At 44.1% G+C, this 144,179-nt stretch overlaps 1 protein-coding gene across 1 annotated transcript; it reads left to right on the top strand.

The window, feature by feature from the left end:
* Positions 1–38,745: 38,745 nt before the first annotated feature.
* On the top strand, positions 38,746–113,105 carry PXDC1 (PX domain containing 1). The gene is made up of 5 exons (XM_029590554.1): positions 38,746–39,773; positions 71,916–72,007; positions 72,111–72,228; positions 97,738–97,849; positions 111,750–113,105. Exons 1-5 carry the CDS (start codon positions 39,518–39,520, stop codon positions 111,862–111,864), a joined length of 693 nt encoding a protein of 230 aa, XP_029446414.1. The 5' UTR covers positions 38,746–39,517; the 3' UTR covers positions 111,865–113,105.
* The last annotated feature ends 31,074 nt before the right edge of the window (positions 113,106–144,179 follow it).

Raw genomic sequence — 144,179 nt, 5'->3', positions numbered from 1 at the left:
GGGAAACCTTATAGCCTTGCACACATACCCCCCCCCCCCCCCAATACTTCCACACCCTCTATAGCCAAATGAAATATAATTATGCACTTGTAACAAATTTTACATGAAAAAGAACATTCAAAAGTACAGTCTTCTGAGGCAAAATATCACTTACAACATGCATATTATACTTACATGCATTGCTGTGGTGCCAACCAGAAAACTCTGCAAAAAAGACACTTGGAGCTCCTACGGAATTAATAATGTCATCTCAGAAAGCCATGAATAAACGTAATTATCATTGCAATATAGTACACTTCCCATACCAAAGAAATCCTAACTGGCAGCACTCAAACAGTTACAACCTTATCTATGAAAAGGCAACACTGCAAGTTACTGTTACATCGGAGGTGGACCCTTGGGCCGAGGTAGGGTTGACGCAACCCATAGGGAAGGACCTACGGGTCCCCACCATTGGCAGGTGGAGTGGGCTGATAGGCAGAGGCCACTGGAACTTCACCTATACCAGCCCTCGTTCCCCGCGGGTTGAGCCTTTGGATGCCGGGGCCAGCAGGGCTTAGGTGGGCCTCTGTATAGAGTTGTAGGAGAAGCTGGTTCAGCCCAGAGACAGCAGGCGAGAGATGGTGCAGTCCTACTCTGGACAGGATAATGTCCTGGAAACTCAGGCGCCAATGGAACAAAGGCAGACAGAGGGCGCTCGAGCAAAGATAGGCTGAAGCCTGATGAATCCACGATCAGGGAGTAGGCAGAACAGGCGTCCAATGGTAGGCCTGAGTCAGGGCTGGCGGCGATCCAGAGGTAGTGGCAAGCAAGGCTGAGGTCTGATCACGGAGATAGTCAATAGCGTAGTCGGACGAAGCAAAGGTCAGGGTCTGGAGATAGACGATACGTAGACAGACAATCAGAGGTCCGGGTCTGGAGATAGGCTGTAGCGTAGTCAAGCGAAGCAGAGTCAAAGTCCGTGTAGTCGATCTGAAGCATAAGCAGGGCAGGAACAAGGAAACAGGAACCGGGAACAACGAGGATCAGGAACGCAGGGAAGAGACGAATCTCTCAGTAGCAATGAGTACTCGACCAGCGAGAAGACCTGTTGCAAAGGCAACGCTATGGAATGGAGCCTGAGCTTAAATACTATGAATAGATTGACATCATCATCCGGGGTCACGGCTCGGCTCCCGCCACGGTCCCTACTTAAGGATCAGCAATGCGCGCGTGCCTAGGGAGGGGCGATGTGCGGGTAGTGGCGTCTCTCCGCGGGCCACGCGGAGAGGCCTGACGAGTAGTAGCAGCAGGATCGAGAACACGGGGAGTGTGGCAGAGCCGGAGGCACCAGGGGAGGCCCGAGGACGGAGCTGGCGGCCCACCGCCGCAAGCGAGGAGGAACCAGAGGCTGGAAACCTTGTGGAAAGATGAGAGGGCCGTGTCACAGATGGCAGCGTAATAGTCACTTTACCCTCCATTGCCTTAGGTACAAACTTAGGACTGGATTCATCATTCTTCGCAGAATGATGAATCCAGAGAAAGAGGGGGTGGGGGACGAAGGGGGGAGTGGACATGCAAAAGGCCGCAGAATTTGCACCACGGTGGTGCGATTTCACTGGCCGCAATGCGGCCAGCTGCAGCCTTTCGTGCAAATAGCGCCACCGTGAAAGGTAGTGCTATTCACCAAGCTACTGCCGGCAATAATGTTCCTCACATTATTGCTGGCAGTGGTGCTGCAGCCGACTCCTCCCCCTCCCTGACTCCTCCCCTCCAGCTAATTAACATCCTATCGCATGTGAAAAACCCCTTTTCGCGTGTGATAGGGTTTATCGTGTGCATTAGGGCCTTATCGTGATAAAGCCCTAACTCACGCGATAAGGCCCTAACACACGCGATAAACATTTAGAAAATAACCCCCTTAGATTGTAAGCCCTCTGGGGACAAAGAAATAACTACAGTACCTGAATGCAATCCGCTTTGAAGTGCCGAATAGTGGAATATAAAAATTAGATTAAATAAATAAATATTACACTAGGCCCTGCAACACTAATACACCTCCTATTGGGAAAACAGCACAAGCCAGGCTGCTGTAGATCTCTACACAGAAACTACATGCCAGCAAAATAGCTTATTTCGGTCATATGTGCAGAATACAGACAGACCCTGACCAAATACAGAATAAAGAAACCAGAAAGTATAAATAGAAATGTGCTGAGAAGAACTGAATTCACAACAAGCCGGACTCTATATGCAGAGCAACAATGGAAAAGTAGAACATTACCGTTCTTCATAAAACATTAAATAATACATTCAAGAAATATAAGACATAATAGTAAAATCATATTCATAAAAAGAAAAAATGTTTCAAACCAGTTAATGAATAGAATATCCTAAATTTCCCAAACACCAATACAATATTTCCAAAAATCCAATAATTAAAAAAGTTCTAATATTTCCCAAAAAACAGTAAATATTTCTAAACAGCAAAAAAAGTCAAATTCCACCCAATAATTAAAACTAATAAGGATTAAAAAATCTCCTGCTCTCCATACTTGTGATCTTTCGATTTCCAGTCACCCTGAGATTTTTGTGGATTCAGGGAGATAGGGCCACACAAACTTTATCATGTCTCCCTCATACCCACACACAATAACAATTCTCATATACATGTCTGTGCTGTCACACATACACCCTCTCTCCCTCACAGACACATAATATGTGTATGCGCATGCCTGTGAGGGCCTATCTGTGAAACCTAGGCTCTCGCGGGTGCACACATAAATATACACATAGACACAAGCTCTCTCTCACACACACAAGCACATAGACTCTCACACAGCCACACACACACACACAAGCTTTCACACCGACACACGCATGCATAAAAGCTGTCACACAGACACACATGCATACAGGCTGTCTCACACATACACAAACTTTCACTCAGACCAACACACATACATAAACTCTCTCAACGACTCGGACACGTACATACATGGCCTACTTTTCTCTTCAGGCCTGGTGGGATGAGCTCCATCTCAGCCCTGCGGGCTCCTCTTCTCTTTGGGCCGTGGTGGGATGAGCTCCACCATGGCCCTGTGGGCTGCTCTTCTCATCAGCCCCACCCCGACCTGCTCACCGACATGCTCCTCGGGGGAGTGGGGGAGGGGTGTTTGTGCTGAAGCAAGAAAAGTTGCGGCGTGGGCACAAACGTGGCATATTACAGCGGTGCAGTATTTCCTCTTCAGCCACCAGCGGGTTGAATTTTGCCGGCGGCCTCTCTTCCTCTTCAGCCGCCAGCGGGTTTGGCTCTGCTGCAGCCCTGCGGCCTCTCTTGTTGCCGCTGCCATCCCGGGTGTGCCGCCCTGTGCAAATGAATGGTATGCACACACCCGGTCATGCCGGGCCTGAAGAGGAAACAGAAATATTAACGGGAGCCTGAAAGGGAGAATCCTCCTGTGAAGGATCTTATGAAACGTAAGTGAGTAACCTCGCTCAAGCTTTGTGTGAACTGTCATAGAAGCCGTGATTTATTATTATTATTATTATTATTATTAGGAACTGGACTGTTCTGCTGAATTTTGCTTCCTTTTTTCTGGACTCCAATTCTTTTTGGTTTTAAAAAATGTTCTTACTGATTTGGAACACCAGTTTTTGTATGGACTGCATTTTGTGCCAGTGATCCCTTGGGGACCGCAGGTAATTGTGCTCCTCAAAGCACAAATCCATGCCTGGTTTTCCAGAGGCTGAACTGAGTGGGTCAGTGCTCTGCAGGCTTTGAAATATGTGCCCTTAGCCAGGGGGGAGAGGTGGGTGGAAGATGTCACATATGAAAGGTTAGAATACCATTATTTTTATAAAATAAATTAAATGTTATTTAATATGCACATGTGTCATAAAATTGCCACAGAATCTACCCCTGAGCTGCCTCAGGAAACTGGGGCTGTGGCTTAAGTCATCTGCTAATTATAACAGTTCTCTGATTGAACTTTGTTTTTCTAAAGTACAAGGACAATATTCAGAAAATTGGCAAATAGACAACTTCCATCTTAAGTTAGGGATATTCAGTGGGATAAACATCATGCTAATATTCTCACCTGAATGTATCCAGGTATACATACCCAGATACATTAACCAGTTATATTACCATAGCTGGTTTAAGTGGCTGCAAAATAATACTTTAAAAAAAAAAAGGTTTGAACACATTTTTATGCTGCAATATTCATAGTTCTATGCAGAGAACAGTGAAAACATTCATAAAACGTCTTATAGGCAACATGAAAAGAAGCAAACATGAGCTGCCGCCATGCCCCAAATACCTTAACACACACAGACACCTTGCAACTCCTAGCCTCAGCTAAAAAAGAAATTCATGTCACACCCCAGCATTTACAGGCTCTGAGCGAACAGCAGAGTTTTCAGCTGTGTGATAGTAACCAGACTTGTCTCAGACCCTAAGCGTAAAATACTGAAAAATACTTCTCCCTCCTGCCCAGTAAAGCATGGATAACATGCGTAGACCTTTTTTTTTTTTTACTGTCACTGGATACAAGATATCCGTTCTGTCCTGCTCAGACATCCCTCTCCCGCTCAGGCAGACCACCCTGCAGCAGCATTGAATGAGCAGTTCAGTTGCCAACCTATTTGGTTCTGGGCTCCTTTTCATCAAACAGGATTGGAAGATGCAAAGCTCAGGGCTGAAAATCTGCATCTCCTAAGATTTACCTACGGGATGGTGGTAGGGAGGGGGTGGGAAGAAGAGGTCACTTTGGAGTAGGTTAAGAATGAAAAGCCTGCTAAGGGCAGTAGCACATTACACCTCCTCCTTTGCAAGTATCTGTAGAGGGTCCACATGCTTTTAAAGTTCTCATTACCACACTGATTTCTTGGTAATTTGAAAATTACTACTTTCCTCCCCTTTCCAAAGGGCTTCCCAAGTGTTTTTTTCCATCTTACTGGTAAAGGGAGAAATTCAGTTCAGTTGGCAAGTCTGGTCTCATACTAAGGATAGACTTTTACCTGCTAACCCAGTGGGGTTCTCAAACTTTTTTCCTATCAGGGCACACCTGAGAGATGACGCTCACGTGCGCCACACGCTGAGCACATGACCATCATGGGACTAAATATAAGCATTTGCTCTGCATCCACAGGAGTCGTCCCCCCCCCCCCCGCTTCCTAACAACGGGGGCCGATGCAATTAAAATGCGCTGAAAGCGGGCGCTGAACACTCGGCGCCCCCCCAGGCACCTCTCCGGGGGCGCCATGCAATATTTAAATTAGCGCTTCCTTGACAATGAGAGCCCGCAAGCGGTCGGCTGCCCGCCGGTTTAGAAAATGGACGCCCAAATTTAATCGGCATCTGTTTTCCTGATCGGCGCACAGCCAGGGTTTCAGGAAAGGGAGGCTTGTTAACTGAGCGTCCGTTTCCCGGACCCGACCGCTAGCACTTTAAAGTTTTAATTGCATTAGAAAATGACTCAAAAAATGAAAGTGACCAATGAATAAAATCCTAAGACGTGAGTTTGTCCACTTTATAGTGGATTCTGACATGTTTATGATATGAGATTATTTGTCTTTTTTATGAGGTTCACCTTCTAACAAACTATATACAGTAGTGGTTTTTCTTATGTGGCATCATATAGGGATTCTTTAGTTTTCAGCAAAGAATATTTCCTGACATTGTTCCTAGGTGTTGCCTGCAGAGCCTCATACCATGAGCCCCTGTTCTGCTGCTTTTCATTGGAAAGGTTTGCTTTTCCTGCACTATTAATAGCTCTCTATCACATCTCCCCTGTCTCTCCTCTCACCTATACATAATTAGATCCTTAAGTAAGGAACTGCTGGATCAACGTGGACCCTGCTGGGGGTGACACGGGCAGCTTTCATTTTTGCTAATCTGGGTTTGGGATGTATGATGTACTACATGAGCAATCAAAGCCACATAAGGTCCCTTCTTCAGCTATGATTGCAAGGGTCAAGGGAAGGAATCTTCTCTGTGCAGAGAATATTTTGTGTAGGAGGTTATCAGGAGGTGTCAAATGGAGATTGCGGTGAGATTCAAAATTGCTTTCTCAGGGACATGGAAGCAGGTGCAAAGCATGTGCGCACGTTCACGCACAGAGATTCAGAAATGAATTAAATCACCCCCCCACCCCCAACCCCGGATCTAACACTGCCCATTTGTTTGTGCAACACTGAAGCAGTGCATACTTCTATCTGCATATTGGGAGGGGGGGGAGCAGGGATTTTCAGAATATATTTACATAAAAACCTTTGATTACCCCCCTCTGAATGAACAAATATTTATTTTACAATTCTTATATTCTGCATAAATACAACAATTTGTTGTTCAAAGTGGATAGCAAAACATAACATTCATAATTTACAATTCATAATACAGATTAAACAACAAAAAATGTCTAAAATAATGAAATACATAATATGCTAAAACAATATAAAGAAAAGGATAAAATGCACAATTACTCATATTCTTCACTAAAATATATTGCCTTGAGTATTTTCCTGAAGCACATTACGTCTTGCTCCTCCCTCAGCTCCACTGGCAAAGCATTCCATAATACAGGGCCCATGTAAGAAGACGCTCTTAATCGTGTCTGCTGCGGTTTAGATTCCCGAAGTGCAGGAACAGCTAAAAGTCTCGCCCTGGAAGAGCTTAAATTACATATAGGAATATAAATCTCTAGCCTCTTTCTCAAAGAGCATGTCTTGTCAGTGTAGAGTAACATGAATAACAGCTACAACTTTAAACTGGGCATGCCACTGTACAGGCAACCAATGTAACCCACGTAAAATAGATGCTATATGATCATTCCACTGTAGACCAGCAATTAATCTTGATGCACTGTGCAGTATAAGTTGCAGGACATATATTTGAATTTTGAGAAGGCAATGATAATGACTATTACAATACTCCAAGGGTCCTAATACAATGGCCTGAAACATAGTATGGAAAAGATCTTATTTATTTATTTAGCACTTTTATATACCGATTTTCCAGTAACAGAATTACTAATCAAGTCGGTTTACATTCTAAACAATAACCATGACAAGAGGATGTCTTACAATAAACAGGTAGATTGAACTTGGATAAAAATAAATGGGGTTAACAACATAAAGTAACAGATATGGGGCCTAATGTAGGCTGGAGTTACGAACGGGTGTTGGGCATAAGGCTAGGTTTTTAATATTTAATATCTTGGGACAGTACTGCTGCAGGCTTTGTAAAATTTTAAGGTTATAGAATGCAACATTTGCAACGTGCTTAAAATTCTAATTTTGAATCTAGGATGACCCCTAAATTCTGAGCCTCAGAGGAAATTAGCAGCATAATCCCATTATTATTTATTATTTATTTTATTTTAAGTTTTTTTATACCGATTTTCCTGCATAAAATGCATATCAAACCGGTTTACAATGAAACAGAATGAGCAGGAAGTAAAATTCCTTAGTCTAATACATTTAAGCATCAATAATGAAATAATTTTAAACAAAGCAAAAAGCTAAATAACATTAATAAAAGTTAAATTATTAACATAAACATAAATATAATTATATTAGAAGGAGCACAAAGGTTAGCATGAAGGGGAGCACAAAGGGGAAAACCCCTTTGTCACGCCCGGCACGCGACGCCTGGTGTAATTGCGCCGTTAATCGGGTCGCCGCTGGCTGGTCGTCATGACGTCGGGGGGGGAGTCTTCACATCGCTGATTTTCTCTTTTAACATCTCAGTTCATTTTTACTATTTTTTTGTGTCTTTTTCTCACAAGATGTAGATATTGATGCATTAAGTATGTTAAATATGCATTAATATTATGCATTAAGTATGTTAAACCCTCTCTAGAAAGATGTCTACCAATGTGGTCTTCTGTAAATTCAACATCAAATAATTATTATGCAACCATTCATTCACATTATCTAAGCAGTGATTAAATAAAGATTGAGGAAAACAGCCATTCTCATTACCGGGTACTCAGAACTGAATGTCATCAGCATATATAAAGTAAATCACTCCCAGAGAATGCAATACTTTTCCTATAGCATACAAATAAATGTTGAACAAAGCAGTTGAAAATGCAGAGCCCTGGGCACCAGGCAACACAGTTTTCCAAAAAGGAAATGTCTTCATTAACCCTAACTTGCTATCTCCTATTCTGTAGAAAAGATAGGAACCAGGCTAACACAATGCCACCCACCCCAGACAGCTGAAGACGTGTTAACATGTCATGCTTTACAGTGTCAAAAGGCACATCAATATCTTACTTGTATCAAAATACCTGACTCTCCACATTCCAATCTCTAGAACAGAAAACCCAATAGAGCTATTAAAGTTTCTGTACTATGCGATTTTCTAAAAGCAAACTTGCTCATCAAGTACACATAATTCTTCTAAAAATGTGTCCTGAACACATTTCTTTAATACTTTGCCCAAAGAAAGGAGGTTAGAAATCGGATGCAGATTTGACAATTGCTCCAGAGGTAGGCCTTGATCCTTTAATATGGGTCTAATAATTGCCGGTTTTAATTGATCAGGTACCAAACCTTCCATTAAAGATTTGTTGACAATCTCCCGCATGATGTCATAGTTAGCATCCTTTAAGCCCTTAACCAACTAAAAAGGACAAGGATCTAAACAAGAATGTGTAGCGTTCAGTTTTCCAATTATCTTAAATTCTTTGACAGACAAGAGCCTAAAGGACAGATTCAAGGGATGTAGGAACCCTCATAGTGAATCCACAATTAGCAGATAATTGAGATTGCAATTTAATAGTTGGAAAATCCCAATGCTGTTACAAGTCCTGATGGTATGGGACTTAGGGCCTTCTAGTGGCTGACTAAAAGGTTGGCCACACTGATGAGAGAAGAGGGAGGGTGCTTGAATTGCCAGTCTTGGAAACCAGAGATTTTTCAAAGGGAATAAGGAGCCTTGACAGCCATTCACATTCTTCTAAGTCACTTGGAGACTGGCGCAGCTGAAAATAGGCAAAATGTCTGAGGCCTTATTGAAAAATCTGCTTTTATGCCGTCTTGTTACTGTATATCTGCCAAACAGCACAGCCCCCATTCCTTAAACTCCACGGCGGCAGTACAGGGAGAACTATCTGGATTCTCACACAGTGACAACAAAGGGTGGGGGAGGGGAGAACATTGCCCAGCCTACAATTAATACATTTGCATATCTGTCTATAAGTCCTTAATGTGCGCACCAGTGTTGGTCTGATCCGACAAACCAGCAGGGAGTAAGCCAATTCTGGAGACAGTGACAGCAACAACGCCAGATTCCTACCCCTGGCCTGCACCTTTTCCCCAGTGATGCCCAAGTAGGGTCTTCATCTATTTTGAGCTACTCTCTCAAACAAGCTAGCTGGACTGCTCAGTAGTAACATTGCAGATAAGGAAGGGCCATTCCCCTGCTAGTCTTAGCGAGCCAGCGCTGTACCAGCTTTATTTGGGGTCTCTTGTCCTTCCATATGAACCTAGTCATATACCAATTAAGGTCAGCAAATACTTTCCCCCCTTCCCTGTCTATGAGGGCCACCTGTCAGAGATTGCAGAGAGGGGGAGTTGCCTTACTGCACCAACTGGGAACCAGAAATCTTCTGGGAGGCCCAAAGGAAGACCTGCCACAAACTCAATGACCACACCTTGTAGACTGGTTCCAAAAATTAGAATTTATAATAAAGCCCCCCCGAGAAACAATGTAGAAAACTGTAATCATCCAGTATAGATCTCAATGGCAAAAAAATACAATTGAATTGAAATACAGGCAATTATAGTCTTTTCTGCTTCCAACCCTCTCACTTCAAGGAGTCATAGATCTGTTGTTAAATCCTTTCTTCTGCCAGGGCCCTAGAATAAAGCTAAAACAAAATCTTCACCACCTACGCTATGGGCCACCCCAGTTAGATCAGTTCTTTTTTTTTTTCCTTTGAAGAATACTGAACATCTGGATGACACAACAGTGGTCTAAACATTTTTAACTTCAAACAGAATCTTCTTTCAGCTAGGAGCCCTCCACAGCTCTACATTCTCCTCAACTATCTCCACTGCTGCTTCTCTCAGTGCTTGTGGAAGCACCTTTTATGCCCTTTCATCAAACCCATCTCCTTTGGGGGAATGACATCTGCAGTCACTCAACGCTAGCTGCAAACTTTAGTGATCCCTTCCAAACCCTTCCTACACAGGAAGGAACTTGCACTTTGCAGAGCATTGTAGAAACAGAATCCTCTGTCCTTTTGTTGAACCGTCAAGAGACCAGGAACTCTTCAGAAATCCTCTCTAGTGACCCTAGCCAGGGTTACACGGGTATAATAAACAGGGTTGTAGGTTCATTTTCAGCAAATGAACGCAATCCGCCCAAGGCAGCCCTATCACCTCACCTTTAAAAGCACTCAGTGGTTTTAATGATTGGATTGAAAATTTCCTGAAATAATTTAAGAACAATATGAATACTTAGATATCAAAATCCATGCTGCGGAAACCTAACATCTGCTCATTCTCGGGGAGCTGGCCGTGCAGGCCTAAGCGGGAAGATGTCAGATTTGGAGGAATTTATCCTGTCTCCTGAAACATTCCCATTCGCCCTGAGAGTTTCAACAAAAAAGGCAGCACTGAAACAGCAAGCCTAGTGGTAAACAGTACCTCATCTTATGAGAGTGCCTTCATATCTAGGTACTTTGTATTTTCTGGACAGGACCTTATTTTCTATGCCAGGGGTTTAATTGCTGAATAAAATAAAATAATGGTGACAAGGGTCATCCCTTTGTGGTACCTCAGAAGATTCCATACCATCTAGACTTGCAACCACTGACCAGAATCCTAGTTGTTTAGACTTGAGTACAGCGAACCCACTCAGTCTAGAAATTATGAACATCGCTTTGAAAATGCTCTTAGAGACTGTGGCATCCATATTCAAAGAGGTTTGTCGATATAAATTCAGACATAGCCAGACAAACCCCCGAGTTCTGAATTTCCCACCCCACCACATGGGTACATTTTAGCCAGGTAACTTTTATTCCCTGGCTTAAAACTTGCTTGGATAATAAAAAAAAAAAAAAAAGAGGCGGAGTGTTCTGGGAGCAGGGCTTAAATGTAGCCAGGTAGTGCCCATATTCAGCGTTACCCAGTTAAGTTTAGAGGAGCAGATCTGGTCATGGTAGAGAGCAGGTCTAGAATTATCTGGTAAACATACCTGGATAACTTCAAACTTAAGGCGGTACATTCAGCAGAAAATACACCTTGCTGAATGTCTCAGCTAAAGTTACCCAGTAAGTCTTCCTGGGTAACTTGCCACTTGCCAGCCCACTCAATATTGACCTCTAAGTGGCTGATGTACTATTAATAGCACACCCATTAGCAAACCTTTACTGTGTGGTATCTAATTTTTAGTTCACTACACTGTTAGTGCACTATAAAAAGTGCATGGATTCCCAATAAGCAAAGTGCACTAAAAAGAAAACCCCACACACTAATATGTAAATAACCATATAAAAATTGTAATGCAATAATTAGATATTTACTTATTTATAAAATTGTGTTAAAAGTGTATTTTTTATTACTGTTTTTTAATGCTTAATTTTTATGTTCACCTTTAAGGTGAAGTAAAGTTCAAAGCATATTTTTATTTTAATGGGTTTCTATGGGCAGGTTAAAGATGTGCCAGGTGAAACTGGCATAAACTGGGTACCTGTGAACCTTGGGATACTGGACCTGGAATCCCAGGCAAAAGAATCTTGGACCCAGGACCCCCAGTCCATGGATCCCAGACCCTTATATAAGAACATAAGAAAATGCCATACTGGGTCAGGCCAAAGGTCCATCAAGCCCAGCATCCTGTTTCCAACAGAGGCCAAAACCAGGCCACAAGAACCTGGCAGGATCCCAAGGAGTAGATAGATACCATGTTGCTTATCCCAGGGACAAGCAGTGGATTTCCCCAAGTCCACGTTAATAGTGGTTTAAGGACTTTTCTTCCAGGAACTTGTCTAAACCTGTTTTTAACCCAGCTACACTGACAGCTTTCACCATATCCTCTGACAACCAATTCCAGAGTTCAGTTATGCATTGAGTAAAAAAGTATTTTCTCCTGTCTCTCTTAAATGTATCACCTAGTAACTTCATTGAATATCCCCTAGTCTTTATACTTTTTGAAAGAGTAAACAACTGATTTGCGTTTACCCATGCCACTCCACTCATTATTTTGTAGACTTTTATCATATCTCCCCTCAGCCATCTCTTTTGCAAACTGCTGCCAACTTCACTTGGCGCATTTTACAACTTTGTAGCACTGAGTTAACGTTTACTTCACCTCTAAGGTAAGCTTAAAATTTTAGCATTGAAAAAAAAGAGTGCTATATAGCTCATCTTTTAACACAATTTGGAAGTAAATTTCTAATAGTTCTGCTCATTAGCATATTAATGTATTACATTTTAGTGCACTCATATTCATGATTTAAGTGCACATTTTTAGTGCACTAGAAAAAAACACAGCATTATAAGCACAACTCCAGTTTCCTGCAGCAGTTCAGGGATAGATTCTGTGGCAAGAATTAGAAGATTCTGTGGCCATTAAACAGTACATTTACATATTAGATAATGCACATTTGTATTATATTTTATAAAAATATTAATTTCTGACATTTCTTGTGTGTCCAGATAAACTATTTTGTTCTTGTTTTGCAGGAAAAAGGATCTTAGGGATAGGTGGTGGGAAAGGAAAAGGGGGATAGAGAAGCAATTTTGGAGGAGGGATTGGAGATAGAGAAGATGGGGGAAGAGGAAGAGGGATCTTGGATCAGGAGGGAAAGGGCGTGCAGATCCAATTTCTATCACACCCTTCCTGCCAACACTGATCCCTTTTCTGACTCATAAACACCCTCCGATCGACTTACGCACATATGCTCCTCTTCTGATTCCCTCACTCACACTTCCCATGCCCATTCCAATCCGCTCACTTATACATTCATACTCCCCTCTAATCATCTCGCTCACACATTAAACCTCTCCTTACTCTCTGCTCACCGCCCATCTCTCCCCAATCCCACCTTGTAGGATCTCTTACTCCTGCTGATTTCCTCTTCCCACCCCTTTCCTGCCGATACAGGCTAGGCATTAGGAGGGGAGCAGTGGTGGTGTGATGCCTCAGGTGGCTTCCTCACTACTGCCCAGAGTCAGATCATTGCATTTTGAATCTCTAGGGACGTTGTAGTTCCACAGGGCTTGGGGAAATTCCAAGAGAGGGGCTGGATTTTGCTACCCTTAGCATGGAATTGTGGGAGAGTGGGGGCCATGATTATAAATTGATAGTTTAAAGCTCACACATTTACAATGTGCGTTAAACATACATGTTAGATTAGTAAATTGGCTACAATGTAAGAACCATAGATATGATACCCCCAAATCTAGGACACTAGGACCTGAGATCCTGGGACACTGTTATACTCATGGCCTGTGCCGGGCCCTCCTCCAGCACCGTTCCCTGAGGCCGGAGGGCCTCCTTTGCTGCTGGCGCAGGCCTTCCGGTGTGCAGGATGCTGCCGGTGCCACCCCCAGCCGATTCCCTGCCTTAGGCGCGCGCCTTCGGCAAAGATTTAAAGGGCCCGCAGCAGGAAGACGCCACCGGCCCTTGCCACTGACGTCAGGGCTCTGCCCTTTAAAAACTCTCAGCTGATGTCCCTCTGGCGACTTGGCAACAAGTCTGTTCTGGGCACTCTTTCTGGTGCCTTGATTGTTCCAGCGTTCCTGTCTTCCAAGTGCCTGTTCCTGTCTCCCTAGTTCATATTCCTGTCTTCCAAGTGCCGGTTCCTGCCTTCCAGCCCCGTTCCAGCTCCTACTCCTTCTCCCTCGGACGGATCTCCCTGGCTTTGACTTTGGACTGGACTCCATGCTTCTTGCTCTCCACCTGCCCTGGACTTTGGATCGGACTTCACGCTTCTTGCTAGCCGCCTGTCCTGGACATCGGATCAGACCGCACGCTTCTTGCTCGCCGCCTGCCTTGGACTTCAGATCGGACCACACGCCTCCTGCTTGCTGCCAGCCCAGGACTTCGGATCGTCACTCGTCGGAGCTTCATCACAGGGGCCCACCTAAGTCCAGCCGGCCCCCAGAACCCAAGGGCTCAACCTGTGGGGAACGGGGTTGGTAGTGGTGAAACCTCAGCCAATCGGCCCCTGTTGTCCGTCAGCCTCGCCTCCTGACGTTGGGAACCTGTGGTTGGTCTTCTTCCCAGGTGGTGACAATCCCGACTCAGGCCAAGGGTCCACAACCCACGTCGAGGTCCCAACAGACACTCAGACTGTGGACCTGAAACCTCTGGACTCAGGACATCTGCACAATGTGAACCGGGAGCTCTGTACTCTGGGATCCTGAACTTGTGATCTTAGACTCAAGAACCCTGGACTTGGAACCCCTTGACCTGGGACCCCAGGCTGGGATCACTTTTATTTCATTCCTCTTACACAAGAAATAAGGGGCATGGCAGCCCCACGTGAAGCTATGATTCACCACATACTACATCTGGGGGTTCAGTGGTCTGACATGAACACTCCCCATCAAATCAAAACACAGAAAGCAATGATGGGGTCTTGGTGTTCTCACCATAACACCATCATGCTTCCCCTACACAGATAATGCCAATGATGGGTGCCCTGTGGCTGAATCATAAAACCATGCACCTCCCGTAATAGCAGGGTTCAGCGGCCCAACTATAACACCTCCCACACAAACCCGGTAGCACGGTTTTCTGAAATCCTGCAGCAAGCAGCGCTTTACTTGTGGAACTGGGTTTTTATAAAATTGCCCCCCTCCACCCCCCGTGTGTGGCTAAATTTAGATGCATAGTGTTACTGAACACATTTGTTTACCTGTATTGTAAAGAGCTATTCCAGGGGGCACGTACATGCATACACCTAGAAATTCAAAACATACGCGTGTAAATTTACCTGGGAAAACTGCCCGCACAAATCAGCAGATATGTATGGTTACGGTATTTTCCTGGGACCATTTTTATTCAGTCATCAATTAAACTTGATATATATTGCCTTACTCCAAACAAACAATCACAAGGTGGTTTACAATATTCAACTAAACAATAACATCAAATGCAAGGCTAATCCTTATAACCCCTCCCTATATCCCCCCACTATTGTACCTCTCCTTCTATAGTAATACCCACTGCTCACCTTCATACCTCCCCTTCCCTACTGCACATGATAGAGCCAAACAGTGTTCAAGACCCACCCTCCACCAAGTAGGACCCACAGTAGGCTGAGCACATACGCTCCCTTTGGAAATGAGAGCAAAATCCATAAGTAAAAATTTTACTCATGGATGCTGCACCCAGGCAGGCAGCTGCAAAATTACCCCCATAATGGACGGTCCCTGTACCTTGGAGCTTAACACGTGGCGCATTGATCAAAATCACCAAAAGGAACCCATGACTTAAATCAAATTTTCCCACGGATACTTTTCTTTTTTTTTTTTTTAAATGACACATGTGGCTTTATTCTGCTGAGAAACAGAAACTGAAAGCACAGAATTTTCCAGAAGCATAAGCTGGTAGTAACTGGGCAATGCTGGACAGACTAGAGCAGTGCTTCCCAAATCTGTTCTGGGGACCCCACAGCCAGTTGGGTTTTCAAGATTTCTACAATGAATATGCATGAGATGCATTTGTGTAGATCGGAGAGCCAGTATATGCAAATTTATCTCATTCATAGGCATTGTGGATATCCTGAAAACGTGACTGGATGTGGGATCTCCAGGACAGTTGTGGGAAGCCCTGGATTGGAGCCATTTAAATGAGATGATAAACTGAAATAGGGTACCCGTGTTTAAGTGGTAGGCGATGAAGTCATGGCCTCTCATGATGTTCGCCCTGGGTTCTGCTGAGAGGAGTGGTCTCCTAATACACGCATCTGCTGGTGCCACTAGCTTGGACTGAGATACTGGCACAGAAGCAGTCCTACATACCTCAGGAATATAGGCAGGTTCTTCTTGTACTTCCCATCTCAAGTAACAATTCTCTCTCCCTTTCTCCCCACAGAAATGGTCACAGGGCTTAAGCAGACTTTGACAAAAATGCAATTACTGATCTCAGTCAGTTTTCCATATTAATGTCCTCTTTCAGGTCCAGGAACCCTAGATCCATTTTCTCCTGGGCTTCCTCTGGCTGTTCCAGGCAAAGTTTGTAATATCTCCTTCGAAGCCACACTCCCTCCTGTGGTTGGTGTTCATCGCAATTTATCTCACTTGTAGTTAAGAAGAGATTGGAACTCTCGCCCTCCTTATACTCAGGGACTCTAGTCTTAGATCCCCATTGCTTCTCCTTAGAAAACCTGGGAAATGTAGTTTTGCCCTTATATCTCTGTCTATACCTTACTCTGGCATATGAACTCCTACTGCTACTCTGTACCTGGGGCAAAGTGGCTGCTGTTGCTTTTGTGTACCCTTAGACAGAGGCAGGGTTGTTGCGACCTTCAGGATGGAGCCCTGCAGGTCCCTACCCGTCAGTAGGCAGACATGGATGAGGCACAGCCCAACTGAAGCTTCACCTTAACCAGCCCATGTTCCCTTTGGGTTGAGCCTTTGGGTGCCAGGGCTGGCAGGTCTTAGGTGGGGGCCTCTGCTGACGGTGGAGAGATCCGGAAGATAGCTGGGTCAGAGTAGGAGTAAGAGAGGTGGTAGACAAAAGGTAGCAGATGGTAATCAGGAATATCCAGAAGTCAGGCCAAGATCAATACCAGGTATCTGTCCTAAGGAAATGGTGGAATGGATAAGCAGGGCAGGAAGGCAAGGAGCAGAACAGGCGTACAAGCAGGGAAGATGAACTGGAGGACTGAAGAACTAAAGACACAGAGGCTGGGCCGAAGAACTGAAGACAAGGAATGCTGGAGCAACATGCACTACTGAAGAGTAGGGAGACCTGGGAGATCTGTTGACGAGGTGTTGGTGGAGAGTCTGCAGGGGCCTTTTATGGGCCTGAGGGGATGATGTCATCAAGAGGCACCTCCAGGTGTATCCCGATGCAGGCCCTTTAAAACTGACAATGTCAGCTGCGCGGGTGCTCTAGGAGGAGTGGGGCCAGGCGTTGTCAGCGGCATCCTGCCACGGAAGCTATCAGCGGTGTCCTGCCAAGCTGGTGTGCGGCAGTGTGCCACAAAAACACCAGGATACAGGGCTGTGCCAGGAGCTGATGAGAGAAGCCCTGCTGAGAGGTGAGTAGAGCGGTTCGTGGGAGCAGCCTGCGGACCACCAAGTGCAACTGCTACCACATCACGATGAGATTGCAAGGGTAGGGTTAGCATGTTTTTTGATGGAGATTTAATTGTAACTATACAATGTTTAAATGAGAGAGAAATTTTGTAATGTATTAATATTTTAAATTTAAAAAAAAATCCAGTTTAAAAAGTTCAGATATTTAATGTCTTTAATTTTATCCATCCTGCAATCTGGTCAAGAAAGACAGACAAGGCATACAACAAAACAAATAAGAAACTTTATGAGTTAAGACAGCAGGCCATGATTGAGAAGATTTAATGTAGGTGGGATTAAACCAAGGAAGAGGCAACTTTAATTGAGCATTATCAAATATGATAAATGTTTTATTTTTATTCTATTTCTATTAAGTTTTCTCAGTTTCTGTGTGATCCATATTGTATAGTGCTGATTATGGCAGAAAAAGACATTAGTGGTTAACTATAAGTAGAGGTCATGTGCATGTGATGTGACAGAAATGTGTGATTGATATAGGTGTACATTAACTTCTGTAGAGAAATGATTGCATGCAGTAGTGCTTTAAGCAGTTAATCTGAGTGATTCATGACCACTAATGTAGCAGTAATGTCTTGGGGATCCACAGTGCCATGGCCGTGTGCTGTGTATTAGAAAAGCTAGAGGTGTATATGTGTACTTGGTTTTCATACAAATATAATGTGTGTCTACCATACAAATGTGTATGTTAGGGGGGATAATGTGCAGCAGTTGAAAGAAAAAAAGGAAGAAAGCTATGCTACAATTGAAAACTATTTAAATTAGAATGAGAGATGTTGTGCATACTGTCTAGGATAGGTAGGCCAAAGTGGTTTTTAATAGGTGAACTCTGCTGCCTTTGACAGGATAAGCTACACCGGCCCTTTAAAAGGGGCTTTTATATGGGAAGTTTTATGCTATCTATAAAAATAGGTGAAGGCTGTTAACATTTTTTGATGGCATTCTTTAACACAGTGAAAGAAGAGGGCATTTTCTTTCTTGCTTTCCTATTTTTTCTTAAGCATAAATATTTTTAGTGTCAAAGCAGTCCCATAAGAAGAAATGGGAGCTGTGTTTCAACCAGAGTTTATGCAGTCCTTGAGCAGGAATAAATATATTCAGGCCTGAAGGTTGCCCCAGGCAAATAACAGGTGCACAACATGTATTTGGGTGAATGAGTGTTTATAGGCCAGATTTGCAAGTGGAGTGAATAAAGCTCATCTATGTTGGCTCCGACTTCTGCAAATCCTAAACATCTTTTTTCAGGCCATGACAAATATTTACTTTTGTTGACAAATATCTCCTGAAGTTCATCAGTTATGCACATTCTTTTTCAGATATTTGCACTGTAGCAGTCAAAAATAATTTGGTCACGATGAGCTCTCTGAGACCGTTTTTGTCCAAGAAGAGGAAGCTATTGCAAAATTGTGCCATCTCAGACAAAGCACAAATATGTTTTGCATTTGTTTTTCCATAGAATTTATTTGGTCTGCAAGGAAGTAATCTTTATGAGAACAGCATAGCAGGAAGGCAAGCTAGATTTCAAGTGTTTCAGGTTACAAATCTGAAAAGCAAGGATGGTAGGCCCCCACCATGAATGCACTTCAGAAGTAAGTGACGGGCATAGACAGAGAGCGCGCGGTGGTAAGGACAAGAGAGGGAGATGGTACAGATCCAGTAGGGTCTCTGTAGGCAGGCCAGCTGGAGGGTCCAAGAAGTTTGTTACTGCCAACAATTACTAAGTTATTATGAATGTGTTATGACAGTGAAGTGAACATGTTTTGTAGTAATATGCTAGGACTGTAATCTCAGGTGACACAAACTGCTTGCAGAAAAAAGACACACATGCAACTCTTACTCTAACTATTTCAGCAGCAGCTGAAAAGCAACACAAGTGCCTTAACTATGATACGCTACTTATTTCTCATATGCAGCATCCTACATTGAGTTGTCGAGAACAAACTGGACATGAAAGGGGGCTTAGTGATGGCACTTTAAACCAATATAAATACTCAGTGAGATCTTTGGAGAGAGGAGGTCTCTCACTTACAGCTATGCCTATGCTGCGTTTACACTGTGATGCCCTAGGAAAGCTGAGCTGAATGCAAATGTACTCCCTTCCTCTGCAGCACAAAAAGTGTGCTAAGGATGCAAATCAGAAAGAGTAAGGAAAAAGTTTAGATGTATGAAAAGAAAAAAAAAAGCACAAGAAGAGAAAAAACACTGGGGCTTTCATCCTCAAGGAGGTACATCTCGTGTTCGTAGACATATATACAATGCATTTACACATTTATTGTATATTTACATTATACACACTCTGTATAGTTATAAATACATATATTTACATTATAGTCCCAGACACAATATAGTTATACATACATGAAGCCTTATTTAGAAATGACTTTTCCCCATTCTGCATCTATGGAAAAAATATTGAATAAGGCAGGAATATATATTACACTTATACAAACACATACTGTACATTCCTTGCAATATTTACCACCACCTAGAAGGCATGTTGCTGTCCAGAAAATGAGTGTTATTGTTTATCATGTATAATAACAGAGCAATTACATTACTGGAGAATGTTATGACCGTGTTTCCCTCAGCTCCTCTTTCCAGCACTAAGGCAACGTTCGTGTTGCATGAGCTCATTCCTGACAGGCAGTAACACTTACTGTGAGCCTTCCCGAACCACAGGGTCAGACGTGTTCCACCGGCGTGAATAACAAGTGGCATTTTGTCTAAACCGTATCCCAAAGAATTCTGCAGAAGTCAGCTGTGGAATAATGAAGCAAGGCACAACGGCTGAATTCTGATCTAGCCAGGTGTAGCACATCACACTGTGCATCAGAGAATTCTTTCATTTAAACTTCTTCGTCCAAGGAGCGTGAGAAACAAAAAGTGTGGAATGTTATTTTGGATCATGCCTTCCTTGTTTTTAATCTTGCATTTATGTCTAGGCTAGTAGCTCCCATATACAATAGCAGCGGACTGGGTTGCTCTACAGCAATCATTCAGAGTTCGCAAAGATCCCCCCCCAGTTCGGTCCACCCCACCCCAAGGCCCGTCATGTTAATGCACGCCCTTTTCATGGTGCTCATGGACTGCTCTGCTGTACCACTTCCGCCGGAGTCTCTTTTTCAGTTAGGGGTAGGCCTCGGGTAGTCATCAAACCTCTCAGCTTCGTGTCCATTTTATCTGCGGTGTGCTTACGCAAAAGAAATCCCAGGCCCTTTCTGCACCTGGGACTCCTATCCCACTCTCCCCCCTTCTGCTCTTCTGTAGAAAAGAGCAATGGCATTTTAGTCAAATCGGGAAGCAGCAAATACTGCCCTTTGCTGCGCTGTTTCCACGCCAAAAATTCAAAATGCAAGCTAGAGGCACAGTTGCCTCGTTCAGTCAGGGTGCGATGGAAAAGCAAGGGCGAGGCCGCCGAAAAGCTGACCTGCACACGCAACTCAGAGGGGCACAGTTGCTTAGGATGTGTGCCGGTTGCCATAGAAACAGGCAAGAAAGAGGAACTACAGTATCTGTGTGCCCCTCCACAGGGTGCTTTTGTCACTTTGAAAAACTTGGGAAACCACAATGCAATGGGAAAGAGGGGAGGGCCACAAAAGCCTTTTTTCTCTTTAAACATAAAGAACGAGGCTAAGTTCATAATAAAGCACAAAGGGCTCTCATTAAACACACTTTTCTTTTCAACCTCACTGTACTATTAATAACTATGACAGGATTTTCTTGTAGCTGAGGGGCAAGGAAGGGGGAGGGAGAAGGAGAAGTCCCGGGCTATGAGAGAGGCAGGAAAATGTACTGTATCTCATGCTGGGGTCGGGCCATCATGGGACATTGTGAATATTACTTTCCCTGAAGAATCCGCGCACGTAAGGGATTGAAGAGACACTAAAATAGCATGAGAGGCATAAATAAGAGGGAGCAAGATCTGAGAGAGAAAAGAACAGGAACATGGAAAGAACAGCCACAAATAAATCAGAGCCAAAGACAGCAAACTGTATTTTTAGCTCACACCTTATTATAACAGTGTTTTTTTAATGTGTGGATTACATTCAGGTAGAGTAGGTATTTCACTATCCCCAGAGGGTTTACAATCTAAAGCCTGGATTCATGAAGCCAATATAGTTATTTTATTTATTTATTTTTAGTTCTTTCTTTATGAAATTTACAACCATTAATACAAGTATAACTTGCTTTAGGAAAAACATGGACATATAGTCTTAAAAAAAAAAACAAGGAAAAGAAAACAAGAACACGGAGCCATTCATTTAGTCCTCATATTTGGGAGGATTATTAGGAAAATATAGCAAAGAAGAAAAAGAAGCCCTGTGAAATATACTTGGCCTAATAATACACCCTTTGCCTTATGGAACATCAATCCCAAGAACATTAGAAACAGCTCTATCCAACAAAAGGTTTTCAAGTTCTGACGGTTCAAAGATAATATATTGGGCACCTTGGTATTTAATTAAACATTTACAAGGAAAATGCACATTAAGTGTAGCAGACATTGCCAATACTCTAGATTTTAAATGAAGAAAAGCCCCGCCTTCTCAACTGAGTCTCTCTAGTACAGGGGTTCTCAACCAGTGTTTCACCAAGGTGTGTTCACCAAAAATTTGACATGGCAAGCCTATGCTTTTTCTATAACATCCACTTATGCTTGCTGCTTGAGGAGAGTGCAGAGTAAGGAACTGGTACTTAAAATTCTTCATCACCGTTCCCTGTTTCTGCTTTTCCCTCACCCCTGGCAATCACTGCCACCACCAATCCAAGCCACAAATGTTGCAGGCCTGCTGTATCCTGCCCCTGCCTTTCTGCCGCCCCCCGCCCCCCCCCCCCTTCCCCGGCTTCTTCGAGTTTCAGTTTTTCTTCTGTATGAATGTTTATAATTTGTGATCTTTTATTCTGTATTAGATAAGGGTCAGGCTGCATTCTGCATGTTTGACAGAGGTGAGGGATTCTGCTAACTAGGATGTAGATTCCGTGTAGGACTCTAGAGCAGTCTGGCTTTCTTGGTTTTTCAGACACTAAGGGGTAGATTTTAAAAGGGTTACGTGCATAAGTTATGCGCGTAACCCTTTAAAACCGCCCTGCGTGCGCCGAGCCTATTTTGCATAGGTTCGGCGGCGCTCCGATTTCGGAGCGGCCTTGGAGGGAACGGGCAGCGCGCGCAAGGCTCGGCGCGCGCAAGGTGCACAAATGTGCACCCCCTTGCATGCGGCGACCCCGGATTTTATAAAATACGCGCAGCTACATGCGTATCTTATAAAATCTGGCGTACTTTTGTTTGCGCCTTGTGCACGAACAAAAGTACGCACGAGCGCACTTTTATAAAATCTACCCCTAAGTGTATTGTGTTCTATACTTGCAGTCTTGCTTTTTCATAGGTAAGGTTGTTGCTGTTCAAGTCCTGGGTGTTAGTACTCTTATGGTATGGCTGGTATGCTACATAATTTCTAAATGTCTTTTTAGCAGGTTTTCATGTTATTTCACAAAGTGCCTGGCAGGGAAGGGATTTTGAAGTACTACTACTGAGGGGATACCAGAATTTGTATATATTATTTGTATGGTGAGTTGAAAGGGGACATTTCCTAACCCTGCTCTGTATAAACACCAGAAGAGGTCAGAACTTCCTGAGGTTGACAGTCAAATGCATGAGAATTTGTACTGAAAAACTGTGCTGCATATGCATATCAGTCCCAGATTTGTCACTGATGCAGTAAGTAAAGATTTAAATTTCTGTGAAAAAAAATAAAATTTAATAATATTTTACAAGCAGTTACTAAAATTAAAGAATATTTTATCTTTCTCCTGCATCATTTTCAACAATAAAAGAATATCTAGGATTTTTTTTTTAGTATAGCTGTTAAACGTAGTGTGCAATGTGTCACGCATGTCATCTGTCAGGTGTGTCATGATGGAAAAAAGGTTGAGAATCACTGCTCTAGTAACATCAGGAAAGAAAAAAATATTATGACCCCCCAAAAAAGTTTCATTCTCCAGTGTTTATCCTTCTCCACAGCATAAGTAACCAAAAGAGTAGCACATTCAAGATTTTCAGAGCTAGACTGATCCAAAAAAGCAGAAATATCAGCAATGGGATTTATTGGTGAATGCTGAGCAATTTCCCCCGAAGAATCTTTTCTATAAGGAAGATAGTAGACCGTAGAAAAAACAGGAATAACTTCCTTGGGAATCCTGAGATGGTCCAAATAAAGCTTCCTCATCATTTCCAAGAGCGATACTGTAGGACTTTTAGGAAAATTAAAAAATCTTCTTATGTGATTACCCATATTTTCTATCTTCCTATGTAAAATTTGAGAATCTTCAATAGAAGCAGCATCAAACTCCTGAATCTTTTTTACTTCCGCCTCCAAAACTTCCATCTTAGAAGACAGCAGAAATTTTCCGTGAATGGTCAATCAAAGAGACAAAAACACTTTGAAGAGAATTATAAAGAAGGCCAAACTTCTTAGGCAATGAGAGCTCCATCTTGGAAATTGTATTACACAAGGGGTCCAAGGTTATACAATCCAGCTTAGTGGTTAGACATGGACCCGGCTGAAAACCCGTAGAATTCGTCAAAGGGATATTTTTCAGTATTGGGAACCTCCTGCACTGTAGATGATTCTGGGCTAGAACAGGAGACTTCCCCACGTACAATAATAAGATTACCAGCCACCACATTACCTGCCAGTAAGGATGAAGGCCCAGCAGGGCTCACAAGACCAAGTACTCATTTTGAACAGAGGACGGACCCCCAAGTTCCTCTTGCCCCAACATACCTTGTGCTACTAATTTGTCCAGTGTAGGCTGAAAAGAAGTAAAAAAAAGGGCAGGTAACGATGGATATCCTCTAACACTCCCTTTTCTTTTCTTTCCCATACCAAGGATCAAACACAAACCGTGGAGTCCAGAGGAAAACTGCTACAAGGAGCGCGCCCTTTAGATGCACAGCTTCGGCGCGCCGCTGCCCAGCAGCTTTTGAAGGAGTTCCTGATTCACCCTGATGACGTTCTGGGAGTCAGCACCAATGCAAGAGTCCCCTCTCTGGATAGGTTTCCACGCTCCTCCCAAGGTGAAATCACTACATAGCAGCTTTTGATGGAGTTCCTGGCTCACCCTGATGACATTTGGGGAGTCAGCGCCGATGCAAGAGGAGACCCTCCAAATAGGTTTCCACACTCTTCCCCGAAGCTACGATTTTTTATCATGGGAGGGGCCAACTATCACGGTAGGGGCAGTCCTAAAATATTTTACCTCTCTGCGACAAAATATCACAGCAGCATCACCACTTTGTTTTGTCTCATAGTAAAAGTACACAAGATAAAACAATGCAGCAGGGGCCATGGCCATTAGCTTAAAGGGCCATGTGGCCCAACAGAGTACCCCCTAAAAGAAAAGAAATAGTCACTGGAGGTCTTATTAGACCCTCCCTGGCCACCCTGGGGCCATCAATTAAGGCAGCCCTGCAAAAATAAAAGAAACAAAATTTAGAATAATGCTGTGCTACGACCCCATACTCACTCCCACCCCTCGGCCACCCCCCTCCTGATTTACTCACACCTCTCCCAAGTAGTGACTCCCCTGCTCCCCTTTCCATATCAAAACTAAGCCAGTAGGGGCCCCCTCACCCCCTATCCTCAACTGGCCAAAAACATCATAGGTGGCCTAGTGGCCCCTCCATCTCAGACCTCCCTGGACTCCTAATGCCTTAAAATCAGCATGGTTGAAATTTAGAAGGCCCAGGGTGCTCCTAGCCCCAAATAGTCTGTGCCATTTTCCAAAATGGCGCCGACCAGACCTTGATCCTGTCATGTGACAGGGCAAGATCTGGGAATGGACAATAACCATGGACCAAATCCCTGGACCTTGCCCCTGTAAGATGTATGGCTCAACTGCATACCTTACAGCCCCCTAGAGAGAACTCCAGAGGTCACTGTGAGCTACCAAGTCTTCAGATAGGGTTGCCAACTATCTAGTTTTGGAAGGCTATCCAGTCTTTTGCACTGAGTGCCATGTGTATGATTAACTCCCATTTGGCGAGAGGTTGAATGTGTGCACTAGATGCAAAGAGCTCCTGTTCCTCAGAGAATGAGTCCAATCTCTGGAGACTAGAGTGGCAGATCTGGAGGAGCTAAGGGAAAAAGAGTGGTATATAGATGAGACCCTCAGGGACATAGTAGAACAGTCCTACCTCCAATCTGGCAGCCCATGTGCTGCCTTGGAAGAGAAAGGTCACCTGGAAAGGTCACCTTGATGAGACAGGAAACAATCCAATAGATAGGACCTGCCCTCAAGATGATGTAGTATCCTCTCACAACGAGGATATGTCTCCCACGAGGGAAGGGTTAGGACGGCCGTTGTGATAGGTGATTTAATTATTAGGAATGTAGATAGCTGGGTAACTGATGGACATGAGGATCGCTTGTTAATTTGTTTGCCTGGTGCAAAGGTGGTGGACCTCATAGATAGGATTTTAGATAGTGCTGGGGAAGAGCCGGCTTTCTTGGTACATGTGGGCACCAAGTATATAGGAAAGCGCAGGAAGGAGGTTCTGGAAGCCAAAGTTAGGATTTTAGATAGGAAGTTGAAATCCTGAACTTCCAGGGTAGCATTCTCAGACATGCTCCCTATTCCACTTGTAGGACCCCAGAGGCAGGCAGAACCACAGTCTCAATGCATGGATGAGATAATGGTGCAGGGAAGAGGGTTTTAGATTTATTAGGAACTGGGCATAATTTTGGAGAGGGGGGCCTTTTCCGAAAGGATGGTCTCCACGTTCACCAGAATGGAACCAGGCTGCTGGCACTAACCTTTAAAAAGGAGATAGTGCAGCTTTTAAACTAGATGTTAGGAAAGCCAACAGTAGCTCAGGAGCACATGATTCAGAATGATATAGAGATGTGATTTGGCCGAACCTTTTGATTTGGCCTTTGTTATTGGCCTGCTGCGGGAAATTTTGTTTCTTGCAGTTCGGGCCGATTTACTTTTCGGCTGTCTTGAACCGAAAAAAAACCCTCACCCCAACCCTTCAGATTTAATTAATTACAACCCCCACCCTCCTGACCCATCTAAAACTTACCGAAAGTCCCTGGTGGTCCAGCGGGGTTCCCAGGAGCGATCTCCCGCTCTTGGGCCATTAGCTGCCAGTAAACAAAATGGCGCTGGTGGTCTTTTGCCCTTACCGTGTGATAGGGGCTATCGGTGCCATTGGCCAGCCTCTGTCACATGGTAGGAGCAATGGACGGCTGGCTGCTTCTTAAAAAATGGCGGCCATCCATTGCTCCTGCCATGTGACAGGGGCTGATGCCATGTGACAGGGGCTGATGCGGGATTGATGCAGCCAGATAGGTGAACCTACTAGGCCCCGCCAACAGCTGTTGAGCACGCCCTGGTCTGGGACAAGCTAGAGCTTCGCCTAAACCAGCTCCATTCCCTGCAGGTTGAGCCCTTGGATTCCAGGGGCCAAAAGGATTTAGGTAGGTCCTGAGAGCGGTCTAAGAGAGAGTCCAGAGATGGACCAAAAGTCAGGGCAGGCAGCAGGCAAGGTGTAGTCAGGGTTTGTGGCAAGGTCAGGTCCAGGTAGCAGACAAGAGAGGAGTCAATGTCCGTAGCAGAGATCAGATCCAGGTGAGAAGGCAGAAGGGCTGGGAGGTCCAGCAAAACATGTTGGGTATTGAAGATCTATGGATCAAGTGATAAATGCATCCACGGTGTTCATCTGCTTATTTTACTAGTTGGGACTGCTACAATGGTTGGAAATCATGGAATATTGATTAACTGAGCCAAATAAGATCATTATTTTTCTTGTTGCATTTAACTTTTGGATTACTTAGAGTTTCTTTGAAATATTTTTTTCCTCTTTTTATTATACGCATAATATAGGCGTGTAACCCTTTAAAACCCCTCCTGCAAGCACCGAGCCTATACAAAACAACAAAAGCCCCTACAGAGTCCTTTCCCTAGGGAAAGGCAGCCATGGTCACCCACTCCCTGTGAGGCTTCCTGCAATCTCCTCCCATTAAACCTTTAATACAGACTTTTGTAGTCCCAATGCACTTCCCTTAAAGGATCTCTCTCCCATAATCTCTTAAAGGAGACATTTGCCAATATAATCCAATGAACATTCTACCCATTCTACTTATCACACATGCATAATGTAATTTTATCATACATAATGCCATCTAGTGGCAGTTCAATTCAGTTACCCCATGGATAAGTGCCATTTCATACATTTTCCTAGAATATCTTGACTTTAGGTTGCATGTACACCGTCCACTCTCCAACAGTATTTCCACACACCTTCATTCCATAAAATTTAGAATTAGAATCAAAATGAAAGCTAAGTAGTCTCCTCCACCCAGAATCCTCTGCAAGGGTGGGGGCATAGTCTTCTCAGTAACAAAAAAAGGCTCTTTTTTAGAAGACCACTCACAGAAGCTATTCTTAAAACTCAAAATTACTGGCCATATAGCTAGATATAGCTTAGTGAAGAAGAGTCAACATGATTTTAGTAAAGGGATGTTTTGCCTTACAAATCTATAAAAATGTATATACAGATGAACCAATTCGCATAGTATACTTGGATCATCAGAAGGCATGAGGGACTCCTCAGGAAATTAAAAAGTCATGGAATAGGAGGAAAAGTCCTATTGTGGGCTGATAATTGGTTAGTAGACAAAAAACAGAGGGTAAGGCTAAATGGTCAGTTTTTGAAATGGAGAAAGGTCATTTGTGGAGTACCACAGGGATCGGTACTGGGACCTGTGCTGTTTAACATGAATTATCTGGAAACTGTTTAACATAAATTATCTGGAAACAGGAAGAATAAGTGAGATGATCAAATCTACAGATGACATAAAATTATTCAAAGCTGATAAAACAGCAGCCGATCCTGAGGAAGTGCTGAAGGATCTTGCGAAACTGGGAGACTGAACATCTCAATGGCATGTGAAATTTTATGTGGAAAAGCGTGTAACGTGATGCACATAGGGAAAAATAATCTACAGATAGTAAACCACAAGTACACAATTCTGGGTTCTGTATTAGGAGTCACTACCCAAGAAAAGGGCCATGGAGTTCTTGTGGACAATACATTGAAATCCTCAGTTCAATGTGCAGCAGTGGTCAAAAAAAGCAAATAGAATGTGAGGAATGGAAAATAATACGGAAATTATCATATTGCCTTTGTATTGATCTATGGTGCAACTGCATCTTGAGTACTGTGTGCAGTCTGTGTTGTGGAGGTGGATCCCTGACCCAAAGTGGTGTTGGCGCCACCCATGGGGGAAAACCCCAAGGGTCCCCACTGTCAGGAGGTGAGGCCAAGTGGGAAGCGGAGGCCGACTGGAGCTTCGCCAATACCGGCCCTCGTTCCCCGCAGGTTGGGCCCTTGGGTACCAGGGCTGGCTGGACTTAGGCAGGCCACCGTGTGGTTGATCCCAGAGAAGGTGTCCAGAGGCAGAGTGCCAGGTGGCAGTGGAGAAGAAGGGTTCCGGTAGGATGAGGCGAGAACCGAGGACAGATCCAGACAGAGAGTCGAGGCTGGCGGCTAAAGGCGAGGTCAAGTCCAAGCAAAGGGTCGAAGGCAGGCAGCTGAAGGCGAGGTCAAGTCTAAGCAGGAACTGGAACAGGTGCTGGATCAGGAACTGGAACTGGAGCAGCAACAAAGCACACGACAGAGGAGTGTGGAGACCTGTTGCCAAGGTAGGCTCTGAACATCTAAGCCTGCCTTAAATAATGGAGCTGGTTGATGTCATCACCTGGGGCCGTGGGAGGCTTTCCCACCGCAGCCCCTTTAAATCACAGAGAGGCACATGTGTGCGCGCCTAAGGCCAACAGGCCAGAGAAGAGGAAGTGGCGGCGACTCCCAATGCTGCAGGCGGGGAGGACTAGTCGGCCCCGGAGGAGCTCATAGCAGCACAGGAGGGTCCCAGGAACATGGAGGGAGCATGGGCACGGAGGCGATTGCCCACCGCCGCCAAAGAGGACGGGCCAGCTCCAGGAGCCCGGCATCGGGGATGAGTGAGCCCGACCACAGGCCTGCCACGGCCGGGAAGCGCAACAATCTGGTCACCACATCTCAAAAAAGACAATACTGGAACTAGAAAAGGTACAGAGAAGGGCAACGATAATGATAAAGGGGTTCAAACGGCTCCTCTTTGATAAAAGATTACACAGGTTAGAGCTCTTCAGTTTGGAAAAGAGACAGCTGAGAGGGGGGTATGATAAAGTGTAGAAAATTATGAATGGGATGGAACAGGTAAATATAGGACAATTATTTACTCTTTCAAAACAGGACTGAAACAAGAGGACAATCCATGCAACTAAGAACCAGCAGATTTAAAATAAATCATAGAAAGTACTTTTTCACTCAGCTCAATGGAATCTGTTGCAGAGGATGTGGTCAAGGGAACTAGCATAGCACGGTTTAAAAGAGGTTTGGACAAGTTCCTGGGGGAAAAGTCCATAACACATTAGAAGGCAGGTAGACGAGGGAACACCATTACCATCCCTGGGAGTAACAAGCAGGAGATCTACTTTTTGGGATCTGCCAAGTACTTGTGACCCGGAATGGTCACTGTCAGAAAAAGGATGCTGGGTTTGATGGACCTTGGTCTGACTCAGCATGGCATTTCTTATGTTCTTATGACCTGTTCATATAACACTCCTCACCAAATGAAGACAAAGTTTCGCAAGGTGTCATCTTCTGACACTGTAGCCTTGCATACTCCTAAAACGCCCAAGAATCCTCTGCAGATATCAAAAGCACATCTGTGTCTGTAACTCATTCAAATATAAAGTATTTAAGTCTTGCAAGAAAATTCTGAGATCAGCAAGAAAAGCAAAGTCTCTGAGATGCATGAAAGGCTTGTAACCTTGAACATAAATACAGATGAAAGTTGGTAGCTAATTAGGTCTAACAGGTAATTATTCCTATCAGAAGGGTGTAGCTGTAATGTATCTTAATTTCATCCTAGAAGTACACGTAACTACATATAAAAAAAAAATACTGCCTTGATAGGTTAAAAGGTAATGAGACTTTACAATAACTTTGGACAGGATCATATACTGAAGAATTATAAATACAGCTGCAAGGTTGTTGCAGCTTGTGTGTGTATGATCATGAAATAATACTGCAAGCAAGCTGGTATTATCTCATTCCAAAAACAATGCACAGCAGGTCTCCGATAGCTGGTTAGATAATGCAGGGTAAAACAATCAAGGCTAAGACAAACTCTGCTCTCCTAAGTGATAAAATTAATCTGTAAACAGAGGTGTGCACCCTTATCTTGCAGCAAGCACCATAAATCTGACAAGTCACAAGGAAGAGTGTCTGACAGGTGAGATCAAAGGAGGACATAAGTAGCTTGCCCAGGACCTGGAGGACAGGAGAATACTAGCAGATAGGGCAACGCATGGGGTAGAAATCATAAATATTACTGAATTAATACCCTACCGCAGAGATCTCAAACAGAAGATAGCAGAGGGATTAAATTTGGCCATCTGATCCTAGTACCTGTTGGGGAACTTCACCTGAAAACCTCTGGGTTTTCAGGATCTCTCTAATGAATATGTTACCCACTTCCAGGGCACTCCTTTGGGCAGGGAGGAACCACTTAATACCACGGTTCAGTCTTGACCCAAATCTCTCAGTCCTGGAATGTGGGTTCTCCATGGGGGGAAGGATTTACCTTTAGAACCTAAGGTGCTAAATTTCTGGTTGAAATTTGTACTCCACTCAGGGCCAGCGCAATGGCATTAGGCACCCTACTACTAATACTTAACATTTCTGTAGCGCTACACAACATATGCAGCATTGTACAAACACACAAAAAGATAGTCCCTGCTCAGTAGAGCTTACAATTTAATAAGACAAACATACAGGAAAAGAGACTTAGGGCATTTCATAAAGCAAGACAATGTTTAAAAAAAAAAAGAAAAGAAAGTTAGTTAATGAGGCTACATGCAGCCAATGAGGCCTAAGATTTAAAAGCGGTTTCAAAAAGGTGGGTCTTTAGATGGGATTTAAACACAGCGAGAGAGGGAACATGATGCACCAGTACAGGAAGACTATTCCAAGTACATGGAACAAAGCCTACTGCTAAAGACTTATTAACTATGATACTAACAACAACAAATGATTTCTCCTCCATATTCTAGGCAAATCCTCAACGTTACATCCTCCCCAGAGTTTTTAATAAGAAAACTGAACAATCATATTCACCCCATTACCCTTCCTCCCAGTATGATCCTGTAAAACACACAGGGACGGATTTTCAAAAGATCACATGCGTAAACGGTCCTGCGCGGCCGGGCCTATTTTCAAAAGGCCCGGCAGCACGCATAAAACCCCGGCATGCAATCTCTGACACAGCCATTTCCCGCTGTGTCAGAGATTGCATGCCGGCAATTGGCTGGTGCGTGCAACTTGCACCTGCCTAGAGGCAGGCACAAAAGGTAGGATAAAACTTTTGGTGGGGTTAGAGTAGGGCTAGGGGGAAAGTTTAGGGGAAGGGGTGGGAAGGTCAGGTTAGGGGGAAGGGAACGGAGGAAGGCAGCGCAGCTCGGTGCGCGCAAGGTGCACAATTGTGCACCCCCTTGGCTCAACGACCTTGGATTTTATAACATGCACGCGCCTGCCTATAACTTGTGGTTTGTATAGCGAAAATTGGAATGAAGAAGGAGAGGAATATCAGATAGTTTCTGCTGATGCTCAAAAGTGCCCACCAGATGCCACAGTATTGGAAAGGAAAGAGGAGGAGCTGCCTATCCGGTGTTTCGTCAAGATAAAGAGAAAAACTAATATCAAGGTACAACAAGGTGTTCTGCGGAGACGGAATCCCAACAGAAATAATATGGCATGATATATTTCTTTCTTGTAGCATCCAACCTGCACAGTTACAGAGTTAAAAGACTGTTAAAAGATTTGTGGTAACACACTCTGGAGGTCCCTTCTCTTCCCCTCTTGGAATTTGGTTCCCATTGAGCAAAATCTGGATGCTGTCTCCGCAGAACACCTTGTTGTACCTTGATATTGGTTTTTCTCTTTACCTTGACGAAACACCGGATAGGTAGCTCCCTCCTCTTCTTTCCAATACTGTGGCATCTGGTGGGCACTTTTGAGCATCAGCAGAAACTATCTGATATTCCTCTCCTTCTTCATTCCAATTTTCGCTATACAAACCACAAGTTATACTGGCTGCTCAGTGCATCACCACAATGGAAGCCTGTGGGATCAGAGACAAGAGGCCTCCATCCTCCCTCTCCAAACTCCAACCACCATCTCCCTAGAAACTTCCCTGAGGTTGCTAGACTACATCCTACCCTTAAGAGAAACATGGGGGTAACCTGCACGGAGCGGCAGTTACTACCTTGGGAAGCTTGCTGGGCAAACTGGATGGACCATTTTGATCTTTTTCTGCCATCATTACTATGTTACAATGTACCACTTAAACCACTCCTATGGGGAGGACTTAACAAGATGGTTCAATCCCCTTTCTACTATGACAACCTCAGTATGTCCTCTAGCAGAAGGAACACAAGCCTAGTGTGCAACCATCTTACATATGCATGTGATAGATTTGCATAGAGTTAAGGCATTGTGCATACAATTCTGTCTCAGTCATCTTCATTAGACATATCCTGAAGAGGCAGATTGGTTTGTGGCCCTTGGGGACCAAAGGTTTTTTAACCCCCTGCTATGGATCTTAGGTGGTGATTCTCAAGGAATATACACTGCAGTTGGTTTTATAACAAAGTTACTGGATTTGGTAATAGTTTTGCTCTGTGGTCTTTTATCTAAATAAAAATAAACATGCATGTACAATATCAGATGAATTCTCAAAGGAGTTATGCATGTAAATGTAACATACTGTCATAGCAATTTTCAAAAGCCCATTTACCCACTTTAAGTTCTCTTAACCCAGTTAAAACCCATGGAAAATTCAAGTCCACTTAGATGGCTAAAATGCAATTACATGTTAGGGAGCACTAGGAGAGCGGTCCAGTTTCCACGGGGATTGTGTGCCCTTGGGCCATGGCACGACCCCAGAGAACTCCAAGGCGGTACCAAGGCAGGAGAGACATGTCTGCGCCTGGGCTGAGACCAGGAAGCCAGGCGCCTGCCAACCTGCACAGCCTGAGTGAGGCCAACCTCCGACTACTCCAAGCCCTTTTGGACCTGCCGCTGGGAATGGCAAAGATGGTTGACCGGACAGGGGGCGAGGGCAGATGGAGGCTCTAGAACATAAAGGCTCAGGCTCAGACGGAGACGTGAAGTCACAGACGAGAAGCTTGGGACATGAAGACTCAGGTTCAAGGTTCAGGAACAAAGTCAAGTACTGGGTTGAGGCTGTGACGCAGCACACCCTACACAGCCCACCACAGGGTGGACCCACGGACTGGTCACAGGCCACACTTGATTGCGAGGCAGACTCCAGACGAATACGTGGAAGATGAAGCCGAAACATGGCGATAATTCAGTAGAAGCCTGCACTCATGGACCACGCTGAAATGGAACAGGTTTAGTCAGAGTCTTAGACATGGACAGAGCAGCTACAAGGGAATCCAAGGGCCAGAACGAACCTCAGGGAACAGGACTTGGCTACAGGGAAGGATGACCCTCTGGAGGCTTGTGCTGCAGACAAGGAGGCAGGCCTGTGCCATGAGGTGACGGAGCTCGACTGTGGCACACCAAGAAAGGTGGACGAGGAGCCAAGGATTCAGGATATCAAAGTAGGAACATCACGGAACATCAGGAGTGGACCAAGGAACATCAGGAACAAGACGAAGGACATCCAGAAGAGACCATGAACATAGAACAACAACGAGGGTTCCCATGAAAAACAGGAAAATGCCAGCAGGAGCAAAGACGCAGAGTCCTTGGGAGGAGTAATCCCAAGGAGACTAACTCCTTGCGAAGGCAAAGACAGAGTGGAAGCAGGGCCCTTAAATAGGGCTGAAGATTAGAAGACGCCCAAGGGAGTCCAGGTGGGGCCAGAGGCATATCCGGCCTCGGGCCATTTAAATCTGCAGAGAAGACGCGGCCCTGCCCCTTAGGGGAAGTAGGCAGGACCATGTACAGTGGCTATACTGCTGCTGCGTCACTGGAAAACAGGACTGAAGCAGGAACTGGGCCATGGAGCAGGCCCTGATGTTGCAGGCGGCTCCCTGCCGCAGAGAAGACACCAAGGGCGGCTCTAATCACTGGGAAAGACCGGGGATTAAGGCCTCTGGGCCGAAAAGATGGAGAGGGTGGCAGCGGCGGCTCCAGCCGCATTAGAGCATAGCGGCAGGGCCCGCCGTGCGAGAAAGGGATGCCAAAGTCCGCGGCTCCTGCCGCGGTGAAGAAGAAAAGCTAGCTGCGGCTCCTGCCGCGAAGAACGTCGGCGGCTCCATGCCACAGAAGTAAGTGCCTGCTCGTGGCTAGGACCGCGAGCAGGAGTGTAACATTACACATGTAAAACCCAGTTTTAAGCTTAAAATACTTTTGAAAACCAAGCCCTGTGTGTGTAAGGACCTTCATTTTTTGTTTTATTTTTTTTTTCTGGGAATGTATCAGTAACTATTTATTACTTCTAGAACAAAAATGTGAGAAAATCAATTGGGAAAAAAATGAGTTATTTTGCTAGGTAAATATCAAACTTTATTTTGGTGGATAGAAGAGATGATAGTAAACAAAAATATATATCAAGCAAATTATGATCCTATAGGAGGGAATTCCAGACATTTTATGAAAAGGACCACATAACTTTCAAAATCACTGATAGGACTCACCAGACATAAAATAAATTCTAAATCCTTATCAAATGCTATAAATGTGGTGACAAATGTTTAATATTCTTTACAAGCTGCAAAGTTCCCATAATGCTTTTTACTCTTGAATTTTTGGAGTTCGATTCCCAGCTTCATCGGAGGATCTACCTGTAAGACTCCTCGGACCCATGGTTTTGGCAGCCATTAGTACAAAGTATTTAATACAGACATCCATATAAAACCTCCTATAGGAACAGAAGACTGAAGAGTCTTTTACAAATGCTAATGCACAGAAAATATATTTTCTTGACACAACTCAGCAATTTAAAATATAAAAGCAAATGAATTTTAAATTGTTAAGGTTGTGTTTTGGTGCTATGCCATGACACAAATTTTGCTGTGCATCAATCCAGTGGTTGTTTATACTCCAAGTTATTTTAGGCACAGTTGTTGCGATTTTCTCTCAAGGCAGTTTACTTATTTTAGGTGCAGGCGATCCAAATCAAATCATCAGTATTTTCAGCTTTTCTAAAGGTTTTGACTTTCCTGTGCCATTATTGGTAAAAGCTTTGAGATGAGAAGGGGGGGGGGGGGGGGGGGGGGGGGGGGGGGGGAGAGGGTAGATGATGTGTGCCACTGTGGCGAAGAGGCAACCAAAGGCACAAGGACCAAGTCGTGAATGACTGGGAAAAGGCGGGAAAACCAGCTGGCTCAGCAGTTTGGTGCAGCTGGGCCGAGCATGCTGCAATTAATCTAGCAGTGCCAGTGGCTGAAAATAATAAACACTCGGGAGTCTTGCCTGGTACCACTTGTGAAGGGGTTTGTCGAAGTCCCAGCTGAGCGAGCGTACGGCACTTAAAAGTGCTCACTGTGAACCGGCAGTTGTCCCTCTGAGCAAAGCAATGATTGGGAACAACAACCGAGCTACGCTGTCACTCTCGGAGCCCCTCCAGTGTGGATCTCAGGTACACTGAAAGAAAAGTTTAGGGAAGCATAAATGTGCCTCTTCAGTCTCAATCTGTTCAGAAAGTTTCCAGCACTGTCACACTAGCACCTTTCACTACCCTTACATTCAGTAGAAACCTTTAAAATAAAATATATATTAAAAAAAAAAAAATCTATGAGATGCATGCAGCCTTTTGGGGGTTTTTTTTTCAAAGTATTCCTTCATTCAATTGTTGGATTCAGGAAGCTTTATTTTCATAACAATCTATACATGAGTTACCAAAACAAATATACAGACTGAATGGCCTCACTGACAGGTCGATTCAGTAAAAGTCGCGAGAGAGCGGGCGAGTGGCCGCTCTCCTGTGCGCGCGAGTCAGTATTTAAATGATGGCCCGCGGTAAAAAGAGGCCCTAGGGACGCTAGCGCGTCTCTAGCACCAATTTTTTTGACAGGAGCGGCGGCTGTCAGCGAGTTTGACAGCCAACGCTCAATTTTGCCGACGTCGGTTCTTAAACCGCTGACAGCCACGGGTTTGGAAACCGGATGCCGGCAAAATTGAGTGTTCGGTTTTCAACCCGGGCCGATTTTAATTTTTTTTTTTTATTATTATTTTTTACTTTGGGACCTCCGACTTAATACACTTTCCTGGTTCCGGCAGAAATTAACGCCTACCCTTATTCAGTAAGGGGTAATAGTGCGTCGAAAATGCGCGTCCAACCCCCCTGAAATTAATAGTGCCCGCAACATGCAAATGCATGTGGATGGGCCTATTAGTTATTCCCGCAGTCTTACAGCAAGATGTGCAGCCAAGCCGCACATTTTACTTTCAGAAATTAGCGCCTACCCAAAGGTAGGCGTTAATATCTGCTGGCACCGGGAAAGTGTACAGAAAAGCAGTAAAAACTGCTTTTCTGGAGGACCAGGCGGACCTAGTGTCCGCTCGGTCAGCGTAATGTGGGCCCAGGCCCACTCTAGGAGCGGGCCCCGGTTTAGTGGGGGGGGGGGGGTAGGAGGAGGGCGCGAGGTCAGGCTAAGGACAAAGAAGGAAGGAAGGGGGTTGTTGTAGGGAGCGTTTCGCTACGACCGTGGCAGTTTGGGATTGGTGGCAGGGGTGCGCGAGGGCTTTGGCAGCCAGCTGCGATTGGCTAGCTGGAATTCAAGTTGGGTTAGGCAGGGAGTTAGGAAGAGTAGCGCGGCACTTCTGGGATTTACGCGGCGTGTTAACAGGTCCTGCTTGCGAACCTGCTTCCCTCCCACCCGCCCTTTCTTTTTGGTTCTGCGTTGTTCTTGTGGTTCGGGGTTGTTGTTTGTCGCAGCGGGGGAGGGGGATTGGAGGATGGCCCGAGCCATACCAGTTTATATGTATTGGTTTGTTAAGATGGATTTCAGTGGTAAGCAAATGGTGGTTGACAACTGGGGCTGTTGTCTGTGATTGGCTCCTTGCTGGAAAGAGGCGGGGGCCGCTTGGCCAGACTCCTTGCAGGTTTGTGGCGGGGTCCACCCAGGTTGGCTCCTTGCAGGCGGGTGGCGGGAGTCGGAACCTGGCGTGGTGTGCCGGAACATCGAGCCGAGTGGCTGGTATGGGCTATCCTGCCGGAAGGTGGCGGATAGACTGGTGGGGGTTTGAAATGCTGAAATCTGTATTGTTATTTCCTGTGCCTGAGGCTCGGGCCACTTGGTTATTAAAGCTGCGGCCTTTATTTACCCAAGCTAATGTCTATTGTATTTATTTGAATGTAAAAGGGGTGGTTGCGAGTGAGTGAGGTCCTGGCTGCCCATATTATGTACATCCTCTGACTTAATATCATGGTGCACTGTACTGTATCAGCCTGTGAAAGCGGAACTGAGCTGCTCTGAAAGAATGACCAGGCGCCTTTCAGAGAGGGATGCTGTAGTTTCCTAATTCTTCACTGCTGGTTGCCACCCTATCAATCCCTCCTTGTTTTATTCCCATTGGCAAGTGTTGAAGGCATTTTTTTGGATCCTTATAGAAAACTGAAGGGCATTTTGGATCATTATAGAAAAGGCTTAATAAGAACTGGATTGGAAAATAATCTTGCTGTAAAACTGCGGGAAAGATAAACACAGTAATGAAGTCAAGAATTCTGCCAGAAGCAAGGAGGGGGAAGAGGGATGAGGGGAGAGGGAGGGAACAGAGCAGCTTATTCGATGTCCCAGAAAGTATATTTTGAAAGAAAAGGAAGAAATATTCCGAGTGCACCAACTAGAAGAACCCCACAAGAGAAGAAACTGTACTCCTTATATGCCCAAATTCCGAGAACGTGAGAGATATTTTAGGCTTTTGTGGTGGAGTGAGAGAAAATAAAACAGGAAATATTTCAGGGGAGAGCAGGAGAGGATGGAAATATAATTTTTGTGTCTTCAGAGCTAAAGGGAAAACATAACTATGAGAGAAGAGAGCAGAAGAAAGGAGAGGCGAGAGATGGGTGCAGTAATTCACAGCACTGTAGTGCTCCCTTAGTGAGTGTGAGAGCGCCCTCATAGCCTCTAGCCTTGCTGTCAAGTGAGGCAGTGACCGAGCTGAGGCAGTGAGCTAGTGCTAAAGTGTGTACGAGGAAGGGGTGGGAACGAGAGTCCCCCCCTTAACTCCCTATGTTTAGCTGTCAATGAAGTAGTGCCAGCATATGTGAAGTGGGAGTGGGCGTGAAGTCCCCCCCCCCCCCCTTGTTTAGCGGTCAATGAAGCAATGGATGAGTGTGTGGGGTGGGGTAATAGTGAAGGCTCCCTGCAGCTCCTCCGCCTTGCTCTGAGTTAGCCCGTGGTGCTGGCGATAGGAGGAGAGCAGCTCGGAGCTCGGCCCCTTTTTCCTCTCTCTGCTGTCAGGAGAGCCGCCGGGCGACGGCCCACGCCCCTGTCCCCAGTCCCGGGCAGGCTCCAAGCTCTCCTCTCCGAAGCTGGGCAGGGCAGGGGCGGTTCTGGGGCGGCTGAGGAGATTTCTCGCCTCTCTCCTCTCCAGCAGTGAGCCCGGGACACAGGGAACGCTGCAAACCGCAGCTCCGGATAGCCTGAAAGGAGAACTACCCGATTGGCTCTTCTCTTTCGGATGCATTTTGTTTTTAAGTGAAAAAATGTCCCAAATGGGAGAAGCTGAGAAATCGTAGAAGGGGAAGCGCGGAGAACTCACTTCTCCCAAAATCAAGTGCGATCCGAGGCGACCAACCATCTGTTGCGCCACAATTTGCTGAAACTTATTTTTCCTCCCCCTTTCCGGTTTTTTTTTTTTTTTAACCGGGGAGCTGCGTCTGCAGAGGCGAATTCCTCCCGACCCAGCTGCAACTTCCTTAAAGAGAAGCGTCTCATCTTGTGCCAGACCCTTGCAATCCTCCAGATCCAATATTTCTGGGTCGTGAGGGAGAAGGACAATCTAGCAATTGATTTAGCTCTCTTATACAGTAGTATCGCAGAGGATCAGCCCAGCCTGTTGCTTGCTCATTGCCCGGGGGAGGTGCAGTGGAGAAGAGGGGGAGGCCAGATCTCTCGCTCTCCCTCCGGGCCGGGCTATGTGTGCGCCCGGGGGCGGGTGATGGCATCGGCCGTGTTTGAGGGCACCTCGCTGGTGAACATGTTCGTGAAGGGCTGCTGGGTGAACGGCATCCGGAGGCTCATCATCAACCGGCGCGGGGACGAGGAGGAGTTCTTCGAGATCCGCACCGAGTGGTCGGACCGCAACGTGCTCTACCTGCACCGCAGCTACTCGGACCTGGGCCGCCTCTTCAAGCGCCTGCTGGACTCCTTCCCCGAGGACCACGTCCAGCTCTCGCAGTCGCCGCTCCTAGAAGGTGGGTGCCCGTCCCCTGCTGCTCCGCTTGCCATATTCCAGAAGTGGGAGGGGAGGGGAGTTTATTTGCAGCCTTACTATTTTCGTCTCTCTTTTTTTTTTTCTTGACATTATTTCTTCCACACCTAAAAGCAGCAAAACATATTCCCCCCCCCCCCCCCGTGTGCCCATAGTACTCCTCGCACCAGTGATGTTATGAGAGAAGGTGCCTTGAACTTCTAGTTGCATGCGATTTTAATAACTTTTGCTTCTGCTTCGCCTTCTGCAAGTTTCATCATAACGGACTTGCACAAAGCTATGCGTTTCCCCGCAAGCAGGAGGCACGCTGCACCCCCTGCTGGCCGTGTGAGCTTGAGGATGATTGGGGGGGGGGATGGGGCGGCAGGGAACCGGGAGCTGGAGCCCGCCCGGCACCGGCTTGAAGAAAGCAGCGAAAGGGCAGAAGCCAGGTCTCTCGTTCCACGTGGGAATGACACTTGGCCTTAAGGGGATTAAGAGATGCGCACCCCTAGGACAACTGAACAACTAGAAAGAGGAGCGTCAGCGGGTTGCCCGTGCTTAATGACGGCCCCGAATGGATCGCTCCCGCAGCCGGAAAGGTTGGAGGAGCGGACTTGGCCCCGACGCTCGCGTCCCGCCGGGCGGGGGAGCCTCTGTTGCCCCGTCCAATGCGACCTTCGCGCATGCGCTGCCAGCTGCGGCGGGTCAGTCCGCGCCAAACAGCTGTGGGCCGCGGTCACGCGCTTCCCGTCACCGCCTTCGAAGCAGCTTCGAGGATTAAAAAAAACAAAAAGCGGTACTGCCCGCCCAGCTCGTATGCCGGTCATAGCTTCTCCGTTTATAAGCAATACAAAAGTGAGGCTCCCAAATCACTCCCTTTCCTCTTTTTAGTCCCTGCCACTTTTGGTGGCTATGCGTGTTGATAGCTGGCGGGGCGGCCTTGAGTTGCTGGAAGTGTTTGTGCCTCTCTGCTTTTGTGTTTATTCTACTGCGGAGAAGGTTGCCTTTCAGCTTGTATTGAAAGTGGGAGTAAGAGGAGGAGGAGGTGGCGGCTGCAGCAGCAGCAGACTTTGAACTTGAGAAACTGAGGTAGGGACTTGACCGGTGGAAAACAAAACCCAGCCAGATGAAAAAAGAAAACAAGTGTTTGACGGTAACCAGATTCTCAGCACGCCTGCATGGGCAAAACTCTTAAGAAAGAACTTGTATTATTATTAATAAAAGAGAGCTTCTTGATGTCTTAATCTCCCATGGACTGGTGATTAAAGCCACTGTGCAGCACTGAGATCTCTGTCTTCCTGCTGACCTGGCAACGTGGGAGCTTAAGCTAGAATGGAACGCTCCGGATGCATTCTCTTTGTAGAAAACGTCATCAAATAATTAGCTGAGGTCACTTGTGGTTGGCCTTCTTGTTGTCCCGTGACGCTATAGTACGCCCCTTTGTGCTCATTGCCTGCTGTGCTGGTACCAGATGTGTGACCTTGGACCTCCAAGCAGCATCCTGAGCAGAGTAGGGCTACCATCATACAGAAGCCACTTAACCAGTGTTATCATACCATAACTCTGTATCGCCATAGGGGTTCATTAAGGTTCCTAGAGTTTGGGATTTTTTTCTTTAGAAGGGAGACAATGGAAAACTTGTAACATTTCAGGCCAGAAAGGTAGTACAAGTTAACTTCTTTTCTTATGCATGTTTTTCGCATATGTGGGGTTCATGGTCCTCCTAGCCACTTATCACTATATGTTACCTGGTCAAGCGTGGTTATCTTGCTTGAGCCACTGCCCACGATATCCAGGTGACTAGTATGGATTTATGTCTCCTTGTGGTCTTGCACAATTTTCACTTTGGAATATCTGATTTGTCCAAGGTGTTGGGGGCATGCCTCCCCAAAAGAGGACATCTGGTGCATTTTTTTTAAATTTTGGGAAAATGCCTTGAAAGAGAGGGAGTTTCCTGCCTAAATAAGGATTAGCAGCCAGCTTTATTTTTATATTTTATTATTATTCTCTGTATTGAAAAATTTCCTAATGAGATTACTGAAGAGCACAGGAGCATGAATCAGTAACTAATAACCAGAGAGTTTCTTCCTGAAACTCTCTACATAGAAGGGTTTTACATAAATGATTTCCCAAAAAAGTTTTGCCTGTGAAAAATCAGGGTATGATTACAAAATTGTTAACTTTTAAACATTCGAGAAGCATGTCAATGTCATTTATAGTGTGGGACTTATGAATTTTTTCCCATAGGTCCCTCCTGCAAGAAGAGTGTTAGTAAACAAAAGGCATTGTTTTTGTGGGTAAGGGCAGGGAGAGATATGGAGAAGGATCTCATGAGGTTCCAATAAGGAAGGCCCACTCATGATGATTTATGACCCTTATTAAATATCACATGATTGCTAAAGCTTTATCTTGGCTGGAAACCACACCGCATAACACCTGCTTGTTACGACCTGAGAGGCTCCTCTGCCTAAGCATTGCAGACAAAATGCCACATCATTGTGTCCAGGCAGCATGACTAACGATTGAGCAGGCCAAAGTGGCTGACAAAAAGGGCGATGCAATATTGGGCGTTAGTCAGCACGCCACTGAATGCGTGGTTGCATGCACGTTTTGTACATCCTAGACTTAATGCCCAATGCACTAGCGGGATTAGCACATCCAAAATGCACATCTAAACCAGCACGTAGCTAATAGCACTCATCAGATGTAAACGCATGATGATGAGGCTATTAGTACGCCCGATGAAAAAAGTTACTGCACGCTGGAGGCACATGTTTTTTACGCTAAAAAAACGCCAGCCCCGGAGATGGCGTTAAGTTTTGAGACGCCCCAAGCCATGCACTGAAGAGCAGAAAATACTGCTTTTCCGTGCCTGTTTGTGGTTCCTCCAACTTAATGTTGTCGTGATACAAACCAGGAGGAACCACAGAAGCAGCGAAAAAACAAGTCTTTAAAGCAGTCAGGTTAAGAAAAGACACGCTCAATTTATGAGCGTCCGTTTTCGTAACCTATACACAGCCATGCTTCCTGGGCACTTGATGCCATGGGCGCACTAGGGATGCACAATTTATTCCTAGCATGACCGTTTTAGTGCGGCGGCTCATTTGCCTATTGCATCGAGCGTCCAGGAGAGGTGATTGTGCATGTTTAAAAAAAAAAAAAAAAAAGTGCGTCCAGTTTGGATATGTTTTTAGCATGTCTGTATTGCATTGGCCTGAATGTGTTTTGTCAAATTAACAAATCTAATTATTAAGTTTATCTGACGCATAATTTGGCACGTAATCATAAGTGCATCCTCTGTTAATCAGATAAATATTATATGCCAACCCAGAGGAACCTGGCCACATTTAATGCCAAACAAATATTGTATATATACTTTTTATTTCACAATTTTATCAAAAATACATTTTACCAAAAGTGCCAAGTGCAATAAACAATATCCACATTAAAATGTTACCATCATACTTCCATACATACCATACATACCCTCACACATCACACACCATACCATTTAAAAAAAACACATAATATACATCAGCAATATCAATAACCCAACTTATAACCCCCAATATTGTAACACATTATATTTTTACAAATTAACACATTGTAATAAAAGAGACGCAGTCTCTATAACTTGTTAGCATCACATTTTCTTCTAAATTGACTCAATAATATCCAGTATTATATCAGATACAAAGTATCTACCATGTGTCAATATAATCAATTATTTAAATTTATGCAATATAATACCCAATGTTACAATGCCCGACGGAATACCCGTTTCACCCCTCTCTTGGGGCTTCTTCAGGGAAAATTGCTGCGTTATTCATATAAACTTCATATATCCATGTTTTCATCCCTCGTGTTATTAAATATCCATACGCCCATCCCACATCATAAAATCCGTAATGTTCATTGAGTGGATGTTGATTGCACCAAGCGATCACTTCAACAGCTGTTCACAAAAAGCATTTAAAATCATTACACAATGGGTTTTACACAAAGGGAATCACCCTGTGCACCTTCACCTTAAATACAAAATACCAACCAGGTCTGTCAAACACGAAAAACCTTCTTACTGATCTCGACACACTTGACTTACAGCCGCAGTGTAGCAGGGAATAAGTTGTCTATACCTCCTTAATTTTCATTGATTTTTCATGAACAACTTGGCCACAATGTTTCCGTATCTGTATTAAATCATTAAATAACTCCTATAAATTAATCAACTCTCTTCTCTACCATTACATATTGTACACACATGAATCCCATACTCAATGCTGCTTAACTAAACAAACTTTATTTATAATATTTATAATGTTAACCCTCAACACCATTAAAACCAAAACCATTATATATTTATTTAAACTACATAACTGTTGAAATTTCACCAACTCCTGCTTCCTGTCGGCTCTTATACACACAATTATATAGCCCCCATATAAACATTATAATACTGATACATTGTTATCCGCTACCCCCTAGTTACACTACCAATAAGAACTAACCGCTATACACCTATTTAGTTCCCATAGATCTTAACCAAACAAATTACAAATTACAAAATCTTACCTCAGTCTACCGAAAACCTCCTGCTCCATTTAAGAACAATGATTCAAAAATTTTTAGAAACTTTCAAAACGCCAAACGCCGCCGCCATGCCCGGGGCTTCCAAAGGAAGACTATCGTAGATACATCACTTCCGTCTATTTAACTCTCGAGTCCCATCATTACGTCACTTACGTCTTACATGTTAACAACGTCAAAACGACTACCTACGTATGCAAAACTCAGCAAAATACACTAATTTCAAGAAAGCCTATATCATGCTTCCATTAAGAACTATAAAAAGCCTCCCACTCAATCATATCATTTAATCCCTGCGGGTGAACAGTTCTCCAAGTATAAATATACCTTTGTTCAATTTTCCTAAGGATATTGCTTACATCGCCTTGTTGCCGTACATGGCACTGTTGGATGACAAAAAATTTAAGGTCATCTACATTATGTTTAACGGTGTCCCAATGAGACACCAACGGCGCTCCACTCTTATGAGTCCTGAGTCTGCTTTTGTGCTCAATGATGCGTTGTCTAATTTGCCTGCTTGTATATCCAATATATATCAACTCACACGGGCAAATGCAATACCTTATATTCCTTAATTTCTAAAACATTCTGACAAACAGAATTCACTAAGCAGACCCATTTGTACTTTACCTTTTTCCACGAAAGCTCATTCCATTAAGCAAATTATTTTGCAACACTGGCGGATTATAAAATCTTTGCCAGGGTTTGAGGAACCGCCCATTTTTTCTATGCGGAAAGGTATGAACGTAAAATCGCTGTTGTCTAGAATAGGAGAGGTACAGGCACAGGACAATTGGGGACAGGTTAGATGTGGAGCTTGTTCCGTTTGTCAGAATGTTTTAGAAATTAAGGAATATAAGGTATTGCATTTAGCTTATCCCCATTTTTTGAGGGGTTGTTTTACGTGCGCATCTACGATGGTTATCTATGCAATCATTTGCCCGTGTGAGTTGATATATATTGGATATACAAGCAGGCAAATTAGACAACGCATCATTGAGCACAAAAGCAGACTCAGGACTCATAAGAGTGGAGCGCCGTTGGTGTCTCATTGGGACACCGTTAAACATAATGTAGATGACCTTAAATTTTTTGTCATCCAACAGTGCCATGTACGGCAACAAGGCGATGTAAGCAATATCCTTAGGAAAATTGAACAAAGGTATATTTATACTTGGAGAACTGTTCACCCGCAGGGATTAAATGATATGATTGAGTGGGAGGCTTTTTATAGTTCTTAATGGAAGCATGATATAGGCTTTCTTGAAATTAGTGTATTTTGCTGAGTTTTGCATACGTAGGTAGTCGTTTTGACGTTGTTAACACGTAAGACGTAAGTGACGTAATGATGGGACTCGAGAGTTAAATAGATGGAAGTGATGTATCTACGATAGTCTTCCTTTGGAAGCCCCGGGCATGGCGGCGGCGTTTGGCGTTTTGAAAGTTTCTAAAAATTTTTGAATCATTGTTCTTAAATGGAGCAGGAGGTTTTCGGTAGACTGAGGTAAGATTTTGTAATTTGTAATTTGTTTGGTTAAGATCTATGGGAACTAAATAGGTGTATAGCGGTTAGTTCTTATTGGTAGTGTAACTAGGGGGTAGCGGATAACAATGTATCAGTATTATAATGTTTATATGGGGGCTATATAATTGTGTGTATAAGAGCCGACAGGAAGCAGGAGTTGGTGAAATTTCAACAGTTATGTAGTTTAAATAAATATATAATGGTTTTGGTTTTAATGGTGTTGAGGGTTAACATTATAAATATTATAAATAAAGTTTGTTTAGTTAAGCAGCATTGAGTATGGGATTCATGTGTGTACAATATGTAATGGTAGAGAAGAGAGTTGATTAATTTATAGGAGTTATTTAATGATTTAATACAGATACGGAAACATTGTGGCCAAGTTGTTCATGAAAAATCAATGAAAAATTAAGGAGGTATAGACAACTTATTCCCTGCTACACTGCGGCTGTAAGTCAAGTGTGTCGAGATCAGTAAGAAGGTTTTTCGTGTTTGACAGACCTGGTTGGTATTTTGTATTTAAGGTGAAGGTGCACAGGGTGATTCCCTTTGTGTAAAACCCATTGTGTAATGATTTTAAATGCTTTTTGTGAACAGCTGTTGAAGTGATCGCTTGGTGCAATCAACATCCACTCAATGAACATTACGGATTTTATGATGTGGGATGGGCGTATGGATATTTAATAACACGAGGGATGAAAACGTGGATATATGAAGTTTATATGAATAACGCAGCAATTTTCCCTGAAGAAGCCCCAAGAGAGGGGTGAAACGGGTATTCCGTCGGGCATTGTAACATTGGGTATTATATTGCATAAATTTAAATAATTGATTATATTGACACATGGTAGATACTTTGTATCTGATATAATACTGGATATTATTGAGTCAATTTAGAAGAAAATGTGATGCTAACAAGTTATAGAGACTGCGTCTCTTTTATTACAATGTGTTAATTTGTAAAAATATAATGTGTTACAATATTGGGGGTTATAAGTTGGGTTATTGATATTGCTGATGTATATTATGTGTTTTTTTTAAATGGTATGGTGTGTGATGTGTGAGGGTATGTATGGTATGTATGGAAGTATGATGGTAACATTTTAATGTGGATATTGTTTATTGCACTTGGCACTTTTGGTAAAATGTATTTTTGATAAAATTGTGAAATAAAAAGTATATATACAATATTTGTTTGGCATTAAATGTGGCCAGGTTCCTCTGGGTTGGCATAATTTGGCACGCCAGACTGCTGAGCACTTTTCTAGCACAGTCAGGAGCTGAATATTTTAATGGTAGCTAGTCTTCCAGAAATGTGTTGGCTTCATCTGGGCTATTGCATAATTGTACACAGTTGCAGTATGCAGTCACATTCCTGCCAAATCTCCAGATTTAATCCAGTACGGTACAGTGTGGTCTTGCTACCTCAGGACCTGACCCCATGAGGTCTTAGATTGTCTGGCTGGTACCCGAGAGGTCTCAGTAGAGCACTGGATGGTGGAGGACATGGTGCTAGTATCTCGTGAGCAGGCATTCTTTCTTCTGAGTCACTACCAAACCAAGCTTTGCATGTGAGGAGAGTACTGAGGTTGTCTCCTTTTTTTTTTTTTGTTCATGAGATACTGAGCCTTGATCCTGTGTACTCTGGATCCTTGCGTCTTTTCCAGCATTGTGCCTAACAGCTCAGTATCAGTAGTCCCCTATAAAAGATCTTACTACTTTATAGGTTCTTATGGCCTGGATTGGCCACTGTTGGAAATAGGATGCTGGGCTTGATGGACCCTTGGACTGACCCAGTATGGCATGTTCTTAAACTCTGAACCATTCTGTTGTGTGTGTGTGTGTGTATTTGTCTTTTTAACTGACTTGTGTTTGGGTCCAAGTACTGTGTGACTACAAAATTAATAAATTACAGCATTGGGGCTGGCCTGGTGGCTCTCTAGTTGTGCTGCACACTACCATGTATAGGGACCTGGGTTCAATTTGTGGGTCCAGCTTCTGCTTCCCAGGCCGGTTGGGGCTGTACAGTCAGCACTCACAGCCTCCAAGGGTGGTGGTGGGGGAGGTGTGTGGAGGAGTCCCAGTCAATCACCTACAGTGACCTCTGGTGGCCAGACTTTTCACCATCATCAAACTTTATCTTGGATTCAAATGTTGGCAACGGCGCTACATCAGTTCTTTCTGTGCTCCACTTTTTCTCTTTATTTTTCCCATGTTTCCAGTTCTTGACCATTCTTAATGTTATCGCCTCAGAGGGCTCTCAACTTTCCTCTGTTTCTTTTGTCCTCTATCATGCTCTCCAGTACTAGATTAATTTGTCAACGCCTCTTGAGTACATGACTGACAAATCTCATGTTCTTTTGGCCAGGCCTTCAAATAGTTCTTCCCCCTTCCCATCATGTCGTCATTTCACTTCATCATCTGAGATAATGTCCTTAAGAACATAAGATTTGCCATACCAGGTCAGACCAAGGATCAATCCCTCAAACCGAGTATCCTGTTTCCAACAGTGGCCAATCCAGGTCCCAAGTACCTGGCAGGATCCCAAAAAGCCAATAGATTCCATGCTGCTTCTCCCAGGGATAAGCCGTGGATTCTTCCAAGTTCACCTTTTAATAATGGTTTATGGTCTTTTCTTCAATGAACTTGTCTCAACCTTTTTGAAACCCAGCTGCACTAGCAGCTTCAGCAGTGCATTTCCCTTAGAGAATGCAGCACTGTGAACCCTCAGGAAGAGAGAATTTCTCATGAAACCATTCTTTCTTCCACGGGTCAGTGCTGGCTGCATACCAGTAAATGCTGGTTCCCTCCTCGGTGGAGTTCTGGCCCCCGTGCTGGCACCCCCCACCCCCATCCCTTTAGAAAGAAGCTAGGTTAACAGAGAGTGCACCACCCAGAGCAAAGCCAGATAATTACGAAGAAAAGAACTTTGTTCTTAAGTAATTTGTTCTAATTTGTAAAGGTAAAACCTAAATAAGTCTCCTGATCTGAAATAGCATTTAAACAATTTGGCATAAATAGGGACTTGTGACTTTAGAATGCAATAAACGGTGGGAGGAAATAGCCAGAGCTTGGGCAGTGTTTGCAAGAGCAAACTACAATCCCTATCTGCATTGCCTTATTTCTCTCAAAGGATTTGGAGGCCAACCTTTTTGTTCTTAAATGAATTGATTAGAAGAATGACTGAGAAAGTGGAGCTAGCAGAAGAATATATCTTTATTCCTGTCTTCAGTGCACCACTTTTGTTGGCAATTTATTGTTATAAAGTAGTAAATAACTGATTTTTGCTGATGCTTGACTGCCCAGTACTGGTAGTAAAGCATCGGGCAACATAAAATACTGTGGCCTCCTGAGAGCTGCCTTCAGTCCTAATGAAACAGAATACGTTACACTTGACAGGATATACTCTTGCTACTCCAGCAAAAGGATTAATAATGCATTGAACCTGGGGCTTGGGATACAGTGCTAGCTGGGAAGCAATGCCTGAGCTGATCACCTATGCTGGCATGCTAAGCGAATTAGACTGTGATTACTCCTTCTTGGGGGATGTCTTCCTCAGTAAACCTTGCCTCCAGGAGGTGCTAACTAACTGAAATTTAGTAGGCACTGACCAAAATAATTTGGATTTGCATTGCTTTTCTTAGTCGTTACTCCTGTGGCTTGCTGCAAAAGGATTTTCCTCCTCTTTAAAAAGTTTCTCTCTTTAAGTTCCCCAGGAGTAACTGTTTATATAAACCACAGTCCCCAGTGTTGCAGCATCTCAAGTAGATCCTGCAGAGTTAAAGACAATTCAGTGGCAAAGTTTCTTCTCTCTCTCTCATGCATACCACCTGTATCAGTCCCCCCCTTGCTGGTGAAACACCCCTGCCCCCTATTTCAGGAAGGGGAGAGGGAATATACAGTAATTTATTAGTAACTGAAATGCACACAGTGTCAGCCTGAGTGTTTGAGCAGTTGGGTATTAAGGGAGAATGGCTGAATGAGACCCCCTTAGAGTTTTACTGAGCATGCAAGGGAGCCCCTCATTTTTTTTTTTTCTAGAGTTTAAGATTTAGCAAGGTAGTCAACTCTCCGGGGAGGCGGGCGGGTATTAAGTATGACTAATTCATCCTGCTGTCTACAGAGAACCCTGTTTATAGTTCCGCAAACTTGCTTTCTACTTCAACAAGCAGCCATGAGTCAGCTATAACACTGGAGTGTCCCAAGCTAATGCTACCACTGCAGAGCAGTAACTTTACTTATTTTATTTAAATCTTTTATTTTGCATTAAAAAATGCAGAAAGCTTTCATGTTTAACTTTGTACCACGCAGAGGATGTGTCAGCTTGTTCACTTAGCAATACATTGAAACATACAATTTGACCAAGGGTGTCTGAACTTCTGTATGCAAAACTTTTACTTTGTTATCCATTTACACTTATGTATCCCACTACACTCTAGACCACATATACTGAAGAGATAGTAACTTTGGACAAGGAATTTTGCACAGGGCTGTCTGTTCAGGCTTTTTTTTTTTTTGTAATGTATTTGTAAGGTTAGCGATGAATATTAGCTAGAATTGTTGAGTTGTATTTATTTATTTTACTTGAATGTACAGTATTGCTTCTTTGTTAATGTTTTGGTTTCAATGATTTAAAAAAAAATGTTTTGCTGTAATCCACCCTGAACGACTAAAGTTGCATGAGGCAGAATTACTATTTATTTGCTGATTTTTAACAGTTTGAATGTGGCATTTGCAAAAGTTTGGACACTCAGTTGATTCATTACTCTTTAAAAAAATAATAATAATAAGGCTTAAAAAATTGATTTGACTTCAGTTAGGTGAAGACAGTTCCAGGGTTGAACAAGTATTCTGACTCATCTACTTTCAGGTTGTGATTGTTCTACTTTCAAAAACCCTGGGCTCCTCTAAGCAGCTATCTGAGCATCTGAAAATGAAAATAATGTAATTCACTCTTACAAAGCAGGGAAAAGCTAAAAAAAAATCTCTAAATGCTTTCAACTAGAAATTTCAACTGTTAGAAACATTAAGAAATGGAAGTTTCAGTATCTTGAGTGGTTTAACCAAATAGTTCAATTTTCGTTTCATCAGTCCAAAGTACTTTTGTTGCAAAATGTTTCAGGCTTAGCAAGGTTTTGTTTTGTGTACTTTAGACAATGACTTATGTCATACAAAAGGTTTCCTTCTGACAGCTCTCTCTCATGCAATGCTGTACTGTGGGAAAACTACTCCAGTATAGGCTAAACTTCACAGTAGGTCATTTGCAGTGATTTTGTGGATCTGACCATTTTACGGACATTTTTATCAGACTTTTTTTGGTCTTCCGGGTCTTGCCTTGACTTCAACAGTTCCATGTTTCTTAACAATGTTTGACAGTTGAAATTGCTAGCTGCTTTGTAAGAGTGAATTCCACTATCTCTTTATTTTTAAATACTGAGACAGCTGCTTAGAGAGCCCATGCTTGTGGAAAGTAGACAGAACAATCACAACCTGAGAGGTTAGAACATGGCCAGTTAGTTGTCCGTCTGAATCAAGATTCTCTTGCCCAAAAGTAGGTTAGAGAGAGCCCTTAGAGTATAATGGATGGTTTTGTAGCTCCAGAAGATTGATTTGTAGATGGTTCTCCACTAGGGATCAAGACCCTTGGGTCCGTGTAGCATCAGCATTGCTCCCCATCCTCCTGGAGGAGGTATCAGTAGATGTAATGTAACACATAAAGAGAGGTCCACTGTTAAAACCTCCAGGTTCATCTATAAAGACTAGTGAGATAATGGATGATAGAACTGATTGTACTGGCCCCAAAGGCCACTGAAGACCTTGCATCTGCAGATGAATTAGAGGAACCACATGCATCACCGCGGCCATCGAGAACAGCCTTACATCTGAGTCTCTCTCAAAAGATCGGGAAAAACAGAAATAAGATCTTTTGTGGTCAATTTATCCTTAATACGAAAAAAAGTCTTAAGGTTCAATCTTTTTTTTCTTTTTTACATACATATGTAATGATTAGAGTAGCCCTTTCCTTTCCTTCAGAACTGGAATGTTCTAACAATCTGGAAAGGTCAGATACCTCAAATAGTAAATTTATTTGGGATGCAGGAGTATAAGAAGGTAAATAGAACAATTTATATGTCTTTTTCAATAAACAGATTTAAACATAACTATACATGGGCAAATATCTCTATAAACTCATAATAAATCCAAGTAAAATGTTTTTAACAATTCCATTGGGGATAATAAGGGGCATGTAAGAAAGTTGAGAAACCTGAGATTACACTTCCTCATCTGATTACTCATTGTCTATCCTACGATGCAATAATTTATTATCCTTAATAAGAGAGAGATGATACTCTTGTATCGATTATACAATTCCCTTGAAGCTCTCTTAATCTTCCATCAACTGCTTCCAATGTCTGAGAATGCTCCTCAAACTTAACAGAAAGACCCTCCCAAAGTTCCCAATATTACATCAATTTTGGAAGAAACCTTTTTTTTTTCTGAGTTCACAATCACTGTCCACAAATAATTTAAGGTGATTCTTGCAGTTTTGATAATTGTAGATTGAGTCACGACAGCCTCAATAACTTCGCCAGTGGGGGTAGAAGAAAGACCCCCCCCCAACTGATGGGAGCTCCCACCTGGTACAGGGGGAGGGACAAAGCAGAATAAGCTCTTTCCAAATTGGACCCATAAAGTTTGAGGAAGTTGCCTGCGGAGGAATAGGACCATCAGAGCTAAGTGAGATTGAAGAGGCACTTGAAGAGGGGGCAGAAGCCAAAAGTTCCTCTTGACCCTGATTTACCTGGATTTACCTGGAACATAAGAGACCAATGTTGCCTGGGCAGAAGAGAGGATAACTGATGATGCAGGTGGGAGCACACAAGCAGAGCCTTTCCTTTTCTTACCCACTTCAGCAGTAGGACTACCCAGGAAAAAACTGTGATGCTCTGAATTGGCGACAAGGGGTATGCCCCTTTGGCGCACTGCTTAGGCGCGCCGGCGGCGGCTGTGCGCCACAGGCACTGGCCTCTTATGGCTTCTGGCAGCCCTGCGATGATGCAGGTGGGCGGGAGCAGCAGGAACCTCGAGTCAGAGCGGTGATGTCAGGCTGTGCAACATTCCCCCATGGGAACAGTATGTACTGGTAGTACCTGTCCACCACAAACCTGAGGAATTTTCAATGGCTGGGAAGTGCATGTAAGCATCTTGCATATCCTTGTCTGAATGAAGGGCAAAATCATCTGGAGGGAATTAATATTTCATAAATCAAGAATAGGGCTCAATCCCTGGGACTTCTTTTGGGGTTAGAAAATATGAGAGCTAGAATCCCTGGCCATAATCCTGAAATGGAACAAGCTCCATCGCCTTCCACTGAAAAAAAGGCTATTTCTGACTACACTTGAGCAGACTGAGAGGGGTCACAATTGAACACTGATTTCTGTTATGTGGGAAGAGGGCAAGATAAGTACAAGTGGTATCCACAGTTTTCAGAACCCATCTGTCGTCGGTGATGTGGGTCCATTCTGAAAGGAGGGACTGGACCCTCCCCCTTCACCTGGGGAGGCAAAGAAATAGGTCTCAAAGCTAGGTAAACTGAGAGCCTTGGTGTAAGTGCAGGGAACTCTGATAGAGCAATGACTCACACTTAAGAGAGAGCAGGTTTTGCAATGCCTGGGCAATACAGATTAATACACTTTTATCTCTTGCTCTGTTGACAGTTGTCTACAGTTCATCAATATCAGGACTAAGGGAGCTGCATCAGAGTAGTCAGTGATTGTGGCTTTCTGGAATGTTATTTGCAGTGTGTCTGTCTGAAAGCAAGGTTCAAGGCTTTTGTAGAGCTAGCATCTTGCTTATTTAGTGATAATAATAACAGGTAAGTCATTGATCAAGGTAAGAATTGGAAGGCTGAAAAAAAAATATAGGAGTATATTTTTTAGCCTAGTTTTCTATAGGGAAACTGGCCTTATAAGGCCCTCATATATCTGTCAATCCAATTCTATTCAAATTTCTGCCGCACCTAATGCATGGCTGACATTAGGGGTGAGGGGCGATGCAGGGCACAGGGTGAAACAACCAGATACAGGCTTCCTTTCATTTGAATATTAAGGGGTCAGGGGGCAGGGGATACTGTTTTTAATAAAGACCTGCTACTGCTCTCATCGCTGCACGCATGAGCCATGGCAAACCCCAGCAAGTAATCTTCCCAGCCTCTAAACCTCCCAGGTACCTATTTGGCTGCTCAGTGCTTTCTGTGCTTTTCGGCCCATGAGGGCTGGTATTATTGTGCTTCCTCAAGTCCTCCAGGTGCTGTGAGCTTGCTTTGGGGGCTGAAGACGCTGGTGGGCCGATGCAGGCCTGAAGACACCAGAGTGTTGACTTGTGTCAGCTCATGACACTGCCTTTTTTTGGATGCCAGCCTAATGACTTCAGGGTAGGTTTTTTTTTTTGGGGGGGGGGGGGATGTGTGTGTGGCAGATGCAGGCTGACCTGGCAGTCATGGCCTTGATTCTTGCACCACACTCACTAAAGATGTGCTGGCCTAGTGACCTCTGACTCACACTTTTCATGTCCCCTTGACACCCCCTTCGCATAGAGTCCCTATTTCATTTTCTTCTCTGTAGATAAGAGGACCATAATATCTCCCCATTCAGGGGAACAAGCTGAATCAAGCCTGATTTTTTTTTTTTTTTTTTTCCCCCTCGTGTGCAGGGAGATGTAGTTCTGACTTTCTAGTTCATTATTTCTAAGAAAAGCAGGACTATAATCTAACTGAATGCAATGGGGTATAGCCAGGACTGGCTCACCTTGGCCCATTGGGGCACCCTATCTATAGGCCGGTTAGAAGAGCATATGGTGATGTCGTCATCGAGCATCTTGAAAGCTGCCTTGCCGTTGGTTAGTGTCTGGGTGCAGAGAAGGAATCTAGGCATCCTGACGCATTCACACATTTTCTCGTGCATATCATAAAGACATTCCCGTGTTGGTTTTTACTGGCATTAGTGTAACAACTTGGGTCAGCTTGCAGCTCAGAAGTAACTGTTGCATATGATGTGCGTGGAAGCTAAGCTGGCATACTGTATCTTAATGGATATTGCTGCTGATTATATTTTACTCTTTTTAAGATCATCACGGTGCAGGTTTGACCTCGAATTCATAGCAGTACTTATTCATAAAGCATCTATGAATTTTATATTTCAAGGAGTTTTTTTTTTTTTTTTTTTTTTTTTAATCATTTAAAAAAAAAAAAAAAAAAAAAAAAAAAGGAACAAGTGTCATTGCAGTGGCTCAAGCCACAGCACTGTGCCGTGTACAGTGAGAGATTCCGGTTCAAGTCTCTTGTTGGATGAGCCCGGCAGGGATTGGGAAACAGATGTGCTCAGTCCTGGGGGAGGGGTGGAAATGGCAAACTCAGTCAGCCAAAGAAGCTGTGCCGAAGATACTTCTGGCCTTTCCAGCCCTTCTGTCCGGCGAGAGCATGTGTGTTGGGGGGAGGGGTGGCCAAAATAGGGGGGGGGGGGAGGGGCAAAAAATGCAACTGCCTATGACCTGTACCAGAAATAAAGGCTAATTTGGAGGTGGGAGCAGTGTCGCACTGGTCAGTTGAGCAATCTAAATTGTCCAAATGCTTTGTAATGCTTCACTTTCAGATGTGTTGCTGGGGGGGGGGGGGGGGCAGTTTAAGGTAAGGAAGCTGTTTCTATTTAAAGCAATTTCTATCCCGTGCTTTCCACAGTTCAAGATGGGGAATAGTGTAAAAATACACAGTCATTTAACCAATCTCCAAAAAGTAAAAATATTTAAATATATAAAGCACACAATATCAAAACAATATAAAAGGAAAGAAAAGCCTGCTATTCTTTACAAAAGGGCAAACAGGAATACCAAAACCTTCAGTTGGGGGTTACAAATACCTCAAATAGTGCTCGTCATGGGCAGTAGGCAGTGGTATTAGTATTGGAAGGCAGCGTGGGGCCTGTGGAAACAGCAGGCACTTGGAGGCCCTGCAGTGGCCCTGCCCTTGCATGAGTTTCCTTGGTAACAGGAAGCCCTGAGTGAGGAGGGATCAGGGCCTGTGCGCTTGCACTGGCTCAGAAGCCCCACAATGGCCTTCATTATTAATGTTGCTTCTTGCAGATCACCATCAGGCTTGGGACCATTCATGAGATGGAGAGGAAGGGAGGGCTGAATGTGCATGGGCCAGTGGAGACGGCCCCTGCTCCTCTCTCCTCACCCATCACTAAACCAACCCAATAGAAAAAGGTTGCCCCTGTTACTAATGTGTGCCCTCTGTTCTCTCCAGTTGTCATTTGCCTTTGGTCCCAGGCCCAAAGGAAAAGTTTGCCGCTGACCCTGGCTAGGGGGTTGTTTGGCGAAGGGGCTGTTTTGAAGGGAGGGATCGAATGCAGGAGGGGTTTGAGGGCTGTCTCAGCTGGAGAGGGATTGGCTGTAGAGGAGGACAGAGAAGGAATGACTGAAAATCAACTGGGGGGATGTAAGAGGAACAGGGGTGGAGGTGAGAGGGGATTAGCGCAGGAGATGTGAGAAGAAGGGGTGTGAGACTGGGAGGTGAGTGGGAATAGGAGATGGTGGATGAGGGAGGGGATGACAGAGGATCAGTTGGGGTTATTTAATTTTATTCCATTTATGAATTGCTTTCCAGATAAAATTGCCCAAAGCAATGTACAAGCAGAACACATATATAAAAGTAAAATAAAAGTTGCAGCCTGCCCAACCAAGAATTAAATAGTTTGTACCCACCTCCATCATTCTCAATCACTCTCGGAGGACGTTAACCATGTTTTAAGTAAGCCCTTTTCTAAATCCCGAAAGACTGGTGTTGAGAGGATGAGGTGAGAAGGATGCAGAAAGGGCTGAAGGGTTGAGAGAGGGGATGAGGATAAGAAGAAGTGATTGCTGGAGGAGGACCGCACCCCGGCTGATTTTGTTTTGGTCTTCCTCGAGGATCATGCGACTTGAGTGCAAAAATGAGGTCAGGTTGGCTAAAAGTTTGGGAAGCCCTGGTTTAAGGAGAGGAGCTGGACACTTTTTTTTTTTTTTTTTCCATTTCTCCTCCTCAGGTCTTCTCTCAGCTTCCATGTTACTGTGTCTGAATTCTGTGCTGCGGGCTCCCTGAGAGAATTGTTACCCTTTCCTCTGATTTCTAACCCTTTCCTCTGACCCCTCATATTTTATATTAATTTACTTATTTATTTCTAGTCTGCTTTTCTCAATAACATTGCACAAGGCAAATCACTAAGAACTGAGATAAAGCACACAACTTTAAAATAGAACTCCTGGGACATAAAAGAAAGATCCAGAAAGATAATTTATGACTGACGGTCCTTAAAACAGCCACAGTTCCAGTCAGTTGCCAGCACAAACGCAAGATTTGGGGGTCTCTTGTGAGTGATTATTTTAGAGGCCCTGCTCTGCAGGAGAAGGAAAAACTTTCACCAGGGGTACCACGGGTGTATTTGGCTACTCCTGCATTCATTTCTTGTGACTTATGAGGTCCCGCACTTTTTCAGTTTCCGGCCCTTGGTGGTTAGGTGATGTCACCGCTCCTACACAGCTGGGAGAGTCTAATGGCAACACATAAATATTGATGTTTTGTCTCATGGTGTAACTATCTGCTCTTTGCTGAAGATTATGTTAAAATAATCCCGAAGAGCCAGAACCGGGGAAGCAAACAACACGCTGCACCTTCTCATACCGTCCTGGTTGTGTATGGGTCCTGAAAACTTGAATTTTTTTGCAAGAGTAGGAATGGGGGCTTCACTTTACTCTGTGCTTGCAGCAAGTGCTTAGGAGCTTGCCCCCTTGTTCCTGTGGTGAAAGCTCCATTTTGAAAAAAAGGTTTTGGAATTCACTGCGGCAGATCCCACCTTGCTTTTGTCCCCCCCTCCCCCCCTCCACCCCAGATAAAGTGCATCCTTACAGTCCTGCAGCATCCCTGGCTGCCAAGTAGTGTCCCTATGGAGTTTGTAAAAGAAGATGCCTGATTCTTTTCTTTGTTTGAAAAATGTCCTTTATGGCTGTCTCCTCCTAATGAAGGAGCCGGCCTCGGTGACCGGGCGGCCACTCTGTGCCACGTTCCCTCCAGGATTCTTTGGGGCCCTGTCACCCCTGATATCTCCGGGGCAGACTGCTGCGTGCTTTACTCGCTGCCCCCCTGCAGGTTGGAAAGAACCTCCCATAGGGGTAAGGAATTGGCACGGAATAAAATTATACAGGCGGACCTGACTTTAAACATAGGAAATAGACTAGGGTAGCACATTTTGAAGGAGACAAATACCTAGGCCAAGGAGAAAGGGAGGAGCCTGTTCTAGCACCTCACATTTCAGTTATTTCCAGGGTCTCCAACCCAGCCCATGGGCTCAACACTCTTAAAGCCGGCCCTGCTTACAAAAACGATATCCAATAGGACAATGTACCCTGCTTCTGTGCTGCTGCCTGCACCCAGCTCCCCACTTCCTACAGGCATTGCCTTTTTTCTTTAAAGACATGGGAGCTGTTCAGAGCAGAGGGGGTGCTGGGAGTGCAACCGAACTGAGCTTTGCCTGTTTTTGTTTTGTTTTTTTTTTGCTGTTAGATTTTCCCATTTGCAGTACCCTTAATGTTTCAGTGATTGCTAGTATGAGCCTACAGCCTCAGTGGGTCAGCCTAGAGGCCTAATAGTGCACTCGATTGCCAAGCAGGAGACTGGATTGCACTGCTGAAGTAGGACTCCCTGGTTTTTACCCATTTTTGTGGCTTTGGATTAAAAAAAAAATAAATCCCTGAGTGGATCAGGCCTCCTAGCATTCGGCCACCAGTGGCAGTGGAAGCAGCAGGTGTGAGATCTGCATAACCCTTGGCCTGTATGTGGGAGGAGATTTGGAAGACTGATAAGGCAGTGAAGGTTGTGAATAATAATAATTCTCTACTAGAATAGCTGGATCAAAAGGTAGCAAGGAAAGAGTCTCCATGGGGCAGGGTGAACAACTGCATCAGACGATCTCTAAGTCAGAGGTATCAACCTGCTGTTCTGGAAGGCCGCAAACCAGCCTGGGTTTCAGGGCTGCCCTAATGAATGTACATGTGCTAAATTTGCTTACAGTGAAGGCAGTACATACAGATATGGAAAATGCATATTTATTAGGGATATCCTGAAAAGCTGACTGGGTTGAGGCCCACTTGGACTGCAGTTTGACATCCCTGTTCTAGAGCTGGTCTCAGACACAAGGATCCATCCTTTTTCATGAGGACTTATCATAAACTGAGATGCGTTCTCAAACGGTGATGTTCGGTGTGTCTCTCTGTGTGGCAGGGCTTGTGCTTTTTTTTTTTTTTTAATGCTGTTACATGAGGTTTCTTCAGAAGGAATGCCAAGGTTTCAGGCTCCACTTTACTTCTGTCTCTTCCTTGTTGAAAATCAGATCAGTAGGAGGCTTATTTGGTCATTCCTGGATATGCCCTCTCACTCTGGCCTCTGGTCATCACTGTCCATGGTTCACAAGAGACGAGGAAAGTTGTCTTCTCTTGTTAGCTAACCCCACTTCAATTCTTGAGTCTGTAGGTGTGTTTATGGCCTGTTTTAATGCCAGTGAATAAATAATTCAAGTAAACTGCTCTTTTATGTGTGGATCTGAACCAAGGGAGACTAAAGGCTGATGCTGTCCCCTCTAGGTTACTGACGTGTATTGGCAGACAGTGCAGGTTAGTGGTGTCTTGCTCACTGCCTTGAGTGAAACGTACCAAACGTTCTGCACAGAACTGTCCAAATTGTGGTTGGGTGCATTTAAGAGACAAAATACAAATGTGTGTGTATATATGCCAGGTAGGGATGTAATATTTATTCATACTGTAGTGCAGATGCTTAAGGTGTAGGTGTGTACGTGTACTGTGTTTATATAGGGGATAATAAATAGTAAAACTCAGTTTAGGCCTAAGCTTTCTAAATGTTCCTCTGATTGGTAAGAAGGGACAACCAGAAGAGTCATGATCAAGTAACGATACTGAGACTTGCTTGATTGTTTGTTTTTAAAATGTAGACCAGGGAGGCACATGCATGATTCCAGTTCTCCAACAAGTCTAGTTTTGGGATATCCACAGTGAATATTCATGATATTTTTATACATTTTGGGTGCAAGAATCAATTTTGTGTGTTTTTGGGTTATCCTGAAAATCAGATCTCTCTGGGAGCCTCAAGGACCTACATTTTTCACTACTGATGTAGGCTGTATAGTGTATACTACACCACTGTTTCCCAATCATTTCAAGCCCAAGGCACACCTACATTAAAACACATGTTGTGTGGCACTTCAGCCTCCACGAGGCTGGCAGTGTGGACATGGAGAGCATTGGAAGCCCCACTGATCTCTCTTCCAAATTTTAAAACAAAGGGAGAGAAATGAGAAGACACTCGTGAACCTATCGCAATGGAGCAGCTTCCTCTATGTACAGGTGCAGGAGAAAGGAGAAATCCAGTGTGATGCAGGCAGCTGGCACTATTTGTTACCTTTTGGTTTTATTTATTCAATTATAACATTTATAAAATGATACAATTAGGTAATCCAGAATACAAATCAAAAATTACATCCATCATGCCATCAATTCCTTTAACATAGCATCTGAATCTAGCTCACATCTAGAGGAGAATGAGGCGGACAGTACAAATGTGCGTCTTTATTTCTATCCAACCTTAAAACTCCTTAAACCTAAGTAATCTGGGACTTATCCTTTAAAAAACGTTCCAAGAGTGTGGGATCAAGAAAAATAAATTTATTTGTTTGATATGTTATCTGTTACTTACATGGGAATTTCAAGAAAAAGGTAGCACCTATATCTAGGGCTGCTTGCTTCAAAGAAAGAAATGGTTTCCGTCGTGCCTGTGTTGCACGGGAAACATCAGGAAAGACCTGTATCTTTTACCCACAAAAGTTAAGATTTTTATTTTGAAAATACTTGGAAAAGAACAGATCTTTATCCTTTTTCAATGAAAAAATGACAAGCAATGTGGCTCTAGAAGCTATATTATCCAGCGAGTCCTCTTGAAACCCCATGGACATTCCAGTGTATCCATGCCACCCTCACAAGCTTGCAACGTTCTTCCTTTGGGTAAATAATACAACTTGGAAATAATTGGATTTTCTCCACCTCATAAAGTATTTCTACTACATATTTTTTAAACAATTCAATTTCTGACATTAACCTGGAAATTGTGAAATTCAATAAACGAAGATTAAGTGATCTCACTTCATTCTCCAATAATTCAATTCTACTATGTAGGATCATATTATCTTTAATAGAAGATATACTAGTGGCCTGCAAACTTTTTTTTACCATAGGGTTCAAATTTGCTACTGCCCGCTCCACTTTATCAGTCCTACTCTCTAAATCCTAAAATTTTTCCCTTGTTTCTACTGAGCAAGTATGCACTTTAGAAATAGTACTGGACAATTTCTTATCTATTTTTGCAGTTAATCTCCAAACATCCAACAGTGAAACATTTTCAGGTTCTACATTATCCTTCTCCCCTTCATTACCCAATTCTTGAATTACTGCTAGGCAACGGACTTTAGTGCTGCTAGCAGTAGCCTCGCCACCTACAGATATTACATTCAAATGTATATTTCCCTCTGCTATATCCCCTCTCCACTGGTGGGGATTTCAATCACAGAGGGCTCTATAACAATAGCCTCTGGTAAACCTTCCCTTGTAGATTGTAAGGGGGAGGTTGTGTGGACCTGGGGCTTAAGGTAACTCCTAATTGAGAGTTACCTTCTGCAACTTCCCCAACATAGGACTCGCCCATCTGCATTATGTGAGAGTCCATGGATCCAATTTTCCTTGACACAGGGGTTGTTGGCGAAGAGGTAAAATTCTTAGATTTTCATTTTCTTCCCATAATAATTTCCTCACCCAGGGGCGTGCCCTTTTGGTGCGCGGCTTTGGCAGCACGCCACAGGGCCCTCGATTTTATGCAGTCCCGGGGGTGTCGTCCGATGTCACCTTGGGTCCTGCCCACTCGGTCCGGGGCTCCTCACCTTGGCAAAATGTATTTTCAGCTCTAAATTCACTTTAAAGAAGCAGCTAGAGCCAGGTTCTCCTCAGCATGCCGACCAAACTCCTCAGCTCCCCTATTTGTTACCTTTGTTGCTACATGTGGCTGCCAGAGCTCCCTCGCTACTGCTGCTGCTGCTCCTAACACTCATTAATCTGAGCATTAAAAAAAAAAAAAAAGTGTGCTGGTTTTCGGTGCACATTTTTAATGCTCAGACCAATGTTATTTTTAACTCCTGATTCAGTAAGCTAAGGTATGCAAATACACAGGGAGTTTAAAAAAAAAAAAAAACAAGCAAAAAGTGTAAATTCAGCATTGGCTCAATGCACATTTTAGTGCAGGAAAATGAGGGGGAAGCATCGCTGTATTCTTGCTGCTTTCCCTTCATCAGATGTCACAGGCCCGTGGCTCTTGCTCTCGTGCACGGCTCCTTAATCTTCTAATTTTTAGGGCTTTATCTGAATAAACGGGGGCAGCCGCTACCCCTTACTTGGGTAAGTAACTCTCTGGTTATCTGGCAGTAGCCAGTCACTTGGCACAGTCACTTGGCTGGACAAGTCGGTACTTATTGAGGTATCCAAGGCAGTGGGGTTTGTCTTCCCAACCTCTGTCACCGCACTAACCTTTAGGCCATAAGTTTGCCTAATTTAATAGGTATTTCTAGTACTTCTTGCAAGCACTTGTGGGCCCATTATGTATGAAGCAGAAGGCAAAGCAGAGGGTGTTAAAGTGTGGAAAATACCTGTCTTATAGCGCACACAAGAGTGGCTTTGTAGCGACTTTTTTATGAAAAAATCATGTGCTTATGTTTGCGCGCTGTCTGTCCTTCTGTGATGTGATATCGCAGGCAGGGAGTAGTGGTGGGCAGGCAGACAAAACAGAAACGCGCATTGTTGGGTGAGCCCTCTGGTGGACGGAGCAGCAATGTTGATGGGGATTCCCCAAGCCCTGCCGGCTGAGGAAGAGGAGCCGCTGGCAGAGAATTCACCAAAGGCCGCTGACTTACCACTGGAGTAGCGCAGCAGAGCCCAATGGGCCGAGCTGCCAAATACTGCTGCTCAAGAGAGAGGCATCATTGCTGCAGGTAAGAGGAGGCTGAGAGAAGTGCAAGTGCTTTGTAGAAGCTGAGGAGAAGGGGGGGGGGATAGGGCGAAAATGACCTTGTAGCCAAGAAAAAAACAAGTCTAGTATTGTGTGCCCACAGCAGGCAGCCTCTCATTTTCTGCGGCAGCCATAAAATGTTCTCCTCCTTTACGTTGCCATTCGTTTCTAGTCTTGCAGCACATACAAAAAGGGTTATTCTGGAATTAATGGAAACAGAGAATATGATGTCAGCTAAGAATCTTGAGGCCTGTTTCATTCCTGGCGCAGTGTCAGTGATCCCAGTTGATCTCGGACTTAGCTTTTGCTGCTTCACAACTAGAGAGCCACTGACTTGCACTTATCCCAGACTTTCTTGAATTCTGCTCCTGTTTTTTGTCTTCACCAGTGCCACTGGGAGGCTGTTCCATGCATCTGCCATCCCTTCAGTGAGGAAGTAGGTTTTTTTTGTTGTTTTTTAATGTTACCTCCAAGTCTGTACTTCTGGAGCTTTCTATCTTGGTCTCTTGCTCTAGAGTAGGGGTAGCCATAAACAAGCCTGGTTTTAGGGTATCCGTGTGTGTGTGTATATATGTATGTATGTGTGTGTGTGTGTGTGTATATATATATATATTTGCATACGCTGCCTCCATTGTATGCAAATATATCTCATGCATATTCATTGTGGATGTTCTGAAAACCTGGCCTGTTTGTAGCACTCCAGGACTGTAGTTGTCTACTTCTGTTCTAGAATATTCTTTTCCCTGTAAAAGTTTGCTTGTGCATTATGTATGCCTTTTGAGATATTTAAATGTCTTACCACATTCCATCTGTCTCTGCTAACAAGTGCATTTTAAAGATTAATCCTAAAAAATTGCTAATTATCCTGCAAGGGAACATAGCATATTAATGTTTTAATTTTCTCTTTGAGAGTCTCACATACTTGTAATAACTTGCCATATAGTTAAAACATAACCTCTTTGGGGGGCTGCTGGATAAATGTTTTCCTCTAATGCAAAGTTTTTTGCTCCAGATTCACTAATACAAATTTCCCAGTAGTTTCAGCATAGAAAAGCCAGGGCTAAACTGGTATGATTTCTGCATGGGGGCAGAACTTTGTCACCCTTGCCACTCTGCACTTCTAAGCCTTAATATTTGAACCAGAAATGAGGTTTACAAGCTCCCTTCTTTAGGGACAGGTAGCCACCTCCGGGAGGTGCAGCTCCACAGCAGAGAAAACCTCCTAACCAGCAGCTTCCGGACTACAGCCTGTCACAAAATGACTTATTTGGACTCGTTTTGTCAAGTGAACCTAGTCCATATCAATTTCTCGTATCCAGTGATGCCGTTTCATAATTTAAGTGGGTTGAAAGAAAGTTGGTGTCAATGACTGTCTAATAATCCAGAGGCAGATTGAAAAAAGACAAGGTGTGTCTAGCCAGTTCTGCAGCCGTGACACTTTTTTTTTTTTCCCCCCAGCTAAAATCCCTATTCTCCAAAAATCTAACTACATGATCATACTCGCTTGACATTATTTTTCCCCCTCTTAAAAACCTGTCCATATTTTTTGTTTTTTGACTGCTTTGTAGTGTTGCATCCATGACCCTCTCTGTTGGCAAAGGTTTTTTGTTTTGGGTTTTTTTTCCCCCCATAATTTCACCCAAGCTTAGCTGCAGGGCCTGCGCATGCTCTTATGTTTAGCCTGCAGTGAGCAGAGGTGTTCTGGGGACAGATTGGGGGTCAAGAAAGGGTTTGCGTTTATGCACATAATTACTTTAGCATTTTCAAATGTATTAGTATAAATTCCCCCTCACCAAAAAAAAAAAAAAGTGCATAAATAAGCAGGTGTAAGAGTGTGCACGTAATTTTGGTGGAATAATTTTCAAAGAAAAAGTGCAGGCCGTTCCCTTCGAAAACTGGTGTAACGTATGCACCTACTGGATCTAAACTTTTATGTGGCCTGTGTAAAAATGACCCCCTTTAAATTGGATCCAGAAGGTAGGTTCTGCTGGCCGTAGGCCATTTAGGTGTAGTCCTGCTTCTGCCTGGCGGGGTTCAAGGCCTGTAGAGGATTTCTTTACAATGCTACTTTACTCTTCAGACACTGGCCAGTTCATCTATTACTAATGCAATTAGTGGAATGTCCAAACAATAGCCGGCTGTCTCCTAGAATGTTTGCTTTATTTTCAAGGTAAATCAAGACAGAGCTCCAGAAACAATACACAGCTTGATTACTGCTGTAAAAGGATTAGCCCTAAATCAAGTCTTGAGAATGCAGATTCAAAGTAGAAAACAATCAAAAAAACAAAATATCTTGAGTCTTGCTCAAGGCCCCTGTAACTGGGGGAAGGGTTGTAGAATTCTGCTCTTTTTCACAGGACTGGCTGATTGCTATGGAATTACCATGGGGGGACTGAGTCCGGTCAGGGGGAAAAGTAATGGCTAGTTGGTCCTGGTGCATTATCAGATAACTCCCACCTCCTTGCACTGATTGAGCTGGCAGGAGGAGAAGGTAAAGAGTAGCACCTGCTCTGTATCCAGCTCCGCCATCCTGAGGCCTGTCTAGCATTTTGAACAGCGTCGTTTGACAGTTCAAGTACTTTAATTTGCAGGAAACAAAAATGGGTGGGTTGGCTCTGGGGTGGGAAACGTATGCATGGGGATTGCATCATCAAATCACAGTATGTACTTCCCATGCACCTGCTTCAGTGCCCAGATTGTGTGCAGCAGACCTGTTTCAAAGAGGGTATAGCATGACTGGCCCTGGGGGGAGAAGGGGCAGAACATCCTTGAATGACACGACTGGCCAGCCGGGCCACATAGGGGCTAAGGAGTGCATGTTCACTACAATGATCTGGTGCCCAGCCCCCTGATGAGGTGCATTAGTGCCCCATGGGCCTGGCACCTTGGCTAGTTGCCTGCCCCTCCCGACAGCTCTCTTGTTTCCCTTCCTCCCTGCCCTCTGAGATTGAGTGTGAGAGAGGGGGGGAGCATGTGTGAGAGAGAAAGGAGAAAGTTTGTGCTCTCACTATTCCCTAATAATCCACGAGATAAGAAATGGGGAGCAGCTGAGTGGCAGGGCCCCCCCTTATTTGTCCTGAAAGGCTGGAAGAGAAACTGCAATGTCAGTTCGTTATTGCCCACATCGATACGCTGTTTAGTTGGTTAACTGGCAGGATCTAACATTTATGCAAATGGGGGGGGGGGTTGTTACCATCCCTTCCCTGCCCCCACCCCCCCTCCATTTCCAGCCCTCAGGTGTCCAGTCTTGGTCCATGGAAAAGTTGGCAACCCTAATCAGCACCAAAACATCGCCTCCAGAGCATATCCATGGTAATAGTGTACACAATCCACCATGCTAACCGGCCAGAAACACCACCATCTCCCAATCATGCACCCTTCCCATCTCCACTACTCCTGCCCTCTTAGGAGGACCAGCAGCCCCTCCCACCTTCCATCCCACTGGAGTGTGTAGTTTGGTGCACCGCTGGTATCTCCCCACCGCTCCTCCTAATTTGCTGCTTTGATTTTCTGCACCCCAAATGTATGACCCTATATTTTATTACACCAAATCTTAAGCTGTGAAGCACTTGACCACTCCTCAAGCTTTCCTTGATTGCTGCTCGTTTCTTCAGCTCCATCAAGCGTATCCATTCCATTGCCGAACTTAGGAAAGGTTTCTCCTTTTTTGCAGAGGACACTACTAACCCCTCTGTAATATAGTCCCTACTCTAGTAATCCCTCTATTTATTTACTACATTAGATGTTTCCCTCTAATTTAATTTTGTAGGAACGTCTGCGTTATGCAGGAAGAAAATAATTTCTGTGTTGTTAAAGGAATTTGGATGTGCTGGCAAACTTCAGGGCCAGATTTAGTAAAGCTTTCCTCCCTTTCTGTGTCTGGGGGGTGGGTGGAAAGGCTTAGTAAATGAGACCCTTAGTTCTCCCTGTTTATTTCCAGTGTGTTCTCCGGTATTATTTTACTGTGTTTTTTTATTAGAACTGGAATGTCCATGTAAACGTTTGTGGAACTAATATGAATGTAATGGAATTAGGGTGAGCTGAGCAGAATTAAGGCCCAGTGAATGGAACACATGGATGGGAAATCCGGCCATCAGTAGCAGACAGAAACTGTAACTAGCTCAAGCACTAAACAGCACAGATGCTCAAGCCACAATAAAGGGTGCTAAGCCAGTGGAATGCACAGACAAATCAAGTTTAGAAAACATAGCTTCCAAATATCCAGTGTGCAATTTGTTCCTACCATCCAGTGCAAAAGATTTCAAGCAGATCAAAAACCCCTCCTACCCCCAAGCAAAAGCCCATGGTTCTTTTTTCGCATTGCTACTTCCTTCACAGCTGCTTGTCAAGAACCAAGTTAAGAAAAGTAAATTTTGCTACTTTTTGTTCTAAAAAAGAAAACTGTTATGTAATGACCCTTTGGGAATCGTTACGAAATGGCCCTGCTTCTAAATCCCAGTCAGTCCGATGCAATATTGGCACGCAGAAAACGGGTGCTCATGTTTGAGCGCCTAACACGCCCCGATCGACCTCTCCGGGGTCCCTGATGCAGTATGCAAATGTTCTGCTGCGGTAAAAACGAGGTGCTAGGGGAAACTGTGTGCCCCTAGTGCCTCCTTGGCAGCGGGCGCCCAGGAGAGGTGGCTGTCAGCAGGTTAGGAAAACGGACGCTTAATTTTACGAGCATCCGTTTTCCTAACCTGTGCACAGCCACAGGTTAGGAAAATGCCACACCCGGGGGACACTAACGCACCTCATCAGGGGGCTGGGCACCCATGCTGTAGTGGAATGTGTACTCCTTAGCCCCTATGTGGCTTAGCTGGCCAGTCATGTCTTCCAAGGAGGTACTGCTTCCTCCCGCCCCCCATGGCCAGTCATGCTCCCCTCTTTGAAACCGAGGTCTGCTGCATGCAATCTGGGCCCTGTTCCCAACCTGCCATGCGGATGAGAGGAAGGAACAGAGGGCTGCCCAGCAGTCTCAACCTGTCAAGCAGCCAGAAGGAAGAAAAAAAAAAGGCTGCGAAGTGATTTCCAATCTTCCTTTTGACAAGTGAAGAAAAGGAGGACTCATGGCTGCCAGGAGAGTCCTTGATGTGCGTGTGTGAGAAAGGAAGCCGATTATGTGTGTATGAGCAGGAGGGAACCTGTGTGTGTGTGTGTGTGTGTGTGTGTGTCTGAGCATGTGTTTGCATGAGTCTGAGTATATGTGTGTGAAAAGGAGCATTGAGACTGGTGAGGAGACCAAACTCTAGGGTTGATGGAGTAAGAGGTCTAAATGGTTCTTTTTGAGCAGTAAATTCTGCAGTTTATATTAGGAAAGGTTGTGGTATCCAAGCATAAGGGGTTCTCTGAATGGGTGGGACTCCAGGCCTGCCACTTCTCTTCGTGTGTGTGGCTGAGCATGTATGTGGGAGAGGGATTGTATGTGTGTGTCAGCATGCGTGTGGTATGTGTCTGAGCATGTGTATATGAGAGAGGGAGCATGTATGAGAACATATGTTTGTGTCTGAGCATGTACGGTAGGTATGAGAGAGAGAGATCTTGTGTGTGTATGTAAGAGGGAGTGTGTATATGTGAAAGGGAGCATGTGCATGAGAGAGAATATATGTTTGAGTGTGTGTATGTATAGATATATCTCTATATTGCTGTATTGGCTACACTTGTAAATATTGCTGTATAGGGCTGCATTTGTAAATATTGCTGTTTATGGTTTAGTTCCGAGTTCTTCTGCCATCTGGCTCCTCTTATTCCCAGTTTTGAGTACCCCTGTTTTATTGTAACTTTCGTTTATTCTTGGATATGTTAATGTTATTCCACCATGTTCCATGTAAACCGATCTGATTTGATCCTTATCAAGAATGTCGGTATAAAAAAACACTAAATAAATAAATAAATCTGAGAGAGGGAAGAGAAAGCTTGTACATCCCTCTTCCACTAATCTACGACAATCCCAGGGTGACTGGAAATAAAAAAAATTCCCAGGTATGAAGTCTATGAATCCTTATCCTTATTAGTTTTAATTTTTGGAGATTATCTGATGTGTCTGCAGTTTTGAAATATTTTATTGGTATTTGGGCAATTCAAAACACATTTTATGATTTTTTTTTTTTTTAATTATTGGATCTTCCATTCATCAGCTGTTTTGAACATTTCTTTTTATTAGTATGTTTATACTATTATGATTTATGTATTTATTATATTTCTTGATTTTATTGTTTAATGGCTGAGGATTGGTGATCTGTTTTTCCATTGTTGCACAAGTCTGACTATTCAGTTTTTGCCTGCATGTTTCTATTTATACTTTTTATGGTTTGTTTCTCCTGCATTTGGTGAGAGTCCACCTGTGTTCTGCATGTGTGAGCAAGGAGAGGTATTCTGCTAGCATTTAGGAATCTACAGCAGCTTGGTTTGTTCTGTTTTCCTAATACGAGGTGTGTTGGTGTTTTAGGGCCTAGTGTAATATTTGCAGTGCTGCCTTGTCATTGATAGGGTTCTTACTTTTTCAGTGCTGGCAGTTAGTACTGTTTTGGTATGGGAGGCTTATTATATTTCAATTGTAATTTACTCATAGCTTTCGGAGGGTCAAACCCACACCCAACACATGTTATAGTAGTCCTAATGCCATGTGTGGTTTTTTTTGGGTTTTTTTTTTTTTATTTTCTGGTTGGCACCATAGCAGTGCATCTAAATATAATATACATGTTGATATATCTTTTTTTTAATCTCAGAAGACTGTACTTTGAATATTCTTTTTCATGTAAAATCTATTATTATGAATGCATATTTTTAACTGTGTGTGTGGAGAGGATAGGGGTGGGATGCAAGGTTATAAGGTTCGCCTAGGGTACCTAATACTCTTGCACTGGCAATGGTTTGGGGGGGGGGGGGGGTGGTTACAGTTTTTAGGTTGATGGAAGGAGCTGGGCTGTTTTTGGTGGGCCCAAGACAGAGACTAAATGAAAATGCTGAGGGGGGGTGGGGGTGTGGGGAACAGCTCAATAATTGTTCGCACATGGCATCAAAAAGGCTAGCACCGGCCCTGTCTGCAATCTCACTGCCAGGATCGCGATCAAAGGTGGAAAGGAGCAGGTGAGAATTTAGAGGTAGGCTGGGGTCAAGACTTTTAAGGGCCGTGTTTCCCAACCACCAATCCCCAGGAGCACTTCCGCTGGTCCACAAGGCAGGAAGGTGAGGAGAAAGCAAGACCTGGCCTGCAGCTGCACCAAAGCCAGCAGAGACTTCTTCTAACCCTCCCACCCTGCTCTGCTCTACGGATCCTTTTTATTTCCGGTTGGGGCTAGTTTTGAGGCTCCATATTTAAGGGGGGAGGGCAGCTGCAGCTGAATTTTAATGAGCTTGCAGGAGACTGAGTCAGGGTGTACCCTGCCTCGGTACAGGCACAAGGAGGAAAGGCCTGAGAGGCGAGGACACCCTGATTTCAGTCTCACACAACTCATTATCATTCAGCTGCAGTTGCTCCTCTTCTAGGGATTTGGCATCAGGACCCGCTCCAACTGGAAATTTAAAAAAAAAAAAAGTCCACTGGGTGAGGATATTAATTCTAATAGTATTGTTGATTAGTGGGGGAGGAGGATTTCTTTTTTTTTTTCCTATGTCAAGCTGGTGGCTGGCTTATATATATATATATATATATATATATATTTATTTTTTTTTAAATGGGGCCGCTCATAAATGATGTCACGCTCTGACAGTTGTAAGTTGAAAGGAGGTTTTGAGATTTGTGATTGGGGGTGTGTGGTTTATTTCATGCCAAAATAGTGTGGTGTCATTCACGGATAGCCCCAATGACCAACTGGTGGTTGACTGACTGGATGGGGAGGGAAAGAGAGAGGAAAACTTTATTTTTGAATGAGCAACAGGCAGCTGACTGAGGGAGAAAGATGTTTTGTTTTTTGTTTTCCTTTTTATTTTTATTTTTTATTTTCTGAGGACGATATTGTTGGCTGGGAGAGGGAAGTTGGGGGAAAGAGATTTTGGTTGTTTTGTAATAAGAGCAACTTCCTTTCACCCTGCCCTAGCTTTCACCCTGCCCTAGCTTTCTCCTCCTGTTTCCAGAAACTCCTTATTAATTATGCAAATGACATAGGAGTTGCTGGCTCCGGAACTGTTTGTTTTTGTGTGTGTTCGCTCTTCAACCACCAGATTCCTTGTTGCTATGTTGAGTTAGGAAGTGACTACAGGCAAGGGATTTCGGGATACCTGCAGTGAATATTTGCATACATTTGCTCTGCGAGCCAGGTTAATATCCATGTTTTGGATTATCTGGAAGACCTGACCTGTTTCCAGCTCTCAAAGGGCCGAGTTGCTGGCTTAAGGCATGGAAATGCATTTGTGAAACTCTGCCCTTGTTTGTACTTTACTCTCTGCTTACCAGGTGCCCACAAGGGATTTCTAGGCAGCATGGATACCTTTAGGAATTAATATGTTGGTTGCTCACTTAATTGCTGTATGGTTGGAGAACACTCGGATTTTCATTAGGGCGCCAGTAGAAGCTTCCATGCATTAAGACAGTTTATGTGTGTTCCAATTTTGGCAAACATACGCCAGACTTTGTGATGTTTTCATATCAATGTAATGCTTGCTAAATTCTTCAATAAAAAAGATGTAAAAAAAAAAAAAGAGTGGGCACGATCAATCCAGTTTTGGCCAATTGCATGCATGGACTTGTAGTCATGTTTTTCTAAGAAAAACTGGAACTACAAAGACTGACCTGGCCTATTTTAAATAACCCAAAACCACCTGTTAGCCCTAATTTTGAAGGACCATGATTTTATTGATTCTGGTAGCCGCATGCTTGAGGTAATATTTATCTGTTCTTACCAACTTTTGAAACTTTTTTTTTTTCCTCCCCTTTGTTTTAGGACTTATAACAATAAAAGAGGCTCATGACATTGAAGCCAGACTGAATGAAGTGGAGAAGCTTCTGAAGATTATCATAAGCATGCCATGGAAAGTAAGTGTGACATTCCAAACAAACCTGGCTTAGAATGAAAGAACAGGCGAATGCCGGCTGCTGCTTTGTCTGTACTAACCTATTGCCTCTTTCTCTCTTGCAGTATTCTAGATCTGAAGTTGTTCTCACCTTTTTCGAAAGGTCTCCTCTTGACCAAGTGTTAAAAAACGATAATGTGCATAAAATACAACCAAGCTTCCAAAGTCCGGTTAAAATATCAGGTAAGCAACTGTAGTGTGGGAAGGGCATGTTCCTTTAGTGGCAATACTGCAGTATGCAGAGCTCGAGCTGGAAATCTTTTCAAGTAGAATTTTTAAACTCTTATCTCTACACTTATATCCCATCTTCTTGGTCCCAAAGGACTACCCAAAGGGGCTTACAGCATATTAAAATACAATTCATAATCAGAAAATATAACATACACTAAAATACAGTTCCTAAATATGACTTACATATCAGGCTTTTACCCTCTGTTTTATTGGACTGTTAAAATCAATCATGGATTGCAATCCAAAAAAACCTCTTTCTTTCCCACCCCCAGATAGTTCCTCCTCATTTGTTGGGAATTTTTTTGTGATCCAAAAATTAGTCCTTTGTTAATATATTTATGGCAGTTGCTCAGAGGAAAGGTCATTAGTGGAGTGCCTCTAAGACTGGTTTTGGGGGCTGGTTCTTTGTGAGTGATTCTGCGAAGGAGTGAGAAGGAAAAGGGTTTTTTGTCTTTTTGCAGATTATACTAAGATCTGCAACAGAGTGGACACCCCTGAAAGAGCAGAGAGAATGAGAAGTATCCTAAGGAAGCTTGAAGAGTAGCTGAACTCTTGGTAGTTAAGATTCAATGCCAAAAAGTTCAGTCTTGCATCTGGGATGTAGAAAACCAAAGTAACTCTATGTAATGGGGGCTTACAGTCTGTGCCTGGACTGAGAGAGAGTGACTAAGTGGTGATAGTGTCTGATGATCTGAAGGTAGCAGAGCAGTTTAACAAGGCAGTGAATAAAGCCCCAGAGGGTTGTGGAGGTGCATAGAAAGAAGCATCACTAGCAGGGAAAAGAAGGTGTCCATGCCCCTGTAGAAGTCTGGTGAGGCCTCATCTGGAGAACTGTGTTCAGTTCTGGAGGTCTCATCTCAAAAAGGATAAAGGGTGGATAGAAGTGGCCCAGAGAAGGGCAGTCTGGGGACAAGGACATCTCTGCCATACTTCAATGTAATCCACTTTGAAATGACTGACAGGTGGAATATTAAAAAAAACAACCCAAAAACCATATATATATATATATATATATATATACACACATACACACCACTCAAACAGGAGTGGGAAAAAAGCACGTATGGAATTATACAAAACCTAATTAGAAGATAAACATTTACTACAATACTTTATTCAAATGTAGCCACATATACAAAAAAACATAATTCACTTAATCCCCACATAAAATCTTTCTAACTATCCCTTGTAGCACATTAGACACTGTCACACACGTAACCCTATTACATATAAGCTTCATATGATAAGCCTAATCTCACCAACTGGAAAAACCAGTGTACAAAAGTATTAACATAGCATTAAACCAAGTGAATACAGAGTGTAACATCACTCATGATGTCAACACGTTAACAAAAAATCCCTTGTAATCATGATGTGACACAGACAGACAGTTCTGAAGAGCGGTGTTCCTGTTGGGAGTGTTTTTTTTTCTATATAATAAGCACTAGTTAGTACCACACATTGCTTGATTTTTTTGTTTCTAATATATATATATATATATTGTGGCGTCTGTACCAGTAAACGTATGAGAGGAGATTTTATATAACATTTGCAACATTTTTTGCTATATAGTTTGTTGATCCAAGAGTTTTGTTTTGGACAAAATCATGTGTTTTTGAGTGGTTGCTATGGAAAGGGCCCTTTTCTATACCCTTCCCCCTTCCCTCTGATTGAGGGTAGGATATGAGACATGGAGAGATGCATGGGAGGTGAGGTTTCTTCCCTTGACATCTCTCTCCTCGTTTTCCTCACTTGTTAGGATCCTGCCACCTGGCTGCTGAGTGCTAGGTCCTGCTGTACTTCTTCAGATCCTACTCCTTCCCACTATTCATTTCCTTCATCCTCCCAATGCAGCAGTGGCCCCTCCCCTCCATCCCCCCAGGTCTGGCCCTTGTCTCTGTCTTCCGCCCCACAAGGACCTGATAAGTTAGAAAGGGCCAATGCAAGGAATACAGCCAGGACTGGCATTAGTAAGGGAAACGGCAGGCCTTGTTGCCAGAAGCAAGTTGTCTCCATGTTGGATCAACTGCTCTGACCAGGGTTTTAGCATTTAAAACTCTGTACCAAAGAAATGGTGATGGATAATTTAACTCTCTTGCTTTTAGTTTGGGAGTTCATAGACCAATACTATACTTTCTCACAGGACAAGCAGGATGGTTGTCCTCACAAATGGGTGACATCGAGGATGGAGCCCACCACGGAAAACTTCTGTCAAAGTTTAAACAGAACTTTGACTGGCCCCTACTGGGCATGCCCAGCAAGGCACTGACCCTGCAGCCAGCAGGGGTCTCCCTTCAGTCTTCTTTTTTCCGCGCAGCAGTTGCCACGCGGTGAAAGGAGCTCTCTTACCACGTTCCTGACAGGAATTCGGTATTTTTCTTTCCGAAGAAAATTTGCCCCTCAGGGGTCTCCCTTCGACAAATTTTTGTCACCTCCGCGGAAACCGGTAAGTTTTTTGCCTTTTTTCTTCGACTACCGTCGAATTTGGCCCTCGAGGCCTGTTGGCAATTACCGAGCCCGCGACTAAATTTGGCCTTAAGCCATGGCGACGGGGTTCCGTCGATGCCCGGATTGTACCCGGACTATGTCAATCACAGACCCCCATAGGGTTTGTGTTTTGTGTTTGGGTAGTGAGCATGATGTCCTGACTTGCACCAAATGTGCCCTAATGACACCTAAGGGTCGCAAAGCCAGGATGGAGAAGATGGGGCTCCTCTTCCATGCACCCACCCCAACGCCATCGATAGCATCGACGTCATCGGAACCGGCACCGTCGAAGTTGCACCAACCATCGTCAACCCTCCGGTGACCGTCCACCATCGATGACTTCTCGGCCGTCGACTCCTGTCCCCCTCCCCGGATGGGCGAGGAGACCGGAAGGGACAAGCATCGCCATCGACGGCACAAGTCTCGGCCTGTCGAGGATCCACAGTCATCGACCTCTGAACAAGCCGAGCCACCGACTAAGAGGCCTCGTTCAGACTTGGCACCGTCCACGTCTCGTTCGCAGGCATCGAGGAAACCCTCACCCTCTCGGGGTGTGGGAGCCGTGATCCCACCGGTTACGGTGGTCCCTCCGGCTCTGCCTCAGCCTCCCTCTCCCGTCGAGCCGGGTATTGTTACCCCTGGTCTCCGGGCAGAACTGGACCGGCTGGTCCAGGAGGCCATCGAGAAAGCGATGCAAAGATTCCAACCTCCATTGGCACCGTCTCCGGCACCGATTCCGGCACCGCCACCGGCATCGACCCCGGCACCGACTCCGCCACCGAGGAAGGAACCGACCACCGAACCTTTGGTGGAAGCGCTGGTACCGCTACTACAACGTATGGAGGCACTTGTACATGCCCTCCCATCGATGATTCCAGTAGCACCGACAGCGCCATCGTCTCCGACTGGATTTTCATCGGCGGGAGAAACACCGTTCCTGATTCCCCCTTCCGGGGTGGTCCCATCGGTGCCTTCTCGTATATCTCCACCGATTTATCCTTTGGCTCCATCGGTTCCAAGACCGGCACCGACTCCATCGGCAGCACCGAAACCCTTGATGCCGTTCCCAGTACCGATTGTACCACCGGTTCCTCCAAGGTTTCCTTCGATGCCTTCGGATCCTCAACCAGGTCCATCGGGGCTTCAACCCCCAAGTGATCCCTATGATACCTGGGGTGATGATACATCTTCTGACACAGATTTACCATCACCGCCTTCTCCTACAGAGAGTAGAAAAAGATCTCCTCCAGAGGATCTCTCCTTTATTAATTTTGTAAAGGAGATGTCCGAAATTGTACCTTTTCAGCTGCAATCTGAGACCGATGACAGACACCAGATGATGGAACTGCTTCAATTTTTGGACGCTCCAAAAATCATCGCTTCCATCCCCATTCACCAGGTGTTTCTCGATCTCTTAAAGAAAAACTGGGAATCTCCTTCATCTGTATCACCAGTTAACAAGAAGGCTGACTCCACATACCTTGTCCAGTCAGCACCAGGCTTTCAAAAGCCTCAACTGGATCATCGCTCTGTTGTGGTGGAGTCCGCACAAAGAAAAGCCAAGCGTCTCAAGCCACACTCCTCCACTCCGCCGGTCAAGGACAATAAATTCCTAGACAGTGTGGGACGGAAAGTGTACCATGGAGCTATGCTGATTTCTCGCATAGCCTCATATCAACTCTACATGACGCAATATAACAGAGCCATCCTTAAACAGATGCAAGATTTTGCTGACACATTACCTGATCAATACCAGCCACAGCTTCAGGCCCTTCTTAACAAAGGGTTTGAAGCGGGGAAGCACGAGATCAGAACAGCTTATGACATCTTCGATGCCTCCACAAAGGTTTCAGCTACTGCCATCTCGGCCAGACGTTGGGCTTGGTTAAAGTCATCCAACCTTCGCCCAGAGGTCCAGGATCGTTTAGCGGATTTACCCTGCTTAGGGGACAATTTGTTTGGAGAACAAATTCAGCAAATAGTAGCTGAATTGAAAGATCACCACGAGACGTTGAAACAACTTTCTTCTGTTCCGTCTGAGGTTTCCTCCAAACAACCACTTAAGAAGGACTCTAAGAAGTCGTTCTTTCGGCCACGCCGTTACTACCCTCCATCGGCCAGGCCTCGTCCAGCTCGATCCTCTACTAGGCCTCAGCCGCGTCAGCCTAGGAAACAAAGGCCTACTGTAGCCCCTCCTCCTGGGCCTGTGGCTGGCCTTTGACTCCCCTGTAGGGAATACATGCCAAACCCCTCTTCCAGACATTCCTGTAGGAGGTCGACTGTACCATTTTCTACAACCTTGGTTGCAGATCACCTCAGATCAGTGGGTGCTAACAATTATCGCACAGGGTTACCACCTCAACTTCATAACTCTTCCGGCAGACTCCCCGCCTCTTCAAGCGTGGAGTCTATCCACCCATTTGGCTCAATTACAACAGGAAGTGTCTCTTCTTCTGCAATCAAATGCTATAGAACCCGTTCCTCCCTCTCAACGAGGCAAGGGATTCTATTCCAGATACTTCCTAATACCAAAGAAATCAGGGGGACTACGTCCCATTTTGGACCTTCGAGCCCTCAACAAATACCTTCAAAAAGAGAAGTTCAAAATGGTAACCCTAGGCGCGCTGCTCCCTCTGCTACAAAGAGGGGATTGGCTGTGCTCTCTCGACCTCAAGGACGCTTATACCCACATTGCGATCACACAATCCCATCGCAAATATCTGCGGTTTCTCGTAGGCCACGACCATTATCAATACCGTGTCCTACCTTTCGGTCTGGCTTCTGCCCCACGAGTCTTTACCAAATGTCTCGTAGTGGTAGCAGCATTCTTAAGGAAGGAAGGTGTCCACGTCTACCCCTACCTGGACGATTGGCTAATCAGGGCCTCCACCCAACAGATAGCTCAATCCTCCCTAAAATTGACAATTCAAACACTCCTTTCCTTAGGGTTTCTTGTCAATTACGAGAAATCTTGCTTAGTCCCGTCTCAAACCTTATTCTTCATTGGAGCAGACTTGGACACTTTACAGGCAAAGGCTTACCTTCCTCTTCAGAGGGTCCACACCCTAATGTCCCTGGCTCGCCAGCTCCAGTCTCAGAACACTGCCACGGCTCGCCAGTTCCTCATTCTCCTAGGACACATGGCATCCTCGGTTCAAGTCACTCCCATGACCCGACTAGCCATGAGAGTAACACAATGGACTCTACGACACCAATGGATTCAAGCTTTTCAGCCTCTGTCCTCCATAGTCACAGTCACACAAGCGCTGCGCCTATCCTTAACCTGGTGGACGACTCAGGTCAACCTCCTTCAGGGCTTACCTTTTCTTCCACCGGATCCGCAAGTAATCCTAACCACCGACGCTTCTCACATCGGTTGGGGAGCCTATGTGGACGACTTTCAAACCCAAGGGTTGTGGTCCAAAGAGGAAGCCGAACACCAGATCAATTTCCTGGAACTTCGAGCAATCCGCTATGCGCTCCGCACTTTCAAAGATCATCTCTTTCATCAGATAATCTTAATCCAGACGGACAACCAAGTGGCCATGTGGTACATAAACAAGCAGGGAGGCACAGGCTCCTTCCTTCTGTGTCAGGAAGCTGCGCAGATCTGGGCGGAAGCCCTCTCCCACTCCATGTACCTCAGGGCCACTTACCTGCCGGGAGTAGACAATGTATTGGCAGACCAGCTGAGCCGTGTCTTCCACCCACACGAGTGGTCACTCGATCCTCTGGTAGCGACCTCTCTGTTTCACAAGTGGGGTTCTCCCCGCATAGACCTCTTTGCGTCCCCTCAGAATCACAAAGTGGACGATTACTGCTCTCTCATTCGGAGCCAGCACTCTCGGCCGAGGGATGCATTCTCCCTCAAGTGGACAACCGGTCTGCTCTATGCATTCCCTCCACTCCCTCTTGTGTCAAGGACTCTCGTGAAGCTACGCCAGGACGGAGGAACCATGATCCTGATAGCACCTTACTGGCCACGCCAAGTATGGTTTCCAATACTCCAGGATCTCTCCATCCGCAGGCACATTCCTCTGGGAAAGGACCCGCATCTGCTCACTCAAAACGACGGATGCCTCCTCCATCCCAACCTCCAAGCCTTGTCCCTGACGGCATGGATGTTGAAAGGTTAGTCCTTCAACCATTTAACCTTTCAGATTCCGTTTCTCGGGTCCTGATAGCTTCACGAAAGCCTTCCACAAGAAAGTCTTACTCATACAAATGGAAAAGGTACACATCATGGTGCACTTCTCAGTCCCTTGATCCCCTTTCCTGTCCAATCTCCAAATTCTTGGACTATTTATGGCATCTCTCTGAATCAGGTCTTAAAACCTCTTCTATCAGAATGCATGTCAGTGCGGTAGCCGCCTTCCATAAGGGTATTGGGGGTAATCCTATTTCAGTGCAACCCCTAGTAACACGCTTTCTTAAGGGCTTACTCCATCTAAAGCCACCCTTGCGTCCTCCGGCCCATCCTGGGACCTTAACCTGGTTCTTGGTCGTCTAATGAAACCTCCTTTCGAACCTCTGCACTCCTGTGACTTGAAATATCTCACTTGGAAAGTGTTATTCCTTTTGGCTGTTACTTCAGCTCGCAGGGTTAGTGAATTACAGGCCCTAGTTACCTATCCGCCTTATAAGCTCCTGCAGGACCGGGCGGTACTCCGCACTCACCCTAAATTTTTACCTAAGGTAGTTTCGGAGTTTCATATCAATCAATCTATCGTACTACCTATCTTTTTTCCCAGGCCCCACTCAAACTCTGGAGAGCAGACCCTGCATACCCTAGACTGTAAACGGGCTCTAGCTTTTTACCTAGACCGAACAGTTTCCCACAGGAAGAGCACTCAATTATTCGTCTCTTTCCATCCTAATAAGTTGGGACAACCTGTGGGTAAGCAGGCTCTTTCTTCCTGGTTGGCGGACTGCATTTCTTTTTGCTATCAGCAAGCTGGCATTCCTTTTCAAGACCGTGTTAAAGCACACTCTGTGAGGGCCATGGCGACGTCAGTGGCACACCTTCGATCGGTGCCGCTTCCTGACATCTGCAAAGCTGCAACCTGGAGTTCTCTCCATACTTTTGCAGCCCATTATTGTTTGGACAAGGCTGGAAGACAGGACTCCATCTTCGGCCAGTCTGTCTTGCGTAACCTTTTCCAACCTGATGTACCAACACCCTTCCACCTACCCGGTAGGGTGCGGATGCCCTTTCCCAAATTTCTCCTCAGTTGTTGTGCCTGCTGCACACCGTTGGGTACATTTGGTGGCAGGTCGGGACATCCTCAGCTCGGTACTCACCCATTTGTGAGGACAACCATCCTGCTTGTCCTGTGAGAAAGCAAATGTTGCTTACCTGATGTAACAGGTGTTCTCACAGGACAGCAGGATGTTAGTCCTCACGAAACCCGCCCGCCTCCCCGCGGTGTTGGGTTCGTTTTATTTTTACTTTCTAGGCACTGCCTGTAGCTTTGAAAATCAGACTGAAGGGAGACCCCTGCTGGCTGCAGGGTCAGTGCCTTGCTGGGCATGCCCAGTAGGGGCCAGTCAAAGTTCTGTTTAAACTTTGACAGAAGTTTTCCGTGGTGGGCTCCATCCTCGATGTCACCCATTTGTGAGGACTAACATCCTGCTGTCCTGTGAGAACACCTGTTACATCAGGTAAGCAACATTTGCTTTTTCTTAGTGAAGCACCTGACTTCTTGAATAGATTGTATGGACCAAATTTCTCCAGAGGCACAGCTGCCTGTTTGTTCTCTTCTGCTCTCCACTGTCCTCTCCTATCTCTCTCCTTTTTTTTTCTCATTCTCCATTTCTTCTGTCTGTCTGTCTCCCTGCTTGCTGCAGTATTTACTGCTGCAGCAGCCAGCAGGTGGCTTTTATAGCATCTGTAATAATCAGTGCTAATGTCCGCTTCAGAGCGGGTGATAAATTTTAGGCAATAGCATGTGGTTGCTATTTTACATGTGGTTTAGTGAATAGGGTGATAATATGCATGAGCTCATTAATCCTTCATTTGCATCTCATTGTGCTCATTAGCATGCACCTAGAAGTTATGGTTTACCATCTGCTCACTAAAGCATCATCAGGAGCCTTTAATGCAAGCTTTTAAGGCTTTCATGACTAGCATGTTATTTATCGGGCATGATAACTGCTAATGACCTTCAGCGACTTGGCCCCTGTGTATTGAATACATGTAGACTGTGTTATCCGGAGCAGCTTGCTCCAAAGAACAAAACTATGCGGACCAGTGATAATCTTCTTAAATAGACTATTATATTCTTCTAATGACCAGGCGTCTCACTATTTCCAAATGCAGACTTGAAGAATGGAGACAGTTTTATGCCCCATTCGCATGTGGTTCTGCCCAACGTTAAATTAAATTGATTGCACTCAGTTTGTCGTGAATTAGGTTATTGTAAACACAGAGATCAGTGCAGTTCACATTTTGCTCCTATTTTATCAAAGTATTTTTTTTAATTCCAGTCCCTAGAAACATCTACAAAAAAAAAATCTTCATGCGCCATTTTATTTATTCCATTTACATTCTGCTTTTTCAGGCACTTCAGTAAGGATTATATTCAGGTACTGTAGGTATTTCCCTATCCCCTGACGGTTTACAATCTAAGGGCCTCAATTACTAAGGCTTTTCTCCCATTCTGTATCTGTGTGAAAAATACGGTAATTAGGAAATGTGGCCCTAAGCTTGTAGCTGTAGCTAAAGAGGGTGAAATGACCTGCCCAAGGTCACACATGACTAGGTCAAGATGTCAAAATGAAAAAGAAAGTCTTCATTAATTTTAACAATTTTTTTTTTTTTATTAAAAGAATTAGCATTTTGAAATCCCTTGGTGGCATGTATTCTTATAGAAGAATTATAGCTACCACAGCTCATTCATACACAGTTGCGGTGTATAGCTCAGCTTTTAAGAAACGGCTAATTTAAAAATAAATAAACCAACACGAGGCCTATGCTGAGATCACTGGGCTTTGGAACAATTGGAAATGTTTCCTGTTTCTTCTACATGTCGCTTTATGGTGACACAAATTCTACCTCTGTTCTTGAACAGGCACAGCAACACACTCCCTTTCACACAGGCACTCTCCCAAACACAGGCCCATATGCTGGCGAACAGTGCAGACGTCTGGTGGGCACCCTCGCTTCCACACACGGAGACTCACAAACGCATACGCTCCCACACAGAAATCCAAAGGTGTTGCCTTTTAGACGTGAGCATAGAATGCCAGGACAAACTGTGGAAAGAATGTGTCCCAACAAAAACATATATATATATATTTTTCTTTTCACATTAACCTTATAGTGTGTAAACAGGGCTCGTTCAGCCAGTCAGGTTGCTTGTATGGTTGGCAAGCCTCCCGTGTCTGTAAACTCAGAGGGCTCACACAGTAGAACGAAAGGCTGTCCCTGCAGCACTCGTAAACTTAAACTCCTCCCGCCCCTTCACCTACAAATCTACAGCTGGGATAGTAGGTGTTTTCTAACACGACCACTGCCTGCATGTTTGGCTTATTGGAACTGTTCCCCCTTCCTCTGGTCATCCTGACTGCACAGTGAGAGCCTGAAGACACGACGACAGGGCCAGTGCTAGGCCCTGCTGCAAGCCCAGAGCAGAAAACTAGGGAGTGGGACTCTGAGCCCTGGTCCTTTCTCTCCCTCCCCCTCCCACAGCCACCTCCAGCTCAGGTCCTGTCTCTCTTCCTTACTTCTTTCTCCTTCTCTTGCCTTCCCCCCAGTCTCCATGGGCCCTTCCTGAGCTCTCTCTACCTCTTACACTCTGCCCCCCATCTCAGGCCTTTAACTTCCCCCACCCCATGGAACTTTCCCAGCTCTTCTCCCTTCCCCCATGGTCCCTACCGGGATCTTCTCCCTCTTACCCCCTTACCCCCCCTATCTCTAGTCCTTGAGCCACCCCCCCTCACCCACGCCCAAACTCAAGCCCTTGAGATCTCCTGGCACCCACCATGGCTACTTCCTAGATCCTCTTCTCCCCCCCCCCCCCCAATAATCCTTCCCTCCTCCCACTCCCTCTTCCATGTCTCCTTCTTAAATCCTTTCCCCCCTCCTCCTGTTTTTTACTGCTTATTTCATTTATTTATTTATTTAGAAGCTTTTATATACCGATGAACGTTGGGAATATCTCATCGGTTCACATTAAACAAAATGCAGCTAGATGAGCTTTACAGAGAAACAAGGAACAATGCCTTCCCCAGTCTCCATGGGCTTATGATCTTCTTAATGCGCATAAAATTGATCAACAGTGAGTAAGGTAACATAACATACAAGAGGGGGAACCAACTAGAGCATGGGGGGAAAACTGAACAATTTACAAGTTATGCGGGATTAACATATAACTAATTACAAGTGGAGTGTCATAAGTTAGAGGTTCAGAGGAATCGGAGGTGGGTAAGCTGTTATGAGTATGCTTGTCTGAAAAGGCAAGTTTTCAAATTCTGCTTAAATTTTTTTGGGCAAGGTTTCTGTGTATAGTGCTATTAGGAGTATGTAGTGCTGTACAGATACCTGTACACTCATTTGGTTAGTCCCAAACCCAGTGGACTTCGTCAGGCAACAGCCATTAAAAGAAGAATCAGCAAATGGCTCCTGAGCCAGGATGTGCTTACAGGCCCTGTGGTGGTCCCACCCCACCCCTCGCAGGGTAACAGGATGCCCATGAGGGAGTTGGGGAGGGGGGGGGGGGGAAGTGAGCTCTGAACTGATTTTCTTCATTATTATCACTGCCTGAAGACATCTGCCAGGCAGTGTGGGGTTTTTCTTTCAGCTCTGGGCAGATAGCCACAGGTCCATGGGCTGCAGGGCCCCTTGTGGCAAGGGGGTCCCAGGCAATTGCTCTGGTTTCTTCCTGTCCCCTCTTACTGCCATCTCTGCAAGCCAGTAGCAACATCTGGCAAATCATAGGGTTGTAGGTTTTTTTTATTTGTTTGTTTGTTTTTTTAACACAACCTGTCCAGATGTCCAGCCTTAGGTGCATGACGATCAGCCTTGAAATCTGTGGCATGCAAAGATTTTATTTTTATTTCTTTTTTGAAACATGGTGAATTTTGTACTTAAGAGTGAAAAATGGCTAGAATTAAATGTATCATTGGTATATCCTGGTCTGCCTTAATCTCTGCTATTACCAGTCCTTAACAAAGAATTCCAACTATGGATTCTGACAGATGTGTAGCATGATGAGGTTAGCCATCACTCCCAGATCAACCTAAAGACGCTCATCCGGTCCTGGTTTTTCCCCACACATGAAGTCGTAGTTAGGATTTACCTAAAAAAAAATAGGGTCTTATCTCTGTGCTTGCTGTGCGGCAAAACTAGGACTGGGTCGGCCATGTTGACCTGAGTGAAAGGGAAAATGCTAAGTATGATCTAGTCTGAGAATAATATTTGTGTCACTTAAGTCTTTGGAAATGTACCCTTAAGTTGCCTGTTATATGGGGGGAAAACCAAGGTAACTTGTGCAAGTCGGCCATATGCTGGTAAGTGGAATTTCAGCGGCCTGCAGGTACGCTCTTGCATTCATAATGAGCACAAACTTGGCAGGATAATAAAAAATGCATTGGCGTGGGGGAAGGGAAAGGTGCATTCCGGGGCATATATTAGCCGTGCGCGCTTGCCCTATGTTTTCAAAAGGTACTTGTGTAGATGGCGTGCTGCAGCCAACTTTACAACCCTCTTTTACTTTGCCTCTATGTGCACGTGCACATTTACTCACAAAATAACCCAATTTTCAGAATCCTTTTTGGAAGGTGCTTTGTCTTTTTTGTGTTATGTTTATTTTTTTAAATTTCCCTTGTTCCATACCTGCTGATCAGTCTGCACATAACATTGCGGCTAGGGGCCTTACTGAAAAGTACCCATTTACAGTAGATTTTAAGTGTTGCTTGCGCAAAACCGGCCCCATACATGCATATTTGGGCTGCACGTGAGCAACGTGAATTTTAAGAAGCCAGGAAGTACGCACGTACGTACCTGTGCGTGCGTCTGGAATAAGGAGGCAGAAAAGGGGCGGGGCATGGGCGTTCTGGGATGGAGCCAAGACTTATATGCGTAACCCTCGAATTTTGCAAGGCAGAATGTGGCAATGCGCGCCATGTTACCTGTGTAAACTTGCAACTGGTCCTGATGAGTCTGAAGATTTTGGGCCAGAGGGATCCTGAACATTGGGGGGAGGGGAGGGGAGAGATGGAGACAATCTGACACTCTCTATATATCTCCCATAGTAAGAGGGGCACTTTCAACTCAGGGTGGGTTTGGGGGGGGGGGGGAGCTGTGTTACATCTCTCTGCCTAGGGTGCAAGGGTCTATAGACCCTTGTAACAGTGCCCCTCTTACAGTGGGAGAGAGATAGTGTGTCTGTCTGTCTGTCTTTCTAAAAGAATCTCCCTCCCTCCCACCCCCCCGGTCACTTGTGAGTGTGAAGGCTCCACACGCACGCGCGATAGGGATATTTTAAATGATATGCATGTACTTGCAGCACGATATAAAATAGAGTGTATTTTTGCTCGCGTGACCTATAAGCGCGTTATGGGCGCACGCACGCTCTTTATAAAATTTACCTGTTAGTACGCAAGGATGTGAACTCAGGTCTCCAGAGGACAACTAGACCCTAAGCTTATGAATTTTTAAATTTCATCATCTAAATACAGTTTTTTGTTTTTGTTTTTTTTATACCAATAGTTCCAGACCTGTCCTCAGGGAGTCCAGTCGGATTTTTGGGATCTCCACACTGAATTATGCAGGAACAATTTGTGTACCCACTGCATGCATATACATCTTACACATATTCAGTCTGGTTATCCTGAAAGCCCAAGCAGCTATGGACGTTCCTAAGGACAAGCTTAGGATCCAGTCAATAAGCCGTATAACAGTGGGTTTTTTTTGTAGGTTTTCCACTAGATGGCACTAGGTGTCAGCCTCTAACATTCTGCCTGCCAGAGCAAGAGTCTGCCAATAACCTTTCACTCGCTGCTTACTCACTTTGCCACAGAGTCATTTGCAAAGTATATCTGAGACAGGCACGTCCAATCCATTAAACCCAGTGGCGTAGCCAGAACTGATTTTTGGAGGGGAGGCCCAGAGTTAATATGGGTGGGCAGTATATGTACAGGTCTGAGCCCTACTAATTGTACCCTTATTGATAAATAATGGCTTAGAGGGTACCTGACACAGAATTTCTAAGTCCAACAGCTGTTATGCATCATGAGTGAAACTTTCAAATATTTTAACTTATTTCAAGCACTTACCAACAGTAAAAATTCCTTATCAACCTGTATTAATTTTTTATTTATTGCAGTTTATAAATACACAAGAATATAATGTAAAAAACAAAATAATCAGATCCAATCAATCATGTAATAAAACTAATATCAATGTATTCTTTCATGAATCCTCTTTCTAGAAAGGCAGAGATCATAACTGTAATAAAATAGCAGTAATCATAATAATCACATGAACGAGTGCAGAGCAGAACTAGGACAGTTCACATTACAACCCAACATGCAAAAAATATATGTATTCAAATTCTGGTGTTACTTCAGCAAAATAAAATCCTTCTACTGCTAAACAGTGAAGTAACACAAACCCCTGCAAAAAAAACCCACCTAGAACCTTGCCATACCATACCATCACAGTACTAACTCTCAGGAATCAAACAGCACCATTATTTATGAAAAGGCAGCAATGCAAATATTACACCAGGCCCTAGAACAAAAATGTACCACCTAGTGGGCAAAGAGAACAAGCCAGATAGCTACAAATCCCTACAGAGAAAATACACACTAGGAGAAATACTGCACCTCAATCACATACAGTCAGAACACAGACCTACCCTTAACTAATACAGATAGAAGGGGCTACAAATTAGAAACAGAAACATGCAGATAAAACCAAAATAGAAAGCCCAAGAAACCAGACTCTGAATAGTGGAACTCTAAAGAGAGAGCAAAATACAAAAATATAAGAAAACAATATAAGAAATATAGGCCCGTTGTCAAAGATGGCATATTTCAAGCACTAAACTTTTTTTTTTTTTTACCTTTGTCTAATCTTTTTATTTTTCTAATCAGTTGTTCCTGGTTTCTTTTTTTCCACTCACCCTTTTTTGTCTTTTCAGAATTCTTTTTTCAGGGTCTCTTTCTTTTCTTCTATCTCCTCTTTTCTTCTCTTCCTCCCTCACACACAAATACATCTCTCACATGTTCTCTTTTCTCACACACACACTTCCATTCTCACATCCTCTCCCTTTTCTCACACATAGGCTCTTGCTGTCACAGGCTCCCAAATACACACGGTCTCTCACTCTCTCAAGCCCAGTATCCTGTTTTCAATAGTGGCCAATTCAGGTCACAAGTACCTGGCAAGAACCCAGGGAGTAAATAGCCCATGGTGCTATTGTGCAGTGATAAGTAGTGGCCATTTCTTAAGTCTACTTGGTTAATAACAGTTTATTGACTTCTATAGGAATTTGTCCAAACCTTTTTTAAACCCAGCCACACTAACTGCCTTAACCACATCCCCTGGTAATGAATTCCAGAGCTTAACTGTGCACTCAGTGAAATAATTTTCTCCAATTGGTTTTAAATGTGCTACTTACTAACTTCATGTTGTGCCCCATAGTCTTTGTATTTTTTTTAAAAAGTAAATAACCAATTTACATTTACCCATTCTATTCTACTCATGATTATATAGAGCTCTATCAAATCCCCCCTCTGTCTTGTTTCCAAACTGAACAGACCTAACCTCTTTAGAGTTTCCTTGTAAGGGAGCCGTTCCATCCTCTTTATCATTTTAGTCTCCCTTCTCTGTATCTTTTTCAATGCAACTATATCTTTTTTTGAGCTTTGGTGGCTAGAAATGTACACAGTACTCTGTGGGTCATTTTTCAAAAGTATTTACACACTTAAACTTGGGTTGATGTGTGAATGTACTTTTCGTGTGTAAGTGGGCTTTTGAAAATTGACACTATATATGCCACTGAACTGTCAATAGGTCTTACATGTGTAAGTGTACTTTACATGTGTAATGGCTTTTGAAAATTGCTACGATACTATGTTACATTTACTCACGTAACTTCTTTGAAAATTGCCTCCTTAGTACAGCCTCACCATGGAGCAATATAGGGCATTATGACATTCGCCGTTTTATGCTCCAGTCCTTTCCTAATAATTGCCTCCTTAGTACAGCCTCACCATGGAGCAATATAGGGCATTATGACATTCGCCGTTTTATGCTCCAGTCCTTTCCTAATAATTCCAAACAGATAGAAATACAGAAACATGATGTTTGCTTTTTTGACCACCACCACACACTGAACAAAGCATTTCAAAGTATTTTCCACTATTCTTAGTTATAACTCCTAATATGGAACCTAACATCTCTTCTCTTACATACAGGCTCTTGATCTCTCACTCTCTCTCACACACTCTCACTCTCACATGCTTTCCCCCACACGCACAGGTTCTCGTTCTGAGGGTCACACACACACACACACGAGAGATGAGTCACACTTACCCATCAATGCCGCTGTGCCAGCAGTTTCACAATCACCCATCCCCAGCAGTCTTAGTCATTCTCACTGCCAACGTTGTTCTTGCTCCTTTCCTTCTCCCTTCCCTTACATTGATTCACCCCCTTTTCTTTTCTCACTACCCTTCCCTTCCACTCACTCCTCCTCTTATCTTCATATACTCTTTTTCCTCTCACTCCTCTTCCATTCCCTTTCCTCTCACTCACAGTCCTCTCCCTTCCCTTTCACTTATTCAGCTCAGCTCCCTTTTCCTCCCCTCCATTTTCAGAAATAGGGAGAGAAGGGAAGGAAGTGGAGCTGAGTGCTGAGGCAGATGGAAACAGAAGGGATGGGAAGAGGAGGCCCAGGGAGTGAGACATTCCCACTTTTCCTGCCTCCCGCACCTCCTGAGGCCTGTCGTTTCACCATGGTCTTCAGCCTGCGGGAGATGGTGTCCTTGTGGGCCACTCTTCAGCTCGCAGGGATGGAACCCTCGTGGGCAGGCCTTTACTGCGCCGTGGCCTCACTTATGTGCTCAAGGGGGGGGGAGGGGGTAGGATCATCATCAGCACGCGCTGTCGTGGGACAGGAACGTCATCACCATGTCGCCGAAAAACTTCTGCTCATGTTCCCGCGGTGGGGGATCCCTGTGGGCAAGTCGTCATCGTGCCGCTGTTTGGATGGGCCTGAGCCCACTGATTAAACCCTGGGTTCTCTTGCATTTCGGGATTTATAGTTCTCATGTTCCCATGAAAAGCATGATTACGATCTTATACATCTAGTGGGATACCAGTTTGACATTTCATGCCCCAGGCTGATTGGATGTGGCAAGAAATGCCTGCAGTGGTGCAGCTGAGCCCATGAGGCTGCCATAGGCAGACCTTCAGCTAACCAGCTTCTAAAAACATTTCCCTTCCAACCCAATGTAAAAACCTCCCAAAAGCAGAAGCTGTAAGAATTTGAATCCTTATATTGCTTGCTTTGGGGGAATGTCTTTTTTTAAATTCTGGCTTAAAAATGTGAGAACTCTTACAAATCTAGATATGCATGGACATTTTAGGCTTTGAAAGCTTAAACTGTAACTGAATCCTTTGAATATAACGTGATTATTGTATTAGTTTGTACAGTGCAAGCATTCTACTTATAAGGCAAGATCCAAATACACCAAGTTTTTTATCACTTTTTTGCTTTTTAGTGTCTACAAGAATATATAGGATGTCCCTCGTTCAGTTCAAATGTATCAGTGTATCCCGTTGACCCCTGCTCCTGGCACTATTTACAGTGGCTAAGAAAGTCTAAACCCCCTTGAACATGTTTCACATTTTTGTTGCATTAATACATTAGACTTGCTTACTTATAAATGAGGAGTTTTCCCCAGTCATTAACATACAATACTCCATTCAGGGCCAAAAATGTTTTGTCCGTGGGCAAAATATATACTTATCCAAAAAAACAAAATGTAAATCCAACAATTGGATAAATCTCCACCTTCCTGAGTCAGTATTTAGTGGAAACACCTTTGGTAGCAAGTACAGCTTTGATTCTGTTTGGGTAGATCTCCACCAACTTTGCACATCTGTTTGTCAGTATTAGACTGTTCTTTATTACAAAACTGTTAAGTTCCTTGGGAAGCATTGATGGACAGTAGTCTTCATGTCATAGATTTTCAGTGGCATTAAGGTTGTGGCTCTGACTGGGCCTCTCCAGGACATTTAATTTTATTTATTTATTAGCCCCTCCAGTGTAGCTTTGGCTGTCTGCTACATGAGTACAGTATCCCCTGAATATTCATTTACATAAGAAATTGCCATGCTGGGTCAGACCAAGGGTCCATCAAGCCCAGCATCCTGTTTTCAACAGAGGCCGAACCTGGCAATTACCCAAACACTAAGCAGTGGCTATTCCCTAAGTAAACTTGATTAATAGCAGTTAATGGTCTTCTCCTCCAAGAACTTCTCCTCCAAACCTTTTTTGAACCCAGCTACACTAACTGCACTAACCACATCCTCTGGCAACAAAATCCAGAGCTTTATTGTGCGTTGACTGAAATAAATTTTCTCCGATTAGTCTTAAATGTGCTACTTGCTAACTTCATGGAATGCCCCCTAGTCCTTCTATTATCCGAAAGTGTAAATAACCGTTCACATCTACTCGTTCAAGACCTGTCGTGATCTTAAAGACCTCTATCATATCCCCCTCAACCATCTCTTCTCCAAGTTGAACAGCCCTAACCTCTTCAGCCTTTCCTCATAGGGGAGCTGTTCCATCCCTTTATCATTTTGGTTGCCTATCTTTTTTGCGATGCGGCGACCAGAACTGTACACAGTATTCAAGGTGCAGTTTCACCATAGAGCGATTCAGAGGCATTATGACATTTTTTCCAATTTATTAACCATTCCCTTCCTAATAATTCCTAACATTCTGTTTACTTTTTTGACTGCTGCAGCACACTGAGCCGACGATTTTAAAGTATTATCTACTATGACGCTAGGGACACTAGCGCGTCCCTAGCGCCTCTTTTTTTTTGACGGAAGTGGAGGCTGTCAGCGGGTTTGACAGCCGACACTCAATTTTGCCGGCGTCTGTTCTCGAGCCCGCTGACGGCCACGGGTTCGGAAACCGGACCCCGGCAAAATTGAGCGTCCGGTTTTCGACCCGCCAGCCACGGGCCCATTAAAGTTTTTTTTATTTTTTTATTTTTTAAACTTTCGGGACCTCCGACTTTAAAAGTAAAAATGCTGCAAGTCTGAAATCCAGGTGCTTCTATATGTGTGTTTTGTATATGTGAGACAGGGAGGGTGCTTGTGTGTGTGCGAGAGAGATGGAGCTTGTTTTTGTCTGGCTTGTGGCTATGAGAGAGGGCATGTGTGTGATTGAGCCTGTTTGTAAGTGAGATGAAAAAAATGTATGTGATTGAGAGCTTGTATGTAAGTAAGAGAGAGCGAGAGCATTGTGTGATTGAGAGAGTATGGCCAGAGAGGTGACGTGTGTATGTGTGAGAGACTGATCAGGGAGATGACTGGTGTGTGTGTGTGTGTGTGTGTGAGAGAGAGAGAGACTGGTTGGGGAGATGATTGGTGTGTAAGAGACAGAAACTGGTGTCCCCTAAGGAAGAAGATTGTGAGGACAGCTTCAGCAGCTACTGCTGCTTCTGGTGTGGCCTGCAAGGGAAAGGAGTAGGAGAACTGCTGGAGAGGGTAAGTAAAGGTGGCTTTTTAAGTTCATTTTTCTTCATTGACTACCATTTTAATTATTGGGTAGTATGTGATGTGTCTGCTGTTTGAAATATTTTATTGGTGTTTGATAAAGCTTTCAAAATTTGCACGAGTCTTTAATTATTGGATATTCTATTCATCAGCTGTTTTGAAATTATTTTATTTGTATGATTTCATAATTATGATTTATATATCTTGATTTTATTGATTTGTTTCACGAGGAATGGTGAAATTTTTGGTTTTCCATTTTTACACTGTATAGAGTCTGGCGTGATACGTTTTACAGTTTAGTTTTTGTCTGTGCATTTCTATTTATACTTTGTGGCGTTATTCTGTATTTGGTGAGAGTTTGTGTTCTGCATGCAAAGACTGAGATGAAGCATTCTTTTAGCATGTGGTTTCTCTGAAGGGATCTGTAGTAGCTTGGCCTGTTCTGTTTTCCTGATAGGAGGTGTATTGATATTTTAGATTCTTGTGTAATATTTTTGGTATTCATTTTCATAGGTAGGGTTGTTATTCTTTGAGGGGTAGATTTTCAAAGGGGTACGCGCGTACCCTCCGAAAACCTACCCCAAACCCACCCCCCCCTGCGCGCACCGAGCCTATTTTGCAAAGGCTCGGCGGCGCGCGTAAGTCCTGGGGCTTGCATGGAGGGGCGTGTCGGGGGCGTGCCGCGAGTGACGCGGCGTTTCGGGGGCAGGCCCAGGGGGCGTGGTCGAGGCCTCTGGACCAGCCCCCGGGTCGGGTGATAGCGTGCCAGCAGCCCGCTGGCGCGCGCACATTTACGCCTGCTTTCCTCAGGCGTAAATCTGCCAACAAAGGTGGGGGGGTGGGTTAGGGAGGGGAGGCGGAGGGTGGGTTAGGGAGGGAGGCGGAGGGAGGCGGAGGGCGGGGGGTGGGTTAGGGAGGGGAGGCGGAAGGAAAGTTCCCTCCGAGGCCGCTCCAAAATTGGAGCGGCCTCGGAGGGAACAGGCAGCGCGCGCTGGGCTCGTTGCACGCAGGTTGCACAAATGTGCACCCCTTGCGCACGCCGACCCCGGATTTTATAAGATATGCGCGGCTACGCGCATATCTTATAAAATCCAGCGTACTTTTGTTCGCGCCTGGTGCACGAACAAAAGTACGCCCACGTGTACATATATAAAATCTACCCCTGAGTGTTGGCAGATTAGTACTATGTTGATATGGGAGGACCATGCCTAAATAATATCACAATAGGTATGATGCCATATGAATTCCAAGATGCAAAGTTTTCTTGTTGGCATCACAACAGTGCATGAAATTATCACAACAACTTCTATATTAATTTTACTTCAGAATGTCATTTTTTATGTAAAATGTTATAAATGCATAATTTAAAATTGTGTATGGGGAGGGGGCGTCAGACTGTAAGGTTTGCCTAGGTTGCCTAATACCCTTGCACAGATCCTAGGGGGAGGTAGCACAGATGGTGAGGTGGCACAGGGCACATCTTTGAGAAGGGCATAGAATTGTTGGAGGTATGCAGGGAGGCAGAACTGTTATTGCTGCCCACTTGGCGAAAGAGGGAGGTAAAGGGCCATAAATTGTTTGATCATGTAACCGATACTCACTCAGTCAGCCACATGCATTGTTCACAGCTGCCAACCAGTAGATTTCTCTGCAGCTGTTGTGCAGGTGTGCATATCCTATTCCGAAGCCTTTTCAGCTTCCAGCTTTTCACAGTCTAAAGCTGGGATTGGTCCAGGATCTCTGGTATCATGCTGCAATCCTGTTTGTTTTTGAGAGTGACTCATCAGCAAGGAGAGATTCTGAAAGGGTTTGAAAGCTACCTTTATATGTCCTACTCAGCATGGATTCAGCTTCAGCTTGCAATTCAATGACTCTTAAGCTTAAAAATATTCATAGTCCAAAGTGAACCGAAAATTATGTGTCTTAAGAAAAAAATTAAGGCATCTGAGGGCTTAAAAGCAAGTTGGAAAACGGCTTGCTGACTGCATGACAGAAATTAGGGATGCTGTGCAGCATGCACCTGATACACGCACCCAGACACCCAAGAAACTTATAAACAGTTATGACTTCAAGATCACCAGGTATATCATGTACCATCAATTAACATGCAGTTCTTATATTCATATTTCCTTTTTATATTTTTCTTGCATATTAAAACAGTCTTAACTTCTGTCCATTTCATTCTGGCCCAAGTATCAAATATGAGGAGTGATGCACGTAACTGATGGAAGTATAAAATGCCAGGCAGCCCTATAAATGTTGGAACCGCGCTGGACAGAAAGCCTGACACTGCAGGGTTTCAGCGTCACGTGCATCTGCTTCATGGGCCAACCAGATCCATCGCTGTAATCCAATAGCATTACAATTCTTATAAAAAGATTGTAGAAACTATCGAACAGTGAATCAGCACAGTACACACGGATACGTAAAATGGATTACAGTCTTGTATCATTAAGATAGCTGTGAGGGACCGGCCATTTTATGGACAGGATATAAACAAAATTAGCCAATCAGAATGCAGGGAAATGCATCCATCACAATACAAGGCCGTGATTGGGTAGAGACTCAACCAATCACTGCAACACATGGGTGGACTAAGACACAGCAGGTGACATTTAAACATATCTTGTGTTTACAGGGGAAAGAACCACTGTTCATACAGTATATTGAAATAATATAAGCAATAAAGAAATTCCCTTCCCCCTCCCAAGGATGGGGGAAGGGAATAGGCAGATCTGAATCAGCAGTACAGGTAAGTATAAAGGAACTCAACACATTGTAAATACCTCATGATGTATTAGTAGACTGAAGCCATCTCTCATAGCTTGTCCAAGTTTTGACTTTTTGCATTTATTCTACAGTCCTTACATTAATAACCGATATCTTTGGAGTTATCTGTTAGGATTGAATTTTCAAATTCTATATGTAAGTACACTGTATGTGTATTTTGGCCGTTAATTTTGTCATCGTATGTACTTGGAAAGTTCTACTGCTTATCAATAAAATAAAATTTACAAATTCAATAAATAAATAAATAAATGGGGGGGGGGGGGAGAGGGGAAGGGGGGGAAGATATAAAGGGAAAAGATTTTTGTCTCCACACACGGTCTGTAGACTAAATGACAATCGACACATTTTTTTCTGCAAACATGCTGTTTTATTATATTCATTATCGGCGCTATATATCCATATTGTTGAAATACCCCGTACGTTATTTTCACTTTGATATCATTGTTATCTATCGGTTACATAAGATGTACGAAAGGTATAGCTGAAGGACATGTACTATGTTATTATCATTTGGTTACTAAGTCATGTTGTGTTTTTAATAAACTTTAAATTACAAAAAGAAACAAATATATATATTGTGGCACAATCCCTATACAAGCAGTCAAGAACTGCACTCATTCAATAAAAAATGGACCAATTTCTTTCACTGTTCCAGTATTTATAGCACTGCCAGGTGTTTACTTCTATCAAAAAAAAAAAATCTGTTAAGTGCTTCTTCACACTTGAGACTTGGGCCAGAATGATCTCAGTATAAGCCGAGTCTGTTTTTACTTCTAAGAAAAATATAACAATATATGCATATAAAGGACCCTGTGTTAAGTGATGGTACATAATTATACCTGGTGCTCATGGAGACACATCTATTGATCAGTGTGTTTATTGACTTTTATTTTGCTTACTGTATTTTTCCTTAACATAATATATAAAGACATTGGAAATTCGAGCTGATTGTTTGATGCTATCAAGGCAATAAGGATGCAAATAACATTTTTCCAAATTCCAGGTTGAACAATCCTAAAGGCATTTTCGCTCCCTCTAAGCATTCCACTCCTGGCTTTCTGTTTTGTTTCTGCAGCTATCGCCTAGCGGGATAGTAGAGGGGAAATGGAAGTGAGAATGAAAGTTTTTTGCAGGCCCCTTGTCAGCAAGCACTATATTCACCCAAATTTATGATGTGGGAAAAATTTTGCTAAAAGTTTATTCTTTTACGTCTGCAAATAAAAGTAATCACATCCTGTGTTTAAAAGGAAATGCATGACTTTAGAAGCCTTATGTATCGCAGGAAAAACAAATAAAACCCTTTTTGCAGGTTTGTGCCCAGGCCTCTGCCCAGAATTGCAAAATGGATTATTGGCTTCATTAATTATTTATTTATTTATTTATTTATTTATCTATTTATTAGTTTTTATATACCGACGCTCATCAGAGATATCGCGTCGGTGTACAGAGAATGAAAACATACGCCGGAGCGTTACACATGAAACAGGGGCAATACTTTAAATCTTATACAAAGCTACAAAAACAAAATAAATCTTATATAAAGCAGCTATTAAAACAGAGCTATAACTTAAAACATATTTATAAGGTAACGTATAAAGCAAAGATGCTTGTAACGTGCCTGCCCCCCCCCCCCCCCCCCCCCCCAAACCATGTCCTGGTAATGAGAACACCTGGAATTGGGTGGAAGGTGCACAGGAAGCACGGTCTGATTCCCATGTTAGCTCAAACCAAGGTCAAGGAACCAACAGCAGCAGCTGACAGTTTAATCCACACTACCTTACTTGAATGGCTTTGAAAACAGCTAAATGCACTCCATTGAAACCACTTGGGGAAAAAGAGAAATCAGTAATATTTGGTAGAGAAAACATTTTTATACCTGTTCCACAGAATTGTTGGAAGGCAGATGTAATTGTAGTAATAACAAAAATAGGAGTATTCTCTCTTCCCCATTGCATGCTTTTTCTTACCCTTCCTCTCTTATGTACCAATAAAAGCTTGTGGTATTATCTACTTATTTACCAATTCACTATAATGTAACATTTAAAAAAAAAAAAAAATGCACATACGCAGAACAAAGGAAAAAAAAACTTAAGAGGTTCATAGTCTATCTCGCTACAATCAGGTCCATCTATGCTCACAGTAAGACAATTTCTCAGAATTATTCCTCTGAAAAAACGCTCTTTCAAATATAATTTTACAATTAAAACGTGAGCCTGTAAATCTCCATAGGTATTAGGTTAACGAATAAATCCTGGCCTGTACAGGTCTCAACATATCTGTATGCAGGGAATGATGATGATTTCTCTGCAGAGCCAGGTGCAAGAGTATTGGGCTCCCTAAGCGAACCATCTGTCATGCAGCCCTCACCATCAGCTTATCCATCGGCGTTGGCTCCAGCACAGCGCTTCCTGCTTTGGCAGTATTGGCTGTCCCCCGCCGGGTCTTGCACTACTGGGATTTTACCACCCCCAAAAAAATGTTGGCGTTCTGGTCAACCACCTGGTTTACCTAAAGGAAGCACTGACCCTGGTTCTCCGCAGTAGATCACACAAGTATCTCCTCGTGTCTTCCCCAGGCTGGTGTTCCGTCTCCAGTTCACTGAAAGGTTGGATGGGGGGTGGGCGGAGGAAACGTGCTTTAGATGAGGTTGTAGCCATTTGGGTAGACCAAAGCACTTTTTAAAATGTTAGCACCAACATCTTTGTTGGGGGGGAAAAAGCAATGCCAGCCCTTTCCAAGAAGTGTTTAAAACCAGGGGGAAAGATTGATAAGAGCGTTTTTAAGGGATATTCCCTGAATGCAGTAACAGAGACAGGTACGCTCAATAAGCTTTCCCTATTTTTCTGCAAGTGTAAAAATATTTTAAGAAAATGTAAAATGCTCGCTTTGGAAGAAACAAATGCTGCATGGTTGTAGCTGCATAGTTCATTTCCAGAGTGATAGCAGCCTCAAGCAGGGGGCAATATATTTGGCTCTGAGGCCTACCGGAGGTGAATAAAAGGAGTGGGGTTTTTTTTTTGTTTGGTTTTTTTTTCAGTGAATGAGTGTTTTGTAGGCAGGACTGGGGGCAGAGTGGAAGGCATTTACGGAACATCTGTGGCAGCTCCTCCTTCTGTGTGTTCCAGACATATTCCTTCAGGGTGTAAGAAATGTAATGGTTTTCTTTCCCAATATCTCTTGAATATTTGCTGTTATGACATTTCAGGGTATTTTTTCCCCCCACAGCAATTCACCCACAAGAAACCAAAAAGAATATAGACGCATTGAGCCCTAAAGGATTGATCTTTTGTGTGTTATGTTTGTAGCAGAGTCTGTACAAAATGTATGGAATAAGGCACGTGGATTAGGGGTGGACCTCATGTTCTCTGGAGGGGGTCAAGGGTCTTTAACTAAAATATATATTCTGAATGTATTTTATTTTACTTTTTTTTTTTCCCCAGAAATCATGCGTTCCAATGGATTTTGTTTAGCTAACACCGAAACAATAGTTATTGATCACAGTATACCAAATGGGAAAGATGAGGACCTGGATGTAGATTCAACAGAACACTTGTAAGTACCATCTGCTTGCCAAGATAAGTCACAATGGAAAGCTCACATGAGGGAGTTGTAGTGTTCTTAAGAACATAAGATTTGCCATACTGGTACTACTACTAAACATTGCTATAGCCCAGTATCCTGTTTCCAACAGTGGCCAATTCAGGTACCTGGCAGGATCCCAAATGTTTGATAGATTCCAAGCTGCTTATCCCAGGGATAAGCAGTGGATTTCCCCTAAGTCCACCTTAATAATGGTTTATGAACTTTTCATCCAGAAACTTGTCCAAATCTTTTTTTTTTAAACCCAGCTACCCTAACAGTTTTCACCACATCATCTGGCAACAAATTCTAGAGTTTAATTGTGCATTGGATAAAAAAATATTTTCTCCTATTTGTTTTAAATATATCACCTAGTAACTTCATTGACTGTCCCCTGGTTGCCTTTCTCAGTACCTTTTCTAATTCTGTTGTATCTTTATTGAGACGCAGTGACCAGAACTATACACAGTATTCAAGGTGCCCTCAGAATTTCAATTCTCATGCCAAGTTATCTTGCCTTCTGCCCTTGGAAGTCCCTCTCCAATGTAAATATACAGGCAGAACTACTGATGTGTACATTTTGGAAACATTGTGTTATGTACCGCAGCAATCATGTCTTGTGCCGTTGTGGGTTGGAACCTGATCCTAATTAAGCCAAATATCAAAATACTTTAAAACTAGAAATAATCCCATATTGATATTTGTACAATGACTTTGCTTTCTTCAGTATGCTTATTTATTTGTGTCCACTGCTTGTACAATTAGAATTTGAGGCTTGCTCTCTTCCACCCTGAAGAGAAGTTTCAGTTTTATGCAAGGAAATGGGTGTACGTACTGGGCCAATTACCCACATATATTCAAAACAAATTTACATGTGTAAATATGTTCAGTTCTGGAGACCATATCTCAAAGGAGATAGGATGGTGGCGGTCCAGAGAAGGGTGACTAAAATGGTGGGTGGTCTCCATCGAATGACTTATGAGGAGAGGTTGAAGATCCTGAATATATGTATACCCTGGAGGAAAGGAGGAGCAGGGGTGATATGATACAGACCTTTTACTTGAAAGGTTTTAATGATCCATGGTCGTCAACAAACGTTTTCCATTGGAAATAGTTTAGTAGAACTAGGGGTCACGATTTGAAACTCCAGGGAGGAAGACTTAGAACCAATGTCATTTTATTGATGTGCTGTGTGCATTAAGAAGTTGATTTTAAAAGGGGTGCATGCACATGGACACGCCGATTTTATAACATGCGTGTGCATGTTATAAAATCCAATGGCGAGCGCAACTATGCAGATGGCCGTGACTTGCGTGCGAGGGGGGAGTGTGGAATTTTAAAAGGCTACGCATGGCGACATGGGGCCTCCCCAGTTCTCTTCCCAGTCCGCTCCAGTTAAGGAGCGAACTGGGAGAGAAGTTCCCTATACCCCTACCTAACCTTCCTACCTCCTCTCCTCTCCTCTCCGACCCCTAACTCCTTCCTAGCTACTTACTTTTTTTTGTTTGATTCCTTACTGCTACTTGGGAGCAGAAGTAATCTCTGCGTGTTGCGCCAGCTGCCTATGCGCACTTCCCCGGAACAGCGTGGAATGGTGCTGACCCAACCCGGCCCGCCCCTCCCTGCCAAGACCACGCCCTCCGGCCTACCCCTTTGGAGAGGCCCGGCACTTCAGAGCAGAAGAGGGTTTACACATGTGGCCGGGCCCTTCCAAAAATACGCGCAACATTCGCAAGGCCCAGCCATGCGCGTAAAACCCCCCCCCCCTCCCCCCCATTTTTACGCGCATGGCCCTTTTAAAATCGGGCCATAAAGCTGAGTGAGCCAGGAGTCTTACTGTGACACATATTTTAGCTGTCCTCACATAAGACAAGTCAATCCTGAGCAAAGCAACAAGTACAAGCTAAGAGGCAGATTTGTAAGCAAGCTAGCTCTTCAGGCTAGGAACTCTCTCTTTCAGACTAGGCAGCACACTTAGGGAACATTTGTAGCCTGTAGGTACAATTATAAATCCAGTCTAGAGTCTCTAGCCTTCAGCTTAACGCTGTATTTGTGGCTTAGCAGTGCACGGCATTCCTAACAGGTAGCTAAAACACAAGCCTAGGAATAACTTGTTCCCCACACTGTACAACTTTTGCCTTCTTCCTTTAACCAGCCCCCAGGCCAGCTTCCCAGCAGCTGGCTGCCCCTGCCTTCAAATAAGCAAAGGTCATTCTTGGCAGCTTCAGGTTCAGGATTCCGGAGCCGCGCTCGCCCCAGGGCTCCGCTGTGTGCTCCGCTCCCTGTCCCCTCTGGTCAGCCTTTCCCGAGCCACACTAGAGCTTAGGCTCGGCACTTTTTCCTGCTGTCTCAGGGTCTGCGCGGTTTTATGTTTCACGGTAGAGCACACACACACACCACTTTACACATGTAACACCTCTTCTGGTGGCAAACTGGGAAGTCCAGGGGTTCACGCCGGGCCCCAGGACTAAATCCTTGCACAATCTCGACGGCAGCCCTAGGGGGCGTGGAGTCTCCAGAAGGAGGGAGGGGATAACCTCCAGGGCCCAAAATGTAGCAGGGAAAACTTGCAGTGGATCCGTGTTCGTTTTTACAGCTGTAACTCTGTCCCTGTGCCAGTAACCACACCGGACACTAGTGTAGGGTGTCACAAAGGTAGGTTTTCTGTAATAAGTCTTCACTGGTGATCCAAGTGGCACCGAACACATTTTCTCACTGTTACAATTCCATTATTTGTGTTAAATCTCAATCCTGCTTTTCTCTCTGTGTTTGTGTCCCTCAAGGTGGCAACACTGGGGTCAACCTTTTCCTCCTGGATTTTGGAAGCCTGGCCCCCAGTATGGAGTGGGGTCCCCTAGCCGGAAATGGTTCTCCCTTCTCAGTGGTGAAAAATACTCGAGGTCACGGACTCCAGTTCCGAGTGCTTTTGGTTCCAGGGGGTTAGAGACTCCTGTGGGGGCTCTCCAGATGAAATAATTTTTCACTCCTACCTCTCTTCTCAGACATTTAGCTGGATCTTTCTCGCTAAATGTCCCAAAACTTAGCTGGCAGAGAAACCTTCTCTCTTCCCCCCCCACTCCTGGGCAGGAAGGGTGGGCAAAAGCCTCTTCCAAAAAGGCAAAAAAAAACCTTAAAAAAAAAAATCCAAAAGCTGCTTCATTGGCACAGAGGTCCCCATTGTCCATCCACAGCAAATCATTTCTCTTGCCCTAGCCTTTCCCAGAGCAGGGATAAAGAGCACTCTGGGCATCACTATCCCAGTAAATGCTTCCTCACAGCTCGGGGGAGGTAACAAGCCCAGCTGGAGAGCCTGAGATTTGGGTGCACTCCAGCTCTCTCTAGTGCTTCATTCTTCCCCCGTTTCTCCCATTCCTTCCTGTGATGTTGGAGGCTGCGGATGCTTGTAAAGCTTCTTTTGGACCAGCGTGCGCTGTACCAGTTCCCAAATCTGTGGCGGCTGATCCAAGGAGCCGGAGACCCAAGATCATTCCTGAGCCCCCAGGTCCTTCCGCATGGAAAGCACATGACGCAAATCGCCAGACGTTTGGGCTGGCCCCTAAATTAGAGAACTGTATTATAAAAATTTCCATTTTTCCCTGCGTGCCAAAGTTATTGGCGCTTACGTCCCCCCCAACAGTGCGACTTTTTCGTCTTGCCGCCGCAGATAAAAGTACAGGGTTTTGTAATGTTTTCAGAAGCCTTCTCTTTAAAGCTTCCTTTCAAATTGAGGCATTTTCGACTCTGGCATGCAGGCAGATTGCGGTGGCACGTTACCGGTATTAACTGATGAAAAACCTTATGTAAATGGCTGCAGTTAAAACCACATAACTTTACAGGCCATTCCTTTTTGGAGGACCACACAACAAGGCAGTAAAAATATGAGGATGAAATGGCTTTGATGTTTCAATCGATGATGAGTCATTTTCAAGGGGGGGGGGGGGGGGAAAGTGGCCACATGTGAAAGGACGCTATTAATGCTCTTCCCCGCCCCATAACAGGACACTTTTTTTTTTTTTTTGCTAAACGCAGATGAGGCTAATTCCACTGTGAACTTCCCTGTGAAATATCCGTTCATTCCTTTGTTGTGTTTTTCATCCAGCAGCTTCCGATGTCAGCTCTTTATGTGGCTAAGCATTCTCGGCAGCTGTTTTGCACAGCGGGGGTTATATTGGAAAACATAATTTGTCTCCGTCATTGAGTCACAGGAAGCCTTGCAGGCTCGGGGAAGATGAATCCTTTTTAGGTTGCTGCTCTTATGAAGTGTACAACGGGATGGAGAGCTGGAGTGAATTTTTCCCCCCGAGGTGACACAAATCAGTGATAAGCAATGCGCTCCAAAAGGGGCTGACAGGAGAACGTCATGAACACCTGGAGATTTTTTTTTTTTCTAGATTTCCCGCTGCTCTTTTGGGGTCCCAGCTGAGGCAGAACTGGCCTCAGCTGGGACTTGAGCTATCGTGTACCCCCTCCCCACGACAGTAACCTCTCGTCTAACCCAGTTGTCACAGCCAGAGGCCACAGACCAGAGCTCCCACCAGAATACAGCATGCTTGGACCACGAGTCGGACCAACAAGAGCTGCTCTGGAGCAATAACCGGGAACTCCTTCCCCCAGAGGAGGCTGGTAGTGCTGTCTCTGTGGCATCCTCAGCCCAAGGGGCGGAAAGCAGGGCTCAAGAATTAAACCGAAGTATCCTGCTTGGGTAGCACCCAGGGCTGCTGCTGCCGAGCCGTCAGACTGATCCTGGCCACTCGTAGCCCCCGTTCTTCTGATCAGCAGAGTTTGCTTGCTCTTCTGGACCAGCAGTTCTATTTTCTGATCTTGTTTGAAAGCCCAGGACTATATGGGAAATAAAAGAAGGCAGTGTGTGCCATTTCGGAGGTTTGATGTTTGTTCATCGTTCCCTTGAGGGCTTTATTCTTTTCCAGTATATCCCCCTCCTGTGCCTCTCCAGTTAACAGAGTGGCTTACGGGGGTGGCTGGGAGGTAAAGGTCTGTTCCTGAGCAGGGAGGAGAGAGAAACTTCTAGGCTCTTGGGGGGTGAAAACTTGGACTCTGACTAATCGTCCTTCGTGCTTGAAAAGAGTATTCCAATAATACTTTATTTATTAATACTCAGCTTCTTCAAGGGTGACAATATGACCCAAAGTGCATTCACATTGAAATGAATCAATTTCTCCCAGCAGTGCTGCTCAGGATCCCCCTCCTTCTCTGTCACAGGATCTCCTAATGGGTAGGCTCTAGGGATCACTTTGCCTCCTCAGACACCCCTTGGTACCTGAATTTACCATGGCTGTGCTCTGCAGGACGGTCTTCCTCTCCTTTTCCTTGGAGTCCCAGATGGCTGCAAACTTCTCCTCTGACAATGGTGGAGCACCGTGTTGGCATTTTGGTGACACTGGCTGAAGAAACTCCTCCTTGCGTGTGGGTCCCAGACCCCTTCTGGCCACCCAAAAAATAGAACACGCTAGAGCTCAGAGATAGGACTCTCTCCTTACTTGAGAAAAATCCTAAAAGTGAGAGCTGGCGTTCCCCCCCCCCCCCCCCCGATAAATGTTTCCCCTTCTCCTTTCCCTCGGGCACAATGCAATAAGGTGCGCTTGGCAGAGCACACAATCCCCCCCCACCCCCTCACCCTCCAGTTGTGCACGCATTGTTTGTGTGCAATGCTATTCACTCCCCATTCAAAAAAAAAAAAAAAAAAGGCGCGTCTAAGACTTACATTTTTGCACTCGGAAATTAACGTTGTGATATTAAGTAGGAGGAAGAAATCTATCTAAAAACAAACAAAAAAAAAGCACCGGCAGTCGGCCGCAGGAAGCGGACGCTCCGTTGACAAATGTCCATTTCCTGAACCTCTGGATGTCTGCCGTTTAGGAAAACCGCCGATTAAATTCAGCCTTTGTTTTCCTAACCGGCAGACGCCCGGCGCTCGCGGGCTCCCACTGTCAAGGAGGCGCTAGGGGCGCGACCCCTAATTTAAATATCGCCTGGCGCCCCCAGGAGGGGCGCCTGGGAGTGTGTTAAAGTGGGCGCTGACTGTTCAGCGCCCGTTTTCAGCGCACAATTGTTGCATCGGCCCCGATGTGTGTAAAACTGTGCTTTCTGTTTAGTGCCCTCGTGTGGAAATCCCGTGCAGATGAAGGCATTAACCATTACTCCCCAGTGCAGAGAGGTGGGCTGGCTTAGCTGTTACCTTAGCGCTGGAAATTTTACTCCTGGTCAGAGGTCAGTGTGAGTCTACGGGCAGAAGCCAGATCTGTAATCTGAATTTAGGCACAGAAAACATGCTTTGCGCACACAAATATAATTCATAAACCGATGTGATGTTTGCCTAACGAATGTCGGTATACAAAAATTTCAAATAAAATAAAATAAATAAAAAAATATGCACAAAAAATGTTTTCTGTGCTGAAAGAATTTGTGTGCATAAATCATATATTTTATGTGCACAAATCATGCTTTGTGCTCATAAATCACATCTGAGAGAGACTCCCCCTCGCCCCCTGAGTTAAAATGTATGATCCAGCTTGTGCACACGTTTTCCAGGCAGTGTCCCCAGTGCCTCAGCATACCATTTAGCTTACTGTTTTGGGCATTAAAACAATTTTTTAAATCTGCACATTAAGAAACTATGCACTGAGTTTTAGTGCACAGTTTTTAACCACTCCTTATTACATCAGGCCCCAGAACTTTAGACTTAGAGGGAAAATAGGAATGGTAAAGCTTCTGACTTCTCTCTCCTGTGCTCTCCAAAACAGGAAGGAAGCCTCCAAGTCCCTTCCTTCAGACATGCAGCTACTCCCTTGCACACAAGAACCCTTCTGTTGTCCATGTGCCTCCCCCAGAAAACCCTAGCAGTCCCTATAAACCAAAACACCTCTGGCACTCAAGCCTGAAAAAGCTTGTGTGTCCATGTTCATTCGGGTAACCTCCCAAAGAGGTGCACGAACAAACTCCCTGTACTCCAAAAATGTTTTTAATAAAAGGGATGCATTCAGTTGGTAAGGGGTCTTTACACTAACAAAGGAGAAAAGGAATTGAGGGAGAACATGACTTGACAGCCAATTCAAGCATGTGGCACAGTTGGCCCCACAGCTTTTAGTATTATATTTCGTGGATCCTAGGGTGGAGCAAGTAATCAAGTTTATTTTTGAACTGGGCTTACTCACGGGACTATATTAAAAAGAACTATCGTCAGCGGGTGCACGTTTTGATAATTTACAGAATGTAATGGATAGGATATTGATAAGGTTAATAAACTTAGGTGAGGAGGCAATTGGAAAGAAATTTTCTTTAAAAGAATAGATTTTGTGGCTTAATACTTTAAAGCTATCTGAGATGAATTTCAACATCAGTTTGTCCCTGTAGTTAGATTTTTATTCATTAAGCTTACGTACTTTTTAATAAGAAAGTTGGTACAGATTTTTAGAAATTAACTGGTATATTTCCAGTAATTTGCAGTTGGCTATTAACGCGTGATATGATTGCCTCATGGGAGATACACAGTAAATTAGCACCTGATGAAGCAATAACATAATTTGCGCTAGTCTTTCATCTTCTCTTGCAAGAGCATGGATGCTACAATTTGTTTCTGCAGATGTTCGTCATTATCTGAAGAACTGGATTATTTGCTTCTTTATGCTTGCTCATCCAGCTATAGGCACCAGTATGGCTTGAGTTTCTAAATATTCTTCTTTGGCTTTGTCGGCGATTCCTGTGCTTTTTCAGTCCTTGGTGCCGAAAGCGTGCGTTTTTACTCATGGAAGTCGATGTGAGGAGGCATGAATTGACTCGAGCCCACAGCGATTCTATCATAGCAATTTTGTCTGAGAACACAATAGGGCACACAGTTTAATACATAAGAACGCTTATCCCGCATAGCCTTCTTGAATCGCTGTTGCTTTAATTATGCAAGCATAATCATTTCATGGCCCATTCGAAAATCTCCATCAGAAAATGTCCTGCTCGCAGTCCTCTGGGACAGGGAGAGGAAGACCTGGTCGTTGCTTCAGGGTGACATCTACAGGCTGGACTCGTGGCCCATGATTGTAGGGTTCTGAAAGGAGCCCTGGTGCATGGTCCTCGGCCCAGGACAGTCATTACAAAGACTGCACTAAACATAAGTTGGGAGGAGATATAAAATTGGGGGGGGGGGGGGAATCCCGGGGTAGTTGTGAATGAAAGCTCCTGGTGCCAGAGCTGGAAGTACAGAGCAGCAGGAGGAAACTGTGGCGTCAAATAAAAGAAAAGCGTCCTCTTCTGTGGAATAAAATTTGGTACCCAATTCTGCCACCTTACGCATGTGGTTCTTGGGGATAATCCTGGTACTTGTTTCTCTCTGTGAGACCGAAGGTTGCTTATCAAAAGATGACTCATAGGCCACAGTTTGACTTGGTTTGGAAAGTTCTGCTTTCCCTTTTAGAGTGAAAAGCCTTCCAAATATGGATCCAAAAAATTGTGGTCAACTAGCAATCAGAAATGAAAAAAAACCCCAAACCCTGGGATGCAGCACATGCAGGCAACCTCCAAACTGCAGCAACATCTGATAGGTCTGACCTCTGCAGCAGCTTGGGATTATCATAAATTCTGGTTTCCTAGGTTCCTTTTCCAAATAATATGCCAGATTCATAGTCTTTATTGTTTAAAGAAGAAGGACACGTATCCCAAAATACTTTGAAATAAAAGCTGAGAAACATGATTAGATAGAAATACCCCTGGAACTATCAGGTCATCTTATATCAAAGAATCATACTAGCCAGGCAGCTTGCTGGAAGAATTTGTTTTTGTTTTTTTTTAAAATTTTGATTTTTCTGCCTTTAATTTGGAATGAACCCCAAAACGGATTACAGATAAACTATAAACTCAGTCGGGGTGTAGGATGTACAAGAGCAATGACACAGTACTGTATGTACTAAAAAAAGGAAAACCGTAACACCCTATGGAGCAAAAACAAGTACATTACAAAAGGTTGATTAGAAATGAGACTTAGTTAAATTGTAGCCAACTATAGCTAGATGGTCTTCCTCAGGATTTTCTTTACTTGAGTAGTATTTTGTTTCTGGGGTTGTGACTTACATTGTGTTGATAGCAATTCAACATTCATGATGCCTGGGGATCATTTTAAGAATGGCTTCTAGATTAGGTTTCCTAAAACTCCCTGGAGCCTCCTCAGCCTGGGCTGTGAATATTCATGAGTCATATTTGCATACAGTTGTTCAGAGCCCCAGGTTAATTTGCATATTTTGGTCTAACCAGCCTTGCGCCTTGGAGAAGAGTTCTGAGGAACGACCAGGACTCTCTCAGGGGGGGTAACACTTCAGTCTCTGAGAGGAGGAGAAAGTGTGAGAAGGCAAATATGCCCATGGAATGATGCTGGCAATAGAATGCCAGAAGAAACAAAAAATCACACTGTCAGTGATTTTTCTGAATGTAAGCGTTATGCCGCTTCCTATTCAGTGTCCTTTTATTTCTCATCCCCCTGACTTTACTGTATAGAAAAATCTTTTTGTTCTGTGTATAAAAGTCTTTATTTGTACTTTCATTCAATGAAAAGACCTATGTCCTCTCTTTCAGGCCAGTGCAGAAAGGCCCGTTCTGTCATACGCATCTTTTTTGCCTGCACTTCAGCATGCATTTAAGGTGAATTTTAAAACTAGTGCGCGGGTACACGTGCGCACGTTCATCGGCACGAGCCCAGGGACGCAGCTGTTTTCTAACATACGTGTGTATATGCGTGCATGTTATAAAATAGCCCGGCCATATGCACAAGCGAGCCTAATTTTAAGTGGACATGCACTTGTGCGCTCAAAAGCCTCTTCTACTGTGTAAGTGAGGAAATTTTTAAACTGGACACTCGCCGACGCCATTGCCTCTGTTACCAGTTCCTCCCTAGTTTGCCCATTTAACTGCTAGGTCCTCCAAACCCCCCTCGTTTGATAATGTATTACCCCCCCCCACCCCCAGTCACCCCAGACCCTGTACACACCTCTGAAATGGCTCAGTAGGGTTTTTTGGTTTTTTTAAATTTATACACCATCCATAGCAGAAGTAAAGTTACATGGCAAGAGACCTCGGCGAGTATTGGGTCACGTAAGTATTTGCGTGTTAATTTATGGTTAAAGTCTCGAAATGCCCATGTATTGCCCATGCCAGTCCCCAGTCCACGCCCATGCCTGCCCCTTTTTTTGAGAAGTTCTGAGATGTGCGCACAGCAGCATTTACACGCATATCCAGGCAGCTTCTAAAATCCCCCTCGGCGCACACGAGCCCGATTATATTCACGCGTCCCCTAATTTCGATGCACGTTGGGCTTTTAAAATTCAAATTGTTCTGCGTGCAAAACTTACTCCCGACGCGGCAAGGAGTTTTGTGTGCATGGAATGCGTGCTTCTGATCAGGAACATTGCTCAGTGCCCTCGCATGGAAATCCCATGCAAATGAGGGCAGTAAGCAGTGCTCCCTTTGACGAAGAGACACTGCATCTGGCCAGTGCACATTTTTTAGCGCTGGAAATTGAACGCCAGGTCAGAGCTGGACTTAAGTTTCCAGCGCTACTGTGTTGGAACTTAAAACCCCTAAAAAAAAAAAAAAAAGGGGGGGGAAAGTTAACAGTTTAAAAATGTCCGCGGATAAATACAGACTTATCCCTGTAAGTGGCGGCTGCTTACTTATATGGATAAGTTACTGCTGCCACTTCCCCACTTCTCAGACTACCTGGTACAGGTCACCAACCCTTAGCTGGATAAAGTATTTATCCGGCTATAGCGGTGACCCGTGCCAAACAGATGTGGAGATTTGAAAATCCCCCAAATCGACCACCCCTTTTCCCTATGGGTAACGGGGCACTTTTATCTGTAGTCGGGTAAGGCATTTTATGTGGGTAAACCTGTCTTTGGTCATGTCGAACCATTTGCGCACACATCCCCGTTTCAGGCCTGTATTTCCAATATCTTAAATTTTGTATAGTCCAGTGTGGATTGTTTTACCCCCCCCCCCCTGCTCTGTGCTTTCCAATTGCCTTAGCTGAGCCTGATAAATTAGGGCCCCTGGCTTTGTCTGCATCTGTTAAGGCACATAAATTTGCAGCAACATGCATTAAAGTGTGGGATTTGCTTTATTACCTGTGGGTAAGGTCAGTGACAATCTGCAGTAAATTCTTAAACATTTCTGGGTTTGCTAAAGATGCAGCAAACTCTTAGTGTCATGCGTGCAGAAGCCATCTGCTGTACCTTCTACCGCGGGTGACGATTAGGCAATGCAGGGTACTAGTGGCCGTATTCCTCCTGGAGAGAACTGGATACTGCAGGTTACCATTAAGTTCATTGACCAACATAAGAATTCTCCAGACGTAGTGTTGGACGTGAGCTTTTGATGCCTTATGGGTTCCGTGTTAAAATCATTAAAAGATACAACTAAGCCATGTTTTAGTGAACAGGGCCCAGGGTCAGCCTCAGAATGGCCGTAGACAGGATAAATCTACCCTCCTGCTCCTATCACTAACTGAAGAGCATACTCCTGCCAAGACAACAATTATTACAAAGGCAAAAACAGAACCTATAGTTAAAGGATGCTTTTCAATGCACCTTTTCTCAAGCAGCCAATCGCATGCTGCTAGCTGTTCATGTAAATAAAATTTAAAAAACCCATAGCAAATCACAGCAGAGTCTGTCTGGTTATTCCTGTCTTTGCTGGGATATCTCCCAGCTATCAGATGAACATGCTTGGCCACCACCCTGCCCTTCCCCCCCCCCCCCCCCGGTCTTTTACCAAAACTCTCAGCTCTCTTCTCACCCCTACTCTCTCTGTCTTATCCTAGGCATCCTTAAATTTGCAGTATCTTTTCAGCCAGCCAGGGAGCAAATAGATGTTGTAAGCTGCCCACTCTGTTCTGTAACGTATTTAGCATTCAGACATACTACTGAGTCACATATGGATGCTATAGATGTGTCACTCTAAAAGTAAGGGTGGGGTAATTGAGCATTTGTAGACTACTTCCAGGGATTCGGTTGGCTGATTGTGGAAAGTTGGCGAGTCATGTAGAACATTATTATTTTGTCTTGATGTGTAAATATTTTTTTGCTCTCCCTCTGTCTGACTGCTGTGTACCTAGCAGTCAGAAATATTACAATATGTATTGTAATACATTTTCAGCCACCCTCTGCTTTTGCTTGTTTGTCATGTACAAAACAAGAAACAAAACTCAAAATTGAAAGAAGAAAAGAGAAACATCAACAGCCAAAAACAGTAAACCGCTACGCTTGAATATAAAATCATTTGGAACATAACACGCACAATGCAGCCACACCAAAAGGAGGGAACTTTTATCAAATAAACAAAGGTATATGGATGATCTGCTGTAATTTTTACTGTTCTCTGTAGGGAGGGTGATTTTCAAAGGGTCTTGTGCGTGTTGTGTGCAGACGTGGCCTTTTGAAAAATTGCTTGCCCGATATGTGGGTCTAGCTGTGCACATATGTCATGGTCACGAGTGAGTTTACCTAGACTGAGCCAGCGGCGTTCTGGGGGACAGAGCTGGGAAAGGTTTGGGCTTCTGCATGTGCTTCTTCCTTTACAAAATCTGCCCCAAAAAATGTGTGCAGAGCATGTTTTGGTGAACAGGGCCCAGGGTCAGCCTCAGAATGGCCGTAGACAGGATAAATCTACCTTCCTGCTCCTACCCTATCCTGATCCCACCATATCCTACCCACTCGTGCATGAGTAGGATATGGTGGGATCGTTTTCACAGTGGATTTATGTACCCGGGTCCTCTTTGAAAAATCGTTGTAAGTTCTGCACTTCTTTGCTGACTCTCTTTATTTGCAATATTAAAAAAAAAAAATTACACCCCCCTAATCTCAAAATGGGATCCAGGTAGCAGCATGCTTTCTGTACTATTCTATGCTTCCTGTATCTCTGGGCTTTCCTGTGCTTATGAAGCCATCGATCCCTACCCAGTCAGTGAGCTAGCTTCCAGTTTCTGGCTAATGCAACTTTTACGGCAGAAATCAAATGCAATAAAGCAGATGGATCATAGGATCAAGTGGAAAGTTCGATTGTATGCTGTCCCTGATACATCTGCTATATGACATTTTAGTCCAACATTGTGAGCTACTGGACACTTCACCCACCTGTGGCAAAATGTTTCCACCTGAGGGCACCATCTCCAGCAGGAGAATAACATTCTCATCTAAAGAGGGAAAAGCAGGTCCTATAGGAAAGCTTTAAGAGGTTCCTTTCAAAGAGGCAGCCACTGGCGTTTTTACCAAAACCTTCCCAAATATCCTTCCACGCTTCCCTAGAGAAATTGGGGTCACCGTTCTGCATGTTCTTGTGCCATATATGCTTTGGAATTTGTATCAACAACTTAGATTAGTGCATAATATAATTTTAGATCCCCATCTCCCCTGCACTCATACACTTGAGTTATAGATGACTTTTACAAGAGTATACCTTCCACCTAAAATTTATGCTTTTATGTTGGGATAGGCAGACAAACCAACTTTTTTTTTTTTTTTTAAAGAGTAGGGGGGAATACTACACCATCTCCTGGTTTGCAGTTGTTCCCTGGGCATATAATGTAGCTTTCCCTTAAAAGCAGATGTGAGAAAATGTGAATGCTTTTATTCTTATGCACTCATCCCCCAAGTGTGCTGAAACTCCAGGATGTGCAGGGAGCCCTGTTGCTCTGGGATTCACCAGCAGCCTCTATAGGTGGACGGTCAGATTCTGCCCCTCCGCCCAGATGATGGCCTCATGTGTCCCAGAACACGGGACCTGTTAGGGCAGCAGCCCACTATAAGGTGTAAAAAAAAAAAAAAAAGTCTGGAAAGCTTGAACCACGTGTTTACGTTTTTTTACTTTTTATTTTCAGGTTTCAGAATGGTACAGAGTTTTCTCCTGAGCCGGACAATGATGACCCAGCAGCTTATGTCACCAACTTGTCCTATTACCACCTGGTACCATTCGAGACGGATATTTTAGACTAAGGATGTCAAGACAAGGGGGTCGGCTGCCTTGCAGAATTCTGCCTTTGTCCGCTTCTCTGTCTTACGATAAAACACATACAGCTAAATCAGTCAAAGGCTCGGCGGTAACCCTGCACAGTAGGCAGCTGGCAGCCTGGATCCTGTGGAAGTGATTTTACATACCAGCACATGAAATGTTTTCAGTGTTTCCTGAATGCGCTAGCAGGTGAACTCCAGCATCCTTTGTGCCTGTACGGATTACACCAGCTCTCCTTTTATTCAGCCGAAAGGGCGGACGTCTTCCAGAGCCTTTAGCTGGAGTGCCTGCTTATTATTTAAGGAAATAAATTTATGGTCAAGGCTACAATTCCAGGCCCATAAAAATGTCAGTGGCTCCTGCTGCAGGGCGATGACACCAAAAATTAGCTTCACCTCGACAGACATTTCTGCTTATTGAACAGATGTACGGTGCCTTCAGCTGCGGATTTTGAAAGTCGTCTGCATCCAAGTTACAGGTTTACCATGTGACTAAGTGGAGCGTTTTTGCTTATTTTGATCTGAAAGTCTGGCTTGTTATCTAAGAGAGAACACTCTGGAGAATTCCCTATTAATTGTTCTTGCTTGAATGCCCAAGGGATGCTGAAAATTATTACAAAGCTATGAAAATGTGAAAGGAAAGCCACTTTACTGAATGACACACGTATTTTTTTTTTTGTTTGTTTTTGTTTTTTCTCCATGCACTTGACTAGGCTTTTCCTCCCACTCTCTGGAATCGGCATGGCCCCTCTGAAGCCTGCAGAACGCGTTTCCGGGAGGGCTTTGCCTAATTAAAGGCCTTAGAAAATTCCATCGATGGCAGAGTTCTGGGCCGAGCTCAGCGAGAAGCCCGTGCAAGCAGAAAATCCATTCCAAACGAGCAGCATCAGGCCTTCGTCATGCAGGCGGGCCGGCTCTCTCTGCGACCACGCTGTGCAATTAGTATCCTCCTTTCCTTGCCCAGCCAGCATCTGGAGGGAGCCCATTGCCCATAATAACGTTTTTGGCGGACTCCGCTTTGGAGCTGTCATGTGCAGTTTGCTTTACCTCCGGCCTGAAAGAACCTGAGGGCGGCTGCTCTCACTTCTAGCGCTGCTTTAGTGATCTGTTCCTGTAAATAATTCAGTAAATTATTGAGAATCCTAATACTTTTATACAGTCTGTTTTTAAATATATTTTAATTATACAAAATGTACTACTCACATTAAATATATTTAATACCTGCATTTCAAATCATATGACTTATTTTTTTTATTTTTTCTTAATTTATACTGAGAACGGAACAGCAGAAGATTGCTAAACTTCCCCCTATAGGGCGGGTACCTCAGTACTGCATCGCCATGTGAGTCCTGTGTGTGTCTTAAAGGGGAATATGACAGAGGTAGTCAAACACTACTGATGTGTACATAAGAGATATCACTGCCCAGCTACTGCTCAAAAATTGAATATAATCCACCAATACGTTTATGTTGGGACTTGAAAACAACTTTCTTTGCAATGAACTTTAATTTAAAAATATTTTTTAAATACGTGTAGGATAAATCATAAAGTCTCCCCTGACGACGCAGGGTGATTTCTGAAACACGGCCTGTGTTGGGATTAATGTAAAGAAGATATCTGGGACTTTAAATGAAGATTTCTAAGATAAGTGATTTTACAAACAGTAATTTTAAATGCAAAATAATTTTCCCCCCAAAAAAAAGGATTTTGGACAGATGATGGGAGTTTTAGCAGTGGAATAAAAAGTGGTGCAAAACAAGTGTCATGCTTGCTGCATTTTGAAGGTCATACACATATTTAAGAAATCTTTTTTTTTTTTTTTTTTAAAGTTCTTTTCATAGACAGTTGTTTTCAAATAGTCCCAACATAATTGTATTGGTGTGATTGCAGGAGTAAATCGTATTATATTTTTGAGCAGTAGGTGTGGAGTGATATCATTATTTTACCTCTGTTTTGGACTTTGTTGTTATATTGTGTACATAAGAGAGAAGCACATTCCAGTGGAAAGAAAGGTTTACCAGAAGGGGGTTCTGATCCGATACTGATGGGGAATAGACTCTGCAGCGGCATCATAAGGAAACCTATCTCCGTGGAAAGGATGCTAGGATCATGGAACAACCTCCCAGTGGGGGTGATGGATGCAAAAATGGTAAGAGAATTCAAGAGAGCCTGGGCTAGAGGTGGAGGTTCTGGCTGCAGTGGTTTTCGTTACATGGTGAATAAGCTTTGGAACGGGTGGGTCGGGATATTTATTTCCAGTTTTAGATTGGTTTGGATTCCGAACATCTCTTCTTCAGTGTGCTGCATGGAGCCCCTAGAGCAGCCTCATTGGTTTTCAGGTTCTTTTGTTCTGTGCAGACTGGAAAGTTTTAGAACTGGAACTTTTAGTAATGTCTAACAGACAAACAAAGGACATTGATGGGAAATTGTTAATGACATTTAATGCAGGCTATTCCTCTGTGTAGATGACAGATTAACTCGGGGCCTGATTTACTAAGGCTTTTTCCACATTCTCTGTCTCTGGTGGTGGTCGGGGGCCCTTAGTAAATCAGGCCCTGAGTTAGATGTATCCATTCCTACACTGACAGACTCTATTGCCTTGTTTTTGGGTTACAAAATCAATTGGCCCAAATTGGAAGCTTTCCTTAACATTGTACAAAAGCTGTTCTAGATCCTAATTCATTTCATTGAGAACAGGAGGGGATAAAGCACTTGGCAGTGATACACCATGATGATTTAAGAGAGACAATTTTGATTAACGTGGGAAAAACTAAATGTTTACTTCAAGAAGTTTAAAGTGATCACCATTATAATTATCATGGTGGGGAAGACTTAAAGCTATTAAAATATCTATTATATTGCAGAGAAATTATACACTAGTATGCTGTCCATGCTTTTTCTTTTGTTGACTTTTATAAGAAAATGGACTGCATGTTTTCTGAGTTCCTTTTAAAAAAAAAAAAAGCTCCATGAATAACACTCTAGACATTAGAAACGTCACATGAGCAAATAGGCAGGATCAACATCCCAACTTTTCTTCTGCATCATGTTGCAACGTGATGGATCGAGTCTACGAAATTGGAGGGAAGAGATTAATTCCCGATGGCTGGAGATAGAAAGGGAAGTAGTCTTTTTCCTCTTTTTTTTTTTGTGTCATATTGCAGAGATGGTTCCTACATAAAATTGTTCAAGAAAATTTGGAGCAATGTCCACCTGCAGAGCAGTTCAGAATCTAGATGAATCACTGAAAATGAAATGGAAAGACACATGTCAAAATGCCCTTACAGTAACGGCCACAATTAACACATTTTTGTTAATGGCCTAGGTGCAATGACTTTGGATGAGGTATTAGTCATGAGCTCCTTTCCCTTTCCCAAGGGATAAGGATGTAACTTAACTTAGCAAGTTAACTCGAGGTCTTTGCACCAGATCTTAAAATTTGTAACTGTTGCAGCTGAAAGAGATTAGAATAATTTCAGGAATTCTGTAGCTCATTATCGGGCCGATATGATATCGGGCACATATTTATTTAATTCATTTACAGGCTGCCTCCCCTGCCTTGAGAAGGTTGTTCAAAGCCATCTACAACATTTAGAAAATTATTATCTCAATAATACAAACTTTACATTAAGCAAAAAAAAAAACAAAAAAACTAAATCCTGCCTTAAAGATGTTTAAATGGCCAACTTCCTGCGAATCCTCACCAAATAACCTCTGACAGATTATTTGCCAGGGACAAGAGAGGTCTTAAGGTGCTTTCTAAAGACTCCAAGGATAATTCCTATCTAAGGAAGTCAGGAAAACAATTCCAAAACATAGAGCCTGCTACAGAAATGTTGCAGGTCTATGCCCAAGTCTGCCAACCTCCTTTAAAAGATGGTATTTGTAGTACTGCCCCCTGCCTAGACCATAGATGACAAGCAGAGGTATTCCACTTTTTATTGTTTCAACTGCAAATTATTAATATATTTTAGCAGTTACCAGTACTAGGTGTAGGTGCAACTTTCTGGTTTTCAACTAGTTAACATAATAATACTAGTGGCACTATTTATTTATTTATTTTTTGTGAACTTGTTCCTGGAAAGATTTGGAAGCCAGCTGCAATGTAGCTTATTTTGCAGTTATTCTGAAAAATAAAATAAAATATTTGTTGATATACTATATGATAAACTTTAGAATATGGTGATTGGAGTTTACCACTGACCTTCAACTAGAAAGGGCAAACCATTTCAGAAAAGGCTGGTGTTTGTATGTATTACTTTTGTAGTACCGCTACCTACTGGCAGTGAAGACAAAAGAATGAAACTGAGAGAGAGGAGCTCAGTTATCATCCATACCTAGTGGGGAGGTTTGAGCCCAGGTTAGCTAGAGAAGGGATAGCAAATGTTGCTTTCCTGTAACAGGTGTTCTCACAGGACAGCAGGATGTTAGTCCTCACATATGGGTGACATCACAGGATAGAGCCCAATCACGGAACACTTTTGTCAGTTTCTAGAGCTTTGACTGACCCCCCTACTGGGCATGCCCAACATGGCACTAACCCTGCAGCCAGCAGGGGGTCCCCCTTGAGTCTTGTTAAAAAGCTACAGGTAGTGCTGAAAATAAAATAAGAAAACGATACGAACCCAACACCGCAGGGCGGCGGGCAGGTTTCGTGAGGACTAACATCTTGCTGTCCTGTGAGAACACCTGTTACAGGTAAGCAACATTTGCTTTCTCACAGGACAAACAGAATGGTAGTCCTCACATATGGGTGAGTACCAAGCTGAGGATGTCAGAGTATGCACCAAATGTACTCAGGCATGCAAGGCACTAGGCCTGGGATGAAATTTGGGCAAGGGCATCCTGAACCCTACTGGGCAGGCCGGAAGGGTGTTGGTATGTCACGTTGTAAATAGGTTGCGAGAGACAGACTGGCCGAAGATGGAATCTTGTTTTCCGGCTTTGTCTAAGCAATAATGGGCTGTAAAGGTATGGAGAGAACTCCAGGTGGCAGCCCTGCAAATGTCAGGAAGTGGCACCGAGCGTAGGTGTGCTACTGAAGTCGCCATGGCCCTCACAGAGTGTGCTTTAACACTGTCTTGAAGTGGAATTTATTATTTATTTATTTATAGTTTTTATATACCGATGTTCCTGTATAATATACATATCACACCGGTTTACAAGGAAATAAAACTGATGCCTCGATGGACGGTTTACATTGAAACAAATAACAGATAACATAAAGGGGCATAAAGGAGCTTAGAGGAGGTTACAGAGAATAAACATGTCTAGTTAAATTGCGATAACAAACTATTCAGAAACCTATGTACAGGAGGGGATGGTGGGTCAAAGTCTATACAGATATTGTATTCTTCTGGCTCTTAGATCTCCGGGAATGCTTGTGCAAAAAGCCAAGTCTTTAGCTTCTTTTTGAATGTGATATGGCACGGTTCAAGGCGAAGGTCCGGAGGGAGCGAATTCCAGAGTGTGGGACCCGCTGTGGATAGTGCGCGTTTCCTCAGGGAGGTTTTCGCTGGCTGGGTGAGTAGCATGTTCCTGTACGCACTTCTAGTCGGTCTCTTGGAGATGTGTAGCTGAAGTTGAAAAGTTAGGTTGCGAGGAGAGATGTTATGTAGGGCCTTGTGAATCATCATAATGGTTTTAAAGTGAATTCTGTATTTGATCGGTAGCCAATGCAGGTGCTGGAGGATGGGGGTGATATGATCCCTTTTCTTGGTGTTTTTGAGAATTCTGGCCGTAGCATTCAGGACCATCTGAAGAGGTTTGGTGGTGCTAGTGGGAAGGCCCAGAAGGAGTGAGTTGCAGTAGTCCAGTTTCGGGAGTATGATGGCTTGTAGAACCAGGCGAAAGTCTCTGTAGAGTAGTAGTGGTTTTAATTTTTTTAATACTTGCAATTTAAAGAAGCATTCTTTTGTGGTGTTTACGAACTTGTTGAGGCTGAGTCTGTTATCTAGGAGTACACCAAGGTCTCTTACTTGTGGCGAAGTGAGGTCTTTGGAGGTGACAGATTGGCTAGCAGTTGAAGTGATAGGTGGGACATAATTTTCAGGAGCTATAAGGAGGATTTCAGTTTTGTTTGTGTTTAGAACCAGGTTGAGGCTATCAGCAAGCAGGAATACCTGCTTGCTGATAGCAAAAGGATATGCAGTTCGCCAACCAGGAGGAGAGAGTCTGTTTACTCACAAGCTGCCCCAATTTGAGAGGATGGAAAGAGACAAACAGTTGAGTGCTTTTCCTGTGGGGAGCTGTACTGTCTAGGTAGAACGCTAGAGCCATTTGCAGTCAAGGGTATGCAGAGCCTGCTCTCCTGGATTGAAATGGGGCCTGGGAAAAAAGGTAGGTAGTATAAAGGATTGATTGAGATGAAACTCCGAAACTACCTAAGGTAAGAATTTAGGGTGAGTACGGAGTACTGCCCGGTCCTGCAGAAGTTTAGTATAGTGTAAGGCGGATAGGTAACTAGGGCCTGTAACTCACTAACTCTGCGAGCCAAGGTGATTGCCAAAAGGAAAATCACTTTCCATGTGAGATATTGAAGGTCACAGGATTGAAGAGGCTCAAATGGTGATTTCATGAGCCGACCCAAAAGTAGGTTGAGGTCCCAAGAAGGGGCCGGAGGACGCAGAGGAGGCTTGAGGTGAAGCAAGCCCTTCAGAAAATGTGTTACAAGGGGTTGTACTGTTATGGGAACATCCCCGACACCTTTATGGAATGCGGCTACCGCACTGACATGCATCCTGATGGAGGAAGTTTTTAGACCTGACTCTGACAAGTGCCAGAGATAGTCCAGAAACTTCGTGATTGGACAGGTAAATGGGTCAAGGGATTGAGAAGAGCACCATGACGTGAACGTGGTCCATTTGTAAGAATACAATTTTCTCGCGAAAGGCTTCCGTGAAGCAATGAGGACATGGGAAACTGGTTCAGAAAGGTTAAGTGGCTGAAGGATTAACCTTTCAACATTCATGCCATCAGGGACAAGGCTTGAAGATTGGGGTGGCGTAGGCACCCGTCCTTTTGAGTGATTAGAAGTGGGTCCTTTCCCAAGGGAATGTGCCTGCAAATGGAGATATCCTGAAGTATTGGAAACCACACTTGGGGTGGCCAGTGGAGTGCTATCAGGATCATGGTTCCCTTGTCCTGATTTAACTTCACGAGAGTCTTCGAGAGAAGTGGAAGTGGAGGGAATGCATATAGGAGACCGGTTGCCCATGATAGGAAGAACGCGTCTCTTGGCTGATAGTGTTGGCTGCGAGTGAGAGAGCAGAAGTTGTCTACTTTGCGATTTTGAGGTGACGCAAAGAGGTCTATTTGAGGATAACCCCATTGTTGGAAGATCGGGTTTGCTACTGAGGGGTTGAGAGACCACTCGTGCGGTTGAAAGGTGCGACTCAGCTTGTCTGCTGGGAGTGGACAATGTGTTGGCAAGTAGGTGGCCTTGCGGTACATCTGCGCAGCTTCCTGAGACAGAAGGAAGGAGCCCATCCCTCCCTGTTTGTTGATGTACCACATGGCCAGCTGGTTGTCTGTCTGGATCAGGATGACTTGATTGGAGAGGCGATCCTGAAATACCCTGAGAGCCTATCTGATTGCTCGCAGCTCCAGGAAATTTATTTGGTGTTTTGGCTTCCTCTGGAGACCAAGTTCCTTGTGTCTGCAGATCGGCCACGTGGGCTCCCCAGCTGAGGTTGGAAGCATCTGTGGTGAGAGTTATTTGAGGGTCTGGAGCCTGGAAGGGCAAGCCTTGGAGGAGATTGACCTGATTTCTCCACCAGGCGAGAGACTGACTGAGTGAGTCTGTTATGTAGACAATTGCCAACAGGGGCTGAATGGATTGAGTCCATTGTGACCTTGGAGTCCACTGCATGACTCTCATGGCCAAGTGGGCCATTGGGGTGACCTGAACTGAGGATGCCATGTGTCCCAGAAGGATGAGAAAGTGGTGTGCAGTCATGGAGTGCTGAGACTGCAGCTGCTGTGCAAGAGACACGAGAGTGAGAGCTCGCTGTCAAGGCAGAAAAGCCTTTGCCTGCAAGGTGTCCAAGTCTGCCCCAACGAACGATAAGGTTTGAGATGGGACTAAGTAGGATTTGTCATAGTTGTCAAGAAATCAGAGTGAAATTAGAGTGTGTAAAGTAAGATGCAAGGACGACAGAGCAGCTTGCTGAGTGGGAGCCCTGATTAACCAATCGTCTAGATAGGGGTAGACGTGAACACCTTGAGTCCTGAGGAAGGCTGCAACTACGACGATATTGTGATATGAGTGTATGCGTCCTGGAGGTCTAGAGAGCAGAGCCAGTCTCCTCTTTGTAGAAGAGGAAGAAGAGAGCCCAAGGTTACCATTTTGAACTTCTCTCGCTGGAGGTACTTGGTGAGGGCACGTAGATCCAGAATTGGACAAATGCCTTCTGATTTTTTTGGGGATTAGAAAGTAGCGGGAATAGAACCCTAGGTCATGCTGAGAGTAGGGCACTGGTTCTATTGCCTTGGATTGGAGGAGGAGGGAGACCTGTTCCAGAAGGATGGAGTGATCGGATGTTCTCCACGTCGGTAGAGGTGGGGAGTCCGGTGGAATGGAGAGAGAGTTCAGATGATAACCTTGAGCAGTTTATCGCTAGGACCCACTGGTCTGAGGTGATTGAGTGCCACTTGTTGAAATGGCACAATCAACCTCCCACTGGTATGTGAGGCAATGGAAGCTGGCTGCTGCTCTCTATGCAGGAGTCAAAAACCGGAAGCAGGGCCCAGCTGAGGAGCTGCTTGTGGTTTTTATTTTCGTGTCTGACAAGAGAGAGAGCTGTCTTAGGGTCTCAGGATGGTCCGTTGAATCTGCTCGCCAAACAGATTATCTGTCTTGTACTTCAGGGTGAAGGTCAGAAGACTTGAGCCAGGCCCATCATCTTGCCGAGATAGCAGCTGCAGATACCCTGGTAGCAGTGTCAAAGATATCGTAAGATCTGATCTCATGCTTCCTTGCCTCAAAACCCTTGTTTACTAAGGTTTGGAGTTGCTCTTGAAATTGCTGAGGCAGGGAGTCTGTTAAGTCTTGTATCTGCTTAAATAAGACCCTATTATATTGGGTCATATAGAGCTGATAAGAGGCAATTCTGGAGATGAGCATTGATCCCTGGAAGACACGGCAACCAATGGCATCTAGAAATTTCTGTTCCTTGCCTGGGGAAAAGGAAGTGTGAGGTTTTGATCTCCTTGCTCTTTTCTGGGCAGATTCGACAACCACAGATTGGTGATCCAATTGAGGTCTGTGAAAGCCTGGAGCTGACTGAACGAGATAGGTGGTCTCAGCTTTCCTGTGGATTGGAGCAACAGAGCCAGGATGTTCCCAGTTCTTTTTGAGGAGATCCAGAAGAACCTGGTGGATAGGGATGGAGGTTATTTCCTTGGGAGCATCCAGGAATTGTAACAGCTCCATCATTTGATACCTATCATCTTGTTCAGTCTGCAATTGGAAGGGAACCAATTCAGACATCTCCTTCACAAAATTTATAAAGGGAAGGTCCTCTGGAGGAGAACGCTTTCAGTAGGTGAAGGTGGTGAAGGCAAATCATCTGTGTCTGGTGAAGAATCATCAGTCCAGGTGTATTAGGGATTAGCACCTGCTCCTCTAGGGACTAGAGGAGGACGGGGCAGTGGGATCCCTGAGCGTCCTGTTCGAGGCTCTGAAGGACTCAAAGGAATAACTGGAGGCACTGATGATGGCATCGATGGATGGCTTGGTGGTGCTGATGGACGCGTCAGCACCGATGGGTGGCGCCGACGGACATGTTTGCACCGATGGCTGAGGCATCAGCAGAACTCCAGATGGAGGGATGTGGAACGGTGTTTCTCCTCCCGATGACAAAGCAAGCGGGGAGGGCACAGGAGCGCTTCCATGCTCGAGAGCAGCGGTGCCAACGCTGCTGGAATCGGACCGGTACCGGTGTCTGTGCCGGAGGAACCTGGAGTCGATGCATCGCCTTGTCGATGGCCTCCTGAACCATCCGGTCCAGTTCTTCTCGGAGTCCTGGAGCAAGCAGCCCTGGCTCCAGAACAGCCCCGGTGTTCCCTCTGGCTATGCGCAGAGGCGTATAGCCAGAGGGACCACCGTTAAAGGCAGAGTCGTGGCTCCCGATACCCTGTCGGGTGAGGGTTGTCTCGGTGACCAGGTCGCCGAAAAGGTCGGTGCCTTTTCTGGACGGGGTTTCTTCAGCGGCTCGGACGATGGCGAGATCGATTATTTCGCTCCCTCGATGGTCCAAGACTTTCGATGCCGGTGGCGATGTTTATCTCTACGATCCCCTCGCTCCTGAGGGGGAGCAAAGAGTGTCAAAGGCCGAGAAGTCGTCGATACCGGATGGTCACCGGCTGGAGGTCGATGCTGGCGTGAAGTTGACGGTGCCAGTTCTGACTATGTCGATGCAATGGACGGCATCGGGGTTTGAGCATAGAAGAGAAGTTCCATCTTCTCCATTCTAGCCTTGCGACCTTTTGGTGTCATGAGGGCACATTTGGTGCAGGTTAGGACATCGTGCTCACATCCAAGACACATTACACAGACTTTGTGAGGGTCTGTGATGGACCTGGTGCGATTACAGCCTGGGCACTGGCAGAACCCCGACGCCATGGCCATGAAAAAATTGAGCCGCGGTATGGTCGGCCAGTAGGCCGCGAGGGCCAAACTCGACGGAAAACAGGTAAAAAACTTACCGGAGTACCGTGGCTTGAAAAAGTTGAAGCAGGGATCCCTGTGGGGTAAATTAAATTTTAGTAATTCTGTGAGGAAAATTCCTGTCAGGAATCTCTACAGAGCTCCTTAACAGTGTGGCTACTGCTGTGCGGAAAAAGAAAACTGAAGGGGGACCCTTGCTGGCTGCAGGGTTAGTGCCATGATGGGCATGCCCATTAGGGGCCAGTCAAAGTTCTAGAAACTTTGACAAAAGTGTTCCATGATTGGGCTCCATCCTGTGATGTCACCTATATGTGAGGACTACCATCCTGCTTGTCCTGTGAGAAAGCAAACTTCAAATCCTCAAGAGCTGGTAAGAATGGTTTTAAAGGTTCTCACAGTACTCGTGAGATTTATTTGCATAAAGTGGCTGTGGTGTATTATAAATTTACATATTTTGTTTGTAGTGAAAACCAAACCTGTTGGCAGCCCTCCAGAGCTGAAACTTGGCAATGCCCTTGGCAGTAGAGAGCCAAAAGTTATAGAAAATATCTTGTTGATGGAACAAATATAAGTAAGAATCCAGCTAATGTGAGCACTCTGCTTCCCTGTGGTAAGAGCACCTACTGAGCCCTCTGTATATTATGAGGGAGTATTTGAGGCAGGGGAACATGCAATAATAAATATTACAAGTAATTAAGGTGGCACATTCAAACACATTTTTCAGGCGTTACCTTGACAACCAGCTTAATAGACATGCAGGCAGTTTTCTGTTAAAAATAAAGAGACAAAAATACAGATTTCACTGACTATGCAAGTGTGCTGTGGGTAAAAATAAGAGAAAAAGGAGGCCAATTTAGCAGAGGAAAGTAAAGTCTGAAAAATTAGTATTAGCTTAAACCTGTATAAATAGGATGTGATACTGTAAGGGTCTGTCTCCTGGATTTCCTGTTCAGGATCTTTTTCTTATTATTTGGACTCTGTCGCCTCAATATGGAGGGCTTACATACAGAATGTGAGAAGTTCATTTGATTTCCGGATTATCCACTTTTTTTTTTTTCCTATTTGAATGTTGTTTCTTTCTCTGACCACTTTTCCTAGCGGAGAGTGACAAAGAAAAAGGAAGGAACTGGAGAAGGACCACAGATAGATGGCAGGAATGCATATGGTAGAAGTGTAGAAGTCAATCTGTTTATAGAAAAGAGGATTTCATGGAACTAGCAAAGCGAATTAGAGAAGGCAGTAGGGTCAGATAGGACACATCCTAAGATATTTAAGGAAGCTCAGAGATTCTGACCAGAGCCGTAGCCAGACCATTTGGTACCTATGGCCAAGTATAAAAGTGTGCCCTCACCCCGAACACAACTTAAACACCACGAGGTGGGAGACTGTTAAATATAGAGGCTTTCATTTTCATTCTTATTTCGACCCAGCAGTTTCCTCCTGCTCCTTTGGGCTTCCAGTTCAATCGGAACCAGTACAGGGATCCAGGCACCATGAACCTTCATTCAAAAACTGAACTGGAAACCCCAAAGAAGCCATATTCTGTATGCCATACAATATCAGAGAAACAGAAATGCATTCGCTCCTGTATTGTGCAAAATAAGATACCTAGAGATGTACATTCCAAAAACTGATTTATTCCATTTATTAAACTGAATATCAAACGTTTTTTGTTGTCTGGACATTTTTATTTTTCTAATCACTTTGATCCTCATCTCTTTATACTGCTTTCCTCTTGTTGGTCTCCCAACTCCTTTACAGGGTGTCCTGTTTGTTTTCTGTTTCATCTCTCTCCTCCTGTTTTCTTCAGTTCTTCCCTTACATCTCTGACTAATCTATATAAATAAAAATGTTAGTTTGTACGTGGTCGCTAATCTTGCCAACCGCTTAACCGAATGCGTTCAAATTTGCACACAACATTCACTTCCCATACGGGAATGATCTTATACACTTACATTACATATAGGTCACACCTGTGACAGGTAATACAAGTTTAAAAATTGCTTACACAAAACAGCGACATCTGGTGGCTGTCAGCGCAAGCACAACCTCTTACACCTTTCACACACACTCACACACCACACCCCACCCCCACACAGGGCTATTGTCTTTCATTCACACTCCCTCATAACACACAGAAATCCACACTCATCACACCACACACCCCCACCCACACGCCTACCAATGTCACTTACTTCACCCACCCTCCCAAAACACACCAAAACACGAATTCCTGGCTGCTACATTGGGAAGCCACGCATTTCACACACCCTCCGATTTTAAATTAAAGTACCCTCTTCCACCCACCCACGCACTGCACTCCGATCACACACTACACCTGATACAAGTCTGTGCTTCTCCGCCGGCACCACAGGAACGGTCTGGGACACATCACATTCAGTAGGGCCGTCTGATACCAGCAACCAAAATGGCGCCGGCGGACCTTGCCCTCACTATGCTATACAGATACAACATATAGAAACATAGAAATGACGGCAGAAGAAGACCGAATGGCCCATCCAGTCTGCCCAGCAAGCTTCCCTCATTTTTTCTCTCATACTTATCTGTTTCTCTTAGCTCTTGGTTCTATTTCCCTTCCACCCCCAACATTAATGTAGAGAGCGGTGATGGAGCTGCATCCAAGTGAAATATCTAGCTTGATTAGTTAGAGGTAGTAGGGGTAGTAACCGCCGCAATAAGCAAGCTACACCCATGCTTATTTGTTTTTACCCAGATTATGTTATACAGCCCTTATTGGTTGTTTATCTTCTCCCCTGCCGTTGAAGCAGGGAGCTATGCTGGATATGCGTGAGGTATCCATTTTTTTCTTCTCCCTGCCGTTTGAAGCAGAGAGCTATGCTGGATATGCATCGAAAGTGAAGTATCAGGCACATTTGGTTTGGGGTAGTAACCACCGTAACAAGCCAGCTACTCCCCGCTTTGTGAGTGTGAATCCTTTTTTCTTCTCCCCTGCCGTTGAAGTTATGCTGGATATGCGTGAAGTATCAGTTTTTCTTTTCCCCTGCCGTTGAAGCAGAGAGCTATGCTGGAAATTCGTGATGTATCAGTCTTTCTCCCATGCGGTTGAAGCAGAGAGCCATGCTGGATGTGTGAAGTAACAGTTTTTCTTCTCCCCTGCTGTTGAAGCAGAGAACTATGCTGGATATGCATTGAAAGTGAAGTATAAGAATGGAGTGATCAAGCTAGTTGAAAGGCATCAGGAATAGAGGAAGGTGGAGGTAGTAATTTGGTTATTTGGTTTGGGGTAGTAACCGCCGTAACAAGCCAGCTACTCCTGTCTTTGTGAGTGCAAATCCTTTTTTCCACATTTCCTCTTGCTGTTGAAGCTTAGAGTGATGATGGAGTCACAGTAACCATGTGTATGTTTATTGAATAAGGTTATTGTCTCCAGGCAGTAGCCATCATTCTGGCGAGTCACCTACTCTTCATTGGCGGCCTTTTGACTTTATGGATCCATAGTGTTTATCCCACGCCCCTTTGAAGTCCTTCACAGTTCTGGTCTTCACCACTTCCTCCGGAAGGGCATTCCAGGCATCCACCACCCTCTCCGTGAAGAAATACTTCCTGACATTGGTTCTGAATCTTCCTCCCTGGAGCTTCAAATCGTGACCCCTGGTTCTGCTGATTTTTTTCTTATGGTAAAGGTTTGTCGTTGCCTTTGGATCATTAAAACCTTTCAAGTATCTGAAAGTCTGTATCATATCACCTCTGCTCCTCCTTTCCTCCAGGGTGTACATATTTAGATTCTTCAATCTCTCCTCGTACGTCATCCGATGAAGATCCTCCACCTTCCTGGTCGCCCTTCTCTGTACCGCTTCCATCTTGTCTTTGTCTTTTTGTAGATACGGTCTCCAGAACTGAACACAGTACTCCAGGTGAGGCCTCACCAAGGACCTGTACAAGGGAATAATCACTTCCCTTTTCTTACTCGATATTCCTCTCTCTATGCAGCCCAGCATTCTTCTGGCTTTTGCTATCGCCTTGTCGCATTGTTTCGCAGACTTCATATCATTAGACACTATCACCCCAAGGTCCCTCTCCTGCTCCGTGCACATCAGCCTTTCCCCCCCCCCCATCGAATACAGTTCATTCGGATTTCCGCTCCCCATATGCATGACTTTGCACTTCTTGGCATTGAATCTCAGCTGCCATATCTTCGACCACTCTTCCAGTTTCCTTAGATCCCATCTCATTCTCTCCACTCCTTCCGGCGTGTCCACTCTGTTGCAGATCTTCGTGTCATCCGCAAAAAGACAAACCTTACCTTCTATCCCGTCCGCAATGTCGCTCACAAAGATATTGAACAGGACCGGTCCCAACACCGATCCTTGCGGTACACCACTTAAAACCGCTCTCTCTTCAGAGAAGGTTCCGTTTACCATCACACATTGTCTTCTGTCCGTCAACCAATTTGCAATCCAGGTCACCACCTCGGCACTCACTCCTAAGCTTCTCGTTTTATTCACCAGTCTCCTGTGCGGAACCGTATCAAAAGCTTTGCTGAAATCCAAGTATATGACATCGAGCGCTCTTCCTTGATCCAATTCCTTGGTTACCCAGTCAAAAAGTCAATCAGATTTGTCTGACAGGATCTTCCCCTGGTGAATCCATGTTGCCTCTGGTCCATCAATTCTCCGGACTGTAGATAGTTCACTATTCTCTCTTTCAGCAGAGACTCCATTACTTTTCCCACCACCGAAGTGAGGCTAACCGGTCTGTAGTTGCCAGCCTCCTCCCTGTTCCCACTCTTGTGAAGCGGGACCACCACCGCTCTTCTCCAATCTCTCGGCACCACTCCCGTTTCTAGGGATCTATTGAACAGGTCACACAGCGGACCCGCCAGAACATCTCTGAGCTCCCTCAATATCCTTGGATGAATCCCATCAGGCCCCATGGCTTTGTCCACTTTCAGGTTCTTTAGCTCTTCCCACACATTTTCTACTGTAAAAGGATTTTCATCTATTCCACTTCCCTCCAGTTTCTTGTTGTGTAGAGATGGTCCTTCTCCAGGGTCTTCTTTAGTGAACACAGAGCTGAAGTATTCGTTTAATATTTCTGCCATTTCTTCGTCTGTCTCCACACATTGATCATTACCACCTTTCAATTTCACTATACCACTTTGGACCTTTCTCTTTTCTCTGATGTATCTGAAAAATGTTTTGTCACCATTTTTTATCTCCTTGGCAATCCTCTCTTCTGCTTGATTTTTTGCCAACTTGATTGTTTTCTTCGTCTCCCTCAGTTGATACAAATATTCTTCTTTGTGCTCCTCCCTTTGGGATCCTTTATATTTCTTGAATGCTGTTCTTTTAGCTTTAATTTTGTCAGCCACCTCCTTTGAGAACCGGATAGGTTTCAATTTTCTTTTGCTTTTCTTTATGTTTCTAACATATAGAGCAGTTGCCTTGGTGATTGCTCCTTTTAGATTGGTCCACTGCTGATCCACATCTCTCTCGTTCTCCCATCCTTTAAGTTCTTCCTCCAGGTACTTTCCCATTTCCTCAAAGTCTGTGTTTTTGAACTGTAAAACTCGGGTCTTTGTGGTTCTTTTCCCTATTCTATTAGTGATATTAAACCATACCGTTTGATGATCGCTGCTGCTGAGGTGGGCGCCCACCTGGACATCTGAGACATTATCTGCATTAGTGAGCAATAAGTCGAGTATAGCACCTTCTCTCGTGGGTTCCAACACCATTTGTTTGAACAAAGATACTTGCATGGCATCCATTATTGCTCTACTATTTTTAGTTTCTGCAGATGGGATTTTCCAGTCTACATCTGGCATATTAAAGTCACCCACGATCACCACTTCTCCCTTCCTGCCTATCTTATGGAAGTCTTCAATCAGATCTCTGTCCAGCTCTTCCTTTTGGTTTGGAGGCCTGTAAACCACTCCAATATAAATGGACACTCCGTCATCTTTTTTTAGGTCGACCCATAGAACTTCTTTACCCCAACTTCCTTGTAGCTCAGATGCTTGGATGTTGTTTCTGACATAAAGAGCCACGCCTCCCCCTTTTCTATCCTCTCTGTCCTTCCTTAACAAGTTGTAGCCTGGTATTGTTGTATCCCATTCATGAGATTCTGTGAACCATGTTTCTGTGATAGCAACAATGTCCAATTCTGCCTCAGCCATTAGGGCCTGCAGATCAGGGATTTTATTTCCCAAACTATGAGCATTTGTGGTCATAGCCTTCCAGGTACTCTCTTTAAGGTTATTGCTTTTCCTGGACTCCTTATGAGATATTAGTTGAGATTTGTTATTCACTTTACTCTTTCTGTTTGTAGTTGTGCCACTGTTGACAGAGTTATCCATCTCAATTAGATTTTTCTTTTGGTTATGGATCTTGAAATACTGCATGCATTGTGTTTTTTCTCTCTTTTCTGGTAATACTGCAATGTTTTTCTCAAGAACTTCCTCAGTTTTTAATATAGAGAAGGCTTGTTCTTTTTGCATTTGGTACATTGTGTGTCTCCTCATCACAGGTCTAATTCTACCAGAGCCCACTGTCTTCCTGGATTTTAAAGAATTTTTTAATGACTTGTTTGAGTGGGGGGGGGTATACCTGTTGGCTGCTCATCTGTCAAGAATGGGTGACTGTGGGTCCTACCTGAGCCTAATGGATCTCCTTTTCTTGACTCCTGGTTTTTCCGTGATATTGGGGAATTATTATCTGTGTAATGCAATGTGGGTATACTACCTTTAATTGAAGCTAATTGAGCTTTTATCTCAGTCAGCTCCATTTTCAAGGAAGAGAGTTGTGCACAAATTGGGCAAGCTCTAAGTTTCCAGATGCTTTCCCTCAGAATAAAGGCTCCACAGCAGTTACATTGGATAGTCCTCATCTTGGTAGTTTGTGATTTGTATTTCCTTGACTGTTACCAATGTACTACTTTATCTCGCTGCCAATGGGAAGTTAGGCAGGCTTTATTAGAAAACAAGCCCCAGGGGTGGGTGGGTAGAGGGGTAGGGAGGGAGGGAGTCAAACAGTTTAGCCTGGGACAAGCTGGGTAAAGCAGGGCACTTCTGGACTGTTGCCTTTGCTTTTGGTCAATTGTTTTAAAAAACAGTCTTTATGCCCCAATTTTTAGTTTGAACCGATTTTTTTGTGCCAACTAACTCCAAGGGAGAGTTTAAAAGCTGTTTTAAAGCAGTTTAAAAGCTGGAGAGCTGTCTGTTTGGAGGTTTCTTTTTTGGTTTTTTTTGGGTTTTTTTCCTTCTAGCTTTATTCAAACAGCAAATCAACTTACTAGAATAATAACTTACTATAAAGAAATGAAACACACTATAAAGAAAATTAAAAACAGACAGGAATAATCACAGAACCTTTCTACAGTAATAGTAATTACTTTCTACAGTAATAGTAATAACTATAAAGAAATGAAACAGACTAAGAAAATTAAAACACACAGGAATAATCACAGAACCTTTCTACACAACTTCAAAGCAATAATCAAAAAAATATACTTAGCCACAATGCAGATTTCACAATGTAATATACACGTCCACCAAGAGAAAAACCCCTCCAATGCAAGATCAAGGTCCCCCGACACGGACCCCGTGTTTCGCCCACTGGCTGGCTGTAGCTGCACACTCTGGATTCCTTTGCTATTGTTCTCCAACGCTGTGCTGCTGGCCTTCCCGTTTCGCCTACATGCGATGCTGTGCTGGCTGGGTCTCAACAATGACATCGGTATACCATGTGACATAGTAAGGGCAACAGCCCATCGGCACCATATCCTCAGCAGACATTTGCCCTTACTAGGTCAGGAATCCTGACGCACCACTTTCACCGGTGAAGTTTTGCGACATGGCAGCCAGCGGAACAAACCCTAGCACACACCCTTGCCACCGGCTGGCAGTTTACACAGGTAGCTGGGGAGGAGCACGGTGGGGGACTGTTCTTATTTTCCGCAGTGCGTTTTTCACAGGGGGGGCGGGGCCAGGAAGGCGTGCTTGCATATTTAAACTATTCTTTGCTGTTGCTGTTCATTTGGGGTAAAAAAAAAAAAAAAACCACACAAACCGTAACCTTTACTGCTCTGTTCTGTTTTTTCAACTTAACCAGGCTCAGCTACTGCACCAATTGCTTTCAAATTTGGACACAACCTTGCTTTCACTTTCGGCAAGGTTCTTCTCTATCTAGATTACATAGATGTCACACGGTTACAGAAAAAACATGTTTTTACATGTGTGTGGGGAAAACAGCGACATCTGTTGGACAGACATGCAACACATGCTATCTACCTTGGGAAATGAAGCTGCTGTACTGCACGGGCGGGAGCGCACGTCGGGCACAGCGGGACCAACATGGTGCTGGGAGGGGCAGCAGTGGTGTACGTCGGGCACAGCGGGACCAACATGGTGCTGGGAGGAGCAGCAGCGGCGGACCGGCGGCAATATCGGGCGTGGTGGTGTCGGCCGGCCGAAATTCGACACCTGGGAGGAGCTGCGGCGGCGATCTGGTACGGCTCACGTGCACGACAGGGAGGGATCCTCGCTGACCTCGCGCCTTCGGGAGCGGGCCACGCAGAACTGCACAAGAGGGAGAAGGACGGGGGGGGGGGGGGGGGGCAACTGGGAGGGCATTGCGAGCTGGAGGGGATCAGAATCAGGGAAGGAGATTGAGAGAGGGTGCGGTGTCACTGACAAAAGGGTAGGGAGTAGGTGGGGAGAGGTGACAGTGAGGGGAGGGTGAATGAAGGGGGCAGTGAGTGTCAGTGGAGAGACACAGAGGGGAGAGGTGAGGGTGAGAGGTGAAGGGGAGGGGGTTAGTGACCGAAGGGGGAGGGGTGAGTGTGAGGGGAGAGAGCTGGAGTGGGGACGAGTGACCAAGGAGGAAGACTATGTGTGACTGAGGTATATGAGCAGGGGGGGGGGGGGGGGGAAGGACCTGACTCTGCCACTGCCACTGCAACGCGTGGCCGGGCACAGCTAGTATTTTTATATTTTCCTTTTCTTTCTTCTCCTTATCTTTGCCTATCCACTCATCTAGATTTCAACCCTCCTTCTCTCCCTCAAGGTCTCTCGCCAATCCTACATCTCACTACCTCTCCCTCTATCGCCCCCCCTCATTGAGTTGCTCCTTGTAGCATCTGCAGCTATCTATCCTCCTTGTCTTTCCCCTCAACAGCTGCATCCTTTCTTGTTCTCTTGAAACCCCTCATCCCCAAATCCTCTTCCTCTCCATTTCCCCCTCACTCATCTTCCAACCAATTATACCTTCCACTCTCACTAGGGCCAGTATATGGGTATTAGGCACCTTATGGTACAGCCTTGCATCCCCTTCCACAATCACAAATTATGAATTTATAATTTACTTTCACTGAAGGTCCTCTTGACATGAAAAATTTCTAAGGTAAAAATATCACTTTCATAGAAACATAGAAATGATGGCAGAAGAAGACCAAATGGCCCATCCAGTCTGCCCAGCAAGCTTTCACACTTTTTTTTTTTCTCTCTCATACTTATCTGGTTACTCTTGGCCTTTAGTAACCTTTTGGTTCTATTTTCCTTCCACCCCCGCCATTAATGTAACCTTTGGTTCTATTTCCCTTCCACCCCCGCCATTAATGTAGAGAGCAGTATTGGAGCTGCATCTAAGTGAAATATCTAGCTTTATTGGTTAGGGGTAGTAACCACCGCAATAAGCAAGCTACTCCCACGCTTATTTGTTTAGCCAGCATGTACAATTCAGTCCTTGTTGGTTATTATCTGAATATAAATCCACTTTTCTTCATTTCCCCCTGCCGTTGAAGCAGAGAGCTACTCTGGATATGCATTGAAAGTGAAGTATCAGGCTTGTTTGGATTGGGGTAGTGGCAGCCGTAACAAGCAAGCCACTCCCCGCTTTTTTGTGAATGCAAATCCTTTTTTCCACATTTCTTCTTGCCATTGAAGCATAGAGCACTGTCTGAGTCTCATTAACCATGTGTATGTCTATTGAATAAGAGTATTATCTCCAGGTATTAGCTGTCTTTTCCCGCAAGCCACCCTCTCTTCATTCACATCCTCTAGTCTAGACTTTATGGATTCACAGAGTTTATCCCACGCCCCTTTGAAGTCCTTCACAGTTTTGGTCTTCACCACTTCCTCTGGAAGGGCGTGCCAGGAATCCACCACCCTCTCCGTGAAGAAATACTTCCTGACATTGGTTCTGAGTCTTCCTCCTTGGAGCTTCAAATTGTGACCCCTGGTTCTGCTGATTTTTTTCCAATGGAAAAGGTTGGTCATTGTCTTTGGATCATTAAAACCTTTCAAGTATCTGAAAGTCTTTATCATATCACCTCTGTTCCTCCTTTCCTCCAGGGTGTACATATTTAGATTCTTCAATCTCTCCTCATAAGTCATTCAATGAAGATAGACCATCCACCTTTTAGGATGCCCTTCTCTGGACCGCCTCCATCCTGTTTCTGTCCCTTCGGAGATTCGGTCTCCAGAACTGAGCACAGTACTCCAGGTGAGGCCTCACCAAGGTCCTGTACAAGGGGATAATCACTTCCCTTTTCTTACTTGATATTCCTCTCTCTATGCAGCCCAGCAGTCTTCTGGCTTTAGCTATCACCTTGTCACATTATTTCCCTGACTTCAGATCGTTTGACACTATCACCCCAAGGTCTCTCTCCTGCTCCGTGTACATCAGCCCTTCACCCCCCATCGAATACAGTTTTTTTGGATTTCCGCACCCCATATGCATGACTTTGCACTTCTTGGCATTGAATCTCAGCTGCCATATATTTGACCGCTCTTCCAGCTTCCTTAAATCCCATCTCATTCTCTCCACTCCTTCCGGCGTGTCCACTCTGTTGCAGATCTTAGTGTCATCTGCAAAAAGACAAACCTTGCCTTCTATCTCGTCTGCTATGTTGCTCACATAGATATTGAACAGGACCGGTCCCAACACCGATCCTTGCAGCACTTCACTTAACACCGCTCTCTCTTCAGAGTAAGTTCCATTTACCATCACACATTGTCTTCTGTCCGTCAACCAGTTTACAATCCAGGCCACCACCTCGGCACTCACTCCAATGAAAGCACATGGGCGTGCGTGACGTACGCCGTGACGTCACGCACGTTCATGTGCTTTCATTGGCTTGAGCGCCCGTCAATTTGGGCGCTCAAGCCAATGAAAGTACGCTTCGCTTCGCTTGCTCCATGACGTCATGCGCTTCGTGCCGTGGAGTACCTGCTGGAGCTGAACAACATCGAGAGCCAGCAGAAGTTATTGGAGACGCAGCGGCGGTGCATCGAGGAGCTGGAGGTGCAGCTGGAGCTGCTGAGCCAGGAGAACCGGGACCTGCGCAGGGACCGCTGGAAGCCGCTTTAGCCGCCGGCTGCCCCCTCCGGAGGACGATAGGGAAGGCTGAAAGGGCTGAAAAAGCAACAAAAAGTAAGTTGGTACATGTCAAGTCGCTTCGGGAGGAGAGGTTTTTAGGTTTTCTTGGGTTAAAGTTGGGATCCACTTCCTGGTGCCTGTCATTTCAAATGTCATTTGAAATGACAGGTACCAGCACACCCAGGATACTGTATAGGCGCTGATTAAAGCGCCTATACAGTAAAATGGGTTGCGCAGGCCTAACGCTTGACGGACGCTTCTTGGACGTGGCTTGCATTTGCAAGCTATTTAAATACAGTATCGAGCGGTAGGTGAGCAGGACTGTGCATGCGGCAAGTGCGGGTGCGCCCGGCACTAACGCAGCTCTTCCTACCGCTCCTTACTGTATCGGCCCGATATAGATTAGTTGCCTTGGTAATTGCTCCTTTTAGTTCGGTCCACTGTTGCTCCACATCTCTCTTGTTCTCCCAGCTTTCTAGTTCTTCCTCAGGTACTTCCCCATTTCATCAAAGTCTGTGTTTTTGAACTGCAAAACGTTCAGCTGCAAAACTTTCAGCTGTCACATGTGCAGAACACAGACAGACATTCACTAAATACAGAATAAAGAGATCATAAAGTATTCATAGAAATATGCAGACAAAACTGAACTGAAAACTGCAAAAAGCCAGACTCTATGTAGTGCAACAAAGGAAAAACAGAAACATCATTCTTCATAAAACATCACACAATAAAATCAAGAAATATAAAACATCAATCATAATAGTTCAAAACAACTGACAAATAGAACAGCATCCAATAATTAAAACATCATACATTTTTTCCAAATGGCAATAAAACATATATAAAAAAAAACAGCCAAGAATTAAAACTAAGGATTAATAAATCCCCGCTTTCCATACCTGTGAACTTTTTGATTTTCAGATACCATGAGAATGTCATGGATTAGCAGGGAGAGGAGAGGGATTTGTTGCATACAAACTTTCTCCTCTCGCTCACACACTCGCTCATTGCTCTCATGTGCAATCATACACACCCTCATAAATTCTCTCACATGCACAATCATACATATACACATGTTCATTTGCTTTCTCTTTCATAATCATACACATATATGCTTATTTGCTCTCTCCTCACACATGCTCATACACACAAACACACACACTCCTTTGCTCTCTCTCACACAAACACATGCTCAATCATACATACAAACCAACAGAATAAACCAGATCTAATCACAATTTTATCTTTAAAGTATGCAAAGCAATAATTATTTTTTTGTAGCAAGAAATTATCTCATTTAGCATGGTGCATTAAACTGCACTCAGTGCTACCCATCTCATCAGTCATTTATTTCTCTCTGATTTTAGGTGAAAATTCAAAAGTGAAACTGTGGCTTGTAAATTTCTCTTCTTTTGAAGTGTCTCATGATTTTTTTTTCTTTTTTACTTGTTTTTATGCGATTTCAAAAGCATAACATTAAATGTAAGGAGTCTGACATGATTCATGTTTTACCACTATGATTGCATCAGGTTAAGCTCCTAAAACAATAAGATGTTTTATATTAGAGTCACAACATTTTTCCTTCATCACTATGAACTAATAATTATGCATTCTCTTACCACTGAATACTGAATCGCAGAACCAAATTTTAAGCAACAAGGTGTCTGCCTCTTCAATAAGCAAATATGGAGTCTTGGAGCAATGCGTCACTAATATATATCTTTTGCTCACCACTAATAGGTTCATTTGAATCTCTATTGACCAATCGTGCAATGCTCAAAACAAATTGATTAAAAAGCAATACAACTGTGAAGTAATAAAATTCATATAAACATCCCAGTAGTATCTCAGAAGGTATGTATTAGTGACATATTGTTCCAAGATGCCAATGATGAATTAATATTTTGTGACTAACATCTTATTGTTTTAGGTTTAATGCACCATGCTAAGTGAGGTCATTTCTCTCTCAAAAAAATTAATTATTGTTTTGCATACTTTAAAGAGAAATTTTTGATTAGATCTGGTTTATTCTGTTAGTTTGTTATTGATACCAGATTGATCCCAAAATACTGGGAGTTAATCAATAAACATACATGCTCATTCGCTCTCACTTGCTCAATCATATACAGATATGCTTGTTGGCTCTCTCACATGCCCAATCATGCACACACCCACAAGCTCCTTTGCTCTCTTTAACATTCAAATCATTCACACACATGCATGCTTGTTGGCTCTCACACGTGCTCAATGATATACATATACGCTCATTCACTTACAAATATTCACTCATGCACACAACACTCATTCTCTCACATGGTCCTACACACACTCCTTTACTCTCACTCTCTCATACACGCATGCTCAATCATACACACACACATGCTCTCTCACATGCTCAATTGTATACACACGCCCTCGGTCCTTTGCTCTCTCTGTTTCTCTCTGTACTGACTGAAGGGGAAAGGCGGGAGACTGATGTTACTTTTTTTGGTCCATGGGCCATCCAGTTCATAAACGCCGGGGTAGGGGTGGGAAGGAGGCTGACGCTGCTTTGCAGGATGTGCTTCTCCTAACTTCCGGGGCTGGGAGGTGGCTGCTGCTTCTTGTGGCTCTGCGGGCCACATTCATTTTAACTGCTGAGGTGGGGTGGGAGACCAATACTGCTTCATGCGGATCCACAGCCTGTATGCCGTCTGACTGGAGGAGCGGGGCGGGACGCTGATGTTTCTTTTTTCGGCCTGCGGGTCACATTCTTCCTAAATGCTGGGTGGGGGAGGGGGGAAGGTGAAGGAGGCTGACTCTGCTCCATGGGCTGCACCTTCTGACTTCCAGGGGTGGGAGACAGATGCTGCTCCTGCAGATCTGTGGACATCTCTCTTTCTGACTGCGGACAGAGGGGAAGGGCGGCAATAGCGTTAGTGATCTATTTGTCCTAATTTGAGGGACCTCCTCACCTCCCAAGGACAGCCCTGAGTATAGGAAGGACACCAGGAGTAAGCCCAGCAGCTCTTCTCCCTTCTGGCAGTTGAGTTTTTGAGGCGCCAAAGCTGTAACCGTGGAGGGGGTGGCAGATCATCATATACCACATTTTGAGAGAGATGGTGCCTATGGCCGAGGCCATATCAGCCATAGGCTAGTTATAGTTCTGATTCTGACAGCTCCACAGATGGATCTGTTCAAATCACACTTTGAAGATAAGAATGGTTCTCGAGTACTGGAAAAAGACAATGTTGCTGTTCTTAAAAGTAATACTAGGGAAGAAGTTATTAGATTAAACTGCCTCCCATTAGGCTACAAGTTGATGTACAGCAAGAAAATAAATACAATAAGACATAAGTTTACATACAATATATACACTATAAAAGGCTTGTGTCATGTTGGCCAGTCAGTCTGGTTTGGCCACCAGGTCGCATGTGCACCATGTAAAGTGAATCTGCTTTGTCTGCAAAGCCCTGTCTGTCAGGCTTACAGAATATATGCATATGTAGGCAGGCACGCATACACGGGTATATGAACAGGCAGCACGTGCAGGCAGACACACGTAGACACACATAGGCAGAGACAGACACATTCAGATACAGGCAGACACACAGGCAATTAAACAAACAGGCAGAGACGGATACACACAAGTACATGCACAAGCATATACATAGGAAGACGGGGAGATGCAGAGGCAGAAACATACACAGGCACACACACAGAGGAACATACATGTACAGGCGTGCACACATGCATATAGGCTCCCTCAAACACATGCAGGCACAGGCACCCACACACTTACAGAGAGACACTACCCCCACCGCACTCCCCCCAAAGCAGAGGTGTGCACACAGACTGATATAGACCAGACTACATGAGCAACGCCAGGTACTTTTCATACCTGGCGTTGTATATAATACAAGTTATTTAAAGGCCTTTCAAAAAAGAATTTTACATTGCTTTCAAAAATGCCATATAATCCTCCTCTAATCTTAGATTCAATAGTAGCATATTCCACAAAATGGGCCCTGTGCATGAGAAGGCCGTATGCTTGGTTTCAGTTAGATTAACCTGTGGAATAGCAAGCAATGCTTGCTTCAAGGAGCGAAGAGCTCACACTGACTGGTAACAGGAAATAACTGTTAAATACAGTGGTGCTTGGTTGTGAAGAATGGGAAAAATTAAACATAACAACTTGAAAGCCATGAGCACTGGCTGTATATTATCATGATTTTTAGTGTTGTTGATCAGATTGGCTGCAGAATTTTGGATCATCTGGAGTCTGACTTGATACTTCAGTAACCCAATCAAAAGTTAATTACAATAGTCAGTACATGTGGTGACAAGTGACTGTACTAGGGTATGAAGGTCATCTGTATCCAGATAAGGACGGAAATAGCAGATATTCCATAAGTGGATAAAGCAAGATTTAACTATAGTACTAATGTTTTCCCATAGTTAAGGTAGAGTCAAACCATACTCCCAAGAATTTTCATTTCCGTACATGGGAAGATAGAAGTTCCGTCTTGCCATGATTCAGTTTTAATCTATTTTGTACCGGCCAGTGCTCAATTTCCTGTAAACACAGGTTCACATGAGCTGTGGATTCAGTACGATCATTGTCCAAGGAGCAATAAATCTGTGTTATATGCATATATTATGCATGATAGACCCCAGTTCTCTATCAAGATGGCAAGCGGAGCTAGATAAATGTTAAATAGAATCAGAGAAAGTATTGATTCCTGAGGGACTGGAATTTAATTTCCAGGACTGGGAAAAGTGTCTCTTCTAGCAGACCTGTTGCATTCTTTGCAATAGGAAAGAGGAGCAACAGGAGAAAGCCTTGCCCTGGCTACCAGTATCAGATAGACATGACAAATTCCGTTCATGAACATTGGTGTCAATGGTTGCTGATAGGTCTAGTGATATTAAAACACATTCTTTCCGTGAGTTTAAATTTCTCCTAAGGTCATTAGTCTAAGGCTAAAAGTGCAGTCTCTTTGCTATGTCTTTGGTGAAAGCCTGCTTGTCTAGCTGGCAGAATATTATTGTCCTCCAATTAGCCTGACAATCGCCACTCTTTCAATTAGCTTTCTTATAAATGGGAGATGGGTCATAATCCAGAAAGCTGGGAGACGTCTGAAAACCCTCATTTTGTTACTGAATCTATTACTGCTTTCTTAAATTTTGAGGGAACAATATTTTTCTCTGAGGACCTACTGATGATGGTGGCTAAGGGAAGAATTAGTGCTTGGGCTGCTCCCTTGATCAAAGTGGCTGGAATTACTGTATATCAATGGAGAGCTGGTAGGTTCGGCCAAAGAGACTAAATCCTGGCTTCCTTTTTAAGTGTAAGCGTTAAAAATGTATCGATGGCTGGTGACTTAAATTTGGCTAGCAGTTTTTATATCGCTACTATTTTCTCTATTTAAGAAACCATAGAAACTACTTGCAACTACATTTGCAGGAAGATAATTCTTAATTGATATGATTTTGGAATTAAAAAAATTTGCCATACTGTTAGCTATTGCCTCATTGGTGCGGTCTAGAAAAGTGTTTGAATGGGTGACCAGTGGAGTTCACAACACATTAACAATATTATATAGCTCAAAAGGTCTGTTAATAGAAGATACAAGTTTAGCAGAATAAAATGTTCTTTTTATTTCTCTTAGTCTGTTATTGTATCTTCAGATCTGTTGCTTATATTTTCTCTGATCGAAAATAGGATGCTTTTGCCATTGTCTCTATTTTCCTATTTATATGCCTTAAATTTCTTAGCTCTTCCTTTTTGTTAGTCATTTCACTGCTTTAAAGGGGGAATGTCAATAATGCTTAGCGTACAATTGTCCTGGCACTTGCATTTTTCTTCTATGGACCCTATTGGGTTTTATGTTAGCTTGTCTAAGAATTGCGGAGCTATTAGCTTAACCTTTGAACGACTAATGAGCGATTCAGATGTAGAAGTGGTCATAACTAAGTTACCTTTCACTGAAAAGGATATTGAAAATGATCTGATAGGTTGTGAGATTTTGAACAGCAAAACTTGGATTATCCAGGCATCTTAAAAAGACTAAATCAAGCCTGTGGCCAGGGCTGGTGCTTCCATTAGAAGAACTAGGTAGTTGCCTAGAGCACCAAAATTATAGGGGCGGCAAAATCCTGCTAGTGCAATGAGGAGTGCTATGCTATAGCTAATACTGCCAGAAAGGGAGCAGTGTTCTGGAGGCACTGCTGCTGGTGGGAGGTAAGTTGGGGGAATGGGGTGCATGACTGAAGGTTTGCCTAGGGTGCCAAATACTCTTGCACTGGCCCTGCCTGTGGCCTTTCACATGCATAGGTGATGATACCCACTGTTGTGAAACCTAAATCTGTCAGATGATTTAAAAAGTCAGCCGCATTTCTATCCAATTTGTTATCAATATGGATGCTAAAATGGCTTAGTACAAGTATGATGTCCTGCTCTAAACATAGCCCTGTTAATAACTGTAATGACTTCAAAGCGACCGCAATAATATCACACAACATTCTATATTGCAGGCGAATCACTAAGTTGGAAGCATTGCCAATTCTAAGCAAGACCATTTCTATTGTCTCAATTGAGGATAACTGTAATTGAGAAGCATTTAAAGAGCCTTTCACAATTACTGCTCTTTTACTTAATCAAGAATTGGAAAAAATAATATACCTGGTAGGGCATAATGCTGTGAGGTAACTGTGTTAGCTACTTGAATCCAAGTCTCAGTGATACATAATCTATCTAATTTACAGTTTATTACTTGATCCACCATTATTGCTATCTTTAACCCAACAGCACAGGAGTTCATTGTAAATTTAAAGAAAAAGCTAGTATAGTTACATTTCTTTGGTTACAGTACTGATATGTCACAGTAAGTAAAGAGGGAGATCTGGCACTTTTGAAACATTTCTTAGGATAATAGTTTTGGATCTATCTGCCTTGGCCTGTAATTACAGAAATAGACATAAGTAAAGAAGCTTTGCTGCCATTGTAGCACACGAAGGCTCTAGCATTATGACTAAATCATCAGATGAACCCCACATTACATATGAAGCAAATAATGTGATACATTGAAATTAGACTTAAAATTCATAAAGAGATCGATTAGATATAGTTCAATCTAAGACATGCTGTTGTCCCTTGAAGAGCCATGCAAAGGGAAATTCCCCTTTGTTGTGTGCCTTTACAGTGCACCACCGCAGGCATCAGGGAGTGAATTAAATAGATCCACCAGGCTAACAGGAGGAGGAGCTTGCTGCCTATGTTATCACTGGGCCAACATCACCAAGCAAATTCAGCATCTGTAGCTCACCCCATTAAAACAATGACAATACTAAACAGTCCAGTGGTTTCAGTCTTTCTTGCTTCCTTTTGATCCTGCCAGGGAGGGTGAAGACTCAGAAGTTGAAAACTACAGGTCAGTTAGCTTAACCTTAAGATAGGTAAGTTAATGGAGACAATACCAAAGGAAAGAACATTACAGTATCTTGTAACTAGCAGATTTTAGGATTCGAGGCAACATAGTTACACCAGAGGGAGATCCTGTCAAAAAAATGTTTGATCAATTTCTATGGATAACCTTTAAAACTAGATCAGGGATGTGCTTTACTTGGATTTCAGTAAAACTTTGACAGCACTATATAGTCAGAACCTTACAGGAGATGGCAGTGTCAGCCAAAAGAAAATCAAACTAATTCTGATCAGGAATCAATAGAGTAGAGTTGGGAACTATCTACAATCCGATAGGATGCTGGACCTAAGGCAGCATGAATTCACCAGGGGAAGGTCCTGTCAAACAAATCTGATTGATTTTTTGGTGACTAGAAAATTGGATTAAGAAAGAGAAGTGGCTATGATTTACTTGGATTTCAGCAAAGCTTTTGATATGGTCTCGCATAGGAGTTAGTGAACAGAATGAGAAGCTTGGAAGTGGGCACCAAGACAGTGGCATAGATTGCAAACTGGTTGACTGTCAGGAGACAGCATTTAATGGTAAATGGAACCTACTCTGAAGAAAGAGCGGTGTTAAACAGAGTGCCACAGGGATCGTTTTTGGGACCCAATCTCTACAATACTTTTGTGAGCGACATTGCGGAAGGGATAGAAGGTAAAGTTTGTCTATTTGTGGATGATACTAAGATCTACAACAGAGTGAACACGCCTGAAGGAGTAGAGAGAATGAAAAGTGATTTAAGAAAGCTTGAAGACTGGTTGAGGATTTGGCAGCTGGGATTCAGAACCAAGAAGTGCAGAGTCCTGCATCAGGGGTACAGTAATCCAAAAGAGCTGTATATGATGGGAGTTGAAAAACTAATGACCACGGCCTGGGAGAGGGTCCTTGGGGTGATAGTGTCTGCCGATCTGAAGGCAGTGAGGCAATGTGACAAGGCGGTAGCTAAATTCATAAGAATGCTGGAATGCATAGGGAGAGGAATAACCAGTAAGAAAAAAGGAGGTAGTGATGCCTTTGTACAGATCCTTGGTGAGTCCTCACCTGGAGTACTGTATTCAGTACTGAAGCCTGTATCTCAAAACAGATAGAGACAGGATGGAGGTAGTCCAAAGAAGAGTGACCAAAATGGTGTGGGATCTGTATCGGAAGACTTATGAGGAGAGGCTGAAGGATCTGAATATGTATACCCTGGAAGAGAGAAGGTACAGGTGCAATATGATACAGACCTTCAGATACCTGAAAGGATTTAATGATGCATAAGCTTTGAACCTTTTCCATTGGAAACAGTAGAACTAGGGGTCATGAAATGAAAATCCACAAGGGGGAAGACTTAGAACCAATATAAGGAAATATTTTTTAATGGAGCGGGTAGTGGATGCCTGGAATGCCTTCCGTAAGAGGTGGTGAGGACAAAAAACAGTAAAAGAATTAAAAAAAAAAAAAAAAAAGGAAAGGGTTATTGGGAAGAGGTGATACACCTGATAGCAGAGGTGGTAGGGGCACGGATTCATAAAGAGCCAGTGTTCTTTATTCTCAGTATTTCATTAGCACCAGTAAACTTCCACATACTTCTTTAATTCACCAAATAATACTGGCAGCGAGAATGGAAATAGCTTACCATTGGAAACAGGCTGAATCACCTCATATTCGACAGGTACACCAGAGATTGACTGATTTATTTAAAAAGTTTTATATACCGCACAAATGGATATAATATATCCATCTAGGTGGTTTACAATATTCAAGACACATGTATAATTTTAAAACAAATACAGACGTTTATATACAACACAAGAAAATTATGTAGGGTTCATTTATAGGTAAATTATAGAAATATTATTGTAACTGAAAAGCTATCTGAATAAGCTCACCGCTGTGCGCCACAACCAGCTGTTGAAATATTCTGCTCAATGGCAACCCTGGGAACATTGGCAATCCCAACATTAAGATATACCATAGGCTATGTGTTTGGGGGGGGGGGGGAGAGAAGAGATGGGGTGGGAGGGGTCTGCAAACAAATAATGTCAAAAACATGTTTTGGTAATAAAACTGAGCTTTTATTGTAAAAAAAAAAAAAAAAGGAAAGGGATAGACTCTATGGATCCCTAAAGGCTTGATGATGATGATGAAGAAAAGGGTGCAAGGAGGTAACCCGCACAGAGTTGCAGTTATACCCTTAACCAGAAGGCATGGGTATTACTACCCTTAACCAATTAGCTTTGAAGATTTTGACATAACTGCAACATTGTTCTCTACTTTGATGGTGGGGCAGGGAAAAAGGGTATTGGATTCTGAAGACGGCCAACACTGGGCCCCGACTTTTACGGTCTAGGGCTCTAATATGGTGACACTGGGAATAAAGCTTCTACGGTCAAGTCCAAAAGCAAAGAACGTTCAAGCAGCATTGTCTGAACTATCAGGAAGGCTGCTCACCCTGTAAAAATGTGGCAGTAATTTTGTTATGGGTTTGACAGTTGCTTGGTCTTGCTTGTAAGTATTACTATCCTTAACATAAGGCATGGGGGTAACCCTCATGGAGCGGCAGATGCTGCCAGGGGAAGCTTTGCTGGGCAGACTGGCTGGACCATTTAGTCTTTCTGCCACCAATGCTATGTTTCTATGGAAATAACCATGGGAGAGAGACAAGTCAATTTGCCTTTCAGGTGTCTCCAACTTGCAGGCATGGCTGGAAACTCCAGAAGTTAGCTAAACAAATATAAAAGGCACATGAACTCTATATCATCATTCTACAGTTATGTACAAATGACCTGGGAAAAGATCAGTTAGCAAATATTCAAAAGAAGTTTAAGGAGGTGGAGGGGAAAG

The sequence above is a fragment of the Rhinatrema bivittatum genome, chromosome 2 (assembly GCF_901001135.1).
Source record: "Rhinatrema bivittatum chromosome 2, aRhiBiv1.1, whole genome shotgun sequence".
In the NCBI taxonomy this organism is placed as follows: domain Eukaryota; kingdom Metazoa; phylum Chordata; class Amphibia; order Gymnophiona; family Rhinatrematidae; genus Rhinatrema; species Rhinatrema bivittatum.
The sequence above is the reverse complement of the archived record's forward strand: the minus strand, read 5'-3'. Positions and strand labels throughout refer to the sequence as shown.

Excerpts from the sequence above, each read along its gene's own strand:
- PXDC1 (XM_029590554.1), top strand. The coding sequence starts at position 39,518 with ATGGCATCGGCCGTGTTTGAGGGCACCTCGCTGGTGAACATGTTCGTG. Across the intron at positions 39,774-71,915 it reads GCAGTCGCCGCTCCTAGAAG|GACTTATAACAATAAAAGAG; the intron begins GTGGGTGCCCGT and ends CCTTTGTTTTAG. Across the intron at positions 72,008-72,110 it reads TCATAAGCATGCCATGGAAA|TATTCTAGATCTGAAGTTGT; the intron begins GTAAGTGTGACA and ends TCTCTCTTGCAG.